At 39.5% G+C, this 144,179-nt stretch overlaps 1 protein-coding gene across 1 annotated transcript; it reads left to right on the top strand.

Annotated features, from left to right (window-relative positions):
• Positions 1-34,817: 34,817 nt before the first annotated feature.
• Arfrp1 (ADP-ribosylation factor related protein 1) lies at positions 34,818-139,244 on the top strand. Its single transcript, XM_067139418.2, has 5 exons — positions 34,818-35,107; positions 49,456-49,626; positions 62,420-62,501; positions 119,609-119,780; positions 135,660-139,244. The coding sequence occupies exons 1-5, from the start codon at positions 35,015-35,017 to the stop codon at positions 135,748-135,750; spliced, it is 609 nt and encodes a 202-aa protein (XP_066995519.1). The 5' UTR covers positions 34,818-35,014; the 3' UTR covers positions 135,751-139,244.
• The last annotated feature ends 4,935 nt before the right edge of the window (positions 139,245-144,179 follow it).

Raw genomic sequence — 144,179 nt, 5'->3', positions numbered from 1 at the left:
AGTGCCCAGTGGTTTTGTTTTATATATTTATATTCATATTGCTGTAATTATTTCTCAATAATTTGGTGTAGGTATATTGCGAGCAGCGTGTTACGGTGTTGCGAGAGACGGCTATGCTGTGTTACACTCGGTACAATAAGCTGCTGCTAGATGCAAACAAGTGGCAATTCCTCAACCTACAATATTTTTTTTTAAATCTAATGATTTTACAAAACCGCCCTGATTATTTCTACAAAGAGCACTAGGAAAGTTTTGCAATGTGAGTGAACGCTTTAGACTTTTTCAAAATAATTTCCACCACACTCAATACACTTCTCCATACGTCGAAACCAGTCACTGAACCAACTCTGCCACTTTTCTTCGGTTACATGTTCACACTCTTGATCCCATGCTGCCAGAAGCGCTTCGTCGGATGCAAAACGCCGCCCTTTCAGCTTCATCTTCACTTCAGGGAAGAGTGCGAAGTCACGTGGGGCAAGATCAGGACTGTATGAAGGGTGATCAAGCACAGTCAACCCTGATCTGGCAAGAAAATCCATTGTAGTATTAGCACGATGTGCTGGAGCATTGTCATGATGCAAAAGCCAAGTGTTGAGCCGTGACCTTGGACGAAGCTGTTTGAGAGCCTGGATTACCTGAGGCAGACAAGTCTCACTGTACCACTTACTTCGCAGTAACTGTCCTTTGTGTTTCTAGCAAAACCCGAGTCAGGATGCCCCGTTTAGTGAAGAATACTGCAATCGCAATCATCCTTTTCTTCACTGACCTTGACTTTCGCACAGTCACAGGAGTACCCTCATCTTCAAACAGCCACACCTTGTTCTGGGATTTTGTTAGACATCGTAATAATAAGGCCAAGTTTCGTCACCTGTAACGATGCTATTGACGTTACGCGAAGTCCCATTTTCAAACTGTTTTAGCACTTTTCGGCACCATTTCACTCGATGTGCCCTTTGTTCCTCTGAAACTGAATGGGGCACCCAAAGGGAACAAACCTTTCTAACATGGAGATGGTCGTGTAGAATTGAATGAATAGCTTGTGCGGGGATGTGGAGGGTCTCTTCTACAGTATCTGCCGATATGTCAACCGCCTCTCTTGCTGCAACATTTTCTTCACAGCTTCAATGTTTTCCTGAGTCACTGATTCAGACGGTCGTCCAGAACGAGGATCGTCTTCAACCCCAAAATTTCCCCTCTGGAACTCTTTGTACCAGCGGAAAATTGTTGTCCGATGTGGACAGTCTTTCCCCAGCATAGGAGTCATTTCCTCCAGCCACTGGTCAACAGTTAATCCACGAGCAAAATTGTAGCGGATAATTGCGCGATACTCACCTTTAGACCACACTACATCTTAACTTGCTTTCACTCCCACTGCTTGGTAACAACTGGTGTGAAGGTCTTCTAGACCGGTTTTGACCCCTCTTTTCATCCCTCACCATAACAGGGGTGTCCAGCCAACCTTTTGCGTATTGCAAAATTTTCCTAGTGCCCTTTGTATGCAGAGTGACATTAGGCTATTTGTTTGTTGTTGTCGTTTTTGTTGTTTTTTGCGAGAAATCTTCAGGGCCCGTTAAAGGCCCGGGCCCGCCTGCATTGCAGGCCCTGCAGGCTCTAACGTTATGCCTCTGACTTCACCGAAGTGAAAAGTGAACTCTTCTGGTTTGGAGAAGCATTCAGAACCGGGCTGAGTGGCTCAGACGGTAGAGTACTGACTTTCTTATCCCAAGTTGGCGAGTTCGACCCCGGCGCAGTCCTGTGGTATTTGAAGCTGCTTAAATACACCAGCTCCGTGTCCTTAGATTTATCTGCACTTAAAAGAACTTTCGTGGAACCAAATTCAGGCACCTCGGCTTCTCTAAAAACAGCACAAGTAGTTAGTGAGACGTTAAACTATTATTATTATTATTACTATTATTATTATTATATTATTATTGTCCGGCTCCATGGCTAAATGGCCTTTGGCCCCAGGCACTAAAAGACATACGCCATTTCATTTCATTTCATTTCATATTTTTTCATTATTTTTATTCTCGCTTCCGTCTTCTATGGACCACGCTATTTCAACTGCTTTTCCTACTATCTTTCACATTTTCCCAGTGTTCCCACATTCTTCTTTGGTCAACTTCTTGCCAGTTTTCATTTTGAGTTTTGGCTGAAAATTCTGTACTTCCCCAAGTTTTTTCTTCAAGAGTCACGTTCTAAGATGTCCTCATGTGAGATCGCCAGTTCTTGTAGGTCTTTTTCCTCCTCTATAAACCAGATCCCTTTGGTTTTCTTTCCCGCAAAGTAGGAACAGATTCCATTGGACCATCTTTCATTCGTGCCAAGTGGCCATAGAAAGAGATTGTCATTTTGCGTATGGTGTCCGTTATCTTCTCCACGTGTAGATCCAGTTCATCGTTGTGTCGTCTTCTGTACTCTCCTTGTTCTTTGTTCTTCTTTGTTCTTTGACCGGCTCAGGATCTTTCTTAAAATCTTCCTCTCTTTGCCTTCAAGTTGTTTTGCCAGGCCTTTCCTAATCATCCAAGGCATTCTGATGCATATAGCAACTCCGGTCGAATAAATATACAGCAGTGTCTGAGATTGGCCCTGAAGGACACTGATCATTTATTGTAGATGTCTTTGGTTAGATGGTAAGCCATTTCCATTTTGTTGATCCTTGACAGGATTATTATTATTATTACTATTATTATTATTATTATTATTATTATTATTATTATTATTATTATTATTATTATTATTATTATTATTATTATTATTTACTTATTTATCCGATCAGGACTATTAATGTTATTGGTTTCATGTCCCACTAACTAGTCCACTCTTACTGTTTTCGAAGAAGTCGAGATGCCGGAATTATATTCCGCAGGAGCTCCATTCCGTACCTGGAAATCTACCGAGATGAGGCTGACGTGTCTGAGTACCTTCAATTACCATCGGAATGAGCCGAAATCGAACCCGCCACCTTGGGCTAAGAAGGTCCGTGCAATATCATCTGAGCTACCTCGTCCGGCGTTTTATTGTCTCGATCACCTCATGCATGAATATCTGGATTTGGAGGAAGAAGAAATATCCTAATACAAACGCCAAGGCACTACATTCCCGATACTTCGTGGCCTGCGAAGCGACAGCTGCTCAGCCCAAAGGACTGTAGATTACAAGGTCCCACGCGGTAAGCGTGACGTATCATCTCGGCTTTCTTGACTGAGGCCGCTATCTCACCGTCAGATAGCTCCTCAAGTGTTCTCATGTAGGCTGAGTGGGCCACGAACCAGCCCTCAGATCTAGGACTGGCCGGGAAGCAAACCCAACACTTGCTACCCCTAGATCACGGAGCCGACATCCAAATTACAATGCAAAAAATATGTTATAGTTTTCTTAACAGTAAAATAGGAAGGACGCCTTACACTGTTCTGGTTATCATATCACACAGGAAAATGAATGCAGTACTCCTTAAAATAAAAATATTGAACACTTGTGTGACGTTAAGAAACATTTTGACAATAAGTTAAACAATGGTCCTGAAAACTCATCCGCCCTTGACTCTATGGTTTCAAAATCAAATTCAAATCGACACTGATCTGCATTTAGGACAGTCACCCAGGTGGCAGATTCCCTATCTGTTGTTTTCCTAGACTTTTCTTAACTGATTTCAAAGAAATTGGAAAATTATTGAACATCTCCCTTGGTTAATTATTCCAATCCCTAACTCCCCTTCCTACAGTAGGGCCCACGAGAGTTGAAGTCTGACGTTTAGCGCCACCGGCGAGAAAAAGTTGACTAACGCTGCTCGAAAATGGTCTGTTGCTATGGCAACGATAACAGAGTTGCAACATTTTAGGACGCTATCATCACGTGGATTGGCTTGCTCTCAGTCACTTTTGTCGTTCATATTCTGACTGATTTCTTTTCTCGATGAAGTATCGTCTTCCTATTGTGTTTATTATACCGTAGTTTATTCCTGAATTGTACAGGTACCGTTAACAATCCGAGTTAAATAATAAAAAAAACTATCAATGTGGGTAGTGTTATTCTATTCTGTGATTAACATGTGCATTTGTTGAGGTTATTGTCAAAAACTGATGATTTTGTTAGTGATTATGAAATCTTTTATATATATCGATAATGTCGTGTTCTGTCTTAAATGCTGGAATTATTAACACTAGCTTAGGAACCGGTCAAGGGTAAATGAATTGTATTAGGCCTAGGCCTACATGTTTTATTAAACACTCAGCCTGTCTGAAAGGGTGGTAGGCCGCAAATGGAGGTAACTATGACAACGCAGCGTACTTCGTAGTTACAGCTTTCGCCGCTCACCTGTCAGACTTCAACTCTCGTGGGCCCTACTATATAAACGAATATTTGCCCCAATTTATCCTCTTGAATTCCAACTTTATCTTCATATTGTGATATTTCCTACTGTTAAAGACACCGCTCAAACTTATTCGTCTACTAATCGCTCCATCGCTCCGCTGACAGCTCAGAACATTCCACTTAGTCCAGCAGCTCGTCTTCTTTTTCCCAAGTCTTCCCAGCCCAAACTTTGCAACATTTTTGTTACGCTGCTCTTTTGTCGGAAATCACCCAGAACAAATCGAGCTGCTTTCCTTTGGATTTTTTCCAGTTCTTGAATGAAGTAATGCTGGCGAGGGTTCCATACACTGGAACCATACTCTAGTCGGGGGTCTTACCAGAGACTTATATGCGCTCTCCTTTACATACTTACTACAACTCCTAAACACCCTCATAACCATGTGCAGAGATCTGTACCCTTTATTTGCAATCTCATTTATATGATTACCCCAATGAAGATCTTTCCTTATAATGGATATCAGCACCTACAAGGAACGTTCACCCCATCAACGCAGTAATTAAGACTTTTAACCCCGTTTATCATCATACCATTGCCTACTGTCCATCTTACAATATTATCAAGGTCATTTTGCAGTTGCTCACAATCTTGCAACATTTTTATTACTCTATACAGAATAACATCATCCGCAGAAAGCCTCATCTCTGATTCCACTTCTTTACTCATAACATTTATATATACAGATTCTGCCAGAAAAATGTATACACTCTTTGTTAGACGATATCGGGATATGGATATTGTCAACTGTTATCATTGTTTTTAAATGTTGTAGTATGGACTTTCGCTCAACAGATGTCGGTAGTTGCATCACGATAGTGGGAAAACAAAATGGCTGGAGCACGCTTGACGTTCGAGCAACGAAAGTACATGCTGAAGTGGTTTATCAGGTTTGATAATGCCGTTGAAGTGCAACGTCAGTGGAGGAGGGAGTTTGAAACAGAACCTCCAATACGCCTAACAATTAAACGCATTACTGGGAAGTTTGAGACGCATGGAACGATTTGTGATATTCACAAAGGAAGATGGGGAAGAACGCGCACAGCTACCAGTCCTGCTTCGTCGGCTCACGTGTTGGAAAGTTTTGCTAATTCTCCACAGAAGTCTGCTACGCAATGTGCACGGGAAGTGGGGATTAGCAGTACAAGTGTACGACGAATTTTGAAAACAGCTAAGTGGAAAGTTTACATCTCAGGATTACTGCATGCGCTTAATGAGGACGATCCCGATCGTCGAATGCAATTTTGCGAATGGTGTCAGCAAATTGTAACCCAAGATGAACAATTTCTGACGAAGTTAGTGTGGTCTGATGAAGCCCAGTTTAAACTTAATGGAACAGTGAATCGACATAACTGTGTCTACTGGTCTCCGTAAAATCCGCATGTTCATGTGGACAAGGCGGTCAATCTACCAGGGGTTAATGTCTGGTGTGGACTGTCGTCGAGGGGCTTGCTAGGACCCTTTTTCTTTGATGGTACTGTCACGGGAGCAATGTACTTGGAAATGTTACGCACATTAATGTACCAGCTGTACGTGCGCTTTATGGAGCCGATGTTGAAGTCTTCTACCAACAGGACGGGGCGCCACCACACTACCATGTTGTAGTACGAGCTTTCCTGGATGACAGTGTGCTGGGACAATGGATTGGACGAGGAGGGTCCATTGAGTTCCCCCACGGTCGCCAGATCTTACCCCTATGGACTTTTACTTGTGGGGAACTGTGAAAAATCAAGTCTATCGACGTAAGCCACACACGGTGGAGGCCCTACGCCAGGGGATTACAGCGGCATGTGCAGAGATCCCCATTCAAACATTGACGGACGTAGTTGCAGCGACCGCTCGTCGTTCTGCTCTGTGTCTGGCAGCCAACGGTGAACATTTTAAACATCTTATGAAACCATATGTTTAACTGAAGACAGTACTACATGTGTAATCAAAATGTAGGGTAAATGTAAAGAAACACACAATAAATAGTTTTTATTCCGTAAAGAGTGTATACATTTTTCTGACGGACCCTGTATATAAGAAAACGTAAAGGTCCAAAAACACTGCCTTGAGGAATTCCCCTCTTAATTATTACAGAGTCAGATAAACCTTTCCCTACTCTAATTCTCTGAGATCTATTTTCTAGAAATATAGCAACCCATTCAGTCACTCTTTTGTCTAGTCCAGTTGCACTCATTTTTGCCAGTAGTCTCCCATGAACCACCCTATCAAATGCCTTCGACAGTTCAATCGCGATACATGCCATTTGACCGCCTGAATCTAAGATACTGGCTATATCTTGCTGGAATCCTACAAGTTGAGCTTCAGTGGAGTAACCTTTCCTAAACCCGAACTGCCTTCTATCGAACCAGTTACTAATTTCACAAACATGTCTAATATAATCCGAAATAATGCATTCTCAAAGCTTACATGCTACGCATGTCAAACTTACTGGCCTATAATTTTCAGCTCTATGTCTATCACCCTTTCCTTTATACACAGGGGCTACTATAGCAACTCTCTATCCATTTGATATAGCTCCTTTATGCAAACAATAGTCAAATAAGTACCGGTACTTCAGATATGGTACTATATCCCAACCCATTGTATTCAGTATACCCCCCGAAATCTTAACAATTCCAGCCGCTTTTCTAGTTTTAATTTTGTATCTTATTGTAAATGTCATTGTTATAATATGTAAATTTTAATACTTCTATAACATTATTAACCAACAGCCTTTACTGAATACTCCTGCCTTTTGAAGATCCTCACATACACACTTCCCTTGTACATTAATGATTCCTAATTTTCCAAGAGCTTTAAAAATAAAGACAACAATCAGAGAACTAACAGTTCCTATTTCATAAACTTCGGGCTTCTTCAGTACATATTGGGGACGTGTTAGCCAAGTGGGATAGTAACTACTCTCCATGGCAGCCACGGTTCAAACGCCGGCCAATACATGTACCATTTTTGAAAAGAAAGGTCACACCCCTATGGTCCGATTCCACTTAAAACTGTAGGTCTCATCGACAGTCACGTAAACCTACAAGCTCGTTCCTGTACATGCTCTATGGTAATACGAATACTGTAGTCTATCTCATAGTATCGCAGTGGCTATGTATGAACGTCTTGAACATGTTATACATTTATTTCTCTTAACGTCGCACTAACATCTGAAGATTTTCGGCGGCACTGTGTGTATCAATGATGCAGAATGCAAACCTCCTTATTAATGTTTGACATTTTTTGGAATGAAACGTAAATATCCTCAGTGTTTCACCGAATCTATTTCAAAACATCCTATGCAGCGGCGTGCACTGACCCCCATCAACCCCAGCGCTGCAGGGGTAAATAACTTTATATTAACATTTTCTAAATATTCCTTAGAATGCGTTTTATAATGTTTAAAAATTTACGAACATCTAAGCCAAGCCAAGTACAGCTGCTTCGACAATCCGCTCGCACTACCGCAGTTGAGCTTCTCCAGCGAGCTGGGTTTCCTTGCCGGCGCGACAGAGAGCTACCCCCAGCGAAATTTAAGGTCACTTGGGTGACGCATGCACTTGAAGCTTCCTCGAGGCGGAGCTGTGCCCCCTCCCCAGACAGCAATTTACGGCGGTAGGCCAGCTAGATTAGGTAAGGGGTGTTAGTTTTAATACTTGACACTCGAAATCTTCAGCGCCACACACTAGAGACTGCAAGAAAAATATCAACATCTTAACAGTACAGCCACTTGCACGTCGTTTTGCTAATAAAAATAGAGCCAGTATATGAAATCAATTGTAATATAGAAAAATATATTTTAGTCTTGGGTTTCGGCATGTATGCAGTTTTTTCGAACAATTCATTAATGGCACGTGTAGAGTATGTGTTCAGATAGCCACAGAAAATTATTTAGGTTGCCCAACATGAACACAGAGTTAAGCGCGAATGGTTGTCTGTGATGGTGGTATGTAGTGAATTTTTGTAGTGTTCCTCTTGGATTATAGGTGAAGATTTCACTAGTTCTGTGTCATTCTTCATGAATATAACGTGTGTTGTACGTCGTGCCAAATATTTTCGCTCGTTTGCCGTTGATGCACGTACACTCAGTATGAGAATGAAACTATAAAACTTCAACGACGGTAAAATACCAGTTAAATTTTGCAGATTAGTTTAGATTAGCCTTTTTAAAGTAAAAAACAAATAGTTAGTCCCAGTGTATTTTTGTGAAAACCATGACTGTACTATCACGAAGCTTCACCGGACGATTATTATTATTATTATTATTATTATTATTGCTAGTTGCTTTACGTCGCACCGACACAGATAGGTCTTATGGCGACGGTGGGACAGGGAAGGGCTGGGAGTGAACAGGAAGCGGCCGTGGGCTTAATCAAGGTACAGCCCCAGCATTTGCCTGGAGTGAAAATGGGAAACCACGGAAAACCATATTCAGGGCTGCCGACAGTGGGGTTCGAACCTACTATCTCCCAAATACTGGATACTGGCCGCACTTAAGCGACTGCAGCTATCGAGCTCGGTTCACCGGATGAAACTGTAAGTACATTGTTTAAAATCTGCAATAGATGAAGTTATGATGGTGTCGTCACTGCCGTGAATATCAATTAGGAAGTATGTGCGAGCGTGCGATTAAAAATATTCTTGAATGATCTTACTCAGGTAGACCTTTCCACGAAAAAATCAGTCTTATAAGATGGTAATGTTGACTTTAGAGTGTGTAGTGGGGCTACGATTGTTTATATTTAAAAAATCTTTTTGCAGCTGGGGTATTGAATATGTTCACCGCACGCCACTGATCCTATGCCAAAGTCTCTCCCAATACTTCCTAACACAAAGTTATTTTTCTTATACCTATGTCGTAGTATACAGTAGGCCTACAGTTTAAACTTGTTTTCTTCTGCCCCCTGAAAAGATGACAATTTTGGCAGAGTTTGAATTCTATCCCATCGAAATTTCCTCGTGCGTAAACACCTTACATGCAATGTTTCAGAAATATTTGAACCTGGCTGAGTGGCTCAGACGGTTGAGGCGCTGGCCTTCTGACCCCAACTTGGCAGGTTCGATCCTGACTCAATCCGGTGGTATTTGAAGGTGCTCAAATACGCCAACCTCGTGTCAGTAGATTTATTGGCACGTGAAATAACTCCTGCGGGACTAAATTTCGGCACCTCGGCGGCTCCGAAAACCGAAAAAGTAGTTAGTGAGCCGTAAAGCCAATAACATTATTATTATTATTATTAGAAATATTTTAAGTTTTTATTTTTACTTTTTTAATCATCATGGGTTACATTCCGAGCGAGGCGTATTCTAGTGTAGGACCCTCTTGAAAACAATTTGGACTACGATGTCATCCAAGCCAATTCTGCTATGGTGTCAGCTTCTTGGTTTGCGCAATGTCGTTCCATGAGCGACCCCTTTCCTTTCAGCACACCGCTCCGCAGAGTATTATTTCCAAATGAACTTATGATTGAGAAAAAGCAGACGAGTCAGAGAAGCTTGTTGAAAGTCCATGTATTCTAGTGTCCAGTCTATTAATACATGTGCAATTGGATCCTGTTCGCCAGTGGTGACGGTGCACGGCTTGCTGCTTAACGGACGTCACCTATTGATGTGGTTTCTGGTTACGTTGTTTTGTTTTTCCTCGTCTGAGATTCATAGGTTTTTTTTTCTTTTTGCTTTCTAGATCTTGCTTTACGTCGCACCGACACACATGAGTCTTATGGCGACGATGGAATGGGAAAGAGCTAGGAGAGGGGAGCAAGCGTCCGTTGCCTTAAGTAAGGTACAGCCCCAGCATTGCCTGGTGTGAAAATGGGAAACCACAGAAAACCATCTTCAGGGCTGCCGACAGTGGGATTCCAACTCACTATCTCCCGAATGCAAGCTGGCAGCTACGTGACCCAAACCACGCGGCCATTCGCTCGGTCGAGATGCATAGAAATCTGCCGGTGTGTGTTTCTAGAATCTAGTATTTGAATGGTTCTCTGCAAATAAGTTCTTGGTAAATGATAAAAGGACTCAGACACTGGAATTTAATTAAAATATAACTCAAATAAATCATGATAATGAACCGGTGAAATTATTAGGAATACATCTAGACCCACAGCTGAACTGGGATTATCCCATAGATTTTATTCCAAGTGAAGTATCAAGAATAGCGTATCTCTTGAAAGTCATCAGCGCTAAAGTACTCTGCAAAGGTCATTGAAATGCCTTCTTTGTATTATTTCACAGTATTCTCCAATATGGAATTAGACAGTGGGGAAACTCTAGCCGAATTTAGTTTTCCTTCCCCAGAAAACAACATTACGTATTATAACAAAATGTCATAAGGTCTCTTTTTGTTAAACTGTCCATCGTGAACTGGTGCAAGAAGTCTACATAAGATTCCTACATGTCGTTACTTAATCTTAGGGTTGCCATTTTGTACGTTTTTTCCATATACTTCTGTTTTTTAAAACTGAAAATACGTCTTCCTTAATATGGGTGCTCTTTACGTTTTATCTTACAAATGATAATACTACGAGAATTTTGCATTTTTAACATGAATAACTAAATTTAGTGGCTTGTCTCTGAAGTTAGCACCAACGATTTAGTGCTGTACATCGAAAACAAATGATTTGCAGTGTGTGTATGCACAAACAAAGCTGGCTAACGATGGGGTTCGAACCCACTTACTCCCAAAAGCAAGCCCACAGCTACGTAACACAAACCACATAGCCAACTCGCTCGCTTGAATCCAATTACATAGAACAAGAAGGTACGCACTTATTACGATTCATCAACAAATAACTCGTTGGCTGAACGGTCAGTGTACTGGCCTTCGGTTCAGAGGGTCCCGGGTTCGATTCCCGGTCGGGTCGGGGATTTTAACCTTAATTGGTTAATTTAATTTCTACGGCACGGGGGCTGGGTGTATGTGTTGTCTTTATCATAATTTCATCCTCATCACGACGCGCAGGTCGCCTACGGAAGTCAAATAGAAAGACCTGCACCTGGCGAGCCGAACTCGTCCTGGGATATCCCGGCACTAAAAGCCATACGACATTTCATTTTCATCAACAAATATACTGGTACTTAATTAAGAAATAAAAGTAAATCTATTGGAACAAAAATGATGCTTGTGAATACGGTACGTTACTTTGTGACTGATGACATTCGTAAAGTTCAACAAACTCTACAATACTACTAACTTCAGATTCTACACCATAGTGCCGCTCCTCATTAGGACTGGGAAGCTTCATCGTTCGAAGCCGGACTGTGTAGCTCAGACTGTAGATTGCTGGCCATCTGAGCTCAAGTTGGCGGGTTCGATTCTGGCTCACAAGGGACACCTTTGACCTCGAACGCTCGGAACCGCACGAAACCATGCTTAGAATAACAAGCAATCATAAATATAAAAAAACAGTGGTGTGCTTCATTTCCATGCAAAACTCCGCACTTGTCTGCTAGCGCCACTAGACGTTGGCATAGTGTAACTGCACTAACCAGTGTTCCAGTTGCGTGAGTGGTATAGCTGCAGTACGTATTTGTCTCTTGGAGTGTTCGCAAGCGAGTTACTGTGTAAACTGTGTACAGTGCAGTGATATCATGAAGAGAATTAATCATACGCATGTGATCCAAATATTAGGGACCAAGTTGCGACGTGCTGAATGTGAAAATGACATCGGGGCCGAGGATATGGAGTTCGCGGATATATTACTTAACATAATAATTCAGAAATATAATGGCGATGACACAGAAATACAGGACGTTACGCTGGATAGATATACGGATTTTGAAGGACAGCAGGAACCTGAACCTGAAGATGGCTCTTCAAGTAGTACACGACATTCATCTCCAGAACAACAGGAACAGTCAAGTCAAAGTGAGTACGAACTCTCTCCACCCAAAAAGACGAGGTCCAGTGTATTAAAAGATATTGATGACAGCGTACTACAGAACATTTATGAGGACTATTACAATCGTGGCTTCAATTCCTATAGCAAACAAATGAAGCGCTATAAGTGAATCAAAAGTAAATCAAATTGCGCATTAATTCTAAATTATGTGTCTAGGAAATGGGGAGCAGGTGCTCGTTTCAAAGGAAACAGACAGACGCAATTACAAACTATAAAAGAGTATGTAATATCGCAATTTGATGGTGCAAGGAGGTATGGATCTACAGTTCACTATTGACATCTGCAGATGTGGGCACCAGAATGGGCTAAAATGGTTGGCTCGGTCAATTTCAAAGCTTCCATTTCCTTTATCGACCATCTCAAGGCTGAATATAGCATTTCATCCAGGCATATTACTACACCTGTCACTCGTAAGGACATAGAAGACGATAATATTATACGGCAGAAGGCACAACAGTTTGTGGAAGAAGTGAACTTGTTTATAACAGAGGAGGATGTGGAGAAATGTAATGTTTGGAACAGTGACCAGAGTCAATTCCAGTATGAAATGTCTTCAGCATCAACACTGTCCTACAGAGGAGAGAAAACTACAAGTAGTGTGTTGCAGTCTGTACATAGCTCTACCCACAGTTACACAATTGATGTGGCTTTATCAATGGCAGGCAGACTAGCAAACAAGTTGTACATCTGTTTTCAAGAGAGACAAGGCACTTTCGATCCAAATATTTTAAAGAAACTTGAAACAACCTGTTCACGAAACATTCATGTGGAGGCAAGCAAAAGTGGAAAAATGACTAAAGAACACATGAAACGTTTTCTAACTTCAGTCCTTGTCGAACATGTAACAAATGAAAAGAGCCTATTGTTGTGTGATTCCTGGGCAGGTCATACAGATCGTACCCTTCTAGATGCAAGTTTTCCAAACAAAGATGTTACGCTGAAGATATTGCCACCGAAAACAACAAAATATTGCCAACCCCTTGATGTTTACTTCTTTCGGCAATATGAACTCTATATCAGAAGGATTACTGATTTTGTAAGACTACAAGGTGCCAAACCACAAGTGAAGGCACATGATCGTTATTTCATCGTAAAACTTCACTCTGTGATTTACAATCAATTTGCTACACCTACGTATAAGCCTATGTTGCAATATGATTGGCGAATGCCAGGTTAAGACATTGACATACCAACACCATCATTTGAAAATGTAATTAATGTGGCTTTTGATATTGGACTGCGTGAATGGGAAAGTGATTCGGAATGTGATAACGTGGCTTTAGTGAGGTGTGCACATCGTTCTCTCCTACTTTGTTTCAACCACTTCATCGAAATTCCGCATCTGCACTTTGAGGACTAATATAAGCACTTACAGGTGTGTGGTACTGCTGTATATTGTGTTTTGCGCTATTATACGTACTTTAAGCAGAGAGTTTTTGGCGCTGCTGATTGAAAATGTAATGATACACTGACGCCATTAAATTAAAAATAATTTCCTTCCTATGGTATTGATATGTTGTTAGTTTGTGTCTCTCTATTAAGATGTTACTTGAGGTAGAATACAATGTTTTGCATGGAAATGACGCACACCACTGTTTTGTTTGATTGCTTTGTTATTCTAAGCATGGTTTCGTGCGGTTCCGAGCGTTCGAGGTCAAAGGTGTCCCTTGTCAGTCCAGTGGTATTCGTAGGTGCTCAAACACGTCGGTAGATTTACTGGTACGTAAAAGTGCCTGTGGTAAAATATTCCGGCACTTCGACGTCGTCGAAAACCGTAAAAGTAGTTAGTGGAACGTAAAACCAATAACATTATTATTATTCACCGTTCGTAGATTCGAGGTGCGAATCTCGGCACTGATAGCATCTAGGCCAATCATGATAGTAGTTTTACTCGGAATATTATCCACTTTTTCTTCTTATGATCCTACCGTTTTTCCGCGGGACACGAGAGAAACCACCTAGTAGGGTGTATTTGCATGTGATATTGTTATACATCCGAGTGTCTCCTGGGCAACGGACTAGGACTTTTCCTAGACGGCTGATTCTCTCACTTCAGAAGTACCAAAATCAATTTCAGTGGTTAATAAACCCCACAAATGGTCCTTTTCAGGACCAAAGATGACAGTTGTATCAGTTAACATAGAAGGCATAACATCAAACAAGGAAACCCTGTTACAACAACTTTGCAAATACACAAGTATGACGTTCTCTGTGTTCAAGAAACTCACAGAAGTAGCGAACAAAGACGACCGAGAGTATAAGGAATGCGTTTGGTAGCCGAGAGACCGCATAAAAACTATGGTAGTGCTATATTCACAAGGCCTGAGCTGAACGTAATATCTACCTCATCTACAGACAACAATTATATAGAAATTTTAACAGTGGAGCTATCGAACTGTATCATAACATCTGTCTATAAACCACCGAGCGTTCCATTCCACTTTACTGATTCAGCTGTAGGACAAGAGGAGAAGGTTAGTGTCATCGTGGGAGATTTCAACAGCCGTAGCTGCTTATGGGGATATAGAGAAGACAATGAAGACGGTGGAGCTGTGATTACGTGGTCAGAATCTAGTCAACTGTCCTTAATACACGACAGTAAACCTCCCGCTTCTTTCAACAGTCGTCGGTGGAGACGTGGGTACAAACCCGATCTCATTTTTGTCAGCGATGCTATATCACAGCAGTGTGTGTAGTCTTTCTGCGAACCTACACCCAACACACAACACAGACCCATTATGTGCCAGGTTTTCTTAGCAGTTCATCCACAATCTGTGCCATTCAGAAAGCGGTACAACTTTAAGAAAGCTGACTGGTTGAAGTACGAAAAGCGCTTAGATGAAATGGTAGCAGACATCGAACCTGTTCCAGAGGTATATGATGTGTTCATCCATGCCGTGCAAGAATGCTCGCGCACGTCAATCCCAAGAGGCTGTAGGTCTCAGTACATACAGGGTCTAGACGCCAGTACAGTAGATAAGTTAAATGAGTACCTACTGCTCTATGAAGAAAATCCTTTCAGTGAGGACACTATTCAGGCTGGTCAACAACTAATCCAGTCCATGGGTGAAATAAAGAGAGAAAATTGGGTTAAGTTGATGGAAGAACTAGATATGGCAAGAAACAGCAGAGAAGCTTGGAAGCTACTTAGACGTCTGAACAATGACCCCACGAAAAGGCCTCTACATAGCAACATTACTTCTAACCAGATAGCTCATCAGCTCCTAATAAACGGCAAAACAGATAAGCGAAAAAGACCACCAAAATTTCAAAGAAATATCGAACAAGAAACATCCAGTCTGTCTAATCCCTTCACTACGAACGAGCTGGAAAACGCCATAAAAATGAGCAAAACTGGCAAGGCAGCCGGTCTAGATGACATGCGTATGGAGCAGATACAGCACTTTGGGAATGCTGCCAAACAATGGATCCTACAGGAAGACTAATGTGGTTGCAATCCTGAAAACTGGTAAACAGCCTACAGATCCAAAGAATTTCAGACCAATATCACTCTTGTGCCATCTATATAAAATTTTTGAAAGAACACTTCTGAACCGTATAACACCAGTGGTCGAACCTTTTCTAATCCCAGAGCAGGCTGGATTTAGACCAGGAAGGAACTGCTATACACAGATCCTTAATCTGACACAGCACATAGAAGATGGATTTCAGCGTGGTGATATTACTGGAGTGGCGTTGTTGATCTCTCTTCAACATATGATACTGTACAACACCAGATAGTTCTCAGGAAGTTTTACAATCTAACTATGGATTTTAGGCTCACAACGATTATTGCCACGCTGTTGCAGAACCGACGTTTCTTTGTTGAATTCCAAGGACAGCGGAGTATGTGGAGAATACAGAGGAACGGTCTCCCACAAGGCAGTGTCCTAGCACCAATGCTATTTAACATATACCCCACCAACGACCAACCTCTTCCACCTCACACAAGGAGCTTCCTGTACGCAGATGACCTGGCCCTGGCAACTCAGAGTAAAAACTTCGAGCAAGTGGAATAAAACCTTACTGCTGCTTTGAAGATGCTCTCAGATTATTATGAGGAAAAATCACCTCAAGCCAAACCCATCGAAAACTAATGTCTGCGCCTTTCATTTAAATAACAAAGAAGCCCCGCGGAAGCTGTGTGTGAATTGGAAAGGAATGGAGCTGGAACATAGCAATACTCCAGTTTACCTTGGTGTTACCCTGGATCGTTCGCTGACCTTCACCACACGCTGAACCAAACTCAAGGCAAAAGTCTCACTACGAAACTGCCTATTGCGTAAGGTAACTGGTTCTGGATGGGGTGCCCATCCCCAGACAGTAAGGACAACTGCCCTAGCAATCTGCTATCTGCTGATGAATATTCTAGTCCCGTGTGGTACAAATCAGCTCACGCAAAGAAAGTCGACATTGCCTTGAATGAAACCTGCAGGCTAACCACAGAATGTTTAAAACCAACACCACAGAATTTGTATTCACTTGCAGGTATAGCTCCACCTGATATTAGATGCGAGGTGGCCGCTAATATCGAGAGACAAAAGGTTTGTAGCATCTCAGCCCATCCACTCCATGAACATCAACCACCACCAGCTCGATTGAAGTCCAGGAAGAGTTTTCTAGTCTTCTGCTCCACTTGATTCTGACCCAAAAAAGGCCAGGGTTAAGCAATGGAAACAAAGGTACCCAGATCATCCGGAACGTGTTGAAATTGAAGAAAAGTTGCCACCTGGTCACGAAGAGGGATGGTGTATATGGAAGTAGTTAAACAGACTGCGGACCGCCATTGCAAGATCTGAGGACAATCTTGTGAAACGGGGCATCGTGCATGGTGGGGACTCATTGTGCGAATGTGGAGAGTAACAGACTTCTAGGCACCTCTTGCACTGTCGTCTATGCCCAGATTCGTGTACAGGGTTGGAATTGTCACTGACTGGAAACAATGCCATCAATGTAGCCAAATACTGGTCACAACTTGTGTAAATAATGTATATATAGTGTAGATATTTTCATGTAATACTTGCTTTCTCCTTTTTTATTTTTATGTATGTTCTTCCACTTGTTATACTTCATATACAAATTTTTTCAAGTGCTTCATTCATAACTATATACAATTATAACTGTTTTTTTGCTATTTGCTTTACGTCGCACCGACACAGATAAGTCTTATGGCGACGACGGGATAGGAAAGGCCTAGAAATTGGAAGGAAGCGGCCTTGGCCTTAATTAAGGCACAGCCCCGGCATTTGCCTGGTGTGAAAATGGGAAACCACGGAAAACCATCTTCGGGCTGCCGACATTAGGGCTCGAACCCACTATTGTTCATGTACATCTTTCATACTCAGTACATATATTCAGTATCTCTTCCTTGTATATATTGGTACCTCTGACACGAATAAATAAAATACCGTTTTTTCCACATCTGTGTAGCACATGTAGATTTGGCCTAGTTTTACGGCCGCATGCCCTTCCTGGTGGTAACCCTATATGGAGGGATGTAATCACTAAGGAGCGGATTTTAATGACCTAAAACGTTCGAAATATGCAAGCAAATATGTCCCAAAAATCTTTAATGCCGGTATATGGGAGAAAAAGGAAAAAACATGACCTCAAATTATAATTGATTAATTTAGGCCTAAAAATGAACATTTGACAGTTTTGTTTGTTACAATCAAATTCTGTGAATCACAAAGTTATTTTTATCTTCATATATGGCAGCACACGTCCGCTGAAAAATCAAAAAATAATTAGCAACGGATGATGATCTGATAAAAAATCTGACTAGTTCTGAATCGGCTAATTTCTATTGTTCTGGGGTTACCCGTGGAACGCAGAGGTGAAAGAAGGTGCCGGGATGAATGGGTCTAACTACAATGCCAAGAATAGAATTTAGAACTTAAAGTGAAGGTTATATTTTCGAAAAACAACAAGTTAACAAATTCTCACTTAGTGAGATAATAATGACATTTCCGGCACAAAAGAAAATTGGAAACAAGATTTAGAAAATCTAAGATTTCAGAATTTTAACACTCTTGGGCTTCAAGCCCCAAGTTTTACAATTTTTGAGCTCCCAGCTCAAATTTACAAAAAGCACAAATTTACACAAGGGCAGAAATCCCTCAATACATGGAGCGCTTGCTCCCAACTCACAATATCAAGCCTCCCAGAGGCACTTTTACAACACTAGAAAAGAGCTGTCGTGCTCTCAGTTTTCAAAGCCTATTCAAGGCGATATCAGAAAATTACAATCACTCGCCATCAAGGCACAACTTACAAATTTGAAACAGAGGTATCTACTACCCAACCTATTGGGCCGTTGCGGAAAGAATCAGGTTAAGTAAATGGCCAGAAACACAAATTGAATAGAGGCGTGTACTTGCACTCCTAGATGTGAATTCTTAAAACCTAAAGGGCACTAGGCCGATGGAACAGGGGCTATTCCCAAACTATGGAGGTGACTCGTATCAGAATAAATTAAGACATTACGGAAAGGAAGAAAACCAGTTACAAAGCGTAGTCACCTCAAACCAATATGAAGGCGAGCTCGAGAGGATACATCACTCTCTATCCCCGATTTACAGTTAAAGATTTTATGAAGTTATTACATAAGCCGGCCGAAGTTACATTTTCAGAAAAGTAGGTTACATAGTTAAAGTTTCGGACCTCTCCCTCGGGTTAAACTGCAGAGCTAGCAAGAAATAAAGATGTTAAGTGGCCATTACCTTGTAGGTGTACTGCTGCCTGATGAAAGAGGCGCCTCCTGCTTGACACACACACTACGTTAGATGACGATCAATTGGCCAAGAGACGAGAAAATCCGCAGTTTATAAACCCTCGGGGAAAGTTCGAGACCTTTCACGAATAAACCAGTCACACCCTCTCAATTTATTGGTCAGTTTGAAAGGTTACACTCCAAATCGAAGAAGAAGGCCGTGATAGGTTGAAAATTAATTACAGCAATTTCGGATTGGCTGGATTCAAAACTGGTGGAAAGAAAATATAAATATTGCCAACCCAAAAATAAATGAACGTCAATTAGTAAAAAAACTTATGAATACAAAACTTCTTCAAATCAAAGGTTCTTTCACTTCGCACCAGAGTGCATTATCATAGTTTTTCAGCAGTGACATATATGGAAGAATGCCCAAACTTCTTGATGAAGGGCAAACAAAGCAATTAGAAATTCACACAGTACAGGAAACTACACAATGACAAAATTACATCAAATTTCTGTGGTGACATCTTCTGAGTAAAGTTCTAACTTGTTGTATTATTGGTTTCACATTTGGTAGATAGAGGAGTTCTTTTAGGCGCTCATTTTGAACGCGCGGCGTAGAGGTGTACCTCCCGGTACATCTATAAAAATGACGATGAAAATATCCATACCTTGTGCACCTTTCGTTTATTAAAGTTCCCGCGGTGACTCCCTCTATTACGCCGCGTTGGAGCATTAACTGAATATACACCTGTTTAAATATTGCTCCGGCTACAAAATTCAAAGCATCGGGTCGTAAATCATACCTAGACTCTGAACTGAGATATAATTTATGAACACGAACTACAACAACATGGTGCATATTCGCTTCTCAGGGTAAATTCGCTTCATTATATTCCCATACGCTTTAGACAAATTGTAGATTCCGTTGAAGAGTATCCGTCCGTTGAAACAGTCACTCCGTATCCATACGTGAAAGAAATTATCTAATCATCACCTAGTATTTAGCGTAAATTAATTCCATAGATCCGTATATTATCATACTACTATGTACTACAAGTTACTTAAGGAATAGAAACGCGAAATCAAAATTATATCTAGTTTATTAGCATGCTAATGTATTATAAAAATGAATAATATGCATCTATCGGCAATAAAGAAAGGAAAATCGTGTGAAATTACAAATATCATTCTCAAATGCTTGGCTTCCGAGATAAACATATTTGAAAGATCTTTAAGTTATCATCATATTTGCTTACATTTTCGTTAAGTTTCAAAAATATACCATATCTTCCATGTTTAAATTGATACAAGGGGAAAAATAGGGACCAAAACTTTATTAATCCAAGGAGGAGTGGAATATCTTCCTTTTAATATTGTTTGGGATTTTCTTTGGGGCATCATTTAGGTTTCATCTTTCTTTTCGGTCTGTTTGACCAAATTTACTTGGATACATGTTTGGATTCTTGTTTGTGACTCATCACGTTACGAGATAAGCATTACCATGTTTAAATTTGGCTTCAAAACACCCATAAAGTTATTAATATTCCTATCATAACCCAAAATGAATAAATTAAAACAGTACATCACCATATGTACAAAATAAATCAAATAATCTTACTACAGAGTGCCATAGATACGATAGTACGTCAGTCTAACCTGCGAAAATCGTGCCATGCATTCCTATTCATGTGCCAATATATTTACATATTCTCAAATATCTCTTCGCTGTGCCAAGGTTTTGTCAAAGTAAACCGTACTTCATATTAGCGTTAACGTGCTGACCTTCAAATATGTAAATGTGCGAGACTCCACTCTATTCCTGAATATATATATTACGTAATGTATAACAAACACGTAACCTATCAATATCTTCCGCTGAAAGTTACTACGAGACACATTATGCTTGGCTCGAGACATACATTCAACTTAACATGGCCTAAATCCTTCACTTGCAGTGCTAATCCAAATATAAATATAATATGTAACACAGGAATTCGCAATTCAATCATCTATCCCATTCTCAAGCAACGAACAGAACCATATCTCCTCACTCTAATTACAACTTGCCACATTAACATTCCATTTCCTTCATATATATATATATATATATATATATATATATATATATATATATATATATATATATACCTCCATATTTAAAAATATCTTCATTCAATTCCACTTAAATAACCTCTGTGTTACGGTAGCAATACTTAATAACCTGATTATTCTCTCATACACTGCAACTTCGTAATATTTCAAATATTTCCTTACAATACAATTATCGTACTGGCCATGATTGCAACACATATTGACCTGAAGTTTTACGTTACGTCTCTTATCTCGCCTGCATTTTCTACAACCACAACTGGTTAAACGTTTCACGGTCTACATGTATGGATTGGCACTAAACATGCACAAATACTCAATCAGATCTAGTTTCCATTAACCTTAAAATTATTACATTAGCACCATAGTTATATTGTAGAAATTGGCACATTTCATCGGCTAATAATTGGCATTTATATTCGCATATCCTTTCATTGGCACTACATCTCTTACTTCTAGCACTCCTGTACACATATAAATATTTTTCATCAATTGATTTCAAATTCATTACGATGCAACTCATAATACTTATCTCGTAACGGGATTTTGCTGCTGGATCTCTCCTGGTCTACGGCATCTTGGAGTAGGCAGCCCCTGCGATCCAAAGATTACGTCATCTGCGGCTCCGCCTGGGGATCTTGGCTTGAGCTATTTAGTCTTGAGCGACCATTACCATCTGTTTAAGCTGAGTCCATCTTGTCACCAGTTCTCATGCAATCATAAAAGAACAAATACATAGTAGAATTCATAGTATACTGGTGAATAGTAGGCTACTCAATACGTAATATTTGTTTTCAGAATCTGGTATTGCTCGAGAATATTCTTTTCTTTTAAATTTAGAGATTTCTCTAATTCGGCCTACTTCTTGCTATTTCTTTCGCTTAAACAGATATTGTCTCCCTCCTGGAAACAATAAATTATGCCTTCCTTAGCAAGGATTTGCCGTTATAATACTACTTTCGGCAATGTATAACTCGGCTGAAGTTTCCTTTCGTTTCTGAGTTTAGGTGTTACAGTAACGAATATTTCCTTCAAATCTACGCCTTTTCTGCCGATATTTTTGCAGATGTAATCTTCACTGCTGTTCGTATATTAATACTTTAGTATTTAACGTTGCGTTGATCCTTTTATATCCTTCCGTGTGTCGTGCTGCTCCTCTTCAACTCGTAATTTTTTCTTCTCAAGGTAGTCAAGAATCGGTTTCATTCAAATTTTTTTTAGTCCATCATTATTTAATCTCGAGATTCTTTTTCCTTGCGGCCGGACGATATCGATTTACTAGATCTCTACTCTGTGTACTTGCACATTACCTGAAGCTATTGTGCGCCATATTTGTCCACTGTTTCCATGACATTTACGGCCGCTAATGTAACGTAATGGTACACTTGTCTTAGTATTCCTTTCCGGCAGTGAGATTGCACTGGATGATCATGTGCATTTTCAAATTGCAGAACTCCAACCCCCTTCGGTAGCCAGACAGAATGTTTCTGTACCTGGAGAAACTCCGCTCGACGTCACACGATGTTATGGAGGCAATATGAACAAGGTTATGTCCTCCGGAGGAAACTGCCGCTGAAAATCCTCAATGGTACAGTATACAGAACTTACCCGTATCTGCCTACGCATGGTGCTCGGCTATCTAGATTGATGTAGGCTACGTAGTACACTGATTTGTTCATTATTATTACTGCGCTGTACTATTGCATACAGTATGATGCAGTATATCATTTCGGCACTATAACAACACTATATTACACTATTTCACAACTCTGGATATACGCGCCTTCCACCACAACACACTATACAATAGTTCACAACACTAAGCTTTCTTCCATAGATCAAACAAAGAAACTTGTTTTCTCTTCTTTCTTCCCGAATGCAGTCCTGAGCTGAGTACATTAGTTCAAGAAGCTATATTTCATTTTATTTTATTTTTTTATTTTGCTATTTGCTTTACGTCGCACCGACACATATAGGTCTTATGGCGACGATGAGATAGGAAAGGTACAACCCCGGCATTTGCCTGGTGTGAAAATAGGAAACCACGGAAAACCATTTTCAGGGCTGCCGATAGTGGGGCTCGAACCCACTATCTCCCGATTACTGGATACTGGCCGCACTTATGCGACTGCAGCTATCGAGCTAGTTCAAGAAGCGTGGAAGAGTTAGACGTAATGGCAAATTGCTGTATGGCACAAATACACTATAGACCCTTTTCGTGGTTTTGAATCTTGTTTTGATTGATGCTTGTTGTTTAAAGGGGCCTAACATCGAAGGTCATCGGCCCGTATCGGCCCGAATCTTGTTTTGATCTTCATCTTCTTTCTAGCCTCCTTCTTCCGTCTCCTCCTCTTTCTCGGCCTACATGGGCTGTAGCCGATTCGAAATTGTGATGTGTCGTAAGTTATTCGTCAGTTCCAATAAAGTTACCTGATTCGCAGTGAACGTTTCTAGCCTCACACAAGTCGGATACTGCCGACACGCTTTCAAGCGCTTTATTCATTCCATCCTCTCTATCACTGTACCTGTTTATTTTAGAAGACGGATTACTGGCCTTTCGTTCACAGAAATTTCTGAAGTGTCCAAGTGAAGAAATAGAAAGACAGGTGCTCTGATGGCAGGGAAGTCCAAACACGTGCTTCAATTTTTCCTTACACCGAGCTCCATAGATGCAGTCACTTAAGTGCGGCCAGTATCCAGTATTCGGGAGATAGTGGGTTCGAACCCCACTGTCAGCAGCCCTGAAGATGGTTTTCCGTGGTTTCCCATTTTCACACCAGGCAAATGCTGTACCATAACCAAGGCTGCGGCCGCTTCCTTTCCACTCCTAGCCCTTTCCTGTCCCGTCGTCGCCATAAGACCTATCTGTGTCGGTGCGACGTAAAGCAACTTGTAAAAATAAAAGTTTTTCTTTACAATGACATTGATCATGCCAGCAACGGAAATGCACAAATATTGTACGTAGGATTACATCAGTTCGTAATACGCATTGCACGACCAGATTTTAAGAATTCTTTCATTATTCGTTTCCATTTCCACGTTGAAGAGATTCCACATTATTCATGTTTATTCAAGTTCCGCCTTGAGCAAGTTTTACTGAATTTTATTTTATATGTTATATTCCTTAAGAACATCCACGTATATGTGATGACAAATCTTGGGTACTTTTACAAGAGGATACGTCGAAGAGACATAAAATATACCTTTCCTCAACTTGAGACACAGTAAAATCGTCCGTAGTTTCGTCTGCTTGAATGGCCACAAATTCGGATAGCGCAAGTTCTTTTTCTACCTTTTCCCTGACTGCATAACTAACAGATCGGATCAGTTCATTATGCATTTCCGGATATGTAGACGTAAAAACAGAGCTGGTTTCAAGATGGTCTTTCACAAAGGGTTCTTCAACCGAGAGTAGGCTCGATGTTTCTAAATAATTTACTTTGGTAAGTGACTCTTGATCTTTTTTTTCTATTTGCTTTACGTCACACCTACACAGATAGGTCTTACGGCGACGATGGGATAGGAAAGGTCTAGGAAGTGGAAGGAAGCGGCCGTGGCCTTAATTAAGGCACAGCCCCGGCATTTGCCTGGTGTGAAAATGGGAAACCACGGAAAACCATCTTCAGGGCTGCCGACAGTGGGGTTCGAACCCACTATCGCTCGATTACTGGATACTGGCCGGACTTAAGCGACTGCAGCTATCGAGCTCGGTCCTGGTCTTCTTGGTGTCCTCTAAAGGCCAGTTCTTACGTGCGATATAGGGCCCGGATTTATATGCACTAAAAACCTGAAAATATGCATGCAAATATGCACTAAAAAGTTACAATATATGCACGGAAAATAAGGAAATATGCTCTTAAAAACATGCAATTTTATTCACTTACCTATTTACAGGTATCATTTATTGCAAAAAGAAGCATCACAATAGGTAACTAGTAGTCTTTCAATGTTTTCTGGAGACAAACTATGTCTGTTGTCCGTCAAAATGAGTTTATAGGCTGAAAATGATCGTTCTACATCAACTGACGTAATTGGACATTACTTATACATGGGCACCAACGTTTCGGAGCATACATCTGGCAAGGATACCCTAGTTCCACTCAAGTATTGACTAATTAACTTAATCTTCTTCAGTCCTGGGTTCGAATTCAACACCTTTTCTAACTTGCATTTAATCTTCTCTCCAATTTCGCCTGGAGCGTAATTCAACGAAGATGCAGCTTTTTCAGCGAGATCAAGTGATTCATGGAGGGGAGTACCAGAAGATTCTAAGCTCTCAATGGCTTTTGGAAGTTTAGAAAAATGTGCATGAATGAAATTCACATCTTGATAAACAGTAGCGGTTTCAAACACACCTTTTGCATCACGGACACACGCAATATGTTCATCTTCAAGTTTTGTAACCACTTCTTTCACTTCATTAAAATGCTCCTGATAAAATGATACTGCAGATAACCATGTCCCCCACCTAGTCAGGACAGGTTCAGGTGGCAAAGGAACTTCAGGTAGACAATCTTTGTAGAGCTGGACACGAGCTGCTTTCAGAAACAGTTTCTTCCCACATCCAATTAAATTGTTAACAGCTGGAAACTGTGCGCGTATTTCTTCTGCAATGCGGTGTAATCCGTGCGCTAAACAGGTTACGTGTATGAGTTTTGGATAAAATACTTGGAGGGCCTTTGCTGCTTTCAACATATACGAAGCTGCATCTGTGAGCAGTACAAGCACTTTACAACAATTAGTCTCAATTTCAGATGGCCACAATAGTCGCAGAGAATCATTTACAAATCTTGCTATTGTGCTATGGTTGGTTTTCACTAGTACTTTACAAGCAAGAAGATGTGGCTTACCGGGTTCGTCTGGATGTAATTTACCAACCACGAAATTTGCTATGTAACGGCCACACGAATCCTTTGTCTCATCCACCGATATCCAGACACAGTTCCTTCCGATATCAGAACGGATCAATTCCAGGGTAGATTCATATAGCGGAGGTAGGTAATTTTTCCTAAGATTTGATTCATCTGGTATTTTTTGATTTACGCAATATTTCTCGAGAAATGATCGCAGAACTGGATTGTTTCATTTATTCCATGGAATGTTGCTGCATACGAAAACCCTACAAAGATCATTTGAAAATGTATTAAGACTACAGGACTTGGGCTTTACCTGTGTAAGAAGTAGTTGTTGTGGTGTGCTGTTCTTCTCCTCCTTTGCTTTAATATGTGCAGTTGTTTTTGAATGCTCTTCAAGCTGAAATTTCTTTTCACATTTCACTTCCTTTGAGCAAACTTGACAGTACACGATGACACCATCTGTTGAATAGTCCCTATTACCCGACACCCACTGATTTAGTAAATCTCTTCTGCTGCTCTTTTCCTTAGGCATTTTTTAAGAACTAACACTTTTAGAAATGAGATGCAGGGCATTAAAATGGAACGTAACTAGTGAACTGAAGATACTTCTGTCCTGACCAAGTGCCCAGCCCCCTGAGATTATTATCTGCTGTGGTAGAGAAAGGAGTTCAGGGAAGTCCAGCCTGCCTACCCACACCTAAGCTATCTGTTGCCATTGTCAGTTGTGAATGTAAAGTGCCGTTACACAGACAGTCGAAAATACCAACTAGCGAGGGATACACATAAAATAGGCAACTAGCTAGGGATGTACAAAACAGATTTATTTTAGTAGTTCTTGTAATTATCCTTAAATTCAGACATTATATACCGGAATATGCTGTTACATCTAGAATATGCACTAACCCTCAAAATATACTGACTGACAGAGCAAATGCAACACCAAGAAGGAGTGGTTCGAAAGGGATGAAAGTTGGGGAAAAACAGAGACGGCACGGACGAATAATTGATGTTTATTTCAAACCGATATGCAGGTTACACAATGCGCACGGCATCGACTCAGTAGGATGTAGGACCACCGCGAGCGGCGATGCACGCAGAAACACGTCGAGGTACAGAGTCAATAAGAGTGCGGATGGTGTCCTGAGGGATGGTTCTCCATTCTCGGTCAACCATTTGCCACAGTTGGTCGTCCGTACGAGGCTGGGGCAGAGTTTGCAAACGGCGTCCAATGAGATCCCACACGTGTTCGATTGGTGAGAGAGCCGGAGAGTACGCTGGCCACGGAAGCATCTGTACACCTCGTAGAGCCTGTTGGGAGATGCGAGCAGTGTGTGGGCGGGCATTATCCTGCTGAAACAGAGCATTGGGCAGCCCCTGAAGGTACGGGAGTGCCACCGGCCGCAGCACATGCTGCACGTAGCGGTGGGCATTTAACGTGCCTTGAATATGCACTAGAGGTGACGTGGAATCATACGCAATAGCGCCCCAAACCATGATGCCGCGTTGTCTAGCGGTAAGGCGCTCCACAGTTACTGCCGGATTTGACCTTTCTCCACGCCGACGCCACACTCGTCTGCGGTGACTATCACTGACAGAACAGAAGCGTGACTCATCGAAGAACACGACGTTCCGCCATTCCCTCATCCAAGTCGCTCTAGCCCGGCACCATGCCAGGCGTGCACGTCTATGCTGTGGAGTCAATGGTAGTCTTCTGAGCGGACGCCGGGAGTGCAGGCCTCCTTCAACCAATCGACGGGAAATTGTTCTGGTCGATATTGGAACAGCCAGGGTGTCTTGCACATGCTGAAGAATGGCGGTTGACGTGGCGTGCGGGGCTGCCACCGCTTGGCGGCGGATGCGCCGATCCTCGCGTGCTGACGTCACTCGGGCTGCGCCTGGACCCCTCGCACGTGCCACATGTCCCTGCGCCAACCATCTTCGCCACAGGCGCTGCACCGTGGACACATCCCTATGGGTATCGGCTGCGATTTGACGAAGCGACCAACCTGCCCTTCTCAGCCCGATCACCATACCCCTCGTAAAGTCGTCCGTCTGCTGGAAATGCCTCCGTTGACGGCGGCCTGGCATTCTTAGCTATACACGTGTCCTGTGGCACACGACAACACGTTCTACAATGACTGTCGGCTGAGAAATCACGGTACGAAGTGGGCCATTCGCCAACGCCGTGTCCCATTTATCGTTCGCTACGTGCGCAGCACAGCGGCGCATTTCACATCATGAGCATACCTCAGTGACGTCAGTCTACCCTGCAATTGGCATAAAGTTCTGACCACTCCTTCTTGGTGTTGCATTTGCTCTGTCAGTCAGTGTATGTCAAAATATGCAATTGCATATGCGCATATGCATTTTTAAAAAATCCGGGCCCTATGACGTTATGGGGATAATTTGCGCATCCTGATTGGGGTGGCAAACATTACCGGGGAGGGGGGTTCCAGGGGCCCCTTTTGAGAGCAATTTGTGACCTCAAAACTACGGTATTCACAATGTCCTATGTTAATAACTTTAATTTTATAATCAAACCTACCAAACCGCTGTAAAGTAAAGAACATTCACACGCAATTAAGAATGAGACACACCGGTAATTCAAATTTATTTGTTACTTGGCGTCTTTTTATCCGTAAATATAAGAATAAAGCTGACAACTTTTAGTTAATTTTGAGAATTGCACTTTGTAATACAGTTGCACTCTCTCAAATGGGGCTTTATTCCCGCCGCCAATTTTCGCTAGATTGTTGCCTTTTCAATGTCTCCTTCGCTCGGAAAATACGCGTACAGTATGTAATCTGAATATCTGATCGAGACAGTCGTGTAGAGCCACACCCCGCAGTCTGTCGCTTTCGGCACCTACCCGTCAGCACTTTTTCGGAACTTGTTAGTGACATTTGAATTAGAACTGAGAGGAGAAGATAAAAACTGAGCAATAAAAAAATATATTTCTATCAACATAACTTCAAAATTAAACCCCTGAAAGAATGGAAGTTTCTCCCCCACTTTGAAAATAGCTCTCTGACTCAAAATTAGAACCCGTTCCTCAGCGAAGAGGGGATTTCCTCTCTGACGGGAGATGAATATCGCCTGTCAGCCAGATAGTTTTTCCGCCGGCAGTGTCGAACCAGAGACTTTTCCGACTCATCGGCATTTCTCGGAAACAGATGTGTTTTCGCCCTGGGACTCCCAGGTACTCGCCCTCAACAATACCAACAATTTCATTGACGAATGCGCGCGGCAAGCGGGTGAATCAAATCAAATACGCAGTGTCCATGACCTTGACAAAAACATACCCCTGCTTCCCTTCATCACAGCTCATGCTACACGCTGCTGCGCGGTAAGCGGGTGAAACCAATCTCAGACCTTGGCAAGAAATATGCCTCTTTTTTTTTTGTCGCATCGACACAGATAGGTCTTATGGCGACGATGGGATAGGAAAGGCCTAGGATTTGGAAGGAAGTGGCCGTGGTCTTAATTAAGGTACACCGAGCTCGATAGCTGCAGTCGCTTAAGTGCGGCCAGTGTCCAGTATTCGGGAGATAGTAGGTTCGAACCCCACTGCCAGCAGCCCTGAATATGGTTTTCCGTGGTTTCCCATTTTCACACCAGGCAAATGCTGGGGCTGTACCTTAATTAAGGCCACGGCCGCTTCCTTACTCCTAGCCCTTCCCTGTCCCATCGTCGCCATAAGACCTATCTGTGTCGGTGCGACGTAAAGCAACTAGCAGCTAGCAAATTAAGGTTCAGCCCTAGCATTTGCCTAGTGTGAAAATGGGAAACCACTGAAAAACATCTTCAGGGATGCCGACAGTGGGATTCGAACCCACTGTCTATCTCCCGGATGCAAGCTCACAGCCGCGTGCCCCTGACCGAACGGCCAACTCGCCCGGTTAAATATACCCCTGCTACCCTTCCTCCATTACTTGCTGTGGCACTGTACAAATAGGTTAGCCGCGACGAACGATATTTTTCGCATCAGTTTGGCAGTCTCTTTAGTGTCTATTAGTTTGTAGTCAAATACTAAATTATTTTAATTGTGTAATCATGCCGTACTTATATTTAATTGTAATACATGTGTAATATTGCACCTTTGGTAAAAGTTTTATTGTGTAGTATTGAATCAAAATCTGAAAAAGAAAAAAAAAAACAACTATTATTACCGCACTTAAGTTGGTAAACTGTCAACCTTTGCCTCTCTATCGAAATTCGCTCAGAGAACACACACAAAAAACTTGCCATTTTGTAGCTTTTTTCTTTCTGTTTTGACGTATATACCCCCCACCATATTCCACAAACCGGGTAGTTTTTGTTTTGTGCACAATTTTTTGCCCCTCCACTTCTAACTCCCAACCGCCGCGCGCATTCGTCAGTCTCACTCAGTAAATGTGTCTCTTACTTTGTTAATGTGTAATCAAATACTAAGTGACATTTGAAATGTATAACACGCGAAACTTCTATTTAATTGTAATACATGCGTAATTATTGTTCCTTTGGAGAAAGTTGTATTGTATAGTATTAATATTACCGCACTAAAGTTGGTAGAGTCATCCTTTATGTCTCTGTCGAAATTCGCTCAGAGAGTATTAGAAAAACATACCCCCGCTATCGTCTTCAGACCCGGGTACTTTTTGTTTGTTAAGTTCTGTGCCCGTACCACACACACACAAACACACACACATACACTTCCAAGTCCCAGTCGCCGCTACTGACCGTAGTAGCTTTTGTAAATCCTTATTTTCACATGGTACGACTTAACACATTATTTGTTTTAAACACGTGAGAATAATGAAGAATATACACTGACTGACAGAGAAAATGCAACACCAAGAAGGAGTGGTCAGAACTTTATGCCAATTGCAGGGTAGACTGACGTCACTGAGGTATGCTCATGATGTGAAATGCGCCGCTGTGCTGCGCACGTAGCGAACGATAAATGGGACACGGCGTTGGCGAATGGCCCACTTCGTACCGTGATTTCTCAGCCGACAGTCATTGTAGAACGTGTTGTCGTGTGCCACAGGACACGTGTATAGCTAAGAATGCCAGGCCGCCGTCAACGGAGGCATTTCCAGCAGACGGACGACTTTACGAGGGGTATGGTGATCGGGCTGAGAAGGGCAGGTTGGTCGCTTCGTCAAATCGCAGCCGATACCCATAGGGATGTGTCCACGGTGCAGCGCCTGTGGCGAAGATGGTTGGCGCAGGGACATGTGGCACGTGCGAGGGGTCCAGGCGCAGCCCGAGTGACGTCAGCACGCGAGGATCGGCGCATCCGCCGCCAAGCGGTGGCAGCCCCGCACGCCACGTCAACCGCCATTCTTCAGCATGTGCAAGACACCCTGGCTGTTCCAATATCGACCAGAACAATTTCCCGTCGATTGGTTGAAGGAGGCCTGCACTCCCGGCGTCCGCTCAGAAGACTACCATTGACTCCACAGCATAGACGTGCACGCCTGGCATGGTGCCGGGCTAGAGCGACTTGGATGAGGGAATGGCGGAACGTCGTGTTCTCCGATGAGTCACGCTTCTGTTCTGTCAGTGATAGTCACCGCAGACGAGTGTGGCGTCGGCGTGGAGAAAGGTCAAATCCGGCAGTAACTGTGGAGCGCCCTACCGCTGGACAACGCGGCATCATGGTTTGGGGCGCTATTGCGTATGATTCCACGTCACCTCTAGTGCGTATTCAAGGCACGTTAAATGCCCACCGCTACGTGCAGCATGTGCTGCGGCCGGTGGCACTCCCGTACCTTCATGGGCTGCCCAATGCTCTGTTTCAGCAGGATAATGCCCGCCCACACACTGCTCGCATCTCCCAACAGGCTCTATGAGGTGTACAGATGCTTCCGTGGCCAGCGTACTCACCGGATCTCTCACCAATCGAACACGTGTGGGATCTCATTGGACGCCGTTTGCAAACTCTGCCCCAGCCTCGTACGGACGACCAACTGTGGCAAATGGTTGACAGAGAATGGAGAACCATCCCTCAGGACACCATCCGCACTCTTATTGACTCTGTACCTCGACGTGTTTCTGCGTGCATCGCCGCTCGCGGTGGTCCTACATCCTACTGAGTCGATGCCGTGCGCATTGTGTAACCTGCATATCGGTTTGAAATAAACATCAATTATTCGTCCATGCCGTCTCTGTTTTTTCCCCATCTTTCATCCCTTTCGAACCACTCCTCCTTGGTGTTGCATTGTCACTGTCAGTCAGTGTATTTAGAAAATTTAGCATGAATATGTTGTCATTTGTAAATTTTACTGGCTTTTTTCCATGCTATTCAAATTATATCAGTAGGCCTACCTACCGTAACTAATAAGAGATCTTTTGGATATACACCGTCTACTTTGCCTCCCCTCGGACTAGGCCACTGTTTGTAGAGTATTAAAATTTCAACTTTGTTTTCCACAAAATTATGCAGCAACCACATCGACTTTCACATCTTCGGCTTAGATGAGTGTTTAATTTATCTTTATGATCTGATTTTATGCTAATTTTATTTCTGAACCGGAAAGAGTTAATATCCATGGGAAGAAATGCTATATTAATGTTGCAAAAGTTTGGAAATGAATATGCGAACCCTCATCACCAAATTTCATGAGCCGCCACTGATCATAACACAAAATAGCCTTAATCATTTTTCACGTATAAACGTCTGCCTATCATGTCTTTTTGCAAACAAATAGTCAGAAGAGAAATGTCAACAGAAAAATGTTAACCCGTATTCTCTCAGGATGGACTGCTGAAATCTTCAGGAGAGAGATAAAAGTCCTTTCGTTTTCTCCAAAATTCCTAACCTGAATTTGTTGAGGATGGTGCAAATTAGACCCACGTTTATTTATAACGTAGCCCTGGTATGATCCTGGTTTATGCCATTTTCTGAAAAAAAAGCTATTTTCTTCTTTCTTTCCTTATACGCGGATGTCATACCAGTATGCTGAGAAAGTACGGTACCGTAAAATGGGGTGATTAGGGACAAAGGGGTGAATAGGGACAAAAACAGGAAAAATAATAATTTATTTTCAAAATGTCAACTAAAGATATTTTGTTCATTTAAGGGAAATTGAAGTGTTCTTCATTCTTTTACCTTTTTAGATAGTCTAAAGATTTATACAAGAACAAATTTTTGTCAGGCTGGCCAGCCTGTAAGGCAGTTGATGTTTTGGCGCCATTTTTTTGGTTCAGGAAAACTTTAGTTGGTGAGCTAATTTCAGAGGCTGAAACGGTGTGTTACGATTATAATTACATTCGGTGATTTTTTTTAACTACTTCTGAAGTTTCTAGAAGATTCCTGTGACTAAACTGTGCATTATTTAATATTTTTTAGAGACTTGTACCACATACCGGTAACTTGAAGGTGGGGTGAATAGGGACAATGGGGAAAAAGTATAAGAGAGACCCTCATTCAAAAACTCATTTACCTGTGGATGCTGAAATAGTGGAAAAGGCAGTTTTGAAAGTGAAAAGTGGCATGTCAATACTTTCAGCAGCAGAGAAATTCAACATTTCAAAATCTGCTTGACAAAGATATGTTGCTAACACAGATGGAGCCATAGAGTCTATGAAGAAGAAAGGTGGGCAGACAATTTTATCATACGATTTCGAGGAGGAATTGGTAGTGTATTCTGACATGTTGTAGAACAAGGAATAGGAGAAGAAAACTGGGTGAAGGTAAAGTTTTTATACGATCGAGGTGTGGAAATGGTCTTTGTAGGAAAGGTACTGAAAGTGATAAACCCAGGACGAAATTACGTAGGAACATTTCTCAGGCAGTCTACGAAAGTGTATGGTATTTATCTGTTCCCAAATGTAACTGATGAGTTTGAGTTCGAGCAGACACAGGTGATAACATTCTAAAGCCACCGGTTGTAAGAAGGGGAAGATATACTTTCAGTGAATTGTAAAGATTTCTGTTTGTTTGTTGTGCCAAACATGTAAATTCTGCACCCATAATAAATACATTGTACATTAAAAGCTGTTTAGAAACATACATTGTGTCCCAAGCAACCCAAACACCGGTTAGAATAGGGACATCCATTTAAAATACCGAGTGTCCCTATTGACCCTATCACTGGGGTGAATTTACCGAGCTCGATAGCTGCAGTCGCTTAAGTGCGGCCAGTATCCAGTAATCGGGAGACAGTGGGTTCGAGTCCCACTGTCGGCAGCCTTGAAGATGGTTTTCCGTGGTTTCCCATTTTCACACCAAGCAAATGCCGGGGCTGTACCATAATTAAGGCCACGGCCGCTTCCTTCCAACTCCTAGGCCTTTCCTATCCCATCGTCGCCATAAGAACTATCTGTGTCGGTGCGGCGTAAAGCCCCTAGAAAAAAAAAAAGACCTATCTGTGTCAGTGCGACGTAAAGCAAATAGAAAAAAAAAAAAAAAAACAGGAAAAACGGGTGAATAGGGACAGCCCTTTAAAATAATATATACAGTTCTACAACTACAGGAGAATATTCTGTGTGTATAAAATATAAACACGCGAGTTTTTTTTAACAGAGAAAATTATCCCGTTAAAGTTAACCAGTTCCTTCAGAAGTTACTAAGCAAAAACTGAAAAAATTGTCCCTATTCACCCCATTTTACGGTATATAGACTACATTAGTTCACATCCTGAGTACCTACCCGGATGAGGATAATTCAATTTGTTTTAAGAAAAAGTGTTTATTTCCATGTGTCTGTGTCTGGGTTTGTACCGTATGCTTATAAGTAGACACTAGAACAACACGTTATCAGTTAAGTTTACGGCCACAGCAAGTGCGTGGGACTGATGGGTTGCTGAACCCTCTGCCGCAAGCGTGCATTTAATACGAAAGAGGTCTATGTACTGTTATATCCTTCTCGATCTGCATCCAACGGCTGCGAGTAGGCAGTGGATTCAAGAGAACTTTTGAACGCTACGGCAGGCGACGCAAATACAGTACCTATGTTGTGTTATGTTGTGTTGGATAGTCACAAAAGACAAAAGTTGCCAGCACTGATCAATGCGCGGTTCAAATGTTTCAAACTGCGTGTGTGAGGGTGTTGGAGAAATTTAGGTTACATGTAAAATAAATAATGTATACCCTGATATCTGGTCTTTATAAACATATTCATCAGAAAGATGAATATTGTGTGCTGATCCTCGGACTGGATAATGCTGGAAAAACTGTAAGACATTGTCACACTCCTTGAATACATGGAGGCATACTGCTTCTTTTAGGTTATAATTATGTATTTTTAGGTATCTCAGTGTAAAAAATATTACCAAGACTTATTGCCAGGATGCATTGCTTTATTGTAAAAATATATATGTATTAATTATGGTACAATGATGGCCTTCTTTTGAATTTTTTTGACACATATGTTGCTATGAATTTGATAGATATTAGTTGAAATGACTCCTCACGCAGGTAAACAAAGATAAAAATTAAAATAGGATATAAGCATGTCTTGTTCAATTTTATTCATGCTAAGCGAGTTGTGTCAGATTATTTGAAAGGCCTAAGATACACTGATATTGGCGATGGCAAAGCAAACTCGTGTCCTCGCCCTGAGGTCGTGCAGCTCTCTTATCGACACCCCCTCCCCTTGGAGGTGAGCTACATGCGACATTTTAACCGCATACCAGTCCTGCCACTCTTAAATTTTTGGCAGTGCCGGGAATCAAACCCGGGCCTGAGATGCAGATTGGAAAGAAATATACTTAGAAAGGGCTGTGCAAGTATGGAGAAATTGAAGGAACTTACTAGGAAATTGAATCTAGCAAAGAAGTCAGCTAAGGATAACATGATGACAAGCATAATTTGCTATCATTCAAATTTTAGTGAAACATAGAAGGGTATGTATAGGTACTTTAAGGTAGAAACAGGTTCCAAGATGGACATTCCAGGAATCATTAATGAACAAGAGGGGTGTGTATGTAAGGCAGAAAAATTCGGTCAGCAGAATGTAGGGATAGCATGCCTTCCTCTTACCCAGAGGCCCCGGGTTCGATTGCCGGCCAACTCAGGGTTTTTTACCTGCACCTGAGGGCTGGTTCGAGGTGCACTCAGCCTACGTGATTAGAATTGAGGAGCTATCTGACGGTGAGACAGCGGCCCCGGTCTCGAAAGCCAAGAATAACGGCCGAGTGGATTCATCGTGTTGACCACACGACACCTCGCAATCTGCAGGCCTTCGGGCTGAGCAGCGGTCGCTTGGTAGGCCAAGGCCCTTCAAGGGCTGTAGTGCCATGGGGGTTTGGTTTGGTTTAGTATGTAAAGATTGTTGGTTACAAGGATAATGTCCAGATAGAGGAGGTGACTAATACTGAAGAAGTATTAAAATGTACCTATAATAACAATGACATTTACGATAAGATCCAAAAGTTGAAAACTAGATAAACAGCTGGAATTGATAAGATTTCTGGGGGTATACTAAAGACAATGAGTTGGAATATAGTACCATATCTGAAGTACTTGGAGCCTCCATGGCTCAGACGGCAGCGTGTCGGCCCCTCACCACTGGATACCGTGGTTCAAATCCCGGTCACTCCACGTGAGATTTGTGCTGGACAAAGCAGGGGCGGGACAGGTTTTTCTCCGGGTACTCCGGTTTTCCCTGTCATCTTTAATTCCAGCAACACTCTCTATTCTCATTTCATAGCATCTTTCAGTCATTAATAAATCACTTTGGGAGTGGCGACCCCATCGTACTAATAGCCTATATCTGCTTCATTCATTCCATCCCTGACCCGGTCAATGACTGGAAAATAGGTTGTAGGTTTTCATTTTCATCTGAAGTACTTATTTGATTATTGTTTGCATGAGAGAGCTATACCAAATTAATGGAGAGTTGCTATAGTAGCTCCTGTGAACAAAGGAAGGGGTGATAGACATAAAGCTGAAAATTACAGGCCAGTCAGTTTGACATGCATTGCATGTAAGCTTTGGGAAAGCATTCCTTCTGATTATATTAGACATGTTTGCGAAATCAATAACTGAAAAGGTTATTCCCCAGAAGCTAACTTGTAGGATTCCAGCAAGATATAGCCAGTATCTTAGATTCAGGCGGTCAAATGGCCTGTATCGCGATTGACCTGTCGAAGGCATTTGATAGGGTGGTTCATGGGAGACTACTGGCAAAAATGAGTGCAATTGGACTAGACAAAGAAGTGACTGAATGCGTTGCTATATTTCTAGAAAATAGATCTCAGAGAATTAGAGTAGGCAAATCTTTACCTGACCCTGTAATAATTAAGAGGTGAATTCTTCAAGGCAGTATTATTAGACCTTTATTGGACCTTTGTGTTTTGTTATATGTATAAATGATGAATAAAGAAGTATGTTCCGAGCTGTCAGTGGAGAGATGGCGTGGAATGACATCAGTAGACGAATAAGTTTGTGTGGTGTCTTCAAAAGTAGAAAAAATCACAATATGAAGATAAAGTTGGAATTCAGGAGGACAAATTGGGGCAAATATTCGTTTATAGGAAGGGGAGTTAGGGATTGGAATAACTTACCAAGGGAGATGTTCAATAAATTTCCACCGGGCAAGTTGGCCATGTGGTTGGGGGCACTCGGCTGTGAGCTTCCATCAGGGAGATAGTGGGTTCGAATCCCACTGTCGGCTGCCCTGAAGATGGTTTTCCATGGTTTTCCATTTTCACACCAGGCAAATGCTGGGGCTGTACCTTAATTAAGGCCACGGACGCTTCCTTCCAATTCCTAGGCCTTTCCTGTCCCATCGTCACCATAAGACCAATCTATGTCGGTGCGACGTAAAAGCCACTAGCAAAAAAAAAAAAAAATTAATTTCAAATTTCTTTGCAATCATTTAAGAAAAGTCTAGGAAAACAACAGATAGGGAATCTGCCACCTGGGCGACTGCCCTAAATGCAGATCAGTAGTGATTGATTGATTGATTGATTGATTGATTGATTGATTGATTGATTGATTGATTGATTGATTGATTGATTGATTGGAGTTGAATCAGAGATAAGGCTTTTGCAAATGATGTTATTCTGTATAGAGTAATAAATAAGTTACAAGATTCTGAGAAACTGCAAAATTACCTCGATAATGTTGTGAGATGGACAGCAGGCAATGATATGGTGATAAACGTGGTTAAAAGTCAGGTTGTGAGTTTCACAAATAGGAAAAGTCCTCTCAGTTTTAATTACCGCATTGATAGGGTGAAAGTTCCTTATGGGGGTCACTGACCTAGGTGTAAGTAACTTATAAGGAAAGTTCTTCTTTGGGGTAATCACATAAATGGGATTGTAAATAAAGGGTACAGATCTCTGCACATGGTTATGAGGGAGTTTAGAGGTTGTAGTAAGGATGTAAAGATGATGATGATGATGATGATGATGATGATGATGATGCCTGTTGTTTAAAGGTGCCTAACATCAAAGGTCATCGGCCCGAAGATGTAAAGAAGAGGGCATATAAGTCTCTGGTAAGGCCCCAACTAGAGTGTGGTTAGAGTGTTTGGGGCCCTCACCAGGATTACTTGATTCATGAACTGGAAAAATCCAAGGAAAAGCTTGATTTGTTCTGGGTGATTTCCAACAAAAGAGGAGCGTTACCAAAATGTTGCAAAGTTTGGGCTGGGAATACTTGGGAGACAGGAGACAAGCTGCTCGTCTTTCAGTATTTCTTCTTGAGGTCCATGCAGTATGTTCCTGTGTGATAAATATACATTTCCTTAGATCTTTCTTAATCCGTTTACCCTCCAGGGTTCGTTTTTCCCTCGGACCCTGCAAGAGATCCCATCTCTACCGCCTTAAGGGCAGTGTCCTGGAGTGTGAGACTTTGGGTCCAGGGTACAACTGGGAATGGGGACCAGTACCTAGCCCAGGTGGCCTCATCTGCTATGATGTACAGTGGCCTTGTGGGAGTGATAGGCAGATTAGAAGGGATAGACAAGGGCCTCTCGAGGCCTAGTGGATCCCGTTCCAGCACTTGTATCACTTTTCAAATATCGTGGCAGAGCCGGGAATCTGAATCAAACCCGGGCCTCCAGGGGGTGGCAGCTAATCACACTAATCACTACACCACAGAGGTGGACCATTTCCAAAGATATGGAAATTTATTCACTTTGGAATTAGCTTATTTGTCTCAATGTTAAAAATGTTAATTGTGTGTGCTTTGTTAGGGGCATTTGTTAATGTGCTGTTAGTGAGATTTAGAAGCACATAAATAATATTTATAGAAGGAAACTAACTAGTAACTAAGAAAATGATGACAGCTGTGAAAGAGTCTTGATGAAAACTGGTTATCATCTAATATTGCTAGGCTTTTGGCAATGGTTTATGAGTTAAGTTAATGAACTGTATTTGGTGTTCAAGTGGTCTGAGGAAGTGGGACCAGTCACGTAGGCGGTAACACCCTCTCTATGGCCAAAAGATGCGGGCGGGTTTGGCAGATGTGCTGGAAGAGAGAGGTGGGTAAAAGATGAGAGAAATGAAGAAGATGGGAGGGGGGGTTTATGGCCACTTGGCTAAGCATTTTTGAATTGTCATGTGATTACAAAATATTGTTTAGACAAGATAGATACATAAGTTAAATGTATAGTGAGAGGTTCATTATGAGATACTTGAATTCAAGATTTTTAAATTTCTTTTTCTTTTCCTTTCTCCCTTTTTTAATTTTTATTATTTTTTAAAATAATTCCTATGCTTGATATAATATAGGCCTACATTGCAGATACTGAATTATGAATACATATATTGAATAAGAGTTGTATAAAGATGATAATTGTGTGGTTCTATTTGCATTTACACCCCTGTCTTATTTTGTACTTAGTTGTCCTTAGTGCATGGCAATGAAACATACGGTGTTATTAGGCATGTTTCTGAAGCTGAAAGTACTATGAAAAGGGTTATACAAGAGTTTCTAAAGATGTAAAGTTGAAATGTGTATTTAAACTTGAATGTGATGTGAGAAAGTGTAAATTGAGCATTTGATTAGCTGCAGCTTGTAGATGGTTGAGAACTAGCAGTCTATTGTATGGGTGGATATTGTGCTATGAAATTGTTACAAATCTGACCAGATCTTCAAGTATGGGATGGAGATATAGTGAATGGATTGGTATGGTAGGTAGGTCGATAATGCAAATGTGGGCTATTAATTCAGGGCAGTTTGGGAGAGGTGAGAATAAGCTGCATATTTTCCCCCACAGGTGTTACATCAAGGGGGCGGAAGTTGAAGTGTGTTGGGGCACTTGTTGGTTGGTGAAGTGATGTTGGGTGCAATGACTGCAGATGGGATGATTTGCTTTGCACTGGGCTATTGTGTGTTGATTATAATGGAGACATTTTTCGCATGTGGGAGACTGTGGAGGTGGGGCGCGGGACGGTTTGACTGTTTGATGATGACGATTGATTGAGACACCACTGGCAAGTAGTCTGTCCACGTCAGCTGGTGTTGGCAGGAGGATCTGCACCGTGAATGTTGGCCCCACCACATTACTGATGCGGAAGGCCCTCTGAGCTGGTACTCCCTCGGAGTTGAGCTCGGCGACAATTGTTTCTCTTGCGAGTGAGGGATCCACGCCACGGATGACACAGCTTAGCTGATTATAATGTGGTGGTGGAGGTGGGGGTTGAATGTGTGGTGGTGCGAGGTGTTTTATCCGAAGGGTGTTGCTCCAATTTGGGTAGCGAGTTGATTAGCTGCATTGTCTCTGTTGATTTGGATGATTATTCCTTTTGATATCTTCCGGATATTGGCAGTGTCTTCTCAACGCAGATTATAGTGGAGAAGCGTGGAGAAAATGGCTTGGGGTGACTGAAGTTTTGAGGAAGGATTGGAGAGGACAAATGCATGAGTTCCAGAGGGGGTTGGCTGTAGACGTTGATAGGTCGTCTAGTGCTGGAAATGAAGGAATATTCAAGCCGGAAGCTAGTGGTGGTGGTAGTAATGATGGACGGCGGAGAGTGCTGTATGCTGGTATCCATGGGAGGAGATGTTTTGTCTGCTGTGGCTAACTGTAGTGCTGACGCTGATGGTGAATCCACTGCCAGGCGACGAAGTGCTCGTTCCTCTCTGTGGGCTGGACGAGAATTGTGCTCATGTGGAGTAGGGATGCTGAGCTGATGTCACTGGTAGAAAGCAGGCCTTGTAATTTGGAGCTGCGTGGCTGGACATGAGTGCTGTGTGGAAAGCAGCGACAGCGGTGTCTGCGGCGAATTGTCCGAAAGTGGCATTGAAGGTGGTGCTGGTGCTGGTAGTAGCAGGAAAATATGACGTGCATAGGTACATGGTCATTGACTCAAGACCCCAGAGAGATGTAAGAATGCTGGAAGATACAGATCGAAGGTGGAATACTAGCTGATCCACCTAATCGATGGGCATTTCCCGAGGTGAGACTTCACTGATTTGCATTTGGCCTCCTGGCAAGTCTACAATTTTCAAGAGGCAATAAATCTCCATGGATGCTTTCAGTGTTGCAAACATACGGATGGCGAAGGATGACTTACATTTCTATATGAGAGTGTATTTAAGATAGGTCTGTGTGCACTGGTTCCAGAATGTGCAACTATTGCACAGTTTTGGTGACCTCTGACGACTGTTTATGATAGGACATAGGTTAATGTTCCGCTGAATCAAAGAGGACCTGGAAAGAATACCGTGGCATCAGATGTTAGTCAAAGTAAGGGTTAAATGCTGTCTGTTAGTATGCATTTTAAGTCTATATTATTATCACATGACGACTTGTGTCCAAAGCTTTTTGTAAGGTAATACCATTCTAGCCAGTAGGATTTCTGATTTGTCAAACGACCTATCTTGCTTCCAAGCTTGGCAAACTTTAAAACACATACTTTATAGTTTAAAATTATGCTAATATCGTTTTAGATTTTGCTTTTCTTTCCTCTTCTTCGAGGCAGGTTATTTAATACTTCTTAATACTTCTTTATTTCTTTAAAAAGTAAATAATGTTATTTTAAATTATATGTAATACTCAGAACGTAAGTAACAACAACAATGCCAACAACAATCACATTTGATCATAATAGGAATTATTGTAGGTACCTTTGCTATAATTATTGTACCTCTAATTACAGTAGTTGTTAGGTAGAGTGGTATTGCTGTGGTACTTCTTTCTTCTCGTTTTATGACAATTGCTTCAATATGCTCCAGATAGCATTCAAGGAAGAGTTAAGGCGTGACATTTTTGCCCTTAGAATTCTGATAAGTATACAACTTTGTATAATTCTGTACAAAGTGTTTATTTGAGGGCATGCCTCTGTTGTGGAACAGTTAGCACTCTAAGCTATTGCCCTTGGAAGCAAGATTCACAAGGGGGCTGTAATGTCTTGAAAAGTTATGTGTAGCTTATCTCCCTTAGAAGTGTGTCTGAAATGACCTGCACCACCTGTGGTGATATGAGGACACAAATTTACTTTGGAGGGAATGCGCCAAAAGAGATTGTGGTACCGTAGTTCCCAATTTTTTTGATTCCCATTGCCTTTATCATAGGCCTATAAGAATTTGCTCCATACTTAGTGCATACATAACAATTGCAGTTTCATTGGTGTGATTAGATTAGTGGGTTTTAAAAATAAGCGAATCAGGTATTTAAAATTCATGAAGAATATTATTCATAGGACTTCTGTACCAAGTCACATTTTGTTTTTCAAACTATTTAACATCATAATGAATGAACATGTTCTGTATACAACTTATCATAATTTGGAATCAAGGTGAATGCAGTCACTCTCATTTCCCATTTAACAATTTTCATTCAGTACTTGCTATCTCTGTCATAATCAAAAATGTACCTTTGTGGAAATATGTCGCTATGGAATCTTACTTTGCTATAGCTTTTAACAGCAGGTATTCATCTTTTACCAGTATCCAAACCTCAGTACCATGCATACATTTTTTCTTCATTGTATTGTCACAAGACAGCTCAATAAGAATTTTTTCTTCTTCAAAAGTAAATTCAGATACAGTGAGTTGACTGCACAGTACAGGTCATGTAGCTGTAAGTTTGCATTTAGGAGATGGTTAATTCAGAACTCCATTGTTGGCAAAACTGAAGATGGTTTTTCCATAGTTTCTCCATTTTCACACCAGGCAAATGCTGAGGTTATACTTTAATTAAGGCATGGTTGCTGTGTTTCCAGTTTTAGTGTTTTTGTATTCCAATATTGCCAAAAACCTGTATGAGTTAGTGCATTGTTATTTTTATTACTTATTCAAAGTACGCTTGCACTTGGTTGAAGTGGTGCTAGAGTTGGTTTATCACAGTTGGTAGATGACAGCAGGATGAGCAGCAGGTATGTCACTCATCACACAAGTCTCACATCACCGACAGGACCAGATTAATTTTAGAGAAGAATTTATGAGTGCTATAAATGCAAAAAAATTGGATGAATTTCAGAATGGAATATGTGTTGATCGTTCTGGGGCTAGCAACGCTGGAGCAAAAGGAACCACTGTATTACTAAGAACTGACCAGTTGACTGAGCAGTCATGGATTTAGTAGTGCACTGCTGTATTTACTTTACAAAGGAAAGATTTATTATGTCCTCCTATTCAGTACAAGTATATCCATCAATACGGAATGATTTCAATATCTTGTAACTGCTGTATTTGGCAACAGAGCCTGATGACTGAACACCGGACGTAAACAAGCAGTAGTTCCTGGCATGGCCGAGTGCAGTCATATTTTGAACACACAATAGGCCTACTATAATAGGGTTTGAGGGATGTTCCACCATTCAACACAATGTAAAATATTTGAAATTTATTAACCGAAGACTGGTTTCGACTCCCTTGGAGTCATCATGAGGATTGCCTACATACATCTCAGCAGGTTGACATAAAACATAATGACAAAATTATATACACAAGGGCAATTGCCTAAATACATATCAATAGGTTGACCTAAAACATGATGACTGAACACCGGACGTAAACAAGCTGTAGTTCCTGGCATGGCCGAGTGCAGTCATAACCTATGATAATAGGCCTACTTTCATAGGAAACAAAGGAAAATATATGGTGTTCTCTCTGCAAAGGTATCTCACCTAAGTATGCTCGTTTCACCAAATATCTTCATCCAACAAATTTTTAGTTTTTGGTTTATTTTCTGATTAAACATTTATTTAGTTTCAAAATTCAAATATGCAAGCAGTACATTACTACATGTTTGGGCTATTGCTGGCTGAAATGGTGTAACAAAAAACTTATGTCTGGATTTCTTATCCTGTCACCATCTTTTTTGTAAAGACTTGTTGTATGGCCAAGATTTTATTTTATCTTGACACTTGTTTGTTCCTTTCCATTACAAGATTTTATTGAGTTAACCATGTTCAGTAAGAACAGTAAATAGCTTTCAGAACCTCTGGCTACCCAACAGGGACTGAAACAAGAAAATACTCTCTTGTCAGGGGCCTTTGATCACAATGCGTGTCCCTTTAAAATAGGAATAATGAAGCACCAGAACTTGACACAACTGGTAAGTTATTATCAGTGGAGAGAGTCATTTCTTTTTGGTTTTATTAGTTCAGAAGTAGTTGGCAGCCAGTAAACAGTTAATTATAAATGGTATTGACATAGTGGGTGATGATATCTGAAATACAGAATGGAAATGATGAGAAAGTAGAAAAATATATTTCTAATATTTAGTCAGGGCGAGTAAGTTCAGCATCGTCCTGCGTTATTGCTTGGTAAAACGAGTCACTCAAATCCTCTGCTTCTTGAGTTATAGCAAAACTTTGCACCCATATAGGAAAGGACAGCAAAACACTATTAACAGTTACTTAAAGAAATGTTATGTTGGTAATAGTGGTTGGGCAAATAAAACTGGCCCAGCCGAGCTCAGTAGCTGCAGTCGCTTAAGTGCGGCCAGTATCCAGTATTCGGGAGATAGTAGGTTCGAACCCCACTGTCGGCAGCCCTGAAGATGGTTTTCGGTGGTTTCCCATTTTCACACCAGGGGCTGTAGCCTACCTTAATTAAGGCCATGGCCGCTTCCTTCCCATGCCTAGCCTTTCCTGTCCATGCCGGGCTGAGTGGCTCAGACGGTTAAGGCGCTGGCCTTCTGACCCCAACTTGGCAGGTTCGATCCTGGCTCAGTCCGGTGGTATTTGAAGGTGCTCAAATACGATAGCCCCGTGTCGGTAGATTTACTGGCACGTAAAAGAACTCCTGCGGGACTAAATTCCGGCACCTCGGCGTCTCCGAAGACCTTAAAAAGTAGTTAGTGGGACGTAAAGCAAATAACATTATTATTACCTTTCCTGTCCCATCATCGCCATAAGACCTATCTGTGTCGGTGCGACGTTAAGCAACTAGCAAAAAAAAAACTGGCCCAGAAAATATTTATAAGACTGACATTGAATTGACCCTTGTTAATGAACAGGAGAACTGCCCATCACAGGAAATGTTGGAAATCGTGATTTAGTTGCACCAATCAGTTGCTGTCACATGTCTGCACGTGCGAATCCCCCGCATGCTCTGTCCCGAGTATGTCGCTGTGTCATTACGTGTGAGTGAGTGAGAGAGAGAGAGAGAGAAGCAGACATGTTTAGTGACCGGTTGAAAGCAACACAAAATGGTTCTCACCATAAAACAGCGTGTGTTCGTTGTCGAGTTTTACATGGAAAACTTGTGCGTAACTGTTTGCTCAACTGTTTAAGACTGGAAGTGTTTTGGCAAACCTCCAGTGAAGTCTGCAATGTGAAACTTAGTGGCAAAATGGCGCGAAACGGGCTCTATAGTGAATCAAAACCATAACTTTCCGTAAAGAGTTCAAGCACCAGAAAACGTTGCTGGAGTGTAGGAAAGCTGAAACGAAGTCCAACAAAATCTCAACGCCGTTTTATCTGTGCAAGTGGGAATTGAGAGATCATCGTGTCGAAATGTCATTATAAAGGACCTGCACCTGTATCCTTACAAATTTACTGTTGTGCATGCATCAGAGCATTTAGACAAACCTTCACGTGTTGAATTCTGCTGATGGTTTCTGAGTGAAGTGGAGTCAGGATGTTTGGATCCTCAGTTTTTCATTTCTTCACATGAGGTCATTTACAGCATCTTCTGTGATGTTCGTTAACAAGGTTCAGTCCCACGTCAGTCCAGTTTTATTTTGCCCACCCTGTATATTATTGTGAGAATGTACTGAATAACTTTTTTTTTTGCGTTGTGTCAGTACGATCTGAGTTTTCAGGTCAATAATAATAGTAATGATAGTAAGAATAATTCTACATATTTCACTTCACTCCATTGCTGTACATTTTAAGAGGAAACATCAAGAGGACCAGGCAGCCGAAGTTCAGTGGTTTAGTGAAGGCTCATGGCAGTTAACATTGGCTCTCCTGAATGTAGTTTATTCTGCAGAATCATGTATTGGTATACAGGTGGGGCCTTTTGTGCTCTCCGTGGTCAAACTGTGCTAATATGAGGGCTTTGTGGGTAAGTATTCAGGACAAATCCCTGAATTCATGGGGGGGAATATTGGTGCTGTTTTGTGTTATTTATCTTTGAAATAAATGTGCACTCACTAACGTAGAATCTGCTGTCTACAAGCAAACCCAAGAAAGGAGATAATGGAGGTGAAATGATGTCAGGAATGATTAAGTACATTGTTGAAAAAAAGGATTTTTGCATAAGTAAGTACCTGTGGGACTTTTCCACTTATGTCTCAGATACAAACAAAGTCACTGATGTATTATTCTTTCAAAAATTCTGAAGAATGACCTGCCAAAAAACCAAAAAGCAGCAAAAAAAGAGAGAGAGTTGCCGAAGAAGTTTGAACCTGCATGTTCCTTCATGCTCATTTTGAGTGATGGGTTTATTATAGTTACTTTAGTTGAGCCAGTCAGACTTTATATTGCCTTTACTCTTTCCATTATACACTCGTGTTCATAAAAACCAGAGCACCTTGAAAGACTAGAGATAGGAAATTCATATTCACAGGACATGTGCATTAGTGTGGAAGAAAAATGGTTCTCGTTGTCACTATAAACCGAGCAGACGTGCAGGATGTCTCGCAGACGTATCCGAGAACCTTACCATCAAATGAGTGAGTTTGAAAGAGTACGCATTACTGGCATGAAAGAACGTGATGCATCCATCTGGGAAATTGCTGCTCATGTGGGATGAAGTGTGTCAGCAGTGCAACGGATGTGTACAGAATGGTTCACAGAAGGTCGTAGAACACCACGAGTTGGGTCTGGTCGCACCACCCAGACCTCCCGCCCCCCAAGAAGATTGACACCTCATCCGAATGGCATTGCGGGACAGGTCTGTGTCCTCCTTGGCTCTGGCGCAACAGTAGAACAGTGTAACACATCGTACACTATCAGGAGTGACAGTCCGTCGCCGTTTACTACAGTCTGGGTTACTGGCGCGTCGTCCGCTTCTCCACCTACCTTTGACTAATGTGCATAAACATGCTTGACTGCAATGGTGTATGGAATGACGTCACCAGGAACAGGAATGGCAGCAGATAGTATTTTTGGACGAATCCAGATTCTGTTTGTTTGAAAATGATGGCCGCATTTTGGTTCGCCACAGACAGGGGGAGAGGCATCTCATTGACTGTATTCGCACAAGACATACAGCGCCAACTCAAGGCCTTATGGTGTGGGGTGCTATTGGGTACAACCACAAATCACAGTTGGTGCATGTCCAGGGCACTGTGACCAGTTTGACTACGTGAATGACATCCAGTGACCCGCGGCCATACCCTTTCTGCACGACACCCCGTACGCCATATTTCAGCAGGACAATATGCGACCACATGTTGCAGCATGAACACGTGCCTTCTTGTATTTACAGGATGTCAGACTGTTGCCCTGGCCCGCCCGATCACCGGAGTTGTCGCCAATCAAAACTATGTGGGATATGGTGAAACGAGGGGTGCGGCGCTGTGACCCAATGCCAACCACCAAAGATGAACTGTGGAATCAGGTGAATGCTATACCCCAGGACGCCATTCGCGGCTTATTCGTGTCAATGCCATCACATGTGGAACAAGTTATCAGTGCCCATGGAGGACCCAGTGCCTACTAGGCAACAGGACACATGCTGAACCTAGGGGACTGAAATGCTAATTGTTTCTGCAGAACATACTAATGAACATGTCCTATGAATATGAACTTCCTATCTCTAGTCTTTCAAGGTGTTCTGTTTTTTATGAACATGTGTGTATCAAAGTAACTTGTGGATAAGAGGTATATTTATGGGAGAAAAAGAAAGCCTTCATATTTATGGGCAATTACACATGGGAACAGTATTGTTGTTGACTTTCTCATTATGAGTAATCATGTAAATCATGATTTAATTAGGAAGCCACTGCCCAGTATTTTAACATATCCGAACAATGATAAGACATTTGAAATATCCTTAGAAAGAGAAATAAAATACTAACTTTATCCCTTTGCTACACTACAATAAAATGACAGCTATCAAGAGGAACCGTACATGTGCTTTGAGAGTTTTTGTCTTGAGTTGAATGACAGCTAATGCTATTGAATTTCATTTCAGATATTCGTGTGCCTTTAATTGAAAACATGAGGAGTAAAGGACCCAACATATTCACAAATAGTTTACTGAAATAGGCTGTTCTGAGAAGGCTGTGACATGCTGTAGGGACTGAACTGATGTTAGGTCACTATTAATCTTGTTGTGATGTTTCTTTCTCTATGTGGCTTATTTGCACTTGTTTGTTTCTTTCCATTACTTATATTAAACTGCCAGGTTCCTTTTCTCCTTTGTGTTTGTCCTGTGTTCCTAGTCTTTTATCACCTGTATTCATCTCATTTTTTAATCTCTTCCTTTCACTGGTTTCTTCTTATCCTACATTTCCTGTATCAAAAATGGAGATCTGTCAAGATGACACCTCAATGATTGTTGAAGCTGTGAAACAGAAATGAGCTTGTAGGGGGTTGAGAAAGAATGGATCTGAAAGTAGGTACTGGGATTGATGAGGAGAGAGAGTTAATCCATTTGAAGACAGCATTGTATGAACATGTAGAGATTGGCCTTGTCTTTTTGTGTTTTCTTTGTTTCTCCCTTCTCTCACACTAACCTGTCATTGTGTTTTTCCTATTATGTGTTCCTTTTGATGTGCCTATCTTTCTATATTTGACTCAATCTCTAATTATAAATGCTCAGGTAAGAAAGCTAACAGGAGCAAAATATGTGTACTCTATTCTGCACGGTCTTAGCCTACATGGTAAGTTGCTACTCTACAGCTGTTCCTAGACCTATATATATTAATCTCAATTAGCTGATTTCTTGCACAAAAGAAAGTGTTTTGTATTCACAGTTTTCAAAATGTTCACCATATAATGTTCACGCAGACTTAATTTTCTTTCAAGCGCTGAACATTGGGCTGCTAGTCATAGTAGAAAGGATTTATTACGGACATCTAAATTCAGTATTGTCCCAGGTTTCTTTTGATTTCCTGCGTAGAAAAGTTTTCCTCGTCAGAATAATTTGAAAAATACTTGTTTATGGCAGATTTTTTTAAATGGATTGCTACAGTATTTAGATATGTTGTTACATTTCTTTCAGACATATCTGGAAGCTGCCAAAACCAAACTTAGCAAGAATTATAAAGGAATGAATCCAAGTAAAATAACCACAACAGTTGGATTGAACATAGGAAAAATTGATATAGCAGGCATACGTCTCAATTTTTGGGACTTGGGAGGCCAAGAAGAACTGCAGTCATTATGGGATAAAGTGAGTTTTACAACTCATATTTACATGTTTTTAATTTATTTTTTCATTTTAAAAATAGTTTCCAAGTAAGAACTACTACTTTCATTAGGAATTTACTTACTATTCTTTTACTATGGACTCTACTGCTTATTATCGTGTTGAAATTGTGGAACTGAGAGACTGGAACTTATAAATAAGCCATTTTACCTTCCACCAAGCTAAGCGGCTCAGACAGAAGAGCGCTGGCCTTCAGACCCCAATGTAGTGGGTTTGATTCTGGCTCATTTTGGTGGTATTTGAAGGTGCTTAAAAATGCCAGCCTCATGTTGGCAGGTAAAAGAACTGCAAACAAAATTCAGGGAACTCTTCACTCCAAAAATGGTATAAGTATTGTAGTTGGAGCAATGTAACAACAACAACAAAATCATCATTATTATTAGTTTACCTGAAAAATGCAGGCTCTTCATTTTTCAATATATTGGGAGTTCATTACAAGAAGTATCCATTATATATATTTTCTATTGATATTTACATAGTTAAATAGGCCATTGGATAACAGTGAGGAAGTTGCCTGTCGCAAACAGGAGACTGAAAACTGCTAAGTAATTAACACATTACAAAAGTATTAGAATCTCACGTTCACCAAACCCTATGAAAAATGTTATAATTTATGATCAAATGTAACTTAAAAATAATAAGCGCAATCATTTGAACATCTAACAACTTGAACACAAATAGGATGTAGGCCTTAAAACCATGTTGGAGTTTTCATCTGAATCATAGAAATATACAGGGTGGCGCACAAAAGTCATACGTCAAAAATGGTTTATAAAAAGTGAAAATCTGGGCTCTCAACCACGTTCTTTTGTGAGCAGAAGCCTTATTTCATATGTGATTATACAGCATAGTGGACAAAGGGAGGTTGACATGTGAACAGCGGGTGAAAACAGGGTTTGCTTTTTCGGAAACAAAGAGTAGCTCGAACTCAGGGAAGGTTTCGTGATCATTTCAGTACCCGGTGGGCTCCCTACTGGCAGATGGTGTATAGACTGGCCAGCCAATTTGAAACAGAAGGCAATACCATGGAGATAAAATGGCCCCGTCTCAAGCACGTCTGCTCACCGGAGAATATTACTGCTGTGAGAGTGCTCAGAGCCTTTCCAAATACAACAGAACTGGCTCTATTCAGCTGGGGATCTCTAGTCGGTCAATTCGGAAAATACTGCTTTCTGAGTTTTACCTTTTCTCGTACAAAATGATAACAACTCATGAACTAACGGTGCATGACAAGCAACAGTGAGTTTTGTAGAAGGTGATTCTGTACAGCGCAACATATCGTTTTGTGATGAGGCCTCAGGGGTGCTGTGAACAAACAGAATGTCCAGTTTTGGGTGAAGGAACGGTGTGATATTGTGCACGAGGTTGAATGTCATAGTGTGGAAGAGAGAGAGAGAGAGAGAGAGAGTGTGTGCGTGTGTACTGGGGCGGGGCTGCAATTTCCAGTCATGGAATTAATTATTGAGCCAATCTTTTACAATGAAACAGTCAGTAGTATGTGTTACATGGACATGTTGTAAAACAGTTTCCTTCCACAACAAGACTACCTACAGAGACGCGATGGTCCATGAAAGATGGAGCTCATCTGCACTCAGCAAGTATTCTAGACTTTCTGCATGAATATTTTGGGCCCTGTGTGATGTCCCATCGATATCCCGAATGTTTTCAGTGCAGCTCAATCTGGCCACCACATAGCCCTGATCTTAGTATCTGTGACTTCTTCCTGTGGGGATATTTGAAGGAGATAATCTACCGACACAGACCACAAAATGTACTGCATTTGCAAGTGGCCAATCTGACCTTTTTCCAAGGGTTGAGCAAGGACATTTGTTGTAGAGTGGTCACAAACAGACAGGTTCAACTTGAAGCTGTTGTATGCCAAGAAGCTGGGCATATTCAACATATCCTGCCTCTTGACTAATCATGCACATTTCAGTGAGTGATGTAATACCATTTTGTTTAAATATGTTGTATATTAGATGTTATATACCGGGCGAGTTGGTCGTGTGGTTAGGGCCGCGCAGCTGTTAGCTTGCATCCGGGAGATAGTGGGTTCGAACCCCACTCTCGGCAGCCCTGAAGATAGTTTTCCGTGTTTTCACATTTTCACACCAGACAAATGCTGGAGCTGTACCTTAATTAAGGCCACGGCCGCTTCCTTCCCATTCCTAGGCCTTTCCTCTCTCATCGTCGCCATTAGACCTATCTGTGTCAGTGCGACGTAAAGAAAATAGCCTCCAAAAAAAGTTATATAAACAGTTTCAATTGTGTGACATTTTGTGCACCATCCTGTAGTTATTCTCCCTGTTACATTTGTTGTCTGCCAGGCTGAGTGGCTCAGACGGTTGAGGCGCTGGCCTCCTGACCCCAACTTGGCAGGTTCGATCTTGGCTCAGTCCGGTGGTATTTGAAGGTGCTAAAATACGACAATCTCTTGTCGGTAGATTTACTGCAACGTAAAAGAACTCCTGCGGGGCTAACTTCCAGCACCTCGGCATCTCCGAAAACCGTAAAAAAGGAAGTTAGTGGGACGTAAAGCAAATAACATTATTTATTATTACTTTTGTTGTCTAAGCCACAATCATCAGTTTGATAAAAGCCTGATTCACTAGCATTGAATTCCAATAGGAGATAGGGATCTGCGCTCAGATGGCCTTCGCTTAAACCGCAGTGGTACATATAAGTTAGGAAATTTGTTTAGAAGGGTTATAGGGAGGTACATTCAGGGAAACGGGGTGGCCTAGGAAGCGGTGATAAGGGAACAGGGAACTGGAAATCAAGTAGGGATGACATAAAAATGTTAGTGCTGAACTGTAGAAGTATTGTAAAGAAAGGAATAGAATTAAGTAATTTAATAGATATATATACTTACCAGATATTGTAATAGGAGTTGAATCTTGGCTGAGAAATGATATAATGGATGCAGAAATTTTCTCACGGAACTGGAGAGTGTATCGTAGAGATAGGATAGGACTGGTAAGAGGGGGAGTATTCATTCTGGTGAAAGAAGAATTTGTAAGCTACGAAAAAGTTAAAGATGACAGACATGAAATTCTAGGTGTAAGGCTCATCTCTAAAGATAATAGGCAACTTGATATCTTTGGAGTGTACAGACTGGGAAAGGGTAGTGCAGATGCTGATTCAGAATTATTTGATAAGATAATCAGCTATGTGGGAAATGATAAGGAAAGGAACGTGATTGTAGCGGGTGATCTCAATTTACCAAATGTCAGTCGGGAAGGTAATGCGAACGACAGGAAGCATGACCAACAAAGGGCAAATATGTTAATATGGGAAGGGCATCTGATTCGATGGTATCAACTAGAGGGAAGAATATTCTGGATGTGGTGCTGGTAAAACCAGATGAGGTCTATAGAGAAACCGAAGTAATAGATGGTATTAGTGATCACGAAGCTGTTTTTGTGGCAGTTAAAAATAAATGTGAAAGAAAGGAAGATATTAAAATTAGGACTACAGTATTAGGCAGTACCATATGGCTGATAAATCAGGCATGAGTTTTTGAAAAGTAAGTATGATTGGTGGAAAACGGTAAATAAAAATGTAAGCACTCTGGGATGGGTTTAAAGCAATTGTTGAGGAATGTGAAAATTGGTTTATACCTTTAAAGGTGGTAAGGAATTGTAAATATCCACTATGTTATAACAGAGAAGTAAAGAGACTAAGAAGAGGTGCAGTTTGGAAAGAAAGAGAGTTAGAAATGGGTGTGGAGGTAAGGAGAAATTGAAGGAACTTACTAGGAAATTGAATCTAGCAAAGAAGTCGGCTAAGGATAACATGATGGCAAGCACAATTGGCTGTCTTACAAATTTTAGTGAAAAATGGAAGAGTATGTATAGGTACTTTAAGGCAGAAACAGGTTCCAAGAAGGACATTCCAGGAATCATTAGTGAACAAGGGGAGTGTGTATGGGAGGAAATTCAAAAGGCAGAAGTATTCAGTCAGCAGTATGTAAAGATTGTTGGTTTCAAGGATAATGTCCAGATAGATGAGGTGACTAACACTAAAGAAGTATTAGCATTTACGTATGACAACAATGACATTTGGAGTAAGATACAAAAGTTAAAAGCTAGAAAAGCAGCTGGAATTGATAAGGTTTCTGGGGATATACTAAAGACAATGGGTTGGGATATAGTACCATATCTAAAGTATTTGATTATTGTTTACATGAAGGAGCTATACCAAATGAGTGGAAAGTTGCTATAGTAGCCCCTGTGTATAAAGGAAAGGGTGATAGACATAAAGCTGAAAATTACAGGCCAGTCAGTTTGACATGCATTGCATGTAAGCTTTGGGTAAGAATTCTTTCTGATTATATTAGACATGTTTGCAAAATTAATAACTGGTTTGATAGAAGACAGTTTGGATTTAGGAAAGGTTATTCCACTGAAGCCCAACTTGTAAGATTCCAGCAAGATACAGCAGATATCCTGGATTCAGAAGGTCAGTTGGACTGTATTACGATTGACCTATCTAAGGCATTTGATAGGGTAGATCATGGGAGACTACTGGCAAAAATGAGTGCAATTGGACTAGACAAAAGAGTGACTGAATGGGTGGCTAAGTTTCTAGAAAATAGAACTCAGAGAATTAGATTAGGCGAAGCTTTATCTGTCCCTGTAATAATTAAGAGGGGAATTCCTCAAGGCAGTATTATTGGACCTTTATGTTCTCTTATATCAGTGATATGTGTAAAGAAGTGAAATCAGAGATAAGGCTTTTTGCAGATGATGTTATTCTGTACAGAGTAAGTTACAAGATTGTGAGCAACTGCAAAATGATCTCGATAATGTTGTGAGATGGACAGTAGGCAATGTTATGATGATAAACGGGCTTACAAGTCAAGTTGTGAGTTTTACAAATAGTAAAAGTCCTGTCAGTTTTAATTACTGTGTTGATGGGGTGAAAGTTCTTTTTGGGGATCATTGTAAGTACCTTGTTAATATAAGGAAAGATCTTCATTGGGGTAATCACATAAAGATGATTGTAAATAAAGGGTACAGATCTCTGCACATGGTTATGAGGGAATTTAGGGGTTGTAAGGGTGTAAAGGATATGGCATATAAGTCTCTGGTAAGGCCCCAACTAGAGTATGGTTTCAGTGTATGGGACCCTCACCAGGATTACTTGATTCAGTAACTGGAAAAAATACAAAAGAAAAGCAGCTCAATTTGTTCTGGGTGATTTCTGACAAAAGAGTAGCGTTACAAAAATGTTGCAAAAATTTTACTGGGAAGACTTGAGAGAAAGGAGACGAGGTGCTCGACTAAGTGGTATGTCCCTCCATGGGAATGTAGAATTTTCCATTCGGAATTGCTAGGCGGGCAATAATTCCTTTGTGGAGATTTATCTCCCGTATGCAGTTACCAGATTGTGCCTCTTATATGGGCTCAACTGGGCGAGTTGGCTGTGCGCGTAGAGGCGCGCGGCTGTGAGCTTGCATCCGGGAGATAGTTTGTTCGAATCCCACTATCGGCAGCCCTGAAGATGGTTTTCCGTGGTTTCCCATTTTCACACCAGGCAAATGCTGGGGCTGTACCTTAATTAAGGTCACGGCCGCTTCCTTCCAACTCCTAGGCCTTTCCTATCCCATCGTCGCCATAAGACCATCTGTGTCGGTGCGACGTAAAGCCCCTAGCAAAAAAAAATAAAAAATAAAATATGGGCTTCTGATAAGTTCACCTGCATACACTCCAGCGTCAGTGGGTAGGGTCTGACACATCCCACTCTGATGAGTCTAGTGTCAGACCTAAGACGAAACGCTGGTTAATAGAGCAAACGCCTGAAAAGCCTTACATCTGTTCTGTTTAAGTGGTATGTTCTGAGCTGTCAGTGGAGAGATGGCGTGGAATGACATCAGTAGACTAATAAGTTTGAGTGGTGCCTTTAAAAGTAGGAAAGATCACAATGTGAAGATAAGGTTGAAATTCAAGAGGACAAATTGGGGCAAATATTCGTTTATAGGAAGGGGAGTTAGGGATTGGAATAACTTTTCAAGGGGGATGTTCAATGAATTTCCAATTTCTTTGCAATCATTTAAGAAAAGGGTAGGAAAACAACAGATAGGGAATCTGCCACCTGGGCGACTGCACTAAATGCAGATCAGTAGTGATTGTTTTGATTGATTGAGAATGACTACAGTTATCTTCTGCGCATTCCTTCAAATAACTCAGTGTTTCCTTCCATGGTTACTTACCGATGATTGCCATTGCATGTTTACATTCACTATCGACAGTACTTCAAGGAATTATCTAATACAATGGCCATTAAAACAACCCATATGGTCAAGAAGAGAGAGTTTGCTTGAACCTCCTAGTTGGTCATGGCGTACAGTCAAGCCATATACATATTGCCACCGCACCGGTTATCACCCATGATGAGCAACGAACAGATATTCCATATGAAAATAGTATACTAACTACCTCAATGTAGGGTGTATATGAACTCTACTGACAAACTTTCAGAGGTCAGGGATGTTTACTCTGTGTTGTGATATAAGGAACCCAGGGTCTCGGGTGCTGCATTACTGCATAAGTGCATTTAGTCAGTTTTTTTAAAATTTTGTTATTTTTCTTACAATTTGCTTTACGTCGCACCGACACAGATAGGTCTTATGTTGACGATGTAATATGAAAGGGCTAGGAGTGGGAAGGAAGCGGCCATGACCTTAATTAAGGTGCAGCCCCAGCATTTGCCTCGTTTGATAATAGGAAACGATGGAAAACTATCTTCAGGGCTGCCGACAGTGTTGTTCAAACCCACTGTCTCCCGAATGCAAGCTCACAGCTGCACCACCCTAACCGCACGGCCAGTTGCTCGGTTTTAGTCTGTTTTGGTACCCCCAACAACCTTTGTAGTCATTTACTCAGACAGTGTCTCGTGTTTGTGACCAGAACGTATCTGTTGACTCATGTACTCAATGGTGACAACACATTGAAGTGCCCCGCCTTGCTCTTTGCTCCCAGGCTTCAACTCGACTGTTCAGTCCTGCCTTGGATTTTGTGTCCTGCAGTGTTAGTTGTATGCAGTGAGTGATGCAGTATGGATGGGTATACTTATGCAGAGTTCGTCAATATGTACCTCGCATATGATTACGCGGGATGCAATGGAGGAGCAACACAGCGACACTATCAGGAGCTGTTCCCAAAGTGAAGGCAACCTCATCACTGCTCATTTGCAGCTGTACATAGGTGCCTGAGAGAAATCTATCCTATGTTACTATCCATGAGACCAGCTGTGCGAAGTGAACAAGAGGTTTTAACTGCAGTTGTGACAGTCCTACCACCAGTAGTCGCTGCATTGCACAAGGTGTAAGCCATGGAACTGTTTTGAACACCTTACACGAGCAGCAATTGCACCCATGTCATCGATAGTAGGTTCACACGTGTCAGCCAGCTTACATTCCACATTGAGTGGTGTTTGCAATTTGGTTCCTACAGCAATGCGCAGTCAACCACCATTTTCCTGCTTTCGTATTGTACACTGATGAAGCAGTGTTTCCAAGAGATCGCATCTTCAACAGTCCGAGTAGCCGTATCTAGGCCGACAAAAACCCATATATGCTGGTATATGTGAAATAGATATTTGATGTGAATGTATGGGTTGGTATAGTAAACGATTGTGGGATTGGGCCTTATGTACTTCCGGACAGACTAAATGGAGTGGTTTAAGAAACGTTCCTTGAACATATCCTCCCACAGTTACTGGAAGATGTGCCCCTGATTATTCACAAGCATATGTGGTTTCAGCAAGCAGACTCGGCCGACATCTGGAAACTGCAGATGATGATGATGATGATGATGATGTGGTTTCAGCATGATGGGGCACTAGCACTCTTTTCACATGACGTTAGGGACCCTCTTGATGTGTAGTTTGGGCAGTGATGGATTGATCGTAGTGACCCTGTTCCATGGCAGCCCAGTCACTAGATATGACATCGATGGTTTTCTTCCTTTAGGGTCATGTGAATAGTCTAATTTGTGAGACTCTTGTCTACACTTCCATGAAACTGCAGCTGCTGTATCTTGGATACTAAAATTGAAGGACCAGGTTTCTTGCAGCTGCCTACATACAGCTGCAAATGTGATGTAATGAGGTTGCCTTTGTTGCGGGTACAGCTCCTGATAGCGATGTCGTGCCGCTCTTCCATTGCATCCCATGTAACCATGCGCGAGGTGCATATTGGTAAACTTTGCTAAGTAAACCCATACACACCGAATCACTCACTATGTACAATTAACACTGCAGAAAACAAAATTGAAGGCAGAACTGAGTAGTTGAGTTGGAGCCTGGAGGCAAATGGAAAGGAGGAGCATTTCACTGTGTGGTCACCAGTGAGTACCATGGGTCAACTGATACGTTCTTGTCATAAATTCGACACACATTCAACGTAAATAGCTACAAAGGTCATTGGGGTACCAAAGCGGACTAAATGCAATTGTGATGCAATGCAATGCTGGAGACCAAATTGGTTCCTTATATCAAAACACTCAGTGAACATCCCTGAACCACCTCTGAGAGTTTGTCGGTAGAGTTTGTATCCACCCTGTATAATGCCATCCCTTCCATGCACTATTGGTGGCACAGGTATAGTATTGTAAATGTACTGTTATAAATGTATTTCTTTGAAAGGAAGCATGGCTCTTATCTGATCCTTTGAGAATGTGAACAAGCTGGTTGTGCTAACAATCCTCATTACCTATGGCTCATTATCTCAAGTGGCATGGGATTAGGGAATTACTTACTCTGGGATTGAATGCCCTTGACATAGATAAAAATTTCCTTACAGCTTACCACCATGGACTGTTTCCGAGAAAAGCTTTCAAAACTGTGGACGGATCAGTTTAAAGACAAAAAGCTTGGCAGTAGCACAGCTTGGCATGTTTTGAACTTCAGTCCTATTTGTCCTGTGTGTGCAAGTTTCTACAGTGAAGAAATTAATGACTTTTAAGCATTGAAAGAAAGCAAGAAGTGTGTGCTAGTCAGCAGAACATTGCAAACCATCTTTCATTGTTGTGTTGAAACCCACCATAAGTAGATGAAATGTTGGAGACATTCTAAGTGATAAATGTAAGTGGACAGGTGAACCATCTCTATCAGCCAAGAAAATAAGTGCCTAATGTAAGAAGCTGGAAACAGTTTTCATCATTTGGATATTCCAAGTCAGTAAAAAAAAAAAAAAAAAAAAAAATAAAAAAAAAAAAAAAAAAACAGAACTGCAACCGATGAGGTGATTAAGAAACAAGCAAAGCTTATTGGTGACAAATTAGATGTTACAGACATGGCATACAGTAATGGGCTGATGCAGCATGAGAAGCATGATGATGGTGATGATATCCAGGTCTCCTCAACTGCCAAGTTGCTCCAGTATGAAGCAGCTACTATAGCCTCGTTACTGACTGCATCAAAATCATTACACCGAGTTTCCATAGAGCGATTGGGGCAGTGGTACAAGTCTTGAAAAGCACCACAGTCACAGGCACCATATTACTTAGTGAGTTGGAGATGCTGATAGGGACGTGCAGCTTTGAGCTTGCATTCGGGAGATAGTGTGTTCGAAACCCACTGTTGGAAGCCCTGAAGATGGTTTCTTGTGATTTCCCATTTTTGCACCAGGAAAATACTGGGGATGTACCTTAATTAAGGCCACGGCCACTTCCTTCCCACTCCTAGCCCTTTCCTATCCCATCGTCGCAATGAGACGTATAAGTTTCGGTGCGACATAACAAAAATTGTAAAAAATAAAAAAAGCACCATTTTGTGTATTGCCTCATTGTCTTATGGTGGCCCTAGTTCTTACGATACCAGTTCTTATTCTATTAATTGTTCTCCATGTTGGCCATGGTTGTGAGGCATGAGCTGGATTCATCTCTGTTGGCTATTCCAGTCCGGTAGTGTCAGCTGTTGCTACCAGTGCTAGTTCCTGAGACCGCTTGGTTGAAGCAGTTCATGAAACTCTTCCATGATCTAAGTTGATGTGTTATTGCCCGGTGGCCATGCAGAGGGTGACAGTCATCCATCTCTTCTTTCAATTTCTCAGTTTCAGTTGCTAGTTGCTTTCAACAGTGTGTGGTGCTGTATCACAGGTATGGTATGCCCTTTCAACATTAGTTGGTCTTAGGCATCCAAAGACAACACCGCATGTGTCATTCAAGGCAGACTGGCACAGGTGGTGGAAAACTTGCCAAATTGACTGATATTGACAATAAAGTTTTGGACATTCTTGGAAAAAGTTCACCGTCCGTTGACAGCCTCAGTATCCCGGAATCTAATGATGAATCACCCTCAACAGCCATTGTAGATATCTCCACCCCAACATTTTCCTGCAGTGAACAGAGACAACCAAGGAAAACAGTTAGTAAGAGTCACGAAGAAAGCATGGCAGAAAAGAAAAGGAGGAAGATTGATTTGCGAATAGATTTCTTCACCCTAGAAAACAGATAGCCTTTGAAGTGCTGGCAATGGCAAAGCAATTTTGTGTTCAGCCATCTGACACTGTGAAAAAATATTATCGCAAATTGTCTGTGGACAGTGTTGTAGTTTTAGAAGAAGATAGTGAAGTAGTGATTGATTTAAATAGCAATACTAAGTAATAGGAAAGTGGAATTGAAGGATGAATTTATTACAAATTTTTAACTAATTAAAACTAAAAAGAATCTACACCCAGTAAAAATGGATAATGGATATAGAGTGCAGGAATGAAAAACTACGGAGAAGGAGAATTGTGCAAGTTTGTAAAAATAATATTCACTGGTATACCTGTTCATTATTATGCAACTGCTCACATTTCTCCTGTGCCTAGAGCACTAACTGTTGGTAGGTTACCTTAAATACCATATAATCCCGAATACCACCCATCACCGAATAAGACCTGCACACCTGAATTTCTAACGACAAAATTTGGAAAAGAATAAATCACATGTTTACCTACCAATTTTTTACATTTCTGCAAATGTGTTACTCAATTGCTCATTTAAAACACTTTGCAAGTAATAAAAACACTAAAAAACACCACAATGAGAAAGAAAACTAGTTCAATGTACAAATCAGTCATGATTTAACATCATCAGAACTACCACCATCAGAACTTTGATCACTGTCACCTTCCCATACATACATAGTCATCCTGACCGAATGTTTGTGCGAACCGGTCTTTCTAAGCTGTAGTGGCTGTAGCATAGAGGTCAGCCCTCCTGAAATTATTGCCAGATCAGTTTTTCCTTTTGTTATCAATTCCTTTACAGCGTCTGTAGTATGCCGGCGATAACTGTCGAGCACAAGCAGGCTCTTCTTCTGCAATAAAGCTCTCGGCGACATTGCCAAACACACTTCACCCAGTCCTCAATTAGCTCACTGTCCATCCAGCCGGATTCTAAGGTTCGAACGAAAATACTAGACGGCAATTTTCCTTTTGGAAGTGCTTTTCTTTTCAGAGCAACATACGGAGGAAGTTTGGTTCTGTCAGCTAACACGCGTAACGTTACTGTGCAGCTTTGCGTTTTATTACCACCTGTCCTGATAGTAACGCTTTTAGAGCCCTTAATGTAAACCATATTGTCTAATGGAATTTCAAAATAAACGGGCGTCTGATCAGCATTCCCAATTTGAGAAAGTTAATAGGAATTTTGCTTCCACGAACGAATAACATGGTGATGAAAGGCTATCAACGTTTCTTCGTAGGCAACAGGGATATCTTGTGAAATAGATGTACGTCTTCGCATGCACAATCTGTTTCTTCGATAAAAGTTCCTTATCTTCTACGGCTTGCAGTAGAACCCTCCTTTTAAGTTCCTTTGTGATCTGCGATTATTTTAGTTGACACATTTCAGTCAATACACCATAGCCTAGTTCACGTCTTTCAGTCACGTGTTTATAAAGCTATTCTTCTACTTCAGGAAACTGTGCACCCTGCCCTCGGAAAGCTCTAGGATCACCGTTACTTTTTAATAACATTTCCTTTTTCCGCTAATCGCAAATACATGATTTATCAAAATGATATTTTCTGCCAGATTTCCGATAGTTTCAGCTTCCGTTACAACTTTAAGTTTCTCACTCACAATAAATGACCGCAAACACTTTTTTTGAATTCATCACTTGTTACCACTGATGTTTCTTCACTCAGAACGCAAAGTATTAATCAGCTGCCACACCATGCGGTTCAGGTAATGCGGAAGTGAACGATGGAGCGAGATTTCAGCCGTTGCCAAGTTGCGTGACACGAAGCCACTGTTGCCACATCTTCAGAACAAGTGAGACCACGATATGAAAGGCTTAAGCATGACCCTCGCCCGAATTTAAGGAGCAATATTTCTGTAAAAAAAATAAAGTACAGGTGTTATTCAGAATTATACAGTATAGTGTAGAAATGTTGAGACTCCAAGATTCAAAGTTGCATTGGATTGTACATTCTCATTGAATTTTGTTAACATGTGATTTGTCTTCTTAGATATTAGATTTCTTTTTTTCATAAGTTCCAGCAAAAAAGGAACCCTTCTTTCTAAATAAGCATAATTCACTTTTATAGCATGGAAGTTAACATATTTTTTTGACAAATATGCTTTATGCAACCCTTCTTTCTTTCTAAATAAGCATAATTCACTTTTATAGCATGGAAGTTAACATATTTTTTTGACAAATATGCTTTATGCTTGCTAACATTTATAAAATTATTGTTGGTGTATTTTTATATTATTCTGGTCTTCTAGATATCTGATTGAATTTTAAAATACTTTTTTTGCAGTATTTTGCTGAATCTCATGCTCTGATATATATTGTGGATTCTTCTGATCGTGACCGCATTCCAGATTCGAAAGAGGCATTTGGTAAGAAATTTATTCTTTTGTGATTTATTGTTTGGTTTTCCCAAGAAACTGATATTACTGGTATATTAGTAGTTTGAGTGCAGATCATTTAACCGGGCGAGTTGGCCGTGCGGTTAGGAGCGTGCAGCTGTGAGCTCGCATCCGGGAGGTAGTGGGTTCGAATCCCACTGCCGGCAGCCCTGAAGGTGGTTTTCCGTGGTATCCCATTTTTACACCAGGCAAATGTTGGGGCTGTACCTTAATTAAGGCCACAGTCACTTCCTTCCCATTCCTAGGCCTTTCCTGTCCTATCGTCGCCATAAGACCTATCTGTGTCAGTGCGACGTGAAGCAACTAGCTGATCATTTGCCAGCTTTGATGATGATGATGCTTGTTGTTTAAAGGGGCCTAACATCGAGGTCATCGATATATATGTGTGTGTGTGTGTGTGTGTGTGTATTTTTTTTAAAAACTGGAATTGAGATCTGAGACTTGTTTTTTATATTGTGCTTTCTGAACTCTGTTGTTGTTGTTGTTGTTGTTGTTGTTGTTGTTGTCGCTGATATAGATGTTGATTCCCATAGGGAACCTGAAATATTTGTCCCAAATGAGTAAATTTATAATACCAATATAGTTGTTGTTGTTATTATTATTATTATTATTATTATTATTATTATTATTATTATTATTATTATTATTATTATTGTGCTGACCGCATGACACCCCGTAATCTGTAGGCCTTCCAGTTGAGCAGCAGTCGCTTGGTAGGCCAAGGCCCTTTAAGGGCTGTAGTGCCATAGGGTTTGGGTTTGATTATGAATAAACAACTGAATGAAAAACAAAAAAATCACACTTACAGTTTTGGCTGTTCCGTTAGTATAAACAATCTAATCTGTGCGTAGTTTATAAGACGTATTAATCTATCAGTGTTCACTGTTACTCCTACATAGACCGGGCGAGTTGGCCGTGCGCGTAGAGGCGCGCGGCTGTGAGCTTGCATTCGGGAGATAGTAGGTTCGAATCCCACTATCGGCAATCCTGAAGATGGTTTTCCGTGGTTTCCCATTTTCACACCGGGCTAATTCTGGGGCTGTACCTTAATTAAGGCCACGGCCGCTTCCTTCCAACTCCTAGGCCTTTCCTATCCCATCGTCGCCATAAGACCTATCTGTGTCGATGCGACGTAAAGCCCCTAGCAAAAAAAAAACTCCTACATAGGACACAATGTGTTAATCAATACACTGATACATCATAATTAATAAGGTTGTAAGAAAACCATATTTAAAAAAACACAGACATGGAGAAGCACACTTAAATATACATTCCTCTTTCATTTTACACTGCACATCCTACTTTTCCTGTCCACAATTTGCTTTGCAGTACAGTACAACAATCTTCTCCAAGTTTCTGTGAATGTGAGAGGACAATACTTGAATTTGGGAGCAAGTGTCACTGTTAAACATTCTGCTAGATCCACATTATCAATACTATATATGTGTTTTTAACTACGAGGGCCATCCGGAAAGTAGTACCCGTTAGCGCCGCATTAAGTGCTGACGACTCAGGTAGCCGCTGGGCAAGGTCAGACCGCGTCAGTGGCTTGTCTGCCTGCTCTGTGCGAGGTTGCATGACGCTATCATTGCCTGTGTTGTGTCTGTGACCGTTTAAAATGTTTAAACAATTTGAGAACCCCGCCAGTTGTGAAGTAAGGGCCGTGATTAAATTTCATAATGCAAGAAACGTTCGACCTTGTGATATTCATCACCAATTAACGGAGGTCTATGGAGACAATGTGATGGACGAGTCTTCTGTTCGGCGCTGGTGTTGCACCTTCAACCTGGGGAGGGGGAATACACACGACGAGGAGAGTTGAGGGAGACCATCTGTCATTACAGACCAACTGCTGAGCGCAGTAGACGAATGCGTGAGGAACGATCGGCGTGTCACAATTGATAAACTCTGTGAACATTTTCCTAATGTGTCTCACACAATTGTTCATGAAATTGTCAAAGACCATCTGCATTATTCAAAAATCTGCGCAAGGTGGGTCCCTCGCATGCTTACAGAGGAGCACAAAACCAAGCGTATGGCTGCAGCACTGACATTTCTGGGACGTTATTCCGATGAAGGAGACTCTTTCCTGACTCACATCATTACTGGGGAGGAAACATGGGTTTGTTATGCATCACCTGAGAGTAAACGACAGTCAATGGAGTGGTATCATGCTCATTCACCAACCAAAACAAAAAAATTCAAGACAGTTCTGTCCACCAGGAAACTCATGGCAACCATTTTCTGGGATCACCGAGGTGTACTGCTCATTGATTTTATGGCCCATGGAGACACAATTAATGCTAATGCGTATTGTAAAACGTTAAAGAAATTACGGCGGGCAATACAAAATCGACAGCGAGGTCTATTGTCTACAGTCGTCATTCTCCTTCATGACAATGACAGGCCTCATGCAGCTGCGATAACACAACAACTTTTGCAGCAATTCAAGTGGGAAACTTTCGACCATCCCCCGTATAGTCCGGACTTGGCCCTTTCAGATTTTCATCTCTTTACGAAATTTAAAGACTTTCTGGCGGGAAAAAGATTTGACAGCGATGAAGAGTTTAAACGAGCCGTGACTACGTATCTCAATACACTGGTGGCAGAGGACTATGACACTGGAATACAAAAGATCATCACACATTGTGATAAATGCCTAAATTTGCTTGGAGATTATGTGGAGAAGTAGTGTAAAGTATGCTCTTTCCAATAAAAATGTTTATATTTGTTAATATTTGCTCCTGTGTCTTTATTGCGCAAACGGGTACCACTTTCCGGATGACCTTCATACCATGATGTCATAGCCCAGATTTCGTTTGAGGACATCGTAATATTTTGTTTAAAGATAAAGAGTCCAAGGTTTCCTGGGATACCTTCCAGTTCATGCTTCACTTTCTCCATCGTATCTCTAAGACATGGGATTACAACTGAGGTGCTCCCATGGCCCCGACCGGCCCCGGCAGCAGCCCCGGCGCTGTGCTGTAGCCCCGGTGAGGTGGTGGGGGAAGGAGGGGAAGAGGCAGAACCACAGGTCGTCAAGTCAGCGCGTAGCTTACGAAAACAAAATTATTTATGACAATTCTGTGACCACATAAACAAACAATTTATTCTGTATATACATTGCATTTGCCTTAATGTACATTTAGCGTTTAAGTCGATTGTTGACATCGTTTTGTGGCAACTAATTTACCAATATTGGGTGCAATCGATTTGGCAGTAGAAACTCTAAGCATAGCGTCTTATACAACATCAAACAGAGAAGTGCTAGTTCTACATTTAAATTCAGAATTGAAAACATCTGTTCGCATGCATAAGTTGTAACGAACATTGACGTAAATTTTAAGGCACGTGCATGAAGTCTGGGAAATTTTTGTGGATGAACACCTTTGTAAAAGGAAATTAAATCACCGTTGTAGTGGTAGTACCTGTCCTTTAGGATTACGTTTCACTTTAGTTTTATCAGCCCTGTTTGGAAATACGATGGTGATTTTCGGGACGCCAAGCTCGATAGTTGCAGTCGCTTAAGTGAGGCCAGTATCCAGTATTCGGGAGATAGTGGGTTCGAACCCCACTGTTGGCAGCCCTTAAGATGGTTTTCCGTGGTTTCCCATTTTCACACCAGGCAAATGCTGGGGCTGTACCTTAATTAAGGCCACAGCCGCTTCCTTCCCACTCCTAACCCTTCCCTGTCCCATCGTCGCCATAAGAACTGTCTGTGTCGATGCGACGTAAAGCAACTGGCAAAAAAAAAAGATTTTCGGTACGCGCTAAAAATGGGGTCAGACGCGCTGAAAATGGGGTCATAACTATTTCAAGTTGAGGTGCCATATCATTCATTCTTTGAACTGGGCATTGAATTCATGGTGCAAAATCTGTAACGATGTCTGATACTCTAAGATTTTCGTAAGCAGACAAATGCATTGATTTTAATGAAGTAAAATTGTCAAAATTTCCGGCTTCAAGCTGACTTTTCATTAACAAACACTGCAGTTTGAAAGCATTAATTCTTTCACACATGGTGCTAATCAATGTGTTTCTCCCTTGCAATTAAATATTTAAATCATTCAAATAAGATGTTATGTCCACCAAAAGAGAGAGGTCCGCTACCCATTGATTATTCCGCAGAGTTGGTTGTGGAAAACTTTTCATCTCCATGAACAGAGCAATTTCTTCAGTTATTGCAAAGAAGGTTGCTGGCACTTTCACGCAACTTAACCAGCGCACAATACAATAAAAAGGAATGTCGTTACATTCTGCCTCGAGTTTTTAAAAATTCTTTGAACTGCCGATGGTTCAGACCTTGCTTTCTGCAGAAATTTACACATTTTGACACAGTATCCATAACATATTTAAAGCTGCGAAAGTCTTTTGCTGATAATTGTTCTTGATGTAAAATACAATGTACTGCATGGAGTAGGTGGGGAAGAAGAGGAACGTTGCTGCTGAGTGCAGCGCTGGTGCGCCCCAGCACTCAGTGCTCGAGTTGGAAAGGCCTGCTCTAAGACGTACCCATGTGTTTCTAGCTTCTTCTTTGATTCTGGTATGATTTAGAAGTGTGTCGTGGTAAGTGCCAGTTTACTTTGAACTGTTTCATTGTTGAAAGCCACCTTCGCCTCCAGCGTAGCACTGGCATCACTGACATCAAATCCTTCAATCGCATGCTTCATTCCTTCGAATGGTAACAGTAGAAAAGCGCAGCTTCAATCCAAGTTCCCCAGCGCTTAAGGTTGGCTCTAGAGAAAGAGGAACATCCAGTAGGCAATTCCTGTAAACCTCTATCTCCAGAGGTGCTTTCACAAATACTTTTCTTCATAGTGGATATTAGTTTGTTCACATTTGGAAATTGTGCCCTTATTTCTCCTGCAACCCTCTTAAGGGAATGAACTGTGCACATTGAGTAGTGAATCAAATTAGGTTAAAATACCTTCAGTGCTGCAGTGGACCGAGCTCGATAGCTGCAGTCGGTTAAGTGCGGCCAGTATCCAGTATTCGGAAGATAGTGGGTTCGAACCCCACTGTCGGCAGCCCTGAAGATGGTTTTCCGTGGTTATCCATTTTCACACCTTAATTAAGGCCACGGCCGCTTCCTTCCCATTCCTAGGCCTTTCCTGTCCCATCGTCGCCATAAGACCTATCCGTGTCAGTGCGACGTAAAGCAACTTGCAAAAAAAAATGCTGCAGTGGCTTTTAACATGTAGCTGGCAAAATCTGTCAGAAATACCTGGAACTGACTGTTGTGCCCACTTGAAGGCCAGAGCAGGCGGATGGAATCATTGACAAAGCAAGCAATTGTAGAATGATTTACTCTTTCCAACACTTTGCAAGAGGTAAGATACGGGGTACCCGGTTCATCTCCACTCAACTTCCCGACCAGCATGTTTGCTACGTATCTGCCACATGCATTCGTAGTCTCGTCTACAACTCCCGTGATCAGACAGTCAGGTAACTCGGTTTGGATTTCTTCCGTCACTGAATTGTAACATTTGTTGAAGTATGCTTTCCGAACTGTGGACTGTTGAGGAATAGTATGGTTGCAATACTTCTCAAGAAAGCTATGGAAATGCAGGTTGATTAATCTATGAAGGCTGTGCCGAAAGTTTTTAGCAAAGTGTGAGAAAAAAAAATGTATTTGCAAAACAACAATTACAACTTTTCAAAATACATTTGGTTAGTATGTATTAATTTTTCCATTCTCTGAAACCACTTAGAGAACGTCTCAGTCTGAGATTTTTTCGGGATGTCACTTAGTGCACTCTTGTACACTGCAATGGCCTCTTCATCTTACAAAAAATGCTGCCCGTGAATTTTTTCCTTGGTCTTAGGGAACAGAAAGAAGTCACACGGGGCCAGGTCAGGTGAATAGTGGGGATGAGGTAACACTCACTTTTTCGTTTTCCAAAATGTCCATTGTTCTGGCAGCCCTGTTCGCAGATGCATTGTTAGGATACAGCAGCAGGTGCCCACTCTTGGACTTCGGGTGCTGTTTCCTCCATGTGGCGAAGACTTTAAGACAGTCACTCAAGTACCATTCAGCATTGACTGTACAACGTGTGTCCAAAGTCCCAGAGGTGAGATGGCTCATTTTTGTGAAAAAAATTGCCACCATCTTCCTTCCAGAGCTCCAACTTTGTCGAACTTTTGTGGGTGGTTCCTCCCATGGAAAGCACCACACAGAAGACTGTCTCTTCATTTCAAGGTCACCAGGAGAGTTGGCCATGCAGTGAGGAGCGCACAGCTGTGAGCTTACATCCGGGAGATGGTGGGTTCGAATCCCACTGTCGGCAGCCCTGAAGATGGTTTTCTGTGGTTTCCCATTTTCACACCAGGCAAATGCTGGGGCTGTACCTTAATTAAGGCCACGGCCGCTTCCTTCCCATTCCTAGCCCTTTCCTATCCCATCGTCACCAGAAGACCTATCTGTGTCAGTGCGATGTAAAGCAAAATAGCACAAAAATTTTAAAAAAAAGCATTTCAGGTACAGAGTCATAATGGTAGACCCATGTTTCATCACCTGTGACTATATTGTAGGTGTCTTGGGACTGCCCTCCATTGAATTTTTCTAGCATGAAACGACAGCGGTCCACTCTCGCCTCCTTTTGGCTTTCTGTCTGGGAATGTGGCAGCCAACGGGCACATCTCTTGGTAAGGCCTAAATAATTATGAACAGTGGTCTGTGCTGATGTTGAACCAATATTTAGGGTCCCTTCAGTGTCACAAAATGTAAGATGTGGATATTCTTTGATCATTTTCCTCACCGCATCAATGTTTTCCTGAGTCACAGCTGTTGCTGGGCAACCAGGAGGAGGTTCATCTTCAATTGGCTGCCTACCTTTTGAAAACTTGCAAAACCAATTTCTAACTGTGGCCCTAAATGGGGAAGCCTCACCAAAAACACGCAGCAAAGAAGAATGGTATTCTTCAGCAATTAAATTCTTTTCATAATCATAAAAAATTATTGCGCGACAGACTCAGCACTGGCTGTACTTTCTTCCCGCGCTGTGGAGGAACCACTGCTGGGAGGGGTTGCTTGCGCATGTTACAAGGTCAAGAAACATCGCTCTTTCAAATGAGAAGAATCCCATTGTCCTCAGAATTATGCTTTACAGGCTGTTAAAGACTTTCGGCATAGGCCTCGTATTACAAGTTATAAATCTCATCGTTGGGTCTGTATTGAGCAACATATACCTTTCTGAAAGCATGTTTCTTGAGGGTCCACCTTTTCAGTACATTATGTTTTTTACATTTTTTATTAATGTACATAAATAATGTTACATCATTACTATGTCTTAACCTGGATCCGCCCAAGATTGAATTTTTTGAGAATAAAATTGTAACTTTTAGCGTTGGATACAGTGCGCGCGGTTACAATAATAAGAGTCCAAGAAGACTGTGTAGTTTGCCGTGCCATATATGGCACGCTGGGCGGATTCAGGTTAAGCGGATCATGTTTCGCCTATTTTTATGGGCATCTTCAGCTGCTGTTCCTAATATCTAGGATCAAAATTGCTAGGATCCAAGGCTTTGTTTATGCTAAAATGCTTAAAATAGTTTGGCTAACATGAATTGCTCTGTATAAAAAGTTTATACATGCTATATAACTTATAGAAACATCCGGCTGACTTGAACTGCTCTCGTTTGGCGAACGAAATAAACACAAATTCATCACACATCAATTACAAACAAAATAAAGAGTTACAAAGTAAAATAAAATGGAAGGACGTAATCATAACAACAGCCAACAAAGGCTGTACCACAGTAATCACGAACAAGAATGACTACATTAATAAGACAGAATTCTTTTTCACAGACAATTCTTTTTCTTTAATCAACAAGGATCCCAAAGCCCAAATCCAATGCAATCTCAAGACTTTGTTAAAAAAATTCATCCTTTTTACTAAACGAACAGGAATCACAAAAATTAGTAAACATGAACCCCACTATACCAACTGCTAGAGCCCTATCAGAAATACACAATACAGAAGTTCCCATCAGACCAATCATCAACAGTAGAAATAGTCCAACTTATAAGACTTTACAGTTCGCACACAGTTTTCTCAAAAAATATTATAGATTTCATAATAGTTCTCCACTGAAAAATTCCATTGATTTTTGTGAGAAGTTACAAAAATTTAAAAGTACTACCAAACCACGTCATGTGTTCCTTTGATGTCTCCAATATGTACTCGAACATTCCAACATACCTGCCAACCCTTCCAATTTACTGGGAAACTTTCCGTTTTTAACTCGTCTACCGATATTCCGATTTTTAATTCTTCCTATTTTTGACCAATATAACCTCCAGTACAGTCAATACTCGTACCCTAGGATAAATTGTTATGTGATTGTGTAATTTACCCAACTTCATTTTCAAGCGTTTTTATTTGATGCTTTATTTTGCAAGTGTATCGTCCGTCGCCGTCGTGTGTCGTGTTTCCTGCTCGCTACAGCAGCATGTGTGCTTTAGGGCTGGGGATTCGGGACGGCAATCGTCCTACAAGCAAGAGAGGCTAGCGAGCGCTAACGACTCAGTTAATCGGGACGAAAGAATGAGTTTCATATTGTGTGGTTCGCACATTATTAACATCGTTCTGTGCGTAATTTCGTTGGAATTGTATGCCGCGTGTTTTTTCTAGCGGTTCCGTGCTTTTCCCCATGTCAAAGTCGTATGTTAATAATGTATGAGGCATACCGATCTGTTTTGTATGTGGTAGTTTAGCGTATTTCAGTGCATTTTTGTTTATTCTTTCTTCATAATTTTAATGAGTTGAATGTATTTCAGGGAGTTGTGTCGATGACAGTTTCTGGTATTTTCTCTTCACATTATGGCCAAAAAACATAAGAAACGTTACCTCCAAGTGTTCAGAGGTACCTATAAAATTAAATTTCTGTTCATTTTACAGTCTTAATAAAGGAAACTATTATGCGAATCACCTTGGGAGATAAATTTTATTTCGAGTTATCAGAGTTTTGAGATATAAAGAATACCGTTTTTGAGCATGTGTAGCACATAATTGAATGATATATATCTACGGGCTTTTACTGAATGCATTATGTTTAATGGTACTTAAAAATATACAAAGCAACTCTATTTTACAGCATCACTTTAATTATAACACTTATCATAGTAACTTTTTAGAAGACAGGACACGGTACATAAAGTAGTGAAACAAGAAACATAGCTCCGTTAACACGTTTGGAAAAAAATCCATTAGTCTCTTCTGTTTGTTGTGGTTAACCTTTCCTCCCTTCATGTTGAAACTTCTTGTCAATACACGCAGCCGAGTTTCGTAAATGGAGCTTGTCATTCGCAACTTCTGGGCTTGCTTTCGTACGTGACCGGTAATTAATTGACACCCGAAACACGGCGAGGCTTTGCCGATTTGCCGATCACTAGAAGTTTGAGTTTTTGGTTGCCGTCATATTATTTTCCAGCTTCACTGGAACCCTTTCTGGGCCTGTACTACGACAGCCAGATAAAAGTGCGGTATAAATTTATTTGGCAGTTTGGACATTAATCTGGAAGTTCGGTTGAAACCGCGTACTACGACTTTCGTTTATGTGCAGTCTGGGAAAATATTCTCGAGTATAGGTATGCCGAAGTTGGAGAGGCTGTTAACGCTCTTATCTGGGACTTAGCTCTTATCGGGGACGCTGCTGTAAAGAATCAAGATGGCTACTCATGAAGATGAATCTACATCTGCATGATGCTGTGCGAAATTAAGTTGTTACAATGTAATTTATGTATATATTTATGAAGTATGTCATGCTTCCTGTCCAGCTATCACAGAATTCTTAAAAATTTCCCAAGCTAGTAAGTTGTTGCTATTGAGTATATCAGTAGTACACAAGCAGTCAACTGCAAGTTTCATGAGTAGCCGTGGTCGTTAGGGCATCAAAGTTTGCTGTTAAGCATTTTTTCGTGCGTTCAAGTCCCAAATAGTCTTAACAATTTTTTACCTTGTAAATGGTAGTCGGTAGGGTACTAGAGGTGATAGTACACATTTCCTAATCATTAAAATGTGTGTCAAAAGCATGGGTTCTATTCCAAATCTATCCGCGACGCACATATGGAGTAAAGGTATACGACGTTCATGGCGATTCGTCCGTCGAATGAGGATGTTAAGGAGGTTATATTTCTTTTACTTCATAACAACTTGCTACAAAAGTATTTACGCTAAAGTGAGATAAATGCTTGCCAGTTACTATTCTCACATTGTATTGAAAAAGAAAGAAACTAACTACTTATTCAATGAGCAAACAATAAATTGAATTAATAATAAAATGAATGATCCCACGCTGCATCAGTGACATTAATTATGAATATAAACTTTACTTTCGTCGTAACGCGCAACCTCGTAAATAGTACTAGACAAAAAAGATACATAACCTGAATCTAAACTTTTGCATCTAGGTTACATTTTCAGTCTTTTTATTTTCTATAACAGTTTCAATTTCGTTAATTAATTTTAACATTTCTTCGTATGTGTATATTTCAGTCCTAATTCTGTTTTTGACCTGGACTTCCACATTATAGCTTAAAAAGAGTCTGATGTTGGATTCTAGTAATACAATTTCAAAAGGAATAGAGCTAAACAAACGAAAACACCAGGGAACACGTATGCCACCACGCTAAATTTCACTATATTTTCAGTAACCTTATTACCAACCCAATAAAAATGTTACTACATCTTCCGCATTACAATCCCACCGTTAAAATCCGTTGGTAGTACGCAAGAAAATATTTAACTTCTAGTTTGCAAAACTGCAGCCTACGTATCTGGCTGTTTATCTGACAGTCGTAGTACAGGCCCTTATTATAGTAACTTTTTAGAAGACAGGACACAGTACATAAAGTAGTGAAACAAGAAACATAGCTCCGTTAACACGTCTGGAAAAAAATCCATTAGTCTCTTCTGTTTGTTGTGGTTAACCTTTTCTCCCTTCATGTTGAAACCTCTTGTCAATACACGCAGCCGAGTTTCGTAAATGGAGCTTGTCATTCGCGACTTCTGGGCTTGCTTTTGTACGTGACCGGTAATTAATTGACACCCGAGACACGGCGAGGATTTGCCGATCACTAGAAGTTTGAGTTTTTGGTTGCCGTCATATTATTTTCCAGCTTCACTGGAACCCTTTCTTTACTTGTTAACTGTTCCTCTCAAAGCGCAAATGCCGTATTGCACAGTTAATGTTGCACACAATTCGAGTTACAGAGTATTTTTTGCTTCAAGGGAGGAAATGTTTGCTTCAAGAAATCGAGAAATTTGTATAACCGAATTTTAAGAATAGAGAAATAAATACACGTCAAGAAATAGGACAAACGGCCAGAAAATCTTAGTTCAAGAAAATGAAAATTCTAGTAATGGAGGTTAGAGATATCGAGGTTCGACTGTATTATTATTCATATGTAAGTGTCATAAATGAGAGTGATTGGTACATTTTTTTGTAACCATTTAAATGTTTTTTAGTTTAAGATTTTAAATTTAATGGTCAATTCACATTGTAACTGTAGATATGTATGCTTTCTATCCTGTCCTTTTTTCACTTAGACCGTGATGCAGTATATGTGATGAAATCCAAGAATTAAAAATCTTCCTATTTTTGATTTCTAAAAGTTGGCAGCTATGATTCCAACAAGGGAAACAGTCATCACCAAATTCAGCTTAACTAAACATGACCGCCTCAGCGTAATGGAAATCGATGAATTCATCAAAATGTTAAATTTCGTCCTCGACAAAAGAATTTTCACCTTCAGCAAGGAAATATATTGTCAGAAAGGTCTATCAGTGGGAGATCCAGTGTGAGGAACTTTAGCAAACATTTACCTTAATCATGTAGAACACACAAACATCATAACGAAAATACAAGGTTTAAGTCTTTGGATGCGCTATGTTGATGACCATTCATCATCTTAGACCAATGTTTCAACAACAGCGCAAACATTTTGTAATACCTCAATTCATTAGATCAAAATTTAAAATTCACAGCAGAAGATGAAACCAATAATTCTGTAAATTATTATTATTATTATTATTTTTTTTTTTTTTAAGATATCACCATCACGAAAAGACGACAGCTTCGAATACTGTATTTATAAGAAGCCAACATTTTCTCCAAACACAATCAAGAACAACTCATTACATCCCAACATTCAAAAATGGGCAGCTTACTACAGTCTAATGCATCAAGTGTTTAAAATACCCCTCACACCCAAAGACCTCAACAAAGAATTACAGTACATACGGAACATGGCCAAGTTCAATGGTCAATAAAATATTAAGAAAAATGACAAAGTTAATTCCAGAAAATGAAAAAAGTAAGTCAAAATTTGCTACTTTCACTTACAGCAATCCCAAAATATGTCAAATTTCCAACCTGTTTAAGAAATACTACTTCAAAATGTCTTTTAAAAGACAAAATACCAACCAAGGCATGTTCCTGAATCACAACAGCGTCAACTCCAATAAAGACTAATACTCAGAATCTGGGATATATAAACTCACTTGTACCCAGTGTTTTGTTTCATACATCGGATAAACAGGAAGAAGTTTCTCAACGAGATGCTTAGAACACTTCAATGCAAACGAACACCATAAATTCTTGGTAATGAGTGTCCATGTGAAAGAAACAGGACATACCTACACAACCATAGAACAAGATTTAACCATACTAAAGAGAATGAAAAAAGGTAAATTGATGAACGAGTTCACATTTTCATAGACCAGGTTTTCAACAGAAACCATAATTTAAATGAATTACAGAGGCTAAAAATCCTCTTACCGGGCGAGTTGGCCGTGCGCGTAGAGGCGCGCGGCTGTGAGCTTGCATCCGGGATATAGTAGGTTCGAATCCCACTATCGGCAGCCCTGAAGATGGTTTTCCGTGGTTTCCCATTTTCACACCACGCAAATGCTGGGGCTGTACCTTAATTAAAGCCACGGTCGCTTCCTTCCAACTCCTAGGCCTTTCCTATCCCATCGTTGCCATAAGACCTATCTGTGTCGGTGCGACGTAAAGCCCCTAGCAAAAAAAAAAAAAAAAAAAAAAAAATCCTCTTTATGACCAAATCCCATGTTTATTTAAAATATTGAAAATAAAAGAGAACCTGTTCCAAAACATTAACAAATCTCCACACGTCAAAAGTTCCACCCACAGACAGATCCCCTTCTCTGACAACAGCCAATGCCCCTTCTGCCCACCCCTCCCCAACCCACACCCCTCCACGCAACACACACAGATACAACATGAGACGCACAGCATTAGCCGCTGCCATTCGGGTAGAAAGCGTCACAGGAGCAAGCCAGCCGCAAGAGAAGCGAGTGGGTGAGTAAGGTTCCACTTATCATCCTCATTTTATACTTTATTTACATAAACTTCACAACTAAGATACTTTTCTCATTACAGACTCTCAATCCACCACTCTCAGTCCTTTAATGAGCATTAAGGTCCACAACAACCGAAAGAACGATCTTGAGAAGTTCCCTCTTCCGACCCATATAACAGCAAGCAGCCCTGTTTTGTATGTATGTTCAGTCCGTCAGCGATGCCGCTGGTGGGATCCTCAACAGCTCTGCCATCAGCTGTCATAGATGGCCTAGGCATCACTGAAGAGGCGTACTAGGGAAATGAGGATTGAGGTAGTTTCCCGTTGCTTTCCTCACCGAGCCAGAGTTGCTATTACATATCAGTCTGCCAAGCCCACTGAAATGCATACACCAACCGACCCTATGAGCAACATTTTCACACCATTCATAGCAGGAACTGGCTGCATAAGGAGTGGCATTACTAGCATCGCTTATACCTCAGTCACTTTCATATTGTCAAAGCCAAGGATAAGACAGAGACAGATCTATGAAAGTAACAAAATTTCTTTAGCCTATACCAGAAGACATAGCGCACTTAAACACTAGGTCCTGGCAGCAAAGTCATAGCCCTGTTTTACCTAATTATAATTATAATCATCACAAGGCAACGAAGAAGAAAAACAGTCAGACAACTAACCACATCAACATCCCACGAAACCACAGCTGAATTTTTATCTAAAAAATGAACATCACAAAAAAGTGACAATTTAAGTCAGTGAAGTTTCCATTGGTTGCACACATGTTGAACATTACAGACTGAATGTCATTATAAGTAACGTTAGATTGAACTAATATACAGTCATGTAATGACATTCATCATCATCAATCACTACTGATCTGCATTTAGGGCAGTCGCCCAGGTGGCAGATTCCCTATCTGTTGTTTTCCTAGCCTTTTCTTGTCAAGGTTGTTTTTATAAAATGTATAATAATCTGTAAACATAACTTTTTAGACAGAACAATTCATGTCAGCTGGATGTTTCTATAAGATACATAGCATGCATAAACTTTTTAGATAGAGCAATTCATGTTAGCCCAACTATTTTAAGCATTTTAGCATAAACAAAGCCTTGGATCCTAGCAATTTTGATCGTAGATATTAGGAACAGCGGCTGAAGATGCCTACAAAAAAAATAAATAGGTGAAACATGTCCCGCTTAAGACATAGTAATGATGTAACATTATTTATGTAAATTAATAAAATAAAAAAACATAATGTATTGAAAAGGTGGACCCTCAAGAAACATTCTTTCAGAAAGGTACAGCCCTCGTATTCCATGGAATATTTGCAGCAATCATTGCGTGTCAAAAATCAAAGTTACACTCATTTTGTCCCAAAGTGGATGGAAGTTCATGTAAGGTTTGTCTTGCCACTATCAATTCGCTTAGTGCTTATATTAGCTGAGGTACTAGAGTTCTGTATGATCTAGTACTTTTTTCACATAAACATGACAACAATTATTTTACCCTCTGTAGTACAATCTGCATCACCTCTAATCCAGCATTTTACAAGGTAACTGCTTCTACTATTTTGTTTCGGCATTTTGTGTAATTTTGCTTGAAGGTGAAACTTGGAAATAAGTCACCGTACAGCTCACTGACAACACGGTGATAATCAGCACTGAAATATTTAACTATTAACTCACATTCACACACCTAGGATACACCGTGAACTTCAGGAGTGGGCAGAGCTCTGAGCACTGCACACAGACTAATTTGTTTCGTTCATAGGGATAAGGTTCATTGCACTGAGGTTCCTATAGCTCATCAGCAAGTAAGTAACTTCCTATAGCCCATTAAGCCATTTCGCTTGTAGTGAATTTTCCTTCCCCTCTGAAGCAATATTTACCCCATCCTTCGCACAGATGATTGAGAAGCCAGATATTTCAGTGTGTAAATACCTCGTAAGGAAGCACTCAGTTGATGCTTATCTGGACCTTGGACTGTTGCTGCATGCAGTCACTAATTAACGTATTCTCTAAAGTGTTGACAGGAATTGATGCACGCTGTGTTCTTTTCTTGAAATATCACCACAGCTGTAATGTTCATTCAGAACAAGGCCATTCATTCCTAAAGAGTTCACACTATCCATAATAAAAGTCAAAAGCATGCATGATAAATCCATGTATGCATTAATTTCAAATATATGCTAATATGCACTATTAATCTTAATAAATCGTCCAGTTTCACCTTCGGATGCACTTGTCATTTTTGGGGGTCTACATATCGGGAAACAAAATATGCTAGTATACAGTGGCCCTTGTCAAGATGAAATGAACTCTGGATCCTCTCTCCAGGGCAAGCATGTACTGTGTTCCATGTTGGTATGGGATGGTTTATATGGAAACTAGCATGCGCTGGAACACTGGGCTGAAAGAACATAAGTGTCATTGTTACCTCATCCTGCCTGAAAAATCTGTAGTGGCAAGCATGCTCTCTTTTTCCTTGATCACAAAATTTGAAGAAACAGTGGTTCTGTCTACCATCTTTCAGTTCCATACACCACCCCTCTTCCAAGAAGCTATGTTGAGATTGTGAAGCACAACACCTGTTTCAACAGTAAAGAAGAAGGGTGGCATTTACTTGCCACAAGACAACAGAAGAATGGTTGTGCTGGTTCATACTGAACAAGTCCTGGAAACACCAATCTTAGATAGAGACAAGATGATACTGTCACCTTTTCACTACAGTACCATAAAAGTCTGGGCATCCATCCAGCCCATGTCATTTTGTCTTGACAAGAACTACTGCATGGTAGTCACAATGTTGACATATTTAGAATGTCAGGAGTAGACCAGAGCTTGAAAATTAACTTTGGTTTTGAAAATCTATACCAATACTGCATATAAAGTGATCTTATGTCCAAACTTCTCAAGCTGGTGAATATTCATCCTGTGGCTACATTCTTAACATCAGGCTATGATAGTTGAGTGGCACTCTCATGCGACCACAGTTCACATCCCTATGCTCGGGCTGTACCTTAATTAAGGCCATGGCTGCTTCTGGCCTGCTCCTAGTCCTTCCCTGTCCCATCATCGCCATAAGACCTATCTGCCACATTAAGCCAGTTGTAAAAGGAAAAAAAGTGGTGATGATATTTCACAGACTGCAATGGTGAACAGTTTTGTGAAGATATCATATTTTAAGAAAAATGCTTGTTTGCTAAAATAATTTTTAATATTTTACCAAGTACTGTATTGTATTGGTATATCAACTATCTGTCCAATGCAGGATAAACCATGGATACCATTCTCTTAGAAGAAGTTATCTGCTATATCATCAGCACATCACTGCAAAATGCTACACATCAAGATTTCTGTAAGTTGCCTCTCTAACTTGTTATATTGACTTAAAATTATCTTATTTGGGCTTAATAATAATAATAATAATAATAATAATAATAATAATAATAATAATAATAATAAATGAAGGGGATCATCATTGATGAACTTCATATTTCTTATTTCAGTAACCAACACTGGAACAGTGGGAAACAATTGCTTGAAATCATATGGTTGCCATAAGGGAAGTTCCTTTTTGCCCAGATCAGCAACATGTAAGAAGCAGAAAACATCATGTGAAATGTTACGCCTTGGGCTCCTTTCCTCTTTCTGTATTCGTCATGTGTTCCTATACCAGTCACCCCTTGGGAAGGCCCATGGCCGTGCAGAGAGAGAGCAGAGATGACAGTGTCTGTCTTACTCATTCCCTGACTGCGATGTTGCGGGCCCTCCATCCCTCGCTACATGCTGACCGAAGGTGCGTTTCTATGTGTATTCGGTATTCTGTTGAATTTTTAAATTTGACATGATTACGGTCTTTTAAATTATAACAAATAAGGAAAAACACAAAGCCTGGTAATGCAGTAAGCATGCTTATTCAATAAGCATCACAAGTTTTCTTGAAGGCAAGATTCAGTGGTTTGAACTCAGTTCATGGGGAGTTTTGGTGCCCATTCTGTGTCAGACCTTTCCCAACCTACTTCAAGCAAATGCCAAATTGGTGTCTTGTTAAGGTTAACTTTAATAATAATAGTAATTTAGCTTGTTACGCAATTGCAGTAAGCAACATTAAGTAATAAGCCGGGCTGAGTGACTAGGATAGTTGAGGCGCTGGCCTTCTGACCCCAACTTGGCAGGTTCGATCCTGGCTCAGTCCGGTAGTATTTGAAGATGCTCAAATACGTCAGCCTCGTGTCTGTAGATTCACTGGCACATAAAAGAACTCCTGCGGGACAAAATTCTGGCACCACGGCGTCTCCAAAAACCGGAAAAATAGTTAGTGGGACGTAAAGCAAATAACATTATTATTATTATTATTATTATTATTATTATTATTATTATTATTATTATTATTATTATTATTATTATTATTATTAATTAATAAGCATCTTCTTTCTTGTAGGAACATTCTCTATGCAATTTGTAAGGTCATAAAACGAGTAATAATAATAATAATAATAATAATAATAATAATAATAATAATAATAATAACAATAATAGGCTGATGACAATATTCAACAATGGTCGCAAATTTGGGAAAAGTTTTGGAACCAGAGGAGAGAGACAAAACAGCAAGTAAAATTTTCTCTGCAGAGTCCCAACTTTCCTTATCCGCTGATGTTTACCTCTGAAAAAAATAAACCTTTTACATAACTTAGGATAAGCTTTACAGGTTCAAATACTGAGCACGGACAAACTTGGAAAAATATTATATTTCGTGCTAGGTTATTTCAGAATGTCAAAAAAATCGAAACAGAAAGGAAAAAACTAACTGGTAATTCAAAAATGATTACGACAAATTTAAACAACGAAACAAATGGTGCAGATTACCTGGAGACATTCTGATAACCATTAGCATGTGTATATTAATACTTTGATGTTTTTACATTGTGATATCCAGTACGAGTACAAGTAGTGAATCATGAGCTTGCTCTCTGGTTGATATCGCCCTTGAATCACAGCATCTATTACTCTTAAGTAAAGTGAGGATTTGATGGCTCTAAACATTCCCCAAAATAGGAAGACAAATAAGCCCTTAAAATGATAATTAAGGAAAAACATCTGTAAAGCTAAAAAGAAGCATGTCAATCTTCACGCTTCGTTTTATAGATCAAGATTTTATTTTAATAGATGAGTCAACAATCCTCTTGACATTTTTCAGCTCTACTATGCAATCTTGAACTTTGGCAACATCATCCACTGGTCCTCCAGCTTCCTTCTCAACCAGGCAGTAGCTATGCACCCTATGAATTACCTCTCGTGCTTGTCTGTGCAATACTGTACACCTTTTACCTTTTTCTGCCATCTCACAGTTGATAAACAATAACACCACAACACACCAAACAATGAAAAAATCACTTAAAACAGAGAAAGTGAAGAAATACTATTAAAACTTGAACCAGCACCTTACAGAGCAGTCACAAGGCTAATACCGGACGCTATTGGATGAAGGTTACGTGATTTGCCAAGGCGCACACCAGGCCAAGGGCCTTCCGAAATGGTGACTGCTAGAGTATTTAGCACCTATCTTTATCTTTTCTCTTCTGTTTCTCTTGTGTTTCTCTGATTTTCTTTTTATCGTACACTTCTCATGTCAGTCCAAAGACCTGTCAAGATGACCCAGTAATGAGTGTTGATACCCAATCTCCTGACAAAGCTGCAAATCAGAAACCAACTCATCAGGAGCTCAGAAGAAATGGATGTAGAAAAATGGGATTCATGAGAAGAAAGTCCATCTGTGTGAAGATAGCAGTGTATGAAGAGTTAAAGGGTGTCCTGGTACTATTGTATTTTCATGTTTGTTTTTGTCTCTTCTTTCTGTCGTTCCTTCTTTCCTTCTTATGTTTATTCTGTTTATCTCCTAGTTCCTATCTTTCTGTATATAACTTGATTGTTTGTTCCTTTCCATTACTTACAAGTTTAATTTTTCTTGTATAATTTGGGACTCTGTAACGCAAAGTGCAGTAGAACATGCATAATCCAAACCATGAAAAATCCAAACCCGAACTCTCAATTTTTAACGTGCGTTTGAAAAAGTGTGCGGACACGGTTCACTCTCAGCCCTCTCGACTCTGGTCGCCAGTGCTGTACGACAGTGTGGATGGCTGGGTCCGCCTCAAAGTAAAGTTGAAAGAGTCCGATCCCCTTCCACCTTCCTCTGTACCAACCCAGTTGATGAAGGCGAGACTACTCCAACACATCACTCGTCTCCAGTTAGGCGTGGCATGCACACTGTGAAAATTAATGTGTTTACTTTGTTACAGTGGCCCAGCTTATTCAACCTAAGTTAACATTTAACTGTGTTTTAAAATATTCTAAATGTAAAGTTAACCAAATTAGCATTTAATCAACATTAGTTAGGCCTAATAATAGGTTAACTTCTTAGTTAGCTGCCGGGTTGAGTGGCTCAGTCCGGTGGTATTTGAAGATGCTCAAATACGTCAGCCTTGTGTTGGTAGATTTACTGGCATGTAAAAGAACTCCTGCGGGACTAAATTCCGGCATCTCAGCGTCTCCGAAAACTGAAAAGTAGTTAGTGGGACTTAAAGCCAATAACATTATTTATTATTATCTTAGCTTTACTGTCCAGCTTCAAGCAGTTAAATTCTGTTTGTTAGCTCAGAAGTATTTAATATAGCAGGTGCATTAAATGTATCTGTTTACTTTACAACCGGGTGAGTTGGCCATGCGGTTAGGGGTGCGCAGCTATGAGCTTGCATCCGGGAGATAGTGGGTTCAAACCCCACTGTTGGCAGCCCTGAAGATGGTTTTCCGTGGTTTCCCATTTTCACACCAGCTGTGCCTTAATTAAGGCGATGGCTGCTTCCTTCCCAGTCCTAGACCTTTCCTATCCCATTGTCGCCATAAGACCTATCTGTGTCGGTGCGACGTAAAGCAAGTAGAAAAAATATTTCTTTACAAAGGAAAATTTTAATGTGTCCTCTTATTCAATACATATCTCCATCAATAGATCTAATATCTTGTCATTTAAATGTATCTGTGTCATGAATATTTGCACGGGTTGAATATGAACAGGTGTAACTAGAGGATTAGCAGGAGTAAAATTATCAGGATCTCCTAATATATAAGGTTCGAGAAGAGTTAATAATAGTAGAATGGCAACTATAATGATGAACCCAAAAATGTCCTTAAAGGTGAAATAAGGATGAAATGGAATTTTATCTGAGTTTCTATTTAAACCTAAAGGATTATTTGACCCTGTCTGGTGTAGGAATAAGTGGTTTCCCATTTTCACACCAGCTGTACCTTAATTAAGGCGATGGCTGCTTCCTTCCCAGTCCTAGACCTTTCCTATCCCATTGTCGCCATAAGACCTATCTGTGTCGGTGCGACGTAAAGCAAGTAGAAAAAATATTTCTTTACAAAGGAAAATTTTAATGTGTCCTCTTATTCAATACATATCTCCATCAATAGATCTAATATCTTGTCATTTAAATGTATCTGTGTCATGAATATTTGGAATAGATAGACCTTTTCAAGAAAAAGTTTGAAACAAAAGCGATGTTTTCAATGATTTGACAGTACAGTCGTTCATACGACGTCTCTTCCATCCTTTCTACAGAGTTCTAAGTTCTTATGTGAACTCTATTATACCTTATTTTTGCTTTCTGCTCTTGTTTGAGGAATTAATACTGGAGTTAATAGATACTTTCTCAAGAGATAACCATTATCACCCAGTAGAATACCTTCAGTGATTTCTCTAGTTTCAAATTGTGCTCTAACCTGGCAGTTATTGAAAATAGTGCTGCCATGCACAGAACCAGACCAACATGCAATAATATTTCTAATAAGCTTTTTCAAATCACAAAAAAATTGTTAAATTTCTGTTAATTTAGGGTGGTATATTCTCCTGTGCAGTATCTCTCCATCCTGTCATCAGCATTTTCATTCTTTGCATTCCTTTTCTTAATTTCACATAGTACAGTAGTTTGATTTGTTTAATTGTACGTTGGTTAACCTTGGCATGCACATTAAATTCACTACAAATTTTCTGCCAACCGTTACTTTTGGCTTTCAGCATGGATCCTTTGGTATGCTTATTTTCTACAATAGATATGTGTTTGGAAATAATTTCCAAAAGAAGAGAAATTCAAACCATGCATTATCTTACTCTCAGCCTTTTCAACATTGTATTGATCTATTCCGTAACAGCAAATTCATAGTCATTACAACCTCTTTATGATGATTTCCTACGCCTTGCTTTACAGCTGTATTCAAACAATAATGCATCAGAGCACGCTCAAAAACTGCACAGTTCTGCCACTGCCTTTTAGATTTGCACTGATCAAGAATCTCATGAGAATTAATAGTGTGTTAGGTAGCATTTCCTAGGAATCGTTTGGATAAATGCAAGAATCTTAACAAGTTGTTTAATTTTTAACAAGGTGTTAAAAAGCTTGTTTATGTTCTTTTAACTGAGTTTGAATAAACTGGGCCATTTTGTTTACATTTTGTTTTTTACTTTACTCTATTCATCATATTGAAATGGCATCAACCAGAGAGGCCATAAAGCACACTTTTTAACAGTTGAACACAAACTAGTAATTTTGGATAAAAGTGATGAAGGGTGAATGTGGTGCTTCTTCAGCTGGAATTTACAGTGTGGGAAAGGCAACAATCAATGATTTAAAGAAAAAAAGTAGAGTTTCATAAAATATGCCTGTAAGTTGGATTCTGAAGATGGATATGAGAAACATAAAACATTATCAGCAGCAAACAACTCTGTTGCAATTTTTTAGTTTTTTGCACAAAAAAGGAAGCATGGGTGAACCAATATAAGAACCTCTTGTTTGTGAAAAAGCCCTTCAGTGGAACAAAAAATTGGGAGGATCATCCAATTTCAAGGCCATTTCAGGGTGGATGAAAAACCTTGAATTACAGATTGACATAAGAGAACTTCAGTTTCAAGGTGAAGAGCTGTAGAACGCTGCAGAATTATACAAAAGAAAAAAATTGCCGCATTAATTTCTGAACAATGTTATGGACGCAGTGACGTTTATAACGCAAACGAAACAGGTCTAAATTGGCATGCTTTCCCACAAAAATCCTTAGCTTCCTGTTGAGAGATGTCAGCCCACGGCTACAGAGTTAGTGAGGACAGAGTGACTGCAATAATACAAGTAGTACCAATTCTCTTCCAATATTCATTTATTGGGAAAAGCAAACACCTGAGATATTTTTGAAATATTATGTGTCTGCCTGTGACATACATCTCACAAAAAAGCTCCGGGATGACTGCCGATATCTTCAAGGATTGATACAAAAATAAATATATACCATATGTTAATTAATTAATAAATAAACTTCCCCGATGAGGAGGCTGCCACAAGGACAAAGTATGTCGACTACACAGAATTTTGTCTTCTAAGTTATTCTTGAGTTTCCTAGTGTGCCAGATAGAAATAACAATCACAAGGCTCAGGAATAAATCTGGAATGTGGCATGATGTATGTTACTTCAAATGTTATATAGATGACTAGAAAGATACCCGTGCTTCGCTATGGTATTATACCGAAATTTATAATTGAATGCTTAACGTTTTATATATAATTCTCCGAAAGTAACGATCTGACTCGTTTTCTGAGAGAATCCGCCAAAATTCGCGATCTGACTCATTTTCTGTGAGATAACGGCAAAGTTCCTCCCATTTTTCAATCTTTCTTTCCAGCAATCAATTTCGCACTTCCCGGGATATGTCCAGGTATTCCACCCAATCAGTTGGGTCCCTAAATCTTTGCCATCTTTTCCTATAAGCATTTTTAATATGGATCAAATCCTTGAGGAGATCCGGCGTGGTGTCGTCGTGGGTGCCTTGGCGGTACTGAACCCACGGCCGGACTGTATTCGTAGTGATTACCCGGCCAGGATCCGTTTCCAATGCGCTCCGCACATTTTGACGACGGCCCAGGACATTATTATTATTATTATTATTATTATTATTATTATTATTATTAATAATAATAATGTTCAGGATCCTACAGCAAGATGCAAGACCGCTACTTGGTGGTAAATTACATCTGCTGCCATTGGCATTGCTGACTATGTGACCAGCACCATCGCCGCGCGTAGGCAAGTACGCGGGATGTCTGGCGATACGAATGATATACTTCCGTGCATTATTGACCTTATTATAGAGATGAACAGTTGCATGGTCAATTCATTCTTATCGTTTATTTCAAATGTGTTTAAATTTTTATTTATATGCCAGGAGAATCTACTGTAATCTAAGAACGTTCTCCAAAGGAAAAGGTGGCTCTTGGAAACGAGCCCAGGAAAGATTAAAAATGAACGTTTTATGATCAGAATAAGTACACTGAAAAATCCATAGCGTGTTTCCAGTCATTCGACCGGGTCAGGAATCGAATGAATGAAGCCCCATCTAGCGACAAGGATAGGAATTCTGCCGGCTGTCGAAGCCTGTTGCTCTCCTCTGGGTCAGTGATTAATAAATGACAAATGAAATTATATTGGAGAATGTTGCTGGAATGAATAATGACAGGGAAAAACCGGAGAACCGGGAGAAAAACTTGTCCCGCCTCCGCTTTGTCCAGCACAAATCTCACATGGAGAGACCAGGATTTGAACCACAGAACCCAGCGGTAAGAGGCCGGTGCGCTGCCGCCTGAACCATGAAGGCTCCTAATAAGTACATTATGAACAGTAAAATCAATTGGTCTCAACTGTTTTCACCCCGCTGCCGTTAAGTTGATTTCCCCCCCCCCCCCAAAAAAAAGAAGGCGTGTTTCTTTATGTTTAAAGGAGATTCGAAATACCAGTGTTAACGTCAGTTACCTTCAGTTTTGAGATGTAAGTATCCCCATGAAAATAATACACTTTTTTTTTACTCCTTTTCACAATCTCTCCCCACCCCAAGTGAATTTTCTGGCAAAAATACTTGTTTCTTTAAAAGTAAAGGATCTTCTAAATACTAATTATCATGACTCTAGCATCTTCAGTTTTTGAGGTATGAGTTCTCATAAAAGTAATTAAACTCCTTTTCACTCCCAACCCCAAGAGGATTTCCCCCCCTAAACGTGTTTTTCTCTGTTTTTAAAGGAGATCTAAATACCAATTTTCACGTCTGTAACAACTTTAGTTTTTATTAGATGTAAGTATCCTCATACAATTAATTCAATTAATTTTTCAATTCTTTCACCTCCCCCCCATTCATTAGATTTTTTGAGGATACGTGTTTCTTTGCTTTTAAAGCAGATTCCAAATACCAAATTTCACGTCTGTAACATCTTCAGTTTTTGAGATATCAGTATCCTGATGAAAAGAATTCAACCCTGTTTTCAGTCACGTTTATTCGCCCCCCCCCCCAGCCCACCCAAGTTGTTTTACCGAAAACAAAAAATTAACGTTTCTTTGTTTTAAATAGAGATAAGAAATACAATTTTTCACTCCTGTAACATGTTAAGTTTTTGAGATACACTGTACAAATTCTCATTTTAAAATTTCACCCCCTATTTAGTTCCCTTTTAGTGGATTTTCCAAAAACAAATCACCTATATTTCTTTACTTTTACAGGAGATTCCAAATACTAATGTTTACGTCTGTAATATTTTACGTTTCTGAGATATACTGTAGATAATGTATTTCTAAAAATTCACCGCAATTTGTCACTTCTGTTTTACCCCATTAATTGGATTTTCCAGAAACAAAAACAATTACATGTTTCTTTATTTGTAAGGAGATCCCAGATACCAATTTTCAGGTCTGTAATATCTCAGTTTCTGAGACATAAGTATCCTCATTAAAGGCATTCAAACCATTTTTCTTCATTTTTCACCACTCCTATTGGGATTTTCAGAGAACAAAAAAATATGTGTTTTTTTATTTTTAAAGGAGATTCTAAATATATATTTTTACATCTGAAAACTTTAAAGTTTTGAGATATAGATACACTCATTTTAAAATTTCACCCCCCACTATTTGTATTTCCCCAAAACAAAAATTACGTGTTTATTTATAAAGGAGATCCCAAATACCAATTTTCACGTCTATAATATCTTCGGTTTCTGAGATATAAGTATCCTCATTAAAGGCATTCGACCCCTTTGTCACCCTTTTCCACCCTTCCTATTGGGATTTTCCAAAAACAAAAAGTACATGTTTCTTTATTTTTAAAAGGAGGTTCTAAATATCAATTTTTACATCTGTACACTTTTAAAGTTTTGAGATATAGATACACTCATTTTAAAAATTCACCTGGCTCCTTTTCCCCTCATTATTTAGATTTTCCAAAAACAAAAAATTCGTGTTTCTTTATTTTTAAAGGAGATCCCAAACACCAATTTATTTTCAGGTCTGTAATATCTTCAGTTTTTGAAACATAAGAAGCCTCATTGAAGGCATTCAACCCCTTTTTCACCCTTTTTCACCTCTCCTATATGGATTTTCTGAAAACAAAAAAATATGTGTTTCTTAATTTTTAAAGGAGATTCTAAAGACCAATTTTTACATCTATAAACTTTTAAAGTTCTGAGATATAGATACACTCATTTTAAAAATTAACTCCCCTTTTCACCCCCTTAGTGACGGAATATCAAAAAATCCACTCTTAGTGATCACCTACATTGTAATATAAATGTATCCTCAAAATTTCATTTCTTTATGTCCAGTAGTTTTGGCTTGGCGATGATTTTGGCTTGGCGATGATGAATCAGTCAGTCAGTCAGGACATGTTCTTTTATATATATACTAGCAAGATACCCGTGCTTCGCTACAGTATTATAATGAAATTTATAATTGAATGGTTAACGTTTTATATATAATCCGCCGAAATTCGCGATGTGACTCATTTTCTGAGAGAATCCGCCAAAATTCTTGATCTGATTCGTTTTCTGAGAGATTACGGCAAAGTTCCCCCATTTTTCAATCTTTCTTTCCAGCAATCGATTTCGTTCTTCCCGGGCTAATTCCAGGTATTCCACTCGGTCAGTTGGTTCCCTAAATCTTTGCCATCTTTTCCTATAAGCATTTTTAATATGGTTCAAATCCTTGAGGAGATCCGGCGTGGTGTCGTCTTGGGTGCCTTGACGGTACTGAACCCGCGGCCGGACTGCATTCGTAGTCTCTACCCAGCCTGTACCCGTTTCTAGCGCGGTCCGCACATTTGGACGATGGTCCAGAACATTATTATTATTATTATTATTATTATTATTATTATTATTATTATTATTATTATTCATGTTCTGGACCCCACAGCAAGATGCAAGACCGCTACTTGGCGGCAAATTACATCTGCTGCCATTGTCATTGCTGAAAATGTGACCAGCACCATCGTCGCGCGTAGGCAAGTGCGCGAGATTTCTGGCGACACGAATGAAATACTTCCGTCCATTATTGACCTTATCATAGCAGTGAACAGTTGCACGGTCAATATCATTCCTATAGTTTATTTCAAATGTGTTTAAATTTTTATTTATTTGCCAGGAGAATCCACTGTAATCTAACTTTATGTTCTCCAAAGGAAAAGATGGCTCTTGAAAACGAACCCAGGAAAGATTTAAAATGATCAGTTTATGATCAGATTAAATACATTATGAACAGTAAAATCAATTGGTCTCAACGCATTTTTCACCCCACCGCCGTTAAGTTGATTTAACCCCCCCCCCCCCCCCTAGCTGCCCCAAAGAGGCGCGTTTCTTTTTGCTTAAAGGAGATTCCAAATACCAATGTTCACGTCTGTTACTTTCAATTTTGAGATATAAGTATCCCCATAAACATAATTAACTTTTTTCACTTCCTTTCACACTACCCCCCTTAAGTGAAGTTTCCGGCTAAAATATTTGTTTCTTTAATAGTAAAGGATATTCTAAATACCAATTATCACGACTCTAACATCTTCAGTTTTTGAGATATGAGTCTTCATGAAAGGAGTTTTTCTTTGTTTTTAAAGGAGATCCAAAATTCAATTTTCACGTCTGTAACAACTTTAGTTTTTATTAGATGTATGCATTCTCATACAATTAAGTCAATTAATTTTTTAGTTCTTTCACGCCCCCCCCCCCCCCCACTTCATTGGATTTTCCGAGAATACGTGTTTCTTTACTTTTTAAGCAGATTCCAAATATCAAATTTCACGTCTTTAACATCTTCATTCTTGAGATATCAGTAGCTTAATTAAAAGAAATCAACACCATTTTCAGTCACTTCCTCCACCCAAGTGGTATTTCCGAAAACTAAAAATACTCATTTCTTTATTTTTAATAGAGATAAAAATACCATTTTTCACTTCTGTAACATGTTAAGTTTTTTTAGATATACTGTAGAAATTCTCATTTTAAAATTTCACCCCTTTTTATTTCCCCTTAAGAGGAGTTTCCAAAAACAAATCACCTGTGTTTCTTTACACTTACAGGAGATTCCACCTACCCACATTTTACGACTGTAACATTTTACGTTTCTCAGATATTCTGTAGATATGTATGTTCAGTCTTCAGCCCTAAGGCTGGTTGGATCCTCAACAGCTCTGCCATCAGCTGTCATAGATGGCCTAGGCATCACTGAAGAGGTGTACTAGGGAAATGAGGAGTGAGGTAGTTTCCCGTTGCTTTCCTCACCGAGCCAGAAGTTGCTATTACATATCAGTTTGCCAAGCCCACTGAAATGCATGCACCAACCGACCCTATGAGCAACATTTTCACACCATTCATAGCAGGGACTGGCTGCAGAAGGAATGGCATTACTAGCATCGCTCATACCTCAGTCACTTTCATAGTGTCAAAGCCAAGGAAAAGACAGAGACAGATCAATGAAAGTAACAAAATTGCTCTAGCCCATACCAGAAGACATAGTGCACTGTAAACACTAGGTCCTGCCAGCAAAGGCATTCTGTAGATATAGCCTTTCAAAAAATTCACCCCATTTGTCACTCCTGTTTAACCGCCATTAATTGGATTTTCCAAAAACAAAAAATACGTGTTTATATTTAAAGGAGATCCCATATACAAATTTTCAGTTCTGTAATTCTTCAGTTTCTGAGATGTATGTATCCTCATTAAAGGCATTCAACCCATTATTCACACTTTTACACCCCTCCTATTGCGATTTATGGAAAACAAAAAAAATACGTGTTCCTTTATTTTTAAAGGAGATTCTAAATACCAATTTTTTACATATGTAAACCTTTCAAGTTTTAAGATGTAGACACACTTATTTTAAAAATTCACCCCCTTTTTACCCCCCATTATTTGGATTTTCCAAAAACGAAAATATACCTGTTTCTTTATTTTTAAAGTAGATCCCAAATACCAATTTTCAGGTCTGTAATATCTTCAGGTTCTGAAATATAAGTAGCCTCATTAAAAGCATTCAACCCATTTTTCACCCTTTTCCACCCTTCCTATTGGGATTTTCTGAAAACAAAAGAATGCGTGTGTCTTTATTTTTAAAGGAGATTCTAAATACCAATTTTTACATCTATAATCTTTAAAAGTTTTGAGATATACATACACTCATTTTAAAAATTCACCCCCTTTTCACCCCCCCCCCCCATTTATTGGATTTTCCAAAAACAATAAATACCTGTTTCTTTATTCCTAAAGGAGATCCCAAACACCAATTTTCAGGTCTGTAATATCTTCAGGTTCTGAAATATAAGTAGCCTCATTAAAGGCATTCAACCCTTTTTTCACCCTTTTCCACCCTTCCTATTGGGATTTTCCGAAAACAAAAAATACGCATTTCTTTATTTTTAAAGGAGATTCTAAGCACCAATTTTTACATCTATAAACTCTAAAAGTTGTGAGATGGAGATACACTCATTTTAAAAATCAACCCCCCACCCCCCCCGCCTTTCCACCACCCCAATAATTGGATTTTCCAAAAACAGTAAGATACGTGTTTCTTTATTTTTAAAGGAGATCCCAAACACCAATTTTCAGGTCTGTAATATCTTCAGTTTCTGAGATATAAGTATCCTCATTAAAGGCATTCAACCCTTTTTCACCCCTTTTCACCCCTCCTATTGTGATTTTCCCAAAACAAAGAATACATGTTTCTTAATTTTTAATGAAGATTCTAAATACCAATTTTTACATCTGTAAACTTTAAAAGTTTTGAGATATAGATGCACTCATTTTAAAAATTCCACCCCCTTTTCACCCTCCCATTAATTGGTTTTTCCAAAAACAAAAAAATATGTGTTTCTTTATTTTTAAAAGAGATTGAAAGTACCAATTTTCAGGTCTGTAATATCTTCAGTTTCTGAGATATAAGAACCGGAATCCTGATTAAAAGCATTCAACCAATTTTTCACCCTTTTCCACCCCTCCTGTTGGGATTTTCTGAAAACAAAAAAAAAACGTGTTTCCTTATTTTTAATGAAGATTCTAAATACCAAATTTTACATCTGTAAACTTTTAAAGTTTTGAGATATAGAACACTCATTTTTAAATTTCACCCCCCTTTTCACCCCCTTAGCGAAGGAATATCCAAAAACCCTCTCTTAGCGAGCACCTACATCTCAATATGAATATATCCTCAAAATTTCATTTCTTTATGTGCAGTAGTTTTGGCTCGGCGATGATGAATCAGTCAGTCAGTCAGTCAGTCAGTCAGGACAAGCTATTTTATATATATAGACTAGCAAGATACCCGTGCTTCGCAACGGTATTTTACTGAAATTTATAATTGAATACTTATTGTTATAGATATATAATCCGCCGAAATTCGCGATCTGACTCGTTTTCAGCGAGAATCCACCAAAATTCCCGATCTGACTCGTTTTCTATTAGAATACGGCACGTTTCCTCCCATTTTTCAATCTTCCTTTCCAGCAATCGATTTCGTACTACCCGGGCTAGGCTCAGGTATTCCTCCCGGTCAGCTGGGTCCGTAAATCTTTGCTATCTTTTCCTATAATCATTTTTAATATGGATAAAATCCTTCACGAGATCCGGCGTGGTGTCATATTGGGTGCCTTGGCGGCACTGAACCCGCTGCCGGACTGCATTCTTAGTCATTACCCATCCAGGAGCCGTTTCCAGCGCAGTCCGCACATTTGACGACGGTCCGGAACATTATTATTATTATTATTATTATTATTATTATTATTATTATTACTATTATATGTTGCTGGGATGAATGATGACAGGGAAAACCGGAGTATCCGGAGAAAAACCTGTCCCGCCTCCGTTTTGTCCAGCACGAATGTCACATGGAGTGACCGGGTTTTGAACCACGGAACCCAGCTGTGAGAGGCCGGCGCGCTGCCGCCTGAGCGACGGAGGATCCTTATAAGTACATTAAGTACAGTAAAATCAATTGGTCTCACCTCCATTTACACCCCACCGCCATTAAGTTTATTTACCGCCACCCCACCCCCCACCAAAAAATTAAAAGAAGGCGTGTTTCTTTATGTTTAAAGGAGATTCCAAACACCAATGTTCACGTCTATTACCTTCAGTTTTGAGATATAAGTATCCCTATAAAAATAATTTACTTTTTTTCCAGCAAAAAATACTTGTTTCTCTAATAGTAAAGGATCTTCTGAATACCAATTATCACGACTCTAACTTCTTCAATTTTTTATTTATGTGTCCTCATGAAAGGATTTCAACTCCTTTACACTCCCGCTCCCCAAGATGGTTCCCCCCCCCCAAAATGCGTTTTTCTTTGTTTTTAAAGGAGATCCAAATACGAATTTTCACATCTGTAACAACTTTAGTTTTTGTTAGATGTATGTATTCTCATACAATTAAGTCAATTAATTTTTCAATTCTTTCACCCACCACCTCATGGATTTTCCAAACATACGTGTTTCTTTACTTTTAAAGCAGATTGCAAATATCAAATTTCATGTCTGTAGCATCTTCATTTTTGAGATATCAGTAGCCTAATTAAAGGAATTCAACACCATTTTTAGCAACCTTTACCCCCCCTCCACCCAAGTGGTATTTATGAAAACTAAAAATACACGTTTCTTTATGCTTAATAGAGATAAAAAATCCATTTTTCACTTCTGTAACATGTTACGTTTTTTTAGACATACTGTAAAAATTCTCATTTTAAAATTTCACCCCTTTTGAGTTCCCCTTAAATGGAGTTTCCAAAAACATATCACCTATGTTTCTTTACATTTACAGGAGATTCCAAACACCCACTTTTTACGTCTGTAACATTTTACGTTTCCAAGATATTCTGGAGATATAGTCTTTCAAAAAATTCACCCCAATTTGTCACTTCTGTTTAACCGCCATTAATTGGATTTTCCAAAAACTAAAAAATACGTGTTTCTTTATTTTTAAAGAAGACCCCATATACAAATTTTCAGTTCTGTAATATCTTCCGTTTCTGAGATATATGTATCCTCATTAAAGGCATTCAGCCCATTTTTCACCCTTTTACACCCCTCCTATTGGGATTTACAGGAAACAAAAAATACGTGTTCCTTTATTTTTAGAGGAGATTGTAACTACCTATTTTTACGTCTGTAAATTTTAAAGTTTTAAGATGTAGACACACTCATTTTAAAAAATTTACCCCCCCTTTTCACCCCCCAATATTTGGATTTTCCAAAAACGAAAAAATACGTGTTTCTTTACTTTTAAAGTAGATCCCAAATACCAATTTTCAGGTCTGTAATATCTTCAGATTCTGAAATATAAGTAGCCTCATTAAAGGCATTCAACAAATTATTCACCCTTTTACACCCTTCCTATTGGGATTTTCCGAAAACAAAAGAATACGTGTTCCTTTATTTTTAAAGGAGATTCTAAATACCAATTTTTACATCTATAAACTTTAACAGTTTTGAGATATAGATACACTCATTTTAAAAATCACCCCCTTTTCACCCCCCCTCCCATTAATTGGAGTTTCCAAAAACAAAAATACGTCTTTCTTTATTTTTAAAGGAGATCCCAAATACCAATTTTCAGGTTTGTAATATCTTCAGGTTCTGAAATATAAGTAGACTCATTAAAGGCATTCGACCCATTTTTCAACCTTTTACCCTTCCTATTGGGATTTTCCGAAAACAAAACAAAATATACGTGTTTCTTTATTTTTAAAGGAGATTCTAAATACCAATTTTCACATCTATAACCTTTAAAAGTTTTGAGATATAGATACACTCATTTTAAAATATTAACCCCTTTTCACCCCACCACCCCCCCTCCGTCAATTGGATTTTCCAGAAACGAAAAAATACCTGTTTCTTTATTTTCAAAGGAGATCACAAACACCAATTTTCAGGTCTTTCTGAAATATAAGTAGCCTCATAAAAAGGCATTCAACCCTTTCTTCACCCCTTTTCACCCCTCCTATTGCGATTTTCCGAAAACAAAGAAATACGTGTTCCTTTATTTTTAATGAATATTCTAAATACCAATTTTTACATCTGTAAACCTTGAAAGTTTTGAGATATAGATGCACTCATTTTAAAAATTCACCCCCCTTTTCACCCTCCCATTATTTGGATTTTCCAAAAACAAAAAATACGTGTTTCTTTATTTTTAAAAGCGATCAAAAGTACCAATTTTCAGGTCTGTAATATCTTCAGTTTCTGAGATATAAGTACCGGTATCCAGATTAATGGCATTCAACACTTTTTCACCGTTTTTCACCCCTCCTATTGGAATTTTCTGAAAAGAAAAAAATATGTGTTTCCTGATTTTTAAGGAAGATTCTAAATACCAATTTTTACATCTGTAACCTTTAAAAGTTTTGAGATATAGATACACTTATTTTATAATTTCAACCTCCTTTTCACCCCCTTAACGAAGGAATATCCAAAAATCCTCTCTTAGCGAGCACCTACATCTTAATATGAATCTATGCCCAAAATTTCATTTCTTTATGTCCAGTAGTTTTGGGTCGGCGATGATGAATCAGTCAGTCAGTCAGTCAGGACAAGTTATTTTATATATATAGATATATAGATTGCGGAGTATGGTTATCAAACCTCGTATTGTGGTGATAGTGATGTCGTGAAGTCATGTTCCATTGAGATCGAGAGAATCTCATAGCTGTACAAGAAATTTAGGGATTATGACTCGAACTCCGATCATGAGTCCATGGATGGAGGTGTTGTTTCTATGATATTTGTCTTTGTAGTAGTTTGCGTTTGGCTAGTAAATCGACTTCTCGCCGTCCACCTCTTGGGCCTGGCCAGCGTGGGACTCAAAGCGTATTGTGGGATCTAACATTAGCCCTTGCTAGCTAGCTGGTTGAAAAGCTATTATGTCAATACGCCTGTTACTCCTATCCGTAGTTAGGCCAGAAATCTCTTCCTGCACCGTTAAACCTTGATCTCTCAGTGAATTCGCGATCATGTGTCATATTGAATGATGGCAGAAATTTCTCACTAACTCTCTGTGAGGACAGGAACCCAGGACATGGGCAAGAGTTTCATGCTCTCTGTTAACACCGACAGAGGGTGTTGTCCTGGGACCTTCAGCACAAAGCGAACGGCTCACACATTCGCTGTCATTTTGATGGCCCCTCTCCATTCCGCACAGGATAAGCCTCGGTGATCACTTATCCATGTTTTTCATGGCGTGTATTAATAAAAGAGCCTAACGCCCTTTCCTTTATGTGGCAGCTTCATCCATGACCGAAATTCTCTGTCTCGTAGTATCTGTCGGACCTTCCTTACATTGGAAAGATGGCTTACCAGGCGAGTTGGCCGTGCGGTTAGGAGCACGCGGCTGTGAGCTTGCATCCGTGAGATAGTGGGTTTGAACCGTACTGTCGGCAGCCCTGAAGATGGTTTTCCGTGGTTTCCCATTTTCACACCAGGCAAATGCTGGGGCTGTACCGTAATTAAAGCCATGGCCGCTTCCTTCCCAATCCTAGACCTTTCCTATCTCTTCATCGCCATAAGACCTATCTGTGTCGGTGCGACGTAAAGCCAATTGTAAAAAGAAAAAAAAAAAAAGAAGAAAAAAAAAGGAAGATGGCTGCTTTTGGACATAAATATAACTTGATATCATTCATTTCTATACCTAGATCTTGCAAACAAATTATACATTCTTGCTTCAAGTTCCTAGTTGCATTAATGTAGCCATTATTTGCAAGTGTTAATTTTTTACAGATGTAATACAATTTGGTTTCTCAAGTGGCACAAAACAAACCGAGGCCTTTATACTTCCTTTCGGTGTACACCGTGTGATCCTGAATATCTGCTGGTAGTTGTAATATACCTTTAGTTTCACTCTGTAATAATTTATCCGCATCTGTCAGAAAAGTTAGAGGGATCTTGGAGCGGGTAAAAACGATTAGGTGATCCTGAACTATTTAAAATTGAACATTTCTGGTTGGATTGCAGCAGTGGTTAGCTAACAAGGGTGTCGATCTTTTTTTTTGCGTCTTGTCAAGTACAGCTTTTGGGTCCAGTTTAAGTTCGTTAATAAAGTTCATCCCTAAGTAGTGAATCACACTTCTGTTGCACTGTGACTTAATGTCACAGTCATCATTTATGGTAATATTCTCCTCCATCAGCTGACCTTTCTTGAGAAAGGCAAGCTGATTTTGAAGCACTGATATCCAGGTCAAGTTCCTTAAATCTTTCTATGGCAATCCTGGCTAGTTCGGTTGCAGATTCGGAGTTTTTCCCAAATATTGCCGTATCGTCGGCGAAACACATTATAGTGAGGTTAGGTTGCTTGTTTGCAATAGGGTAACCATAATTCCCTGCTAAAGAATCTTCAGATAGTTCTTCCACAATATAATTGGTAGCGATGTTAAATAACGCTGGTGACAAAGGGAAGCCTGGAGCACACTGCGATTAATTTTGATGGATTTTGTTCCATTTTCGGGTTTGTATCTCTGTTACGTTTCAATCGTACAGAGAAATTAGCAGCCTCATCAGTTTTTCGGGCACTCCGACCGACTCCAGTATGCTCTGGAGGTGCGCATCTCCGACCTAGAAAATATGTTTGAAAAGTACGTGTGCAGTACTTCTTCATTCAGCCTGCAAATTGGTTATTCGTTTGTAAACACGTTGCATTTGGCTTTTTGGTGCTGATTTTAGTAGTAGAACTGAGTTAATTCATACATCCTTCTTCTCCCCTCTCTGCCCCTTTTTGTTGATCTTTCAGGGTTCGAAGAAGTCCTATATGAACGTTGGGCAGAGTAAAGTTGGCCTTTTTTTCTCAGTTCGTATTATTTCTGAGCAGGGTTTTTCAGCCCTGGAAGATTATGAGGCACTGAAGCTAAGAATTGGACAAAGTCATTAACAGCATTGTTGAAGCTGTCATCTGTTCATCATCATCATCATCATCATCATCATCTGCAATTTCCAGCTGTTGGCCGGGTCTGCTTCCATCGTCTGTTAGGTTTTCAAAATAACTTTGATTTCCATTTAATCAGTTCACGGTTGTACTCGTCCAAAATTTGGAGCTGGAGTAGTAGTGGTGTTTGTTGTGGTAGTATACTGTCAAAAGGAACATAAAACATACATCCTTCAGTTGAAATTCTTAATGCTGTTGATAAAAATTTCAGAGTTCAGTTCTTACTGCCACATGTTACAGCAATAATACAGCCTGTGGATCAAGGCATTATTGAAAAGATGAAAAAATCTTTCACTCAGACTGTTGCTAGCAGGGCCTGATGATGAAAATGTTGTGAGCTTTACAAAAAAAAAAGTTGAAGGACTCTGTTTATATGGTTGCTGATGCTTGGGATAGTTTGACAGAAGAACATTTAAAAATTTGATAGAAAAAATTGTGGCCTGAAGGAATGAAAACGAGGAAGGAGAATGTGTACAAGCTGAAGATTTAACTGAAGTTACGACTTTTTTTTAAAATACTATACCCAGCTTCAAAAATTATGACAAGGATGATGTTAGTGAATGGTTTAATATTGACCAAAATAACTTCACCTATCAAATTTTGAATGATGTTGAAATTCTGCCTGCTGTAACAGATAGTGAAGCACCTGTAGACAAAGATGGAAACCAGCATGAAGAAAGTGTTAGGCCTACTCACACAGAAGCTTTCAGTGCTCTACGGACTGGATAAATTGCCTGAGAGTAAGGTAACACAGCTTGTCTGTGTACAAGTTAGAAGCTATGCTGCAAAGAAATGAAGCTCAATAACGATTCAAAAATAGATCAGACTTTTTTAAAATCTCTCTAGTGTTTGTAGTACAGTATGTAAGTCTGTTGAAATCTTTCAAGGTAATACAGTATATAGTTATTAAAGTTAGTTGTTGTGTAGTTCTTGCTCTATGTTCCGAAATCCATATGGGGCTGGACATCATTTAGTTTGGATTATCGATGCTCTACTAATACATGAACACTTTTATGCAAACTGAGAAAATGAATGTATGAGTAGAAATGGAAATACTTGTTGAAAATTGTACTGGTGAATTTCAAATACTGTATTTGTAAATTCTACTGGTATTTTTCAAACACCAAAATTGTTCTTGAGGAAAGTAGAAGAGGAGGAGGAGGGAAAGGAGAAGGTGGTAGCGTTTCACGTTGGTACTAACAACGTAAGACAAGTTGGGGATGTGTGGGATCTGGTAAATGCAGCACGGGTGAAGTTTAGGGAAGCGGAGATTGTTATCAATGAAATACTGTGTAGGAGGGATGCTGACTGGAAGGTGTTTGGGGATTTAAATGAGACTATGGAGTGGGTATGTGGGAAACAGGGAGTGAAATTTCTAGATCCTAATGGGTGGGTAGGAGATAGGGATCTGCGCTCAGATGGCCTTCGCTTAAACCGCAGTGGTACATATAAGTTAGGAAATTTGTTTAGAAGAGTTATAGGGAGGTACATTCAGGGAAACAGGGTGGCCTAGGGAGTGGTGTTAAGGGAACAGGGAACTGTAAATCAAGTAGGGATGACATGAAACTGTTAGTGCTCAACTGTAGAAGTATTGTACAGAAAGGAATAGAATTAAGTAATTTAATAGATATATACTTACCAGATATTGTAATAGGAGTTGAATCATGGCTGAGAAATGATATAATTGATGCAGAAATTTTCTCACGGAACAGGAGGGTGTATCGTAGAGATAGGATAGAAATTGTAGGTGGGGGAGTATTCATTCTCGTGAAAGAAGATTTGTAAGCTACGAAAAAGTTAAAGATGACAAACAAGATAATAGGCAACTTGATGTCTTTGGAGTGTACAGACCAGGAAAGGGTAGCGCAGATGCTGATTCAGAATTATTTGATAAGATAATCAGCTATGTGGGAAACGATAGGGAAAGGAACGTGATTGTAGCGGGTGATCTCAATTTACCAAATGTCAATTGGGAAGGTAATGCGAACGGCGGGAAGCATGACCAACGAATGGCAAATAAGTTAATATGGGAAGGGCACCTGATTCAGAAAGTGATGGAACCAACTAGAAGCAAGAATATTCTGGATGTGGTGCTGGTAAAACCAGATGTGCTCTATAGAGAAACCGAAGTAATAGATGGTATTAATGATCACGAAGCTGTTTTTGTGGTAATTAAAAATAAATGTGAAAGAAAGGAAGAGATTAAAATTAGGACTGTTACGCAGTACCATACGGCTGATAAAACAGGCATGAGGGAGATTTAATAAGTAACTATGATCGGTGGAAAACGGTAAATAAAAATGTAATCAGACTCTGGAATGGGTTTAAAGCAATAATTGTTGAGAATGTGAAAATAGGTTTGTACCTTTAAAGGTGGTAAGGAATGGTAAAGATCCACTATATTATAACAGGGAAGTAAAGAGACTAAGAAGGAGGTGCAGGTTCGAAAGAAATAGAGTTAGACATGGCTGTGGAAGTAAGGAGAAATTGAAGGAACTTAATAGGAAATTGAATCTAGCAAAGAAGTCAGCTAAGGATAACATGGTGGCAAGCATAATTGGTGGCCATACTAATTTTAGTGACCCAGCTCGATAGCTGCAGTCGCTTAATTGCGGCCAGTATCCAGTATTCAGGAGATAGTAGGTTCGAACCCCACTGTCGGCAGCCCTGAAGATGGTTTTCCATGGTTTCCCATTTTCACACCAGGCAAATGCTGGGGCTGTACCTTAATTAAGGCCACGGCCGCTTCCCTCCCACTCCTAGCCCTTCCCTGTCCCATCGTCGCCATAAGACCTATCTGTGTCGGTGCGACGTAAAGCAACTTGCAAAAAAAAAAAAAAATAGTGAAAAATGGAAGAGAATGTATAGGTACTTTATGGCAGAAACAGGTTCCAATAAGGACATTCCAGGAATAATTAATGAACAAGGGGAGTGTGTATGCGAGGATCTTCAAAAGGCAGAATTATTCAGCCAGCAGTATGTAAAGATTGTTAGTTACAAGGATAATGTCCAGATAGAGGAGGTGACTAATACTAAAGAAGTATTAAAATTTACCTATGACAGCAATGACATTTACAGTAAGATACAAAAGTTGAAAACTAGAAAAGCAGCTGGAATTGATAAGGTTTCGGGGGATATATTAAATTATTATAATTTGATACTCTGAACTCCAATACGGTTGAAAAATGAGATTTATAACTTGTAAGGATATATTAAAGACTTTGCTTTGGGATATAGTACCATATCTGAAGTACTTATTTGATTATTGTCTGCATGAAGGAACTTTACTAAATGAATGGAGAGTTGCTATAGTAGCCCCTGTATATAAAGGAAAGGGTGATAGACATAAAGCTGAAAATTACAGGCCAGTCAGTTTGACGTGCATTGTATGTAGGCTTTGGGAAAGCATTCTTTCGGATTATATTAGATATGTTTGCAAAATTAATAACTGGTTTGATAGCAGGCAGTTTGGGTTTAGGAAAGGTTATTCCACTGAAGTCCAACTTGTAGGATTCCAGCAAGATATCCTGGATTCAGGAGGTCAATTGGACTGTATCGCGATTGACCTGTCTAAGGCATTTGATAGGGTAGATCATGGGAGACTACTGGCAAAAATGAGTGCAATTGGACTAGACAAAAGAGTGACTGAATGGATGGCTCTGTTTCTAGAAAATAGAACTCAGAGAATTAGAGTAGTTGAAGCTTTATCTGTCCCTGTAAAAATTAAGAGGAGAATTCCTCAAGGCAGTATTATTGGACCTTTATGTTTTCTTATATATATCAATGATATGTGTAAAGAAGTTGAATCAGAGATAAGGCTTTTTGCAGATGATGTTATTCTGTACAGAGTAATAAGTAAGTTACAAGATTGTGAGCAACTGCGAAATGACCTCGATAATGTTGTGAGATGGACAGTAGGCAATGGTATGATGATAAACGGGGATAAAAGTCAGGTTGTGAGTTTCACAAATAGGAAAAGTCCTCTCAGTTTTAATTACTGTGTTGATGGGTTGAAAGTTCCCTTTGGGGATCATTGTAAATACCTAGGTATTAAGATAAGGAAAGATCTTCATTGGGGTAATCACATAAATGGAATTGTAAATAAAGGGTACAGATCTCTGCACATGGTTATGAGAGTATTTAGGGGTTGTAGTAAGGATGTAAAGGAGAGGGCATATAAGTCTCTGGTGAGACCCCAACTAGAGTATGGTTCCAGTGTATCTGACCCTTACCAGGATTACTTGATTCAGGAACTGGAAAAAATCCAAAGAAAAGCAGCTCGATTTGTTCTGGGCGATTTCCGACAAAAGAGTAGCGTTACAAAAATGTTGCAAAGTTTGGGCTGGGAAGACTTGGGTGAAAGGAGACGAGCTGCTCGAGTAAGTGGTATGTTCCAAGCTGTCAGTGGAGAGATGGCGTGGGAGGACATCAGTAGACGAATAAGTTTGAATGGTGTCTTTAAAAGTAGGAAAGATCACAATATGAAGATAAAGTTGGAATTCAAGAGGACAAATTGGGGCAAATATTCGTTTATAGGAAGGGGAGTTAGGGATTGGAATAACTTACCAAGGGAGATGTTCAATAAATTTCCAATTTCTTTGCAATCATTTGAGAAAAGGCTAGGAAAACAACAGATAGGGAATCTGCCACCTGGGCGACTGCCCTAAATGCAGATCAGTAGTGATTGATAGTCAATTATGAGTATTTTATTTATATTAAGAATCTATGGTTCTGAAGCTCTTTAATTTTTTTATTTCCCCATTTAATCAGAAACACTGTTGAATATAAATATGTATTTCTCTTTCATGATGCTGTATTTATCAATTCGGTAATCATGTAAACCAATTATGTATATACTGTATGTATTATTGTATTCTGAATTCAAGGGTTTATTTGTCTGTAATGCTTTGAACATAAGGAAATTAGTCTAGATTTGTATATAAAAAATAGAGTACCTCTTACAGGCATGTTCAGTTATTGTTGCAATCCTGTTTTCCTTTCTCCTATAGAAAAAAAAGTCAACATATAGAAGATATTGTTGATCTAATAGTGATATATTTGCTTAAATTATAAATTTGTGTAGTGGCATGTAAAGCTAATTTTGCTTTTCAAAACAAAGTTTCAGTAATCACCTCACTGTCTGTATGTAGTGAATCAAAGTAACTCCTTCAGGACTTCCTATTCCAGATTAATTAGTCTTAAATTCTCATGTAGGACATAAGAAAACCTTTGGCAAACCTTTGTTAGGGAGTGAAGGAAATGTAGAAAGGATGCCGGAAGCCATATTTTTTTACTAAGGCTGATCCTAGATGAAAGGACTTAAAAGAATCAGTAATATCCTCTGGAATAACAATTATAGAAGATCAGAGTAACATATTGGGAAAGTGAAGTGATTTGAAAAAAGTATGTTGCACAGTTAGTACGCACGTGTATCTTGAGCTCAAAAACATGAAATCAAAGCCCAGCACAGTAAGTTTACACCAAGCAAGTTGGCCGTGTGTTTTGTGTCGTGAAGCTGTGAACTTCCATTCAGGAGATGGTTGGTTCAAATCGCACCGTCAGCTGTCCTGAAGGTGGTTTTCTGTGGTTTCCCTATTTTCACACCAGGCAAATGATGGGGCTGTACCTTAATTAAGGCCATGGCCGTTACCATTCCAATCCTGTCAGTTTCCCATCCTTGCATTGAAGAAAACCGTTGACAGGTTATTGTGACATTAAACCACTAGTAGCAAAAGAAAAGTATGTTACCATATATTTTAAGTGCTTTAATGAAATAGACTCTGGACTTACTGTGTGTTAATAAAGCCCTTTTTAAGAACTTCAGTGGCTCATTATTTTATTTGGTGTTATGTTTTGCGCGTGTTTAGTGAGCAAGGATTTTGTCGTGGTGTAGAATCCATCCGTTGCACACAAGTTGTAATGTTGCTGTTCATTATTTTTCCTCTTAATTGGCCCTTTAAGAACACCACTGTAGTATTCTGCAGGTACTGCACACTTTTAATAAGCCACGTGATTGGAAATAACACCAGTTTTCTCAGCAACAACGAAAACAAGGTGTATGACATTTACTGCACTAGGTTGGAACTATTTTTTGGGTGGGGGTAAATGCTTCCACTGAGTACTCTAATCCTTCACCATAGTGAAGAAGCCAGGACACATACATAACAAATCAAATCAAAATCTCTTTATTTGCAAATGACGTATCTACCTCGGTGGCAAATGGTACACTAAAATACATTATTGTCAAGCATTAAATTTTAAATTAACAAGAGAAGAAGAAAATTTTTCTAGAAAACAATAATATACAATTTATGCTAACAGTTTTTTCTATTAAACAAACAGATCATCCTTAATAAGTTTATATTGTTTACAAAATTCTACTTACAATATCTCCTCTACTTACAAACATAGTCAACAACAGTATGTGAAATTATTTCTAATAATACTATACAACTGGTATAAGATTAAAATTAACATTGTATTTATTTACATATTTATATTTTACCCATTTTGGAACCTAAGTAGCATAATGACCTGCTGCGTCTTAACCAGAGCCCCTTTTGCCACCACTTTTCAGAGTTCCTGAAGGGCCTTCACAGCTACCGTAGCGGTCCCAGGGCCCTCGAAGTCCCCACTGTACTTCACCCCTACAGGCAGTCCCCTACTTTGGCTGTCCAAACTCCATGGACCAGGGGATGGAATTAATTTTTTTTTTTCACACACATTTTTTATTTACAATAGCCTGCACTGGTCGAATGCCCTCTAACATTTCATTTATTTTCCCTGTTGCTGTTTATTCTCTTCTTGAATATCTGTACGGATTTTGGAAAAGGATCAAACATTACCCCTGGTAAACTGTTCCACTCCTTCATGTCCTACCCAATGAATTAAAATTTACCCCAATCGTTTCTGCTAAAATTCCTTCTAATTTTGTACTTGTGGTCAGTTCTGCCGATATAATTATTTTCCTACTGAAGCCTCTCACGGATTTCTCCCTATGCTTCTTCTCCTGTATAGGCTCTATGTAATCCTATAAGTCTTGTTTTCTCCCTTCTCTTACTTAAAGTTTCCCACACAAGTTCCTCTAACATTTCTGATACACTACATTTTATCCTGAAATCCCCTGTTACAAATCTTGCTGCTTTCCTCTGCACACTGTCTATTTCTTTTATTAGGTATTCTTGGTGAGGATTCCAAACACTGTTTGCATATTCCAATAATGGACGAACCATACTTAAGTAACTTTTTTCTTTTAATTCTTTGTTGCATCCTTTAACCCTTTCGCACTCAGCGCGCCGAAGATCGGCGCGAGAGATTATGGCGAAAACGCTCACGGCGCCGATACATCAGCTCTGTCTTATTTACGGATTTTGGTCGTTTGCGTAGCTGTTAAATCGTAACAGTTGATCGTGACGGTACATTAAAGCGCTGAATTTGCGTTTAACTCTACAGATATATCCACCAGCCCTACAAAATATTTTTATTTTCAACAAATGAAATCTGTTGACCGTGAATGTTTATGTTGTGGATGTTAGGAAAAACTTAAACGGTCCACCTTTTCAATACAAAATGTTTATGTTGTGGTTATTTGAAGTTGTTATTACGTGGATCTGTTTTGATTGGCTTATGAATACAACAAGTTGATCTTGCCATGAGTTTTGTTTATAGTTTATTTCGTTTCTTTGGTATATCGTGTGTTCGATTCACTTCGTAAACTACAATTTTACTCCTTTTCATAACTCCGTTGTTGCCCGTGCTTGCGTCATCTTTTTATAGTAATTGCTAGGCCATATTCAAGGCCGAATGAGGCCAATATCCATGAATTTTCAGATGATTTAGACAGTAATAATGACCTTCTTTTGCCGAAAGTGATTCCCGTTATGTGGGAAGTGACACGGTCGTAACTGCTCACTGTGCATTGGACCGCGAGGCCCTGACATCAATGACCGTTACATGTACACTGAATAACTTTGTGCAATGCTTCATGAGTGAATTGCAGCACACACATCATATTGATATCAAATTATTCAGAATTAAATGTCCTTTCATCCACGTCTAAGAGTAAAGAAGGAAGACGCAACAATGTCTAATTTTTCTGTCATTGAAAACAATAATTTATTTTTAAAAATTTATTTTCGAAATTTAATAATTTTTTGGGCTTATAGTTTCCTGTATTAGTGTGATTAATTTTATTTTAATGTGTGTTAAACTCTATACGTGTTGAATTTTTGTAATTTGCTTTGGAAAATCACAAAAATTAGTCTGAGTGTCTTCGAGCAAACACCTGCATATAGGCTGAGTGCCAAAGGGTTAAGTAGCCTCATTATGACATGTAACGATCTGTATGCTTTCCCAACAATGTCATCAACCTTCCAGTGCAAATTACTTTCAAATCTCACACCTAAGTATTTGCACTTGCCATCTTCTGGGATAACTACCTCATCCAAAGCATATTCAAATTCAGTTTTAAAGCTCCTGTTTGTAAATGTTGTAACAGTTGATTTGCCTCCATTAACCTTCATATTATTTTCTTCAACCCATTGTTGGATACTCTCAAGGTCCCTTTGTAATTCTGAACAATCCTCAATGTTATTTATTTCCCTATAAACAATTGTCATCTGCATACAATCTTATTTTTGATGTTATATTGTTCCCTAAATCATTTGTGTATATTAAGAAAAGTAACGGACCGATTATACTACCCTGTACAATTCCCTTCCAAACTTTCTCTTCCTGTGATATGTTATTTCCTACTTTGACTTTCTGAACTCTTGAATTGAGAAATGTTCTTATCCAACTTATAACCCTTACGTCCAATCCTATTCCCTCCAATTTCTTTAATATTATTCCATGTTCCACTCTATCAAAGGCTTTGGAAATATCTGTGGCTATGCAATCTAACTGGCCTCCTGAATCCAACTGATCTGATATGTCCTGCTGAAATCCCACCAGTTGTGCCTCACAAGAAATTGTCTTTCTAAATCCATACTGGCTCCTCATGAACCAATTTTTATCATCACATATCCGTCTGAGGTACTTTGCTATTAAACTCTGCAGTATTTTACAAACTATACTGGTCAGGCTGATTGGTCAGTAGTTCTCTGGTTTTCTTTTATCACCCTTTCCTTTATAAATTGGTATTATTATAGATTCCTTTCATTCTTTTGGTATTACACTATTATTTATGACATAGTCAAAGAGAAATTTTAAATAAGGCACTATGTACCACCCCATTGTCTTTAATACCTCCCCAGTAATTTGATCACTTCCTGCTGCTTTTCCTTGCTGAAGCAGTTGGATTTCTCTGAAAATATCTTCATTTGTGAATGAGAAGCTTCTTGTTTCCCTATGTGTCTCTCCCTCTCTATCTTCTGTTACTGTTTCCAACTCCTGACAACCTTCTACTGAATCTCTGAATTCCCTACTAAATAGATTTGCTTTCTCAGTATCTGTTAAATAGTGTTCACCCCCTTCTCCCACCATTGTAGGAATTTGGATTCCTTTTCCTTTTTGATTCCTAATATATGAATACAGCTTTTTCCATTTCCCTTTGTGGTCATTACCCTCTTGAAGTATGCCATTCATATATTTCTCTTTTGCTTCCTTTTTCACTCTATTCAATTCCCTCATTAGCTGTTTTCTAGTTTCTCTATTCTCCCTATCCTCTTTGATTTTCCTGTTTACTATTCTACATTTTCTTTTTAATTTTCTTATTTCCCTTGTATAATAAACAGGGTCTGAGGTCATTTTACCCTTCTTAACAGGTACAAATCTCTTCTCTCCTTCCCAAATGATTCCTTTAAACTTAGCCCAAAGTGTATCCACATTACTCCCTTCAGTTATCTAACAACTGAATTGTGATTTAAGGTAAGTCCCAAATTCATCAACTTTAGTTTTTCTGTATAATTTCTTGTCTTGTGTGACCCTGTTATTAAGCATTTTTGGTACGAGTCCTACATCCATTATTACAGCCTTATGGTCACGTATTCCTATTGAGACGAGTCGGTTTTTGTACTACTTGTGTAAAGCCTCCCTCCCAAATTAACTTATTTGCCAGTTTCTGTTCATGGGCTTCATTTGCAGCTCTATTCCATTCAACTTCAGGCAAGTTTAGATCTCCCCCAATTATTACCATATCATTATTATTGTTTTTATGAGTATAATCTATTATTTTCTCAAAAATTTCCATGTCTCTTTCCTCTCTTCCAGGCCTATATGTTCCTGTAATTCCCACCTCCTTCATATTATCACAAATTAATTTTATCCCTAATATTTCATCCCTTTCATTGATAAGCCATTCATGTGAACAATAAATTTCCTTCACCAGAATAAACACACACACACATCCCCCTCCCTTTTTATCTCCTCAGTCTCTACAATAGAATGTATACCCTTCTGGAAATACTTCTCTAATACCCACCCCTTCTCTCAACCACGATTCCACTCCTATCACCACATCAGTCTCATAAGATTCCATCAATGTACCGAATTGTAATTGTTTATTTACTACACTCTGACAGTTTACCAAGAGTAATCTCAGACCCCCTTCCTCCCTAAAACTTGACTGTTGCAATTGGATAACATTTGACTCATGAGTTGAGAATGACCCTGGAACCCAGATCCTTGTACATAGATCTTGATTTAAGGGTCTGGGTTTTCTGGCAAGTTTCCCTGTATGTGCCAGTTTAGTGGTATAGGTTTTCTTAAGTGCATATTAGCTTGCAACTCTCTGTTGATAATTGTAGCAATTTGTCTACAGAGAGGTGCTTTTCCATTACTATTCAGATGTAACCCATGCCTAGTGAACATTTGCCTGCCAAGACCTAAAGTATCTACTACATAGACATTTCTAAAACTCTTACATAATCTCTTGATTTACATCATGTACAGCCTTGTTCACACATGAGTCCTCTAAAAGGTCATACCTGGGTGGCACATTAACTACAATTACTTTTGAATCTTACCTCTGAGGGTCGTAATTAGTTCCTCACCTTCATTTGCAGCAATGTCATTTGTAACACTCACAATTACCACATAATTGTCCTTCTCTAACACAGGATCACAACTTGAAAGGACGTCTTCAGTTTTGGCACCTGGTTTTATTAGTCCTAAAACCTCAGTTTCTGGATTATGCAGCTCATCCTTGATGCCTTCTGCCATACCCCACCCTTGATTGTCTATGTAGAGATGAATTTTTGGCGATCTTGACTTTCAGTTGGTTTTCTTCTTCTGTAGGTTACCTCCACTGGATTTAAAATTATTCGGAAAACTTGATGTGTCTTCTTCTGGAACTTGTTTGCAGTGACTGAAATCTATTTTGGCACTGCAAAGAGTTTTTTCCCTGTTTTAAGTTGTACGTAGTTTCTCCCATATGTTTAACATTAGTCCTAAAATGGCTACTCATCACTTCTGTCCACGGCGTTCTTTCTTCTCCAATGTCTTCTTTATCTTCCAGTTTCTTTATTCTGTCCTTTAAGCTTTCATTTTCAAGTTTCAGAGCACATAAGTCTTCTTGTAGCACTCCTAAAATCTTAGGCATAGATTCGTAAGTCTCTCTTTCTTGTTGTTCTGCCTCACTATCAGTTTGTTTACACTCGGGACACAGCCACACACTTTCTTCAATATCAGTCCTATTTACAATATTTGCACAACGAAAACGGTACCATTCATCACACTTACGACACATAATCCCATTTTTAACTACTCTTCTGCATTTGCCACATTTTTTACTGCATCTTACACCATTATCCACCATGGATATCACAGACTCACACACAGTAGTCGCCATCTATACAAAGGGAAAGTGGGATAAGATTATCTTGGAAGCCTGGTTCAGGTTAAGTCTGTTGAACCAGCTGGTATGCGAGGCGCTCAATGGGTTCCATTCAGCAGAAATGGAACCCATTTTGGTACAGCTTTTCTGTAACTCAGGTCATTGTAGGCTAGATAGGTTCAGAAATATTTGGACAGAATAAAATCATTCCCATTATTATTTCATATCCCTGTAGGCTTATAAGTTTCTAAATCTGTAACTTTGTCACCATTAGTTGTAAGATTTAAGTGCTCTACTGCTATATAGCTATTACCCGAGTTTTATGTTGGGTGATCAGTCATTCTGTTTCATCTGTAAAAAAAAAAAAAAATGGTCATGGTAAATTAATTGATTACCACATTTTGAAGAGTAAGAACTGAGAATAAAATTCATTTTGAAGACATGCTTCATATAAAAGCTAGCATGAGAAGTGTATTAATGGAACTATCGTATTGTGAGGTTAGGGCACTCTTGAAATAAACATGGCTATGAGTAAAACAGCACAGTGCTGAAAGAATTTTTAGTGATTCCGCATCACTGGAGAGCAGAAGAAAAGTAACTGTCTAGAAAACTCTAGTAAGGAGAGTGCATGTATGCAGATATCTAGCTGTAGTGGGAGTGATATAAATACTGGTGCATCTGACTGTTGGACAGTAAAAATGAAATCATTACTGTACTGGAGCATTAAAGTGAGTGTATCACTTCCCTTTTATATTTTCTCATTGCAAATAGATCTTCACTGAGAACCTTTTTTCTGTTAATTTGTCCATTACTGGAAGTGTTACCATTTTAATTATATTTTTATTAAAGAACTGCACATAAACTTGAAACACCACTGGTAATTTTTCATGTATGAATGTTTTGTTAAGAAGAAAGCCATATTTTTTCAGTGTTAACTCAGTTAATGCAACTTTAAAGTTGTATGCATGGAAGAGGTTAAAGTAAATTCAGTTTTAGTTATTTTTTCTAGAATATTCCTTGTATTTTTCTCTCCATTTCATTAGAAAACTGTGTATTTAATTAACTATAATCATATGTAAATTGTTCTCAACATTTATGGTGGTGTACCCACTTGTATTTTCTTTGATAATCAGAATAATTTAAGGCTTGATTCCTGAAAGTGAAATGAATTCCTCTTCAAGATTCTTTGTCTCCATAATATCTGGTATTCCTCAGCTCTGAATTGGTGTTTAAGTGTTTTTAAAGCCAGGCTGAATGGCTCTGACAGTTGAAGCACTGGCCTTCTGACTCAGCTTGACTGGTTCGATCCTGGTTCAATCCAGTGATATTTGAAGATTTACTAACACTTAAAAGAACTCAGCCAGGACCAAATTCTGGCACTTCGACATCTCTGAAAACCATAAACGTAGTTTGTAAGACGTAAAGCCTGTAACATTATTTTTATTAGTGTTTTTTAAATATCTTCTGTTCTGTGATGTTGATATACTTCCATCATGAAATTGATCTTCTCTTGTTAGTAGTAAACTTTGTGTGTTGTATTAACAGTCGTGGAAGATAAATTGTTATGCCTCTTTATGGATTAATTTTTATTGGTGTAGTTTTAACAGGCCTAATTTCAAGGTCATTATCTTTACTAGGTGTTTAGTTCTCAGTTGTTTGATGATCAGTATTAATGTCTTCTTTCCTGTGATTTTTGAGTTCCTGTATACTGTAATGAAGCGTTTTGAAAGTGTGAATCCATCCACATTTTGAACGGGGGATCAAGGCAATTTGGTCATAAAGTATTGCTCACATGGTTATCACACATTACATGTTTTCAGTGGTTATGATTTGTCACACATGTAATAAAAGATACAGTTTCAAGACAAATGATCATCTACAATGCTAACTCAATCCAGGGATTATTAGTTCGGTGGATTTTAAATTAATGATAACATGTCTTAATATAATCAAACTAGAAGTTTATGGTTGAAAACTGTGGGTGTCTATTTAATTACCCCTCAGAAATGAGCAGAAATTGTGTCTTATTTTAAGTCTGAGGATATCCGTGCTGGTGCATCAATATTGGACTTTTTAATACACAGTTTAATGGTGGTGAAGTCCCTAGCCTTGATGTAAAATAGTCATAACTTTCCTAATCAGACCAGCCGGCCCCATGGTGTAGGGGTAGCATACCTGCCTTTTCCAGCCAGATCAGGGATTTTTACCTGGATCTGAGGGCTGGTTCGAGATCCACTCACACTGTATGATTACAGTTGATGAGCTATTTGATGGTGAGATAGCAGCCCCAGTCTAGAAAGCCAAAAATACCAGCCGAGAATATTCATCGTGCCAACCACACACACACACCTCGTAATCTGCAGGTCTTTGGGCTGAGTAACGGTTGTTTGTTAGGCCATGGCCCTTAGAGTTGTTGCACCATAGAGTTTGGTTTTTTTGGTTTTACTAATCAGGCCAAAAGCTTGTACTAATATTTCAATAGAATCTGGCTAAGAAATCCAAAGTGTACCTAATTTAGAAGTTAGAGATTACTAGCTCCAAACTTACTTTGTGGCCAATATAATCTACTAGTTTGTTGATAACTGACACTTTTTTGACATAGATTTGATGGGTCATATTAATGTCTTTGGTGCATTTTTGTTATTTTCAATGTTGACTCAGTTAATGGAACTTTAAAGCTTTCCAGTCTCTCGAAAACATTAATTATAGCACTTATAACATTAAAACATTATACATGTGTGTTATAGAAACATGTGCCAGGAGACTCGGGAAAGGGAATAATAATACCAGTCTTTAAGAAGAGTGACAAAAATACTGGAAAGGATATTAGATAGGGGAATGAGAAGAAAGGTAGAAGGAGAGTTGCAAGAGGAACAATATGACTTTAGAAGTGGAGGATCTACAGTGGACCCACTCTTCAGCATGAGGCAATTAATGGAAAAAATTTGGTAATATGGAAAAGAACTGGTCATGACATTCATAGATCTAACAAAAATATATGATAATGTTCCCAGGGAGAAGGGTTTGGGAAACCATGGTCAAAAAAGAGACTGGGTACACAAACTGTAGAAATGGTGGAAGCAATGTACAACAACTGTGACAGCAGCAGCATACAGACTCCAGTTGGAAAGGCAGAATGGGTTAGGAATGAAACTGGAATAGACAGGGGAGTGTGCTGTTACCTCTTTTGTTTATAATGGTTATGTACCGTACTAAAATTGTAAAGAAGACAAAGGAAGCATATGAGAATAGGAAGATGAAGTTATTACTACTTGTGGTCTGGGGAACGAAGAACAAAGAAGTACAACAACAACTTGATGCACTGAACAAGAAAATTGAAAAGTATGGTATGAGCAAGACTATGGTGATATCGAGAGGAGAAAGACAAGGAAAAGGCATTGTGAAAATTGATGGTCAAAACTTTGAAATTGTAGACACTTTCAGATACCTACCAAACCAAACTCCACGGCACTTAATGCCCTTGAAAGGGCCTTGGCCTTCCTAGCGACCGCTGCTCAGCCCGATGGCCTGCAGATTACGACGTCCATGTGGTCAGCACGACGCGTCCTCTCGGCCGTTATTCTGGGCTTTCGAGACCGAGGCCGCCATCTCACCGTCAGATAGCTCCTCAATTCTAATCACGTAGGCTGAGTGGACCTTGAACCAGCCCTCAGGTCGAGAGAAAAATCCCTGACCTGGCCGGGAATCGAACCTGGGGCCTCCGGGCGAGAGGCAGGCACGCTACCCCTACACCACGGGGCCGGCCTTCAAATACCTAGGGAGTGAGTTAATGCGGAATACAAGCCTGGACATGGAGATTGGCAAGAGGGTGCAATAGGGCAATGCATTCTATCAGAGTGTGAGAAACCTTGTCTGGAATAATGAAGTACCAAGGAAGTGTAAAGAGATAATGTACAAAATGTATTATGCACCCATATTGACCTACGCAGCTGAGACCTGGACAATGACAAGTGAGGATGAGAGTAGAATTCAAGCCAGCGAAATGAAATACCTAAGAAGTATGATAGGAAAGACGGAGTGAGAAATGAAGATGTTAGAATGGAAGTCGGAATAGAAAACCTAGATGAGAAAATTGATAGGAGTAAACGAAGATGGTTTGGACATGTAAAGAGGTTAGATGAGAAAAGAGTACCAAAGCAGATGCAGGAGATGATATTCAAGGGAAAGAGAGCTAGAGGGAGACCTAGAACAAGGTGGACTTATTCAATAAAGGGGAATGCAAGAAGAAGAAACCTGGACTCGAACAAAATGGTGCAAGGAGAGAGGAAGGTGGAGAAGGGCCATAAATACCTTGACCGGGCAGGAGCTGGATAAGGGGAAATGAGGAAGATGACAATGAAATTGTAGACACTTTCAAATACCTAGGGAGTGAATCAATGTGGAATACGAGGTATGTTATAGAGGGAGTAAAGCAAAGGTATGTTACACAGCACAGGTATGTTATATGTGTTATAACTAGCAAGATACCCGTGCTTCACTACGGTATTATACTGAAATTTATAATTGAATGCTTAACGTTTTATATATAACCCACCGAAATTCACTATCTGACTCGTTTTTTGAGAGAATCCACCAAAATTCGCGATCTGACTCGTTTTTTGAGAGAGTACGGCAAAGTTCCTCCCATTTTTCAATCTTTCTTTTCAGCAATCGATTTCGTACTTCCCGGGCAAGGTCCAGGTATTCCACCCGGTCAGTTGGGTCCCTAAATATTTGCCATTTTTTCCTATAAGCCTTTTTAATATGGATCAAATCCTTGAGGAGATTCGGCGTCATGCCTTGGCGGTACTGAACCCCCGGCCGGACTGCATTCGTAGTCATTACCCGGCCAGGACCCGTTTCCAGCACGGTTCATACATTTTGACGACGGTCTAGAACATTATTATTATTATTATTATTATTATTAGGGTGGGTGATATTAGTTGAATTTCGGTTGTTATTATTATTATTATTATTATTATTATTATTATTATTATTATTATTATTATTATTATTATTATTATTATTATTGATATTCTAGACCCCACATCAAGATGCAAGACCGCTACTAGGCAGTAAATTACATCTGCTGCCATTGTCATTGCTGACAATGTGACCAGCACCATTGCCGCGCCTAGGCAAGTGCCCCCTCCCCGCCGAGAATAAGAAGGCGGGTTTTTTTATGTTTAAAGGAGATTCAAAATACCAATGTTCATGCCTGTTACCTTCAGTTTTGATATATGAGTAACCCCATAAAAATAATTCACTTTTTTCACTTCCTTTCACACTCACCCCCCCCTCCTAAGTGATTTTTTCGGCAAAAAATACTTGTTTCTTTAATACTAAAGGTTTTTCTAAATACCAATTATCACGACCCTAACATCTTCAGTTTTTGAGATATGTATCCTCATAAAAGGAGTTCAACTCCTTTTCACCCACGACCCCTAAGATGATTTCCCCCTCCCCCCCCAAAAAAACGTGTTTTTCTTTGTTTTTAAAGGAGATCCAAATACCAGTTTTTTCACGTCTGCAAAATCTTTCGTTTTTGGATAATAGTATCCTCATACAAATATTTCAACTAATATTTCAATTCCCTCCCCCCAAGTGGATTTCCGGAAACAAAAACTACGTATTTCTTTACTTTTTAAGGAGATTTCAAATACCAAGTTTCATGTCTGTAACATCTTCAATTTTTCAGATATCAGTATTCTAATTAAAAGAATTCAGTCACTTTTACCCCCCCCCCCCAACGAATTGGTTTTTCTGAAAACAAAAAATACATGTTTCTTTACTTGTAATAGAGATTAAGAAATACCATTTTCACTTCTGTAACATGTTACGTTATTGAGATATGCTGTAGAAAAAAGATCATTTTAAAATTTCATCCCTTTTAGTTCCCCTTAAATAGAGTTTCCAAAAACGAATCACCTATGTTTCTTTACTTTTACAGGAGATTCCAAATACCAGTTTTTACATTGTAATATTTAACGTTTCTGAGATATACTGTAGTTAAAACCTTTTTAAAAATTCACCCCAATTTGTCACTCCCGTTTAACCCCCATTAATTGGATTTTCCAAAAACAAAAAATATATGTTTCTTTATTTTTAATTGAGATCCAAAATACCAATTTTTCAGGTGTGTAATATCTTCAGTTTCTAAGATATAAGTATCCTCATTAAAGGCATTCAACCACTTTTTCACCCTTTTCACCCCTCCTATTGGGATTTTCCGAAAACTAAAAATACGTATTTCTTTATTTTTAAAGGAGATTGTAAATACCAATTTTTACATCTGTAAACATTTAAAGTTTAGAGATTTAAGACAGTCATTTTAAAATTTCACCCCCCATTAATTGAATTTTCCAAAAACAAAAAATACTTTATTTTTAAAGGAGATCCCGAATACTAATTTTCAGGTCTGTAATATCTTCAGTTTCTGAGATATAAGTGTCCTCATTAAAGGTGTTCAACCCCCTTTCCACCCTTTTCGCCCCTTCTATTGGGATTTTCCGAAAACAAAAAATTAATTTTAGAGGAGATTGTAAATGCCAACTTTTACATTTGTAAACATTTAAAGTTTTGAGATATAGATACTCTCATTTTAAAAATTCACCCCCTTTTCACCCCTCAATTAATTGGATTTTACTAAAACACAAAAATACGTGTTTGTTTATTTTTAAAGGAAATCCCAAATACAAATTTTCAGGTCTGTAATTTCTTCAGTTTCTGAGATATAAGTATTCTCATTCAAGGCATTCAACCCCTTTTTCGCCCTTTTTCGCCCCTCCTATTGGGATTTTCCGAAGAAAAAAAAAAATATGTGGCTCTTTATTTTTAGAGGAGATTGTAAGTACCAATTTTTACATCTGTAACCTTTTATAGTTTTGAGATATAGATACACTCATTTTAAAAATTCATCGCCCTTTTCACCCCCTTAGCGACGGAATATAAAAAATCCTCCCTTAGCGAGCACCTACATTGTAATATAAATGTATCCTCAAAATTTCATTTCTTTATGTCCAGTAGTTTTGGCTTGGCGATGATGAATCAGTCAGTCAGTCAGTCAGTCAGGACAAGTTATTTTATATATATATATAGATTAGTGTTCTTGACAAACTGAAAAGCTTTGAAGTTACATATCATCATCGCACCTCGAACGGTTTGTAACAATGTTGTGTGGAGAAATACTGACCCGCAGCACACGTATCGCTTAGAACGAAAATTCGTTGATATAGTCCATTCAGTACTGAATCTCAGATGACAGAACCTTTTTGGTCAGCGTTGTAAGCTGAAATGATATCACATAGCAGTTTTTCTAGTTGCAGCGACGATATATCCCGTATGAGTGATATAGCTTGAATTGCACTGTAAGAGGGATCTACATTGCACTGATTTTTTAATTAATTACTTTATTTATTTATTTATTTATTTATTTATTTATTTATTTATTTATTTATTTATTTATTTATTTATTTATTTATTTATTTATGAGTTTGTTTGTTTATTGATTTGTTTGTTAGTTTCTTTCATTTTTCTTGCTTTATTTAATTCTTTATTTTATTTATTTATTTGGCATGATTAGCTCAGTGGCTTAACTGCTGACTTTCCACCTGGAAAGCTGAGGTTTGAATCCCCAGTCGATCCTGTAGTTGGGAATTTCATCTCAGAAAATCACATGGCCTTTAAACTCCTGACCAAAACCAAAAAATGAGCCTGGGTGCCTCCAGGGACCCCAGAAATAGTGGGGATAAGCTGAAGAAAGTTAATTTGTTTACCTCTTTTGTTACAATTTAGATACTCTAAACATTCCCTTAGATCAACAACATACATTATGTAGACGTATTTGGCACTCTAAGGAGCACGTAGAACCATTAGTTAGCATCGGTCTTCTTGTTCTGCTTATCTGCCCAAAACTTCCTTATTCTCTCACTTTCTTGTGTCCACACATTTTTTAGTTTAAATTTCCTTGCCGTCATTTCCTTGGGTGTGAAGTTGTGCGATTTGATTTTCTGTCTATGTGTAATCTGTATAGTAGCTGGTGGGTCAGTATTGTTGTCTGCAAGGTCCTTTTATGTGCCTACAAGCTTTGTATTGTCGGGTGCCATTGATGATGAGAAAGAATTTCTTGGTGAGTCACAAATTGTCCATTCATGCAATGTGTCCATAGAATTTCATACGTCTTTTCTGTGTGGCTGATGCAAATGGTTCAATCATTGAATACAGTTCTTCCAAGCTTTTGCGCATCCCAATACCATTTTGGACTGCGGGTCTGAATATTTCTCAGTATCTGCCGTTCAATTTTCTTGATGTCTTTGATGTAGAAGGTCAATGATGGTGTCAATCACATACAAACAATGCTTCCAGGAGAACAACTGTGTGGTAAGTGATAGTGATTTCTTGTTTTTGATATTCCAGGTGATTGTGTAGGCTTTACATAATTTTTCTGCGTGAGTTTTGTTGGCTACACTTTCGTTGCCAGTTTTTCTAATAATTTTTCTTTATAGGTGGTTCACAGTTGTGTAGCTTCTCAAATAAATACTTCAGGATGTGATAATTGGCCTGTGTGGTGGTGCTGAGGGATCTTGGTGAGTACTCGTTCGAATTGTGACCAAACCTTCTTGACTTTATTTTTGTCAGGTTCGTTGTTGACTAGAGCACGTGCGTTTACTATTGTGTAGACCTTGTTGACGCAATTACCTGTGAGTAGGGAGAGACAGTCCTAGTGTAATGTGAAGTCTAGCTTCAAGGTCTGGATACTGTTATGTACTAGGAATGCAGTTCCCAACACATGTAAATTACGGTTTGTTAGTTTGATTGAACACTTCTCCATGTACAGACAATATCCACCAACGTCAAAGTGATCAGAATCATGAAATCATGTTTTCTGTACATCAAATATGAGGATTCTGAATCTGTTGCAGGTATCTGCCAAGTGTCTGTCTGCTGAGCGTGCCAATGAAGTGTGTTCTCATTCATTTGAGAAGCTTTGGGGAAGCTCTGACTTTTCCCTACATTACGTCCTTGTCCCTCAGAATCCAAATGACCAGGTTTTCCTTCACTCTTATTAGCTCAGGCCCAAGGTAGTTGCTCTATCACTTGTGTTTCCATCATACTAAGTTTGTGGTTGATTTTAGCTGATGAGCAGGAGCCCAGGATGGGTGGGTTACTGATTATTGATTCACTCTTATCGTAAAGGTTATTAGTCCATACAGGCAGCTGGTGTTTAGCCATGGGATTTGTTTGTGACAAAGATTAACCAATTGGCCTGTTGCTCCAGCCTGATTTTGGATGAGAAATCGGCTGCCCCTAACATGACGTACAAAAAGAATTGGCAGCCCTGTGCTCCTAATCAGACACTGACATTACAAAATATCTGCCACCAAAGAAATGGATACCTTTTACTTTCAGTAGTCCGGAGTACTGGGCTGCCTCTTCCGCCACCTGTGCTGTACCAAAGTCCATCTTCCCCACCATAGATTCTGTTGAAGGACTTCACTCTTTACTCTGACTTTGAGGGCACTCCACATTTGTGTCCCCCTACTGTAGATAGAAGGGTGTCCTAGCATCATAATAATATTATTATTATTATTATTATTATTATTATTATTATTATTATTATTATTATTATTATTATTATTATTATTATTATTATTATTATTATTCCTTTTTTACAGATAAAATGATCTCCAGTGAAAATCTTAATGGGGTTCCACTCCTGGTTTTAGCCAACAAACAAGATATTCCAGACTGTATGGGAGTAAGAGAAGTGAAACCAATATTTAACCAGAGTGCTCATCTGATAGGCAGGCGTGATTGCATGGTTATGCCAGTGTCTGCATTGACTGGGTGAGTAATTCCTCTCACACTGTAGTGAGGAAATTACTGGATGTTAGTGAATAATCCCCACATTATAATCAGTGATGGAAAAAATACAAGAGAAAAGTAATTGGGCTGAATTGCAGTTACCTGAGAAATATTGTGTACAATTATGATTACAAATTACTTTTTCAACAACTAATCAGTAAAATTACAATTACTTCACAAAACACCTGTATTAAGGAAATCACTGACATTTTTTCTTTGCATGGTGCTGGATGATACCAAAGTTCGCAAACAAAAATATATTACTTCAGTTTTTAGCATAGAGCCATTAAGTTGCCATCATCACTAAATGAGACTAAGCATTATACCTGAGAATTTTCAAAATTATTTTTTCCCTTATTTTTTATTTTAATTGGTAACTTCTAGCATTTCAAATAATTTGCCATTTACTTTACAAAATAATTGGTTCTTAAAATTCTCATCTCTAAACTGAAGTACATCTTTGCATTTTCTGAAAAGGAGCTTTACAGGGACACTTGGAAGAATACTTGTGTTTAATTTTAAGAACATCCCCAGCATTGATGGATAATGTAGGATAAGTTTGATGTCTTTATAAGTACTGGAGGGCCAATGACCTAGATGTTAGACAGCTTTAAACAACAAGCAGGAAGTACTGAGGAATGTAAGAAAGTACCTCATCCAGCACTTGTGAAGCTACTAGTTCTGCTTTGGTAGAACCAAAAGAGTTATCTTCATCATCACCTAAACTTTTCCCATTTCTGCTTCCATGCAATGTATATCAGTTAACAAGAAGTAAATTATGAGTAGAAATTACATTTTGAAAAAGTAACGATTACAAGCAAACATTTCTAAAAAAATTATTTGTTACAAATAATTTCATTACTTTTTACTCAGTTACTTCCCTACTCAGTTATAATTTTGAAAAGTTTTATTTAAAGAGAAAGGAAGTTGTTCTTTTATTTTATTAGAGGAAACTAGTAAAGAAGATAGGAACATGCATGATGAATAAACTAAATGAGAGATCAGTGTGGATGGAGGGAGCTGTAGAGAGAAGACAAGAATGAATGTGAATTGTACAAAAGGACAAGTATGAACACCTTCACTTATTCATCACTTATCCCTGCTCTCTTCTCACCATTTCCACTTCTTGAAGTTCTGTTTTCTTCTCAGCCCTGCTTCCTAGATCAGGTGAATATCTTACTGTAGTCCCACATAGGTTTTAGTTCTCAAACACAATCATCAAGTATGACGACATGAACTCTTTCCGTTCACTGTGATTATCTCTGTTGTTGTGTGATAGCCTTCTTCTGTAAATACAACAAATACATTCATATATTTGCTTGACTTGAGGGATCTTCATTCTTGATTTGGAAAATTTATAAATAACCCTCTAGGTGATAGTAAACACCCTTATCCCTGATGAAACTGAGTTGCTGAAACAAGCTCAAAAAAACTGTAATTGATAAGATGCTGTGGTGCTTGTTTTATTATTAAGAGACAAGACAGTGGGATTTTCAGCCCAGAAGGTTAAGGAGGGAGCTCATCAGTCTGTAATAAAGAGGAGTTTGTTTTTCTGTTGCTCTTTCTGCCTATTTTGAGTCTATCCTTTGTGTGTGTTCCTACCCTTCTATTCAGCATCCTTACCTTTGATGTACATTAAGTACACTTAAAATTAGTACAAAATAAGTTACTGAAAATACAGAGTGGTTTCATGGAAAGTAGCATAATTTAGATCCTCTTTTGACGGAGAACAGTGACAACATTAATTACTGCCCGCAGCAGGATTTCAAGAATGATGAACCTGTGAGATACATTGTATGTGAACTGAAATGCCAGTGCCATCTTGTGCTTTTCGGATGGAGGTCCTATGTGTCCTTCAGGTTTTGATTCCATTTCAAAACCTCAATAGCTCTTTGCCATCTGTCTAAATTTGATCCTGTCATTAATTTTACATTCTGGGGTACCGATTTGTCTCAGATCCTTTTCACATTCCTGGAACCATCTCTGCCTTTTTGACGTAGGTTTGATGAAATTCCATATTTTCTGTTAGTGGGTCAACTGATATAATCAAAATGTTTCCATATAATAGCAGTCTTTCCTTCTTAATCGATGCTGTAATTATAATACAAGCATGGATTGGATCATTCCTCAATCAGTCAATCAATCAATACTGATCTGCATTTAGGGCAGTCGCCCAGGTGGCAGATTCCCTATCTGTTGCTTTCCTAGCCTTTTCCGAAATGATTTCAAAGAAATTGGAAATTTATTGAACATCTCCCTTGGTAAGTTATTCCAATCCCTAACTCCCCTTCCTATAAATGAATATTTGCCCCAGTTTGTCCTCTTGAATTCCAACTTTATCTTCATATTGTGATCTTTCCTACTTTTATAGACGCCATTCAAACCTATTCGTCTACTAATGTCATTCCACGCCATCTCTCCGCTGACAGCTCGGAACATACCACTTAGTCGAGCAGCTCTTCTTCTTTCTCTCAATTCTTCCCAACCCAAACATTGCAACATTTTTGTAACGCTACTCTTTTGTCGGAAATCACCCAGAACAAATCGAGCTGCTTTTCTTTGGATTTTTTCCAGTTCTTGAATCAGGTAATCCTGGTGAGGGTCCCATACACTGGAACCATACTCTAGTTGGGGTCTTACCAGAGACTTATATGCACTCTCCTTTACATCCTTACTACAACCCCTAAACACCCTCATAACCATGTGCAGAGATCGGTACCCTTTATTTACAATCCCATTTATGTGATTACCCCAGTGAATATCTTTCCTTATATTAACACCTAGATACTTACAATGATCCCCAAAAGGAACTTTCACCCCATCAATGCAGTAATTAAAACTGAGAGGACTTTTCCTATTTGTGAAACTCACAACCTAACTTTTAGCCCCGTTTATCAACATACCATTGCCTGCTGTCCATCTCACAATATTTTCGAGGTCACGTTGCAGTTGCTCACAATCTTGTAACTTATTTATCACTCTATAGAGAATAACATCATCCGCAAAAAGCCTTACCTCCGATTCCACTCCTTTACTCATATCATTTATATATATAAGAAAACATAAAGGTCCGATAACACTGCCCTGAGGAACTCCCCTCTCAGCTATTACAGGGTCAGACAAAGCTTCACCTACTCTAACTCTCTGAGATCTATTTTCTAGAAATATAGCAACCCATTCAGTCACTCTTTTGTCTAGTCCAATTGCACTCATTTTTGCCACTAGTCTCCCATGATCCACCCTATCAAATGCTTTAGACATGTCAATCTGCCTGGTAATAGAACTGACATAAGCCTTGGAGCTTAATACAGGTCACTCATCTGGAGTGCAGGCCATTCATTTTTTGCAGCTTTCTTTTGGTTCATGACAGGTGGGTAATATCTCAAAGTATGGAGCCACAATAGTGCAGTTTTCTTTGTTGGTCAGACCCAGCTTTCCATACTACCTCCGCTTCATCTGCTGTTGGGACAAGGAGTCCTCCCTTCCCAGAACAGTTGACTGTCTTCTCCTGTAACCCTAGGAAGGTGCTTCTCCTGCTCCTGCTTCCTCGTCTCTTGCAGGATGAGGCCCTGGGCCTATGTTCGGCATAGAAGAGTTGTTGTTATTGTTGTTGTTGTTGTTATTATTATTATTATTATTATTATTATTCCAGCAATTTACCCGGTAGCTATTTGGAAAGAAACGGTGGGCCTTAGGAGCTGGAGGGGAAGGCACAATAAATTTAAAATGCCCCCAAATGATTTCGATGAAAGAGACCACTTGCTTTACTTCGTAACAATTTATGTTAATAAGAACAAGGAGAACAACAAGCGTTTGCGTGATAATACAATTTAACAAGTTCTCTTAGATATCCATCCTAATAACATAGTAATACATAACAGAGGGGTCCAGCCCTCGTAAAATAAGCCTTCATAATTTACAATATTCAAATGGAAGGGTTTCCTAACTGCCCGATAACAAGATCGAACCCAGAAATTCTAGTTAAATCTAACATTAACCATCCAGTCTAAACCACATCAGGTAACAAATAAGAATAAGCTCCGTAACAAGATAATAAGGAAACGCTAAGGCTTGGCAAGGCTCATTAACACCATACGTACTTGGAGAGAAAAAACATTCAAAAAACGCATAGCCTTCTACCAGAATAATTACAAGCCTCGAGAGGTTAATACGCAAGTACAAGGTGAAATCATTTTAACCACATTTGCTTTCATTTGTCCTGCGTTTCAATAAGGACGAAAGTACTTAAATGAAATACAAGTCTAACATCATACATCAAACCCGGGCCTCAGCCCTTAAAACCTTTACCCTAAGAGGGGCTTCACTCGTACATTTACACATTGAAAATTAAAATATTTGAACTACCTCAAGCCCTTTTTAACATGTACATTACACGGGGAAACGTGAGGGACTTGCTTTCTTACCTCCACACCCGAGGTTGCCTAGATCGAGCTGCCGCGGGAGCAGCCCGCAATGTGCAGCGTTCAGCTCAGTGACCACAAAGTGACAGCGAGCACCATAAGCCGTCCACCTGCCCGGGACCGGACCTGGTGACGGTGATGTGTTCAACAGCTCCTCTTTGATTGGGCAGCCACAAGGGGCGAGGAAGCTAGGGCAGCAGGCGTGGAGACAAGAGAGGGAGGGCAAGGAGAACACTCCAGAGCTTGGAGATATTCCCAATTACTCTGGAGCCATGCGGGACAAGAGACAAATAATTTCCTTATTATGGTAAGGGAAAATTAGAAGGCCAATAAAACATACATAGAAACACATACAATTAAGATAAATAGTAGACAAATACATCTTGCAAGCATAAAACGAAACGGCCAGGCCAAACAAACCGAAAGAAGGGAGGGAGGAGAAGTTTTCCGCTGATACAATTATTATTATTATTATTATTATTATTATTATTATATACATACATGCATTTGGCCCTCTAAGGAGCGCATAGAACTATTATTTATCATTGATATTCTTGATCTTCTTGTTCTTCTTATCTTCCCAAAACTTCTTCATCCTTTCACTATGGGCCTGTCGTCTTTCTTGTTTCCACGCGTTTTTGATTTTCAAATTTCTTGCCATTGATTTCTTGGGCGCAAACTTGTGGGCGTTGATCTTTTGTCTATATGAAGTCCTTGTGGTTTCCAGTAGGTCAATGTCGACTCCTGCGAGATCTTTTTGGGTGTCTACTAGCCAACGCACTTTGGTATGTCGTGTTCCATTGATAATGAAAAAGATTTTTCTTGGTCAATCGTGAGTCATCCATTTGTGCTAAATGTCCGTATAATTTCATATGTCTTTTGCATGCAAGTGAAGTGAATCGCTCAGGCAATGAATAGAGTTCCTCCGAGCTTTTTCGCATCTAAATGCCATCTTCAAACTTGGGTCGGAATATTTTCCTCAGTATCTGTCGTTTCTCAATGTCTCTAATGTTGATGTTTCAATTGCGTAGAGTGCCTCTTCGAGAACAACAGTGTTGTAGTGTCGGAGTTTGGCCTTGGTGGAAAGTGATTTCTTGTTGTAAACTTTCCAGATGATTGTATAGGCTTTATGTAATTTTTCAGCGCGGTTTTTGTTGGCTTCTCTTTCATTACCAGTGCTCCCGATAACTTCACCCAAGTACTTAAACTGTTGTACTTGTGTGACACTGCCATATTGGGTCACGAGTGGCACCAGGTTTGAGTTCTTGGAGTCCATGTACGGTGTTTTTTCGTAAGAGATGTGGAAGCCAGTTTTGACAGCAATCGCATGAAGCTTCTCGATGGCATGTCTGGCTTCCTCAGGATTTCAGATAATTATTGCTAGGTCGTCATTAAAAGCAAGGCATTTTATGTTGATCCATTTAGCTTTTGTTCCCATATGGATTCCAGGTACTTCTTTCTCCCAAGTTATGACCTTGTCTAGTACTAGGTTGAACTTTAGGTTAAGTTTTTTATGGCTGAAGATGCTTACGGCAGTCGAGCAAAACACGTCCCAACTTATAACACCAGTTGTAATGATTGTATCCTAAATATAAGGATTGATAAATATTGAAAAGGTGGTTTATCTCATTGTTTATATTTACGACTATTATAATCTAATCCAATACAGTTTACAATGAGATTTATAACATGCAAGTACGAGGATTCCGAATCTGTCACGTGTATCTGTCAGTGTCTTGAGTTTTCCTGTTTTGATCAGTGTCTGTACGTTAAGTGTACCAATGAACTGTGTCTTCTTGGGTTTGAGGAGTTTTGGGAAGCTCCAACTCTTTCCAGCATGATGTCCTGGTCTCCCAGAATCCGAATGACCAGGTTTACCTTCGCTGTTATCAGCTTGGGACTGAGGTAGTCGCTCTGTCGCTTGTGTTTCCATCATGCTATGTTCGTGGTTGATTTTAGCTGAAGGGCGTGAGCCCTGGGTGAGAGAGTCATTGATTACTGATTCACTCTCATCGTTCGGTTTGTTAGTCCGTACGGACAGCTGATGTTTTCTGGCTGTGCCTGTTTTTGGTCCACGAGAGGTATTTTATTTCCCTCAGACCCTCCAGACAAGTCTGGCGAGCCTCCCTATCCGCCACCTGGGATGCGCCCGATAGGGGAACAGGAAAACCTAAACGATTATTATTATTATTATTATTATTATTATTATTATTATTATTATTATTATTATTATTATTATTATTATTATTATTATTGAGGAAATGAGCAATTTTGAAGTCCTCAAATGGTATATCATTGATGTGTGTTTGATTTCCACCCTGCTACATCCTCATTTGTTGGCTCATTACAAGATATATCTTCTAAGATCACTGGATTATAAATAATGCCATGTCTCTGAACTCTGCTGTAATACAGACGTCTTTCGTACTTCAGTGTAATTTCATAATTTCCCTATATCAGTAATTCTTTCTGCTGAGAGATGAAACAGGAAACATAGTGTATGTGGATTTTTCATCCCTGTCAGCACCTTGTTATTGGTACAAAACAGTAGAAATTAAACTATGAATTGTACATTATTGTCTTCCGTACTGCAAGTACACAGACTGTGCAGTGTTCTCCCTAGGACTTTTTTACTGGGCGCACTGCCCTGCCGTTTTTAGAGACCGTCCGGCTAATATAACCTAGATATGTGCTATTTACATAATATTAATGCATATTTAAGTCATTGGGTACTCCAAATTAAAGTGTATATACTGTAAAACTGTTTTTTTAAATGATAAATTTCCATTAATGTTAGTATAATTGCATCGGTTACATCGGAGTTTAAATGTTTAGCTTGACTATCACGTAATGTCATGTGCAAGAGGTGTCAGGATTAGTGTGAAATCACATGCTACCACTCGATACCGCATCTCGTCACAAACCTGTATGGCACTCCACAGCAATCGAGTGCTAAGTCCCGGCGTTACATGATTATGAACGAACAGTAGAATACTAGAAGTTATGTCTTCTTTGTGATAATAACACTAAAATAGTTCAATTTTGCAGTTAATACCAGGTGTATGCATAATTATTTTCCGGTTTCACTAAGAGATGGCACCAGCGAGCAGTACGCAGCGTATAAATTTGATACATACATCAGTTTGTTCGTCTGACATTAACCTACCAACACACACAAGTTGAGTCCGCCAAACACTAGTGTCTTGTTGTATCATTCAGTGATGATGTCGACGTTTGTGCCTGAAAAAGACCATGTGCGGCATGCATTGCTTTTCTTATTTAATCAAAAGAAAAAGGCTGTGGAAAGACATCGTTTGATGGTAGAAACATATGGTGAACACGCTCCATCGATTAGAACATGTGAGACATGGTTTTGACAATTTACGCGGTGATTTCAATGTGAAAGACCCTACTTTTTGTCTGGTGGAACCAGAGTGGTATTGCGTATTATGAACTCTTGAAGCCCGGTGAAACCGTTAATGCACAACGCTATCGCCAACAAATGATTAATTTAATCCTGCCTTGATCGAAAGACAACCGGAATGAGCCAGAAGACATGGCAAAGTGATATTTTTACACAACAATGCGCCATCTCACACAGCAAAACCAGTGAAAGACACCTTGTCCTTACTTCCCAGATGTGATTCATCCATAAATGAGAGAATATTTAAACCTCTAAACAAATAATTCAGGAGATTAAATATTTTTAATATTTTTTACTTCAAAATGGACTTTGATGAGCAGTGTTTAAGCATATACGGAATGTATGATGATGATGATGCTTCCAACATACCTAGAGAAATAGAGGGAATCTGAATGAAGCAACCTGGACCTAAAATTAAACTCTCTGAAATAATCACCGAGCGAGTTGGTCGTGCGGTTAGCGGCGTGCAGCTGTGAGCTTGCATTCGGGAGATAGTAGGTTCGAACTCCACTGTCGACAGTCCTGAAGATGGTTTCTATGATTTCCCATTTTCACACTAGGCAAATTACCTTAATTAAGGCCACAGCCACTCCCTTCCCACTCCTAGCCCTTTCTTGTCCCACCGTTGCCATACGACCTATCTGTGCCGGTGCGATGTAAAGCCAATTGTAAAGAAAAAAAAAATAATAATCCTGCATCAACACAAGGGCTTGGATATAAGAAACTGCACTGTGAATGTAATTATACTTGCATTGAAACATTGTTTATAATTGACTGTGACCTTCAGTTGCTAGCCGGGCTGAGTGGCTCAGACTGTTAAGGTGCTGGCCTTCTGACCCCAGCTTGGCACGTTTGATCCTGGCTCAGTCCGGTGGTATTTGAAGGTGCTCAGATACATCAGCCTTTTGTTGGTAAATTTACTGGCACGTAAAAGAACTCCTGCGGTACTAAATTCCAGCACCTAAGCATCTCCAAAACTGTAAAAGTAGTTAGTGGGCGATCTCAACAGATATCTTGATGTGGGGAGTATAGGATAAGAAGAAAGCCAGATAAGCACAGGGAAAAGGAAGAGACAAGATGGTAAAGATGAATATGGGTGGTAAAAGACTAGGAACACAGGACAAACACAGAAGGAGAAAAGGAATCCAACAGGTCAAAGGAACAGACCAGTGCAAATCAAGCCATATATAGAAAGACGGGAACATTGAAAAGAACACATGAGTGGTCTAGTTGCAAAACCGGCAATCTCCACTCAGCCCACTCAGCCTAAGTGTATAGGTGAGACAAATTTCTTGAAACTCGGTAGCTAAGCAGCTAGCTGTGGAAGAGTCGTTTAACAAGCAAAATGATCATGTGTTTCCACAGTGGATATTTTTTCATCTGTGAATAGGATGTCGTGATACTGGCTCTCCTCATACATCGTTAACAAAGCCTGGAATCGAACTCGGCATATCTCATTTAATTTCTCAGTTATTAAATGCCGTGTGTATATTTTATATCGACCAACACGTAAATCGTCCTTCAAACTACGTGACATAGTTCATGGAGATACAGTGGAACCTTAATATCTCGAATCACCTCAGGAGCTAAATTTTATTTTGACTTATCGAAATTTCGAGATTTAGAGAATACCGTTTCTGAGCATGTATAGCACATAATTGAATCGTATGTATCTACGGGCTTATACTTAACACATTATTTTTAACAGTACTTAAAAATATACAAATTAACTCTATTTTAGGGCATCACTTTAATTATAACCCTTATTATAGTAACTTTTTAGAAGACAAGATACAGTACATACAGTAGTGAAAAAAGAAATATACCTTTAGAAAATATCGGTTAGTCTCTTCTGTCTTTTACTGTTAACCTTTCCTCCCTTCACATTGGAACTTCTCATCACTACCACACAGCCAAGATTCGTAAATGGAACTTATCATTGGCGACTTTGGGGGTTGCGTTCATATGGGACCGGTAATTACTTCACACCTGAGAAACAGTGAGGCTTCGTTGATTTTCCGATCATTAGAAGTGGTAAACCTTTCTTTACTTGTTAACTGTTCCTCACAAACCACAAATGCCATATTGCACAGTTAATGATGCATAAAATTAGAGTTACAGAGTATTTTTTTCTTCAAGGGAGGAAAAGTTTGCTTTGAGAAATTCATATAGCCGAATTTTGAGTAATAGAGAAATAAATACACGTGAAGAATTGGACAAACAGCTGGGAAATTTAAGTTACCTCAAAATACTGAAAATTTGAGTAATGGAGGTTAGAGATATCGGGGTTCGGCTGTACATTCATTTCACGAGACAAAATTGCTTGTTTACACGAAGGATTGCATTGAATCCTTGCATGAACAGAGAAGAATCCAATGGATTGAGGTTCGGACTTCCACTAGACCAGTCAGCAGCAGCAATGAACCATGGGACATTGGTTCTGCATGCACACCTAGGATGGCCCGATCTGATGCAATAAACAGTTGCACCCATACGTTTAAACCATGCTATTGTCTGAAACACAAATCATTCATGATACAGAGAGGTTGCAGTGTAGAAACAATTTCCTTAGCTTGCTTTCCGCAACAAAATAACACCAATACAGCGATACGATTCTCATACACTCCCCACTCCGTCTTTCACTGCTGTCTACTGTTGGCATTCTGCAAGCCGGTTACTGGCAGAGTCGTGAAGGTGACTTTGTGAACGACAATATGCAGCATTGCCACACTCCTCCGGTCACAGTTACCATACTACTGCGCGTTTAGATTTTACTCACAGAAGTTATTGCAGTACTGTGTACATCAGTCCGGTAATAAGACTCTCCTTACACCAACACGTTATTCATGGGATTTGTTTTGGACCTTGTTGGAATGAAATGCTGCTTACTGATATTAAATTCAAAGTGCCATGTGCACTTTTTATCACCTCATTTGCTTCTGTTTTCCAGTCAATAACTTGACAGTCATTCCCCAGTTCAATAACAGTCCCAAATCATTGGAAAATATTTTTGTTCTCAGTTGGACTTGTGACTTTTTTTTTTTTTATTTGCTCAAGTCTGCCAAACACTCAATTACTTGGCAAAAACAAGTGCCCCATTACCAGGTATATCACTTCGATTGACTTCAGTGTAAGGGGTGCATTCAGAAACGGTTTAGCACAGGCTATGATGATGATGTGGTTCTCATTTTACCCCCCACCCCTACCCGTCGGATACAATTCACAGTGTTTCTATGCCACACTCTGCAAAGGCGATCTCACTGGAGCCCTTGTGATACTCGTGTTCTGTCCATATGTTCATAAAAGCCTTATGCTTAGTCTCCTCGTCTCTAGAAAAACCTTGTGAAAAGCGCACATTATAAAAATACAGTTGCTGGCCGTAGTAAGTGGACTGATCAGGTAATTTAAGCAAAACCTGACTTTGCTGACAGTCAGAGCTTGAAATGAGGAGAGAATCCATCCTGTCTTGAAGTAATAAAATGCTTTTGCCCATAATTTATGAATAAGTTTTTCAATCAAAATATCCGTTTTCTTGGCTGGAATGCATCGTGCGTCTGTTTATGCTATGTGGCATAGAACTGCTTATGAAAATTAGTGACTGAACTAACTGGCCATGTGGTTACGGACATGCAGCTGTGAGCTTGCATTGAGGAGCTAGTGGGGTTCAAACTCCACTGTCAGCAGTCCTGAAGATGGTCTTCCATGGTTTCCCATTTTCACACCCTGTACTTTCATTAAGGCCCCAGCCGCTTCCTTCCCACACCTAGCCCCTTCCTGTCCCATCGTTGCCATAAGACTTATCTGTGCCGGTGTGACGTAAAGCAACTTGTAAAAAAAAAAAAAAAAAAAAATAGTGATCTCGCCTCTCTTAGGTGACGAGCAGCAATAAGCATTGGTCAGATGTCCGCACTCTAGGACGACGGGCAGGAATGTGGGACCGCACCTACAAACAGAGTAAATTTCACCTCAGGGAAACCTTCTCTTTTCTCCAAATCAATCATTATGATGTTAATATCTTATTATATAAGTACTAGGAACTGAGTGAGTTGGCTACACAGTATGGGTCATGTAGCTGAGAGCTTGCCTTCAGGAAATGAAGGGTTCGAGCCTCACCATCAGCAATCCTGAAGATAGTTTTCCTTGGTTTCTCATTTTCATATCTGGTAAGTGCTGAGTTTCTCATCTTCACTAAGGCCATGTTCCCTACCTTTGCCATCCCAGCATCATTATGAAACCTGCCAGTGTATGTGTTAGTGTGATGTTAAACTGCTAGTTAAACTAAAAAATTATGTACAAGTAGTTTTTAATTTAATTTCGGGTGGCTATTTCTAGCTGAGTGCAGCCCTTGTAAGGCAGACCCTCCGATGTGGGTGGGCGGCATCTGCCATGTGTAGGTAACTGCATGTTATTGTGGTGGAGGATAGTGTCATGTGTGGTGTGTGAGTTGCAGGGATGTTGGGGACAGCACAAACACCCAGCCCCCGAGCCACTGGAATTAACCAATGAAGGTTAAAATCCCCGACCCGGCCGGGAATTAAACCTGGGACCCTGTGAACCGAAGGCCAGTACGCTGACCATTCAGCCAACGAGTCGGACACGTACAAGTAGTTCATGCGTTGAACAGTTTACTGACAGATGTTTTCACCTATGTACAGTGTTCAAGTTGGCATCCTTCGGATTGATTTGTGACGAATGTACAATATCGCAATTTTATAAAAAGTGTCTCTTGAATTCAATTAATTCAGGATCCCTGAGGAGCTATATCACTACTGTCTTACTATTAATAACATCTGTTCCAATGAATAGATATAGTTTAAAATAGGCTAAAATAAGTAAATCCATTTCCCTCCTATTTCAACACCCCATTCAACCATCCACATTGATTTTGATTTATTTCAATTTTTTGAAATTCACGTAGATTTTATGTAAAATAAGGTACTTATTAAGATATTCTTAACCGAGCTTGATAGCTGCAGTCGCTTAAGTGCGGCCAGTATCCAGTAATCGGGAGATAGTGGGTTCGAGCCCCACTGTCGGCAGCTCTGAAGGTGGTTTTTCGTGGTTTCCCATTTTCACACCAGGCAAATGCTGGGGCTGTACCTTAATTAAGGCCACGGCCGCTTCCTTCCCATTCCTAGGCCTTTCCTATCCCATCGTCGCCATAAGACCTATCTGTGTCGGTGCGACGTAAAGCAAATAAAAAATAAAATAAATAAATAAATTAAAAAAAGATGTTCTTAAGAAGATAAATACGTTGTAATTTCACCTAAGCGTTGTGATACAGCTGAAGGTGTTTCAAATGGAATGAAACATATACTGTATATGATTGTTTGATTGATTGATTGATTGATTGATTGATTGATTGATTGATTGATTGATTGATTGATTGATTGATTGATTGATTGATTGATTGATTTGCTTAATGCAAATATAAGTATCAAAAAAAGATGGAAATTTACTGTTATTGATTCATTGTAAAAAGGATTTGATATGGGAAATGAAGCTGATTTCTTGCAATCACCCATTATCATCCGTGTTGTGACTAATATTCTCAACTATCTAGTAATTTGAGAGAACTTGTGTAAATTGCTTGTGAGAATGAATTGAAGTAGTCATATAGCTCCTCCTGTGTTCCTGAAGTCATAGCTTCTTTCCAGAATCTCAGCGTGTGGTGGCGTGGCTAATTCATTGCAAGCCGAATTCAAGCAAGCACTTCAGGGATTTCTGTCAGTTTCTTCTATGAAACAGCACACAGAGTGAAGAGAATAAGGTGTTTCTCTAAGGTGGAAATACTGGAGTGCTGCAGCACATTAGTGCATAGGCATTTGCTACTGTGTATACACTCATGAGCAATCGAATTAGGGATACCTGGCTAGTAGCGTGTAGCACCCGCTTTTGCCTCGATGCCAATGGCGATGTGTCATAGCATGGACTCCGCTAGACACTGGAAGCATTGAGGAGCCGTACTGAGAGAGAGAGAGAGAGAGAGAGAGAGAGAGAGAGAGAGAGAGAGAGAGAGAGAGAGAGAGAGAGAGAGAGAGAGAGAGAGAGAGAGAGAGAGAGAGAGAGAGAGAGAGAGAGAGAGAGAGAGAGAGAGAGAGAGAGAGAGAGAGAGAGAGAGAGAGAGAGAGAGAGAGAGAGAGAGAGAGAGAGAGAGAGAGAGAGAGAGAGAGAGAGAGAGAGAGAGAGAGAGAGAGAGAGAGAGAGAGAGAGAGAGAGAGAGAGAGAGAGAGAGAGAGAGAGAGAGAGAGAGAGAGAGGAGAGAGAGAGAGAGAGAGAGAGAGAGAGAGAGAGAGAGAGAGAGAGCGAGAGAGAGAGAGAGAGAGAGAGAGAGAGTGTGTGTTTTTTTTTTTTTTGAATTACTGGAATGTTGAGCAGGTCTGGTGAGTATTATGTAAATACTGTAAATGTGTATAAGCACACTATGTAGAATGCAACTGCATATCTGAATATTGTAATTTTAAGTGGTGATGGAGGCACTTTCGTGTATGTGGGGCTATGCCCTTTCTCCATTCACCATCCCTAATTTGTACCTACAATTAGTGGAAAATAATTAATAATAATAATAATAATAATACAGTAATCGGCTGGAGCATTGTCTTGCTGTAGGTACAGGTCACTTGCAGGATGCTGGAGGCGAACAGAGTGATAAACATAATCTGCCAACAGGTTCCTGTAACATTTGTCATTGAGGCACAGTGTCAGATATACCAAGGGTCCCATTTTATCCCACGTGAACAGTCTACATACAAGGATACCACCACCACTGGCCTGAACTGTACCCTGTTGGCAATAGGGATCCATTGCCTCATGTGGTTGACAACGCAATCATTCCCAGCCGTTGGCTTGTACCAATTGGTACCTAAACTCATCTCCCCAGGCGACCATTTTCCATGCTTCATGCATCCGGTGACGTTCCTTTGCCCGCATCAGTCATTGTGCCTTGTGACGTGTGTTGAGCAGAGGTAACCTTGTGCGACGCTTGCTTCTGTACCCCATGACCAAGAGATGCTTCTGGATGATATTTCTGCTCACATGTCGTTGTGTAGCATTGAATTGACAAGTGATCTGCTGCAGTGTGGCCCGTATATCCACTCTTATGAACCGAGGTAGCCAGTGGCAACCCCTGTCATCAGCACTTTCACCACAACGGTTGACCCTGGCAGTGGTGGTTTTGCCCAAATCCACGTACTCGTGGTACTCTCTTGATACAGTGGTCCTTAGAAAGCCCTGTGCTGGCGGGAATTGAGAGATGGAGGCCCATATGTCTGGCGGCGACAATCTGGCCACAATCAAATGCACTGAAGTCTCATGTCCTACCAATCGTGTATTCAACTGTTACTCAGCCAGTACATACGAGGTCTGATGTCCTTGCTGTTACACACCATATCTCCCATTACATTCACCGGGCCAAGTACAGTGCCATTTCCCTACTATGGCAGCTATCTCTAATTCATTTGGTCATGACTGTACATTGACCTTTAGATATTAACTTTACAAGATGATTCAGGAATTGGAGAATATTATTAAGGAAATTGTACTCTGCCAGTGATGTGTCTACCAGAATTTCATCAAAATTTTTCCTAAGTCATGAACAAAGCAAGACTCAATAATAATAATAATAATAATAATAATAATAATAATAATAATAATAATAATAATAATAATAATAATATTGGCTTTACGTCCCACTTACTACATTTTTATGGTTTTTGGAGGTGCCAAGGTGCTGGAATTTGGTCCCACAGGAGTTGTTTTACGTGCCAGTAAATCTGTCGACACGAGGCTGATGTATTTGAACACCTTCAAATACTACTGGAGAGAGCCAAGATCAGACATGCCAAGCTGGGGTCAGAAGGCCAGCGCCTCAACTGTCTTGAGCCACTCAGCCCGGCAGACTCAAAAATATGCCTCCTTTCTATTGCCATATATCATTGTTATTTTGCAGTTATTTTTACCTAGCCATTTGATATTGCTCTCACATATTTTTCTGAAATGTGTTATTGTTTATTACAGGGATGGAATAGATGAAGGAATCCACTGGTTAGTTGATTGTATCAAACGTAACAGTGACATACGTCCCCCCAGACATCAAGATGATACATAGCGAACTGTGCAAGCGGCCTCCTCATTTGGGGATATATTATGCAGTGGAATTTAAGAGTTCATACTTTCTGTGGCTAATTTTACAAGACAATTTTCAGTGGGTGAACTGTGATAACATGTCTGTGTTATTGTTATGACTTGTGGGGAGAAAATATTTTAGATCGAAAACTGCTGATAATGATTAAGGAAACATTGAAATTTTCAGGTATTTTTGTTGTCCATGTGGAGTCCATGTTCTTATTGAATTATCACTTTGGTATTGCTAACCCAGAGTTTGTAAAAATGAATGTATATAATTGTTGTATTTTGCTGTAAACAGTATTAATTTTGAAGGTAACAGTATCCACCTGTTGCTTGAAGCACTTCAAGATTCACTATTATGGTAAAGATCTTTTATGGAGATGTTACATTGACTTTCATTTTAACATACCTGCCAACTTTCCCGATTTAGGCAGGAGACTCCCAATTTTCAACCGTTTTTCCCGCCTCCCGATTATTCTATTATTTCTCACGATTTTAGCTTATTTTTTTTGTGAATTTCCAACATTTTTCAAATCCCGCCATTTCAGCTTCTTTCATGCCAGTGGTCGGAAGTCCTTCGCTCATTGGCCACTTTCAAACAAAATATCAACGTTTATTAATGCGAGAAATGTGCGCGAATGTGCGATGTTTATTGAAACCTGTATATCATGACGCTATACCGATTGTCATTCTCTCGTTCTCGCGTGCTATGTTCGTGTTCGTTCACATCAGTCTAGTCGATTCTAGAGATTAGTCGCTAGATATGGTGTCCTTTTTAGTAATGTTGTGACAGAATTTCAATGATAACGACTAGTGACTTTTCTAGAGATTTTAGGAGCCATTTGGAGAATTCTAATTTTAATTTATCTCAATATAAATAAAATACACTGTACATTGCTCAGAATTTAAAAAGAATGATATTTCTGTACCGGTCATGACCACAGTAACGAGGGGAAATGCACATTTTAATTTCCCGTAATGTATGTCTGTATATAGCCTGTGTACGCTCATCACGGCTGCGGTGAGTGAAATAGTAGTTTAGGGGAAGGCCTAAAATGTAATTCTTAAATATTTATGTTATTATTGACCCTGTCGATAAATGCTACATCACTAAAGTTACATATTATTAAATTTCCTATCATTTATTGTCTTCTACATTTTTACCGTACCGGCTATGATAACAGAGATTCATGAATTTGGATTCAGCGCCGAGGTACAAGAAAATAGGTGAACGAATTTAATGAAAATTGGTATGTAAAGTCAGGGAATAAGTAACCGCAGTCTACGCTATAAATAATTTTATTCACCATGTTCGAAATGGTAGTTCAGGGAAGGTGCCAAAAATGTAATTTTTAATTACCGTACCTATCTTATTGGTCATATCGAAGAGTACTACATAACAAAAGTTATAGAGTAAACAATTTCCGATTATTTATGTCTTATTCAGTTTTACCATACTGACTGAAACAATATTGGTGGTGATGGTGATTAAATTGTGAAGATGATTATAAGAATGAGAAAAAAGTCATGAATTGCTTGAATATTAACACAAGAGGGAGTCATAAATGAAAGGAGGACTCACTTTACATTAGATGCTCTAATATCACAGAGTCGGAAGAAAACTAAATGTGTGTCCACTGGGCGAGTCGGCTGTGCAGTTAGAGGTGCGCGGCTGTGAGCTTGCATCCAGGAGATAGTGGGTTCGAATCCCACTGTCGGCAGCCCTGAAGATGGTTTTCCGTGGTTTCCCATTTTCACACCAGGTAAATGCTGGGGCTGTACCTTAATTAAGGCCCAGCCGCTTCCTTCCAACTACTTGGCCTTCCCTATCCCATCATCACCATAAGACCTATCTGTGTCGGTGCGACATAATGCCACTAGCAAGACCTCGAATATAGAAAGCTCATAAAATTGATCTACAGTAACATTACATTGACCATTATTTGTTGTGATGTGCTTTGTGTATTCTGCTGCCATTTATCGCCGATAGATGGGATTACTGCTCCGTTTCGAGTATAACAGCCTGCCTGAATATTGGCGGGAAGTAGCTGGGGAGTTAGACCTCTCTCTTCTTTAGCATGCCATTCCTCTGATTCATAAATTTTCTGATACTACTGGTACGTAACACACTGGATCATCACAGTATTCCAGCTATTTGATCCCTACTCTGAGGCAGCGATTGGAATGAGCAGTGTGCACACTTCAATGGAATAATGACACAGGAGTGATCGCGGCTGTCTGTGTCTTGGTCATTCTAGCTCTGGAAATCTAACTGTTAGATCGACACCATAGCACTTTTCTTTAGAAGTGAGAAAATGTGCTGTTTTTCATTTTATCGAATATTTCATATGACAGCATTGCTTTTAATTGCAATATTCGTACTGACGTCCTTGTAATGACCTATGTTGACTTCTGTTGGGAAAACTATAAGGACAGTCTTTCTGAGAACTCGGTAGCGAAGCACGGGTACATCAGCTAGTTATTCGATGCAAATTGCATTGCGCTTCGCATAATCACGTGGGTGCTTGATGCAATATATTAATCTATTCATTTGCTAAGTAATGGCATCTAAGTGCATGACTGATTCACACATGTGGAGCATGAGTTCATATTATTTTTGGATGGTTTATCAGAAACTGATCGTTCTTCCTCTGAGGGAATAGGGATGTGTAATTTTTAGCCTTGTAGCCTCGTAGTCAGGCTTTGAGACAATAAATGTTATAAATATATCATAGTACTGTATTGTGCAAGACATGTAGAATAAGCAGTTTTGACCAATTGTATCTCCTGATTTTCATATCAGAATCTCCTGATTTTTGGTTTTGTAAAGTTGGCAGGTATGTTTAAAAAAGAAAATTATGAAGAGAATGAAAATATGTGTTATTTTCCACTAGTAAACTAGGTATTGCAGTTAAAACCTTCCATCAAATAGTGAACTTGAACTAGTTCATATTAGGACCAGCTTTGTAATATTAAGAAATTAATATAATTGCCAATGTTATTAACAGTATAAAAGTAAACTATTAAAAATAACTAAGAGTTGAAGCTTCCTCAATTTGTTGAAGTATTACGTTCTTTGCCCGGGTTGGACTCTTTCATTCTATGTGCATTGTGTACAGGTTGCTGGTATTTCAAATACATTAATCAGGGCGACTGATGTACCCTTATTCATTCTGAGGTGACCAGTCTCATACAAGACCCAACAACATCTATGGAACATGAGGTATGTGACTCTTGCTCAATGGTCAGTTGAGAATTTTCAATGCTTGGTCTACAACTAGTGGGGGTTCATGATTTTGTCCTGCATACTGATTATTTGTCAAAAATTGCTCATCTTGTAACCTTCCTGTAAATTCATGTTATTCGGGTGTTTCTTTACTACTGTAGTTTCCTCAGTACAACATGGTCCAATCCAGGCAAAGAACAAAATATAGAAATACAATAATTAACAATATATGCTACTTTAGATGCTCAAGAAATAAATTAAGTTAGATGAAAGCAGTTCGAAAGAGTAAGATACAATTAAAAATAACCTAACATATTAAAATGGGGTACATATTATTGGTACAGACCAACAAAAGGTGGTGTAACTTTTTTTGAGAAAATTTGTGCTGTTGGCATTATCTTTCAGCTTACGAGAACTTTCATATATAATCTGGCAGTATTTGGAAAAATTCATTAATACTATTATTATTAAAACAGCGGAATCCAGGTTAAGATCTATTGAATTTATAAATCATCTTCATCTAGTTACCAGTCCAAGATTTTTTTTATTTATTTATTTATTTATTTATTTATTTATTTATTTATTTATTTATTTATTTATTTATTTGACAGATACAAATCCAGTAATTAGAAACACATACATATGATGTATACACGGTCATTAGAATACAAATGAATTACCCTTACTATACTTACACCGGTAAGAATAATTTACATCTGTGGTAGTGATGTTAGATAATCTTAATATACAGTATTGGTACCGAGTCTTGCTTAAGTATAATGATAATATGTGCATGTCAGTGCTGCAGGTGAATTTGGGAAAGACAAACTCCTTGAACCTATAACAATAATTTAATTTACAACTTTGCAAAAACATACATATATACATACATTATCATTATAGACTGTTATGCCTTTCAGCGTTCAGTCTGCAAGCCTCTGTGAATTTACTAAACGTCGCTACAATCCTCGATTTGCAACTAGTGTTTTGCCCTCATTTAGTTCTATACCTCTTATCTTTAAATCGTTAGAAACTGAGTCTAACCATTGTCGTCTTGGTCTACCTCTACTTCTCTTACCCTCCATAACAGAGTCCATTATTCTCCTAGGTAACCTATCCTCCTCCATTCGCCTCACATGACCCCACCACCGAAGCCGGTTTATGTGTATAGCTTCATCCATCGAGTTCATTCCTCAATTAGCCTTCATCTCCTCATGCCGAGTACCCTCCTGCCATTGTTCCCACCTGTTTGTACCAGAAGTCATTCTTGCTACTTTCATGTCTGTTACGTCTAACTTATGAATAAGATATCCTGAGTCCACCCAGCTTTCACTCCCATGAAGCAAAGTTGGTCTGAAAACAGACCAGTGTAAAGATAGTTTCATCTGTGAGCTGACTTCCTTCTTACGGAATACTGTTGATCACAACTGCGAGCTCACTGCATTAGCTTTACGGCACCTTGATTCAATCTCACTTACTATATTACCATCCTGGGAGAACACACGACCTAAATACTTGAAATTATCGACCTGTTCTAGCTTTGTATCACCAATCTGACATTCAGTTCTGTTGAATTTCTTACCTACTGACATCAATTTAGTCTTCGAAAGGCTAATTTTCATACCATACTCATTGCACCTATTTTCAAGTTCCATGATATTAGACTGCAGGCTTTCGGCACAATCTGCCATTAAGACCAAGTCGTCAGCATAGGCCAGACTGCTTACTACATTTCCACTTAACTGAATCCCTCCCTGCCATTTTATACCTTTCAGCAGATGATCCATGTAAACTACGAACAGCAAAGGTGAAAGATTGCAGCCTTGTCTAACCCCTGTAAGTACCCTGAACCAAGAACTCATTCTACCATCAATTCTCACTGAAGCCCAATTGTCAACATAAATTGCTTTGATTGATTTTAATAATCTACCTTTAATTCCATAGTCCCCCAGTATGGCGAACATCTTTTCCCTCGGTACCCTATCATATGCTTTCTCTAGATCTACGAAACAAACACAACGGCCTATTCCTCTCATAGCATTTTTCAATTACCTGGCGCATACAGAAAATCTGACCCTGACAGCGTCTCTGTGGTCTGAAACCACACTGGTTTTCATCCAACTTCCTCTCAACGACTGATCGCACCCTCCCTTCCAAGATGCCAGTGAATACTTTGCCTGGTATATTAATCAATGAGATACCTCGATAGTTGTTGCAATCCTTCCTGTTCCCTTGCTTATAGATAGGTGCAATTACTGCTTTTGTCCAATCTGACGGTACCTAACCAACACTCCATGCTAATTTTATTACTCTATGAAGCCATTTCATCCCTGCCTTCCAACTATACTTCACCATTTCAGGTCTAATTTCATCTATTCCTGCTGCTTTATGACAATGGAGTTAATTTACCATCCTTTCCACTTCCTCAAGAATAATTTCACCAACATCATTTTCCTCCTCCTCATGAGCTTGGCTGTTCGCAACACCACCAGGAAGACTTCCTTTTATGTTGAGAAGATGTTCGAAATATTCCCTCCACCTCTCCAGTGATTCCCTGGGATCTATTATGAGTTCACCTGAATTATTCAAAACACTGTTCATTTCTTTCTTCCCTCCCTTCCTAAGATTCTTTATTACTGTCCAGAAAGGTTTCCCTGCTGCTTGACCTAGCCTTTCCAGGTTATTACAAAAATCTTCCCACGACTTCTTTTTGGATTCAACAACTATTTGTTTCGCTCTGTTTCTATCATCAACGTATAATTCCCTGTCTGCCTCGGTCCTTGTTTGGAGCCATTTCTGATAAGCCTTCTTTTTACGTTTACAAGCTGCTCTCGCTTCATCATTCCACCAAGATGTTAGCCTTTTCCCATCTTTACACACGATTGTTCCTAGGCATTCCCTTGCTGTTTCTACTACAGCATCTCTGTATGCCATCCATTCACTTTCTATATCCTGAACCAGCTTACCGTCTACTGTTCGAATCTTCTCACTAATATCCATGTACTTCTGTCTAATTTTCTCGTCCTGGAGATTTTCTACCCTTATTCGCTTGCAGAGATTTCACTTTCTCTACCCTAGGTCTAGAGATACTTAGTTCACTACAGATCAGATAGTGGTCTGTGTCATCGAAAAATCCCCGGAAAAATGTATATTCCTAACAGATTTCCTGAATTCGAAGTCTGTTAAGATATAGTCTATTATGGATCTGGTACCCCTAGCCTCCCATGTGTAGCGGTGAATAGCCTTATGCTTGAAGAATGTATTCATAACTGCTAAACCCATACTAGCACAGAAGTTCAGCATACACTTCCCATTCCTATTAGCTTCCGTATCTTCCCCACACTTACCAATCACCCTTTCGTATCCTTCAGTTCTATTCCCAACTCTCGCATTGAAATCGCCCATTAGCACTATTCTATCCTTGCTGTTGACCCTGACCACGATGTCACTCAGTGCTTCATAAAACTTGTCAACTTCATCCTCATCTGTACCCTCACATGGTGAATACACGGAGACAATTCTAGTCCTAATTCCTCCAACTGACAAATCTACCCACATCATTCGCTCATTTACGTGCTTAACAGAAACTATGTTGCATGTAATGGTATTCCTGATAATGAGCCCTACCCCAGACACTGATCAATTCTTTCTAACACCCGTCAAGTACACTTTATAATCTCCTATCTCTTCCTCGTTATCTCCCCTTACCCGAATATCACTTACTCCTAGCACATCCAGATGCATTCATTTGCTAACTCAGCACTTTCTTCCTTCCATAAGCCCCATTACTATTGATAGCTCTCCATCGAATTCCATTTCGTTCGCCAAGTTGTTTCCAAAGAGTTCCTCGCCTGTCAAATGGGAGTGGAACTCCGTTACTCCCATAGGTCCGAGGCTTGCATAAAATGTTTTGAGCTCGGGAAATTCATGAAGCAGGATGCTACCCTACTTGCACATAGTCCAAGTGAGAATCTCTCCTCTAACGGGTTATGGACCACCAGTGAACTGTATAGTCCTAGCCGCCTGAGCACAAAGAGGGCCATAACTCAGAATATGTCCGAGATGCCCACTCCCATTCCATAGCAACTGGTATCCCGACTCAGGACTACTTACTAGGCCACTCAGCCGTTCCCCATGGTTCACGAACTAGGACCTGACTACAGTAACCCACACCATGAACCATCTTTGCAAAAAGATTTTTTAAAATTTAACATACAGGAAAATATGTCTGTGTCATGCACAACACAACAGTCATGTATTTTTAAGCAATTTTGGAAAGGTGAATGTTTATAATGTATTTCTACATCATGGTAAGTGGAGTAATATGAATTTAGGATGTATAAAATAGAGAGGGACCTGTCATTTACATTGTGAAATTAAATATGCTACGGGATTTACGTTGCGCCGACACAGAGAGGTCTTATGGCGACGATGGGATAGGAAAGGCCTAGGAGTTGGAAGGAAGCGGCCGTGGCCTTAATTAAGGTACAGCCCTAGTATTTGCCTGGTGTGAAAATGGGAAACCACGGAAAACCATTTTCTGGGCTGCCGATAGTGGGATTCGAACCTACTATCTCCCGGATGCAAGCTCACAGCCGCGCGCCTCTACGCGCATGGCCAACTCGCCCGGTAAATTAAATATGGACTATCAACAAGATTATTAAACAATTTAGATATAGTCGAAAGAGCTGTTAATTTTTGTGACTGGCTAGAGTCTTACAACCGAATGATGTGAGCATATCAAGATAGCTCTCATAATTCGGTTAAATTCTGTACTGAAGAAATCTCAGAAACTTACTCTGCACCATTTCAATAGCTGTATTGTATTTCGAGTCCCAAGGATTCCAAATAACTGTAGCATATTCCAGCCTGCTTCTTACAAAGTCCTGGGATTGTATTCTGATAAAATGTAACATTTTATATGCAAGAGCAACCAAATCAAAGTTTACATTGAATCAAGTGTTACACCTAAGTCCCTGATAGAACTCACTGCACAAAGATATGACTTTGAAATCTGATAATTAAAGCTGACTTTAGCCTGCTTTCTAGTAAATATTTTTTAATGTCGAAGTGCAAACGATTTACTCTACTCCATTCTGAAGCACTATCAAGGTCTTCCTGTAACTTTCTGCAATCATCTACTGATTGAATTATTTTTAAAATCTTTACATCATCGGCAAAAA

Source organism: Anabrus simplex, chromosome 2, assembly GCF_040414725.1.
Source record: "Anabrus simplex isolate iqAnaSimp1 chromosome 2, ASM4041472v1, whole genome shotgun sequence".
Classification (NCBI taxonomy): Eukaryota; Metazoa; Arthropoda; class Insecta; order Orthoptera; family Tettigoniidae; genus Anabrus; species Anabrus simplex.
This window is presented reverse-complemented; position numbering and strand designations above follow the sequence as displayed.

Coding starts and splice junctions, on each gene's coding strand:
- Arfrp1 (XM_067139418.2), top strand. CDS start 35,015: ATGTATACCCTGATATCTGGTCTTTATAAACATATTCATCAGAAAGAT. Junction 62,502..119,608: donor AGATTCGAAAGAGGCATTTG/GTAAGAAATTTA, acceptor CCTTTTTTACAG/ATAAAATGATCTCCAGTGAA. Junction 119,781..135,659: donor CCAGTGTCTGCATTGACTGG/GTGAGTAATTCC, acceptor TGTTTATTACAG/GGATGGAATAGATGAAGGAA.